General features: G+C 43.3%; 2 protein-coding genes across 5 annotated transcripts; both read left to right on the top strand.

Moving 5' to 3' along the window:
- Positions 1 to 17057: 17057 nt before the first annotated feature.
- LGI2 (leucine rich repeat LGI family member 2) lies at positions 17058 to 37602 on the top strand. The gene is made up of 8 exons (XM_068404190.1): positions 17058 to 17285; positions 17385 to 17456; positions 20335 to 20406; positions 23634 to 23705; positions 24235 to 24306; positions 25404 to 25573; positions 30744 to 30908; positions 33520 to 37602. The coding sequence occupies exons 1-8, from the start codon at positions 17098 to 17100 to the stop codon at positions 34335 to 34337; spliced, it is 1629 nt and encodes a 542-aa protein (XP_068260291.1). The 5' UTR covers positions 17058 to 17097; the 3' UTR covers positions 34338 to 37602.
- A 30942-nt stretch (positions 37603 to 68544) lies between these two features.
- CCDC149 (coiled-coil domain containing 149) lies at positions 68545 to 133709 on the top strand. Of its 4 annotated transcripts, none has more exons than XM_068404015.1 (13): positions 68545 to 68646; positions 82688 to 82849; positions 83389 to 83427; positions 95487 to 95594; positions 101063 to 101179; positions 102679 to 102851; positions 105334 to 105406; positions 106810 to 106894; positions 108194 to 108338; positions 115365 to 115441; positions 124998 to 125105; positions 129635 to 130225; positions 130841 to 133709. In XM_068404015.1, the coding sequence occupies exons 1-12, from the start codon at positions 68599 to 68601 to the stop codon at positions 130222 to 130224; spliced, it is 1725 nt and encodes a 574-aa protein (XP_068260116.1). In that variant the 5' UTR covers positions 68545 to 68598; the 3' UTR covers position 130225; positions 130841 to 133709. The 4 variants fall into 4 exon arrangements, with proteins under 4 accessions (XP_068260116.1, XP_068260115.1, XP_068260118.1 ...); XM_068404014.1 differs by having other exon boundaries at positions 129632 to 130225; XM_068404017.1 differs by lacking the exon at positions 101063 to 101179 and having other exon boundaries at positions 129632 to 130225.
- The last annotated feature ends 448 nt before the right edge of the window (positions 133710 to 134157 follow it).

Raw genomic sequence — 134157 nt, 5'->3', positions numbered from 1 at the left:
CTGCAGCTTCTAACGTGCGTGCATTGCTGTAGATAAGATCTTGCTGACCCTGTAAAAGACTTTACAATAAAAGAAATTATTTTGTTGCATCAGTATGATTTATGAGTATTGAAATGTAGACAAGGATCCTAGCAAGGGAAATAGAAATCTGATACGAGGAAAAGAGATGCTGTTTGGGTACACAAATTGGAAACACTGAGGTCCTTGTTATGGCTCCGGAGAAACTGGATCATGTTAACCATATGATCCAAGACATAATGGAGTGTTCGCATTAATTTTAAAGACCTCAGTAAATCAGTGTCTTGAAGGGTGAAACAGATGTCCTGAGCTTGAATATTCATCTTTGTCTCCAGTAGGTTTTATACTAACCTAGCTGTGTTATACAAGTTGGTGAAGACACAGTCTTTCACTTAGTATCAGCACCAGACACAGTATATGACATATGTAAATTCACTGAAGAAACTGAATCATCCGGGAAGAGGAACTTTTCTGATGCTTGACTATACATGCAAGGGAAAAGAAAAACAGAACTGAGCAGAAAGTCAGAGCTACCCTAAATCAGCGTGACCCTGAGAAAAAGCCCAGAGGGGGAGGTTTGGAAACACACTGTCTGGAAGAGACTTGGTAGAAGCACAGAAACTGTCTTTGTTTACTTAATCCCTCCAATGCCCGAAGGAATGGGGCTCAGAAATTTTTTAACAAACAGCATTGCATCAATTTCTCCTAAGCAGAGTAACTTGCAAGGCCTCCACATTTTTGGCCAGAAAGCCTTGGATTTGCTGTTTTGCAGCTGCTTTAGGATCAGGTTTTTAAACATTTTATAACTGCATCCTTTTTTCCCCAGTTTATTCCATTTTATCAGGCTTGTGTAGGGCTGGTACCTATCATCGCTCCTCTGCCAAGCAGGAACAGATTTGAAGCTTTGCGGGTTGCTGTCCTGTTGAGCAAGAAACCTGTGCTGCAGGAATAATTGATTTTAAATTTCTTTGCTTTACCTGCACAGGCTGGGTGTGTAGATACAGACAGAACACAGATTCAAGAAAATACCTTGTCGAACCACGTGCTACCAACAGCACTATGCAGCTCTGGTTGCACAGCCTCCAGTGGTGATCAAGCCTTCTTTTTGCTGTTTGTAAATCACTGGCATGTACTGACCACTACGTGGTTTGTCGCTTATTTAACCTTGGTAGAGATTGAAGAGGACGAAAAGTTGAAATAGAGATGTGCAAGAGATTACATAGTACCATTAAATTTAATGTCTTTTCTACTAATAGATAAGACAATTTCTGTCTAAAATAATTTTTACTCAGTTGTAGGCTATGGCAGCAAAAAAAGACATTTTTATGTCTTTCTGCTGTTTCCCAGTTCGGATGCTTTCTTTTAGTCACTGTTTTACTTCTTTACCTCGTATTAGATGGTTCAAACAGTTTTTCTGTTTTTTCCTATTTCTCAATGTTCCTAATAAAAATTCCAGCAATAAAAGAGCAATAAAAGGTAAATTCACACTTCAGCTGCGATCATATATTTCCCGTGCATTCCCAAATCCCCAACCCCAAAATCCACAAATAGAAAATCATTATTTGAGACAAGGGATTGTAGCAGAAGGTACAGCTGATGGTATCTCCCAACCTTTACTCACATCTTACCCAAATGGGAGTAATACTTGGAACTAGCTGAATAGGTGCTTATTTTCTAAGCTTCCTGCAAAAATTGTTATATATTCTATTACTTTACTGTGGAATGACTAAACAACTGTATTTTTGCTCCAGTCCGTAAGTGTTATTGCATAGGCTTGATGGTACTTGTAAGACTATATGATCCACACACACAAGGAGGGCTGAGTACACGTAACAAAATCAGAGTCTTAAAATGTCACCATTGAACTTAAGAATTAACCATGTACACTTTAAAAATAGCTCTCTATCCTTACCTATTCATTCAAAGACAAAGGGCAGGCTGCTCTGTCAGCTGGGTGACAGAGGCAGTGGCACGGGTGCTGTGCTCGGTGGCTCGGGGAGGGGATGGGTGGGCAAGTTGTGGAGTACAAATGTTTAGTCCTTTAAAAGGCTGTCAGAGTCCTCTCCTTGCTTCCCTCAAGCAAGGCTGAAGGATTTTGGCCAAATTGCCAGGATCGCCCTTAGTTGGAGCAGGTCCGGTGCCTGCAGTGGGGCAGGGTTCTTATCCCCAGGGGTGCAGGTGAGCACCGCACCCGAACGCAGCAAGGCTTTGCCATCCCAAACGGAGCCACGGCTGATGCGCGCACACGAAGGAAGACGTGGTCAGCTGCTTTTCTGATCAGCAAGCCTCTGTCTTGCACTGAACGGACTTCAGCTCATCAATCCAGAGGTCCCAAGGAGTTAAAGGCAGATATGATTCTTTCTCTCAGCAGACTGGGGATCTGCAGGCAGGGTTCAGCCACGACGCTAAAATCCCATTGAAGCAGAAATGTCGTGTTATTTACTTACTAAAACAATGCTCTTATTACAAAGATGTATTAGGAGTGAAAATATGACAGCGTCTATTTTAGGTTGTCATTGATCTTTAATTTGCTGTGACCTGAAGGTTTTCTATGTAGTCAGTGCTTTTTGGCCAAAATATATGACTGCAGGGAAATGAGTAAATGAGTGCCAGAGATGTTCTTTTTTTCCTATGAAAAGACTGAAATTGCTTTGTGTAAATGTGTGGAAAATGCTGATATTTTGTTTCTATAAATACTTCGCCTCCTGCGTGCTGTATTTCATTTGTGCTGTTTCCTAGGAGTACTTGGCTTCTTATCACTTTTACGCAGGGTGCTGAATACAAATGAGCCACAGTTTACCCAGCAACCAAGCTGGGGAGCATTGGTGGCTGTTGTGCATTTCCTGAGCGAGAGTAGCTACTGAATGAAGCAGATTATCCTGTAGCCTTGCAAAACACTGAGGGATATAAAACATGCATTTAGTGGATAAATACACAGAGGAAAATGCACAGACGCTCTCTGTTTCTATATATATGGATGTGCGTGTATATGAATATATCTGGGTGATATAAAAAAAAAACCTGAAATAATCCATCATTTTTAATGAGAATTTAAATATAGGGAAGGCAAAAATATTCAAAGTTGCATTTCTTATTCTTAGTAACACCACCTACAACCAGGCTTCTTGTTTATGGAGTCTATAAACGAGGCTCCGCTACCACAGACTCATGTGATCACAGGATAATTCAGGTTGGAAGAAACCTCAGGAGGACACTGGTCCAATCTCTGCTCAGAGCAGGGCCAACTCTGAGGTCAGACCAGGTTTCTCAGGGCTTGATACAGTTGTTCCTTGAAACCCCCAAAGATGGAGACTGCACAGCTTCTCAGGACAGCTGTCCCTCTGGCTAATTGCCCTCCTGGGGAAAACCTTTTCCATATATCCAGTCTGAATCTCTCTTGTTTCATCATTTGTTGTCTCTCACTCTCCTACCATGCATCTCTGTGAGTGAAGACCCTGGCCCTGCCTCCTCATTGACCTCCCCGTAGATGCTGGGGGGCTGCTGTTAGGTGCCTCCAAAGACATCTCTTCTCCAGGCTGGACAAGCCCAGTTTCCTCTGCCTGTCCTCACAGGAAAGTGCTCCAGACCCTGGACAGCCTGGGGGCCCTCAGCTGAACTCACCCCTGGTGATCATCCTCTTTCTTTTATTTGAGGGGGGCAAAACTGGACACAGGACTGCAGGTGTGGTCTCACTACTGCTGAGTAAAGGGGTTTAGTTACTCCCTTGGACCTCCTGGCCGTGCTCCTGTTAGTACAGCCCTGGTTGCTCTTGGCTGCTGCTGCTGCTAGTGCACACGGCTGGCTCAAGCCCAGCTCAGCCCCAGTTGTGTCATTGCAGGGGACTCTTGCTTCCCAAATACAGGATGTGGCATTTGTCCTTGTTGAATTTCAGGAGATGCCTGCTGGCCCTTTCCTCCAGTCTGCCCAGGTCCCTCTGGATGGCAGACCTGCCCTCCAGTCTACTGAGTGGTCCCTCCAGTTTGGTGTCATCTGTGAACCTGATGACAGTGCACTCATGGTGACATGGATAAAGATGTTAAACTGGACAGGGACCAAAGTCAGGCTGACTGGCTTGTGTTCCCCAGGTTGTACTTTTGGCCTTTTAAAGACAAGTGTAAGACTTGCCTTCCTCCAGTTTCTGGGAACCTCCCCTGATCTCCAAGACCTTTCAAAGGTGACACTGGCCTTACAAGGGCAGCAGCCAGCACCACGAGCATCCTTGGATGCAGCCTGTCAGGTCCCATGGACACCTGTGGTCTGAGTTCTCTCAAGGTCCCTGGTTTGATCCTCACCCACTGCTGGTCATCTCCTCCTCCAACCCTGCTTCTCAGCACTGAGGCCTGGTGTGATGGTGGCAGCTGTGAAGTGCCAGGGCTGATCTGGATATGGTTTGTTGGAGCAAAGGAGTAGGCAGATTGAGGTAACTCCTGGCGTGTTCCAGCAGTGGGGTGAACGGAGAGGGCAGGCTCCCTTTACTGGCGAGGGAACAGGCTAGGAGAGCCAAGAGGAAAAATTCAAATTTTGTCAAGAACATTTTGGGTGAAAAGCTTGGACAGCTTTTAAAAGTCTTTTTGAACAATGGCAGGAAGCTTTCCTGGGTTAGGTTAGGGCTGTGGATGTAGTCTATCTAGACTTCAGTAAGGCATTCGACACTGTCTCCCACAGCATCCTCCTAGACAAACTGGCTGCCCGGGGCTTGGATGGGTGGACTCTTCGATGGGTTAAAAACTGGCTGGATGGCCGAGCCCAGAGAGTGGTGGTGAATGGGGCAAAGTCCAACTGGCGGCCGGTCACTAGCGGTGTCCCCCAGGGCTCAGTTCTGGGGCTGGTGCTGTTCAATATCTTTATAGATGATCTAGACGTAGGGATTGAGTGCACCCTCAGTAAATTTGCAGATGACACCAAGCTGGGTGGCAGTGTCGATCTGCTGGAGGGTAGGAAGGCCCTACAGAGGGATTTGGACAGGTTAGATAGATGGGCCGAGACCAACGGCATGAGGTTCAACAAGAACAAGTGCCGGGTCTTACACTTCGGCCACAACAACCCCATGCAGCGCTACAGGCTGGGGGAAGAGTGGTTAGAAAGCGGCCCGGTGGAAAGAGACCTGGGGGTGCTGATCGACAGCCGGCTAAACACGAGCCAGCAGTGTGCCCAGGTGGCCAAGAAGGCCAATGGTATCCTGGCCTCTATTAGGAACAGTGTAGCCAGCCGGTCTAGGGAAGTGATCGTCCCTCTGTACTCGGCACTGGTGAGGCCGCACCTTGAATCCTGTGTCCAGTTCTGGGCCCCGCACTTCAAGAAAGATGTTGAGGTGTTGGAGCGAGTCCAGAGGAGGGCGACCAAGCTGCTGAAGGGTCTGGAGGGTCTGTCCTACAAGGAACGGCTGAGGGAGGTGGGGTTGTTTAGCCTGGAGAAGAGGAGGCTCAGAGGTGACCTTATTGCAGTCTACAACTACCTGAAGGGAGGTTGTAGTGAAGTGGGAGTCAGCCTCTTTTCCCGGGCAACTAGCGATAGGACAAGAGGGCACAGCCTCAAGCTTCGCCAGGGGAGGTTCAGGTTGGACATTAGGAAGAATTTCTTTTCAGAAAGGGTTATTAGACATTGGAACGGGCTGCCCAGGGAGGTGGTGGAGTCACCATCTCTGGATGTGTTTAAGAAAAGACTGGACATGGCACTTAGTGCCATGGTCTATTTGACATGGTGTTGTCAGGGCAATGGTTGGACTCGATGATCCCAGAGGTCTCTTCCAACCTGATTGATCCTGTGATTCTGTGATTCTGTAATGAGCCATGGGCAGAGCAGGGCTGGGAGAAGTGTACTTGGAGTTACACACCTGAAGTCATCACCCAAGTTTAAGCTTTTGCTCACTCAAAGCCTGAGCAGGGACATTGCGTTGCCTTCAGAAGGGAACAGCAGTGTAAGCGCTGAGCTCCTCAGCCCTTCCCATGTGTGTGCCACTTCGGTAATTGCTAAAATACATACCTGGATATGCCTGATCTTGTTACACAGGAATCTTTGTACTGTCTCAAATCAATATAAATGAGTCTTGCTCAGCTGTTTGAGAAACGTAATATAGATGGACTTGGCGATTTTATCCTTTGCTTAAATTAAACTTTAGTCTGTGATATAGTTTGCGAAATTAGACAAAATGATGTTATGATTATTGTTAGCTAGTGGTCTCCATATCCTGATTTCCACCTACTTCATACTTGCAGTTTTAAATCTGCCTTCTTTGCTACCTATCGTACATTGCAATAAGCTTTTCAGTGCACTGCATTAGGTTGTATGTTGTAATAAAATATAAACTAATTTTATAAATATAAAACATATTTTAACATAACGTAACATCATTAAATGCAGAACATACTTAGTGAAAATACTTCTTACACCCTGTAACACAGTGGTTACCACACATGATTTTCATGGGACTGGGATAAGAGAAAATGAAGGGAGGGACTCTCCCATGGAAATGAGTATAAACAGCATTGGAGGAGCCTCCTTCCATCCTGACACTCTTCACGTGGGCAAGACAAGTGGGAGGGTATTCAGTGATGAGCAATCCACCTTCAGGTGCTTTATGAAGAAAGAGCCGGTGAAGGGACAGAAACATCTACAAGTATTCTAGTGTATAAATTCCAGTGCGGTGGAAACAGAGCAGGACAGACTTACAAGGGAGAGGAAAGAGCAGGCAGGGCTTGACAAGGCCCCTGCCCCTTCAGTCAGTGCTGCCCCCTTCATGCTTCCAGTAGCATTTAGCATGCCCAGGCTGCACAATGGTCCGAAACCACAGAGAAATTAGGAGGAAGACGAGAAAAACCTAGCAAAGATGGCACCAAATGCTATGCTGCCAATATACCCAAGCTGCTCCATGTCTCTTCAGGTAATCTTGGACCTTTCTGCCTGTCCTACTTTGCTAAGAAAATGGGGTTTGTCTTTCCTGAAATTCAGAAAATATCACAGCACTTCCTAGCACAAATAAAGCTGTGTCGGGTTAAGTCTGACTACTTCGAATAAGCCTGGTGTTTACAACCTACGAGCTGCGCAATGTCTGTTGTGTGACGGACGTAATCCTTAGCTTCATCTCAAACGTGCAGAAGCCAATGTGGGGTCATTTTCAGGGAAACTGGGTCTGCAGAGAACTGGTCCTCGTCTAAAACCTGGTGACTGTTTTTTCCGTGAGGGTGCTGTACCCAGCAATCCTGGTTTGAATGGCAAGGTTTGAAGTAGTTCAGCGCACATGAAATCAGTAAGCGGAATTGGGGTGAAATGGTCAGGGAACTGCAGTTGATCAAACCGCATTAAAATTTATTAGCTGGTTGTACAATTTGTCAGTAAACAGGTATATACAAGCCAAATGTAGCCGCCTTCATCGTAATAGTCCCCTGACATGATTCCCACAAAGCCTGCTTTCTTTCTGCCACATCCTCCCTGTCTCTTTTTGTGGGTTATCTGAAATTATGTGTTATCTAAGGGTTTATTTTCAAGTGCCTATGCTTTTGAGGGACTGCAGGTTATCTGAGCTTTGGCCATACATGGAAAAAAATACAGTAATTCTGTTTCATTGATTTCAAAGGACGTAATCCACCCACAAGTGGACCACTTTTTCTGCAGCCAATGCTATAGATATTCTGTCCTTAAGAATATAAAGGATTAATTTTACTTTCATTTACAAGTCTAATTTAGAAATATTTTTTTACAAGTTTAAGGTAGAAAGAGAAAAATTAATAATTCCTTATTGATTTTTGGGGGGGGCTTATGTGGTCAAACAGCATACCAAATTTTACACAGCAAAATAGTGAAATGCAGTCATCCTGCAAATATGAAACCCTCTTTTTCTCATAGAATTGTCATCTTCTTTATGGGGTTTTTCTTTTGCCTGGTGTCCTAAAGAAATGAGACTTCTGTTACTGCACTGTTTACATTTGGGTCTGTTTGCCAGAACCCTTTGATAACTTTGAGCGCATTTAGTTTGAACAAGTTTGGAGAGAAGGACGGAGGACGCAGAGATCCTGAGTTCCCACTGACAGCTGGTGGGGAGAAGAGATGAGGGGTAGGCAAGGACCGCTTGATCGCTCCCCATTCTGCTCACCCCTAGCGGTACCCAGCACTCGGCGACAGCCGAGTTCGGCACAGCCCAAGCACTGCGCCAGCTGGAGGTACTTCCAATGCCTTGCCCACCTGGCAGGCACAGCGATGGGGCACGGGGCTGTTAGGAAGGAGGGCAACCATTGCACGAGGTAACTGAAACTGGGGTAGCGGGGAAGCACCGACCCCGGGTGGGTGAGGATGCTGCAGGGAGAGGAGGCGCAGGGGGATGTGGATATACAGCCTGAGGTCAGACTCCATTCCTTTTGCTCTTCAAGGAACAACTTGAAGCTCCGTTAGTGTCTTAGGCATTCACAAGTGAAGAAAGAGAAAGGCATGTGGTTCGTTATGTCTACTAAGTTTTCATTCCATACATGGTGTTAATATACTACTAATACCTTTTCTCAAGAAGATTTACTGCAGGGTAGGACCATAGGTGAAGCTACGTGTGCAAACCTCTGGGGCACCCCAACTTGTTCTGCCTGTTCCTCTTTCCATAGCGAGTCCTTTCTAGATCTGGGGATTTGGAGCTGCCATGAATCCCTGTTTAGGGGCCTTTTGGAAAACATGAAAGCAAGGACACTACATGTGACCAAGTCCTCTTTTTCTGGTGTAATGGGAATAACCACCTCCACCACACACTGCATGCAGCACACCTCTGGTGTAAGAGATCTGGGCTGGTGAGCAGGTGTCACTGCAGAGGACTTGCCAGCTCTCCCAAAGTAGGATTTGGCAAGCTGTACTTTTGTTTGATCTCTGAGCATATTTTTTTAAAAACAGTTTTCATAAAAGCCTATCTTGTAGTGCCGCATTTCAGCAAAGAAAACTGCTTCTACGCTTCTTTAAAGGAAAACTGCAGTAACATACCAGGTGTGTGATCTGGAATAGAAATCTTCAGAAGTCAAATGCAAAGGACATTTAATCCTGACCAAGCAGACTAAACATTTGGTACGAAAGCTGGAGAACATTCAAGATAATAATAATGTACTCTGCATGTTGCAGTACATCTCCTCTAGCAGTTGGAGTCCAAAAAGGTCACATCAACCATGAGTGAAGAAAGAAAGAAAAACACTCAGCAAGATGAATATTGCTCAGAGCATTAATTTTCCCATACCTTCTTCCACAGCGGGGTCACAAGCAATTAAGAGTCTTCATAGTGGGAACACTTCTACTGACATACTTTTCTCTCACCCACCATTTTTTTCAAATTTCTTACTTTGGGCAGGTGGTCGGTCGTGATCCAACAAAACTCATTTTTATTTGCAAATTAACCTAGAAATTAAATTTTCTCGGACAAAAGGTTGAAGTGTTCTTCTCTTTTATACTTCTAATTTTGTATGAGGTGAGCCCATCAGCAGCTTTCTGTCCACTACTGTCCACTTCTGTCAAGCTACTGGAAAAATACATTAATACATTACATTACATTGCACTTACTTTAATATTATACTCAATAAAGCAGAGGTTTTATGAAAAAAAGGCTTAAGAAGCAAAAATGAGACTGTGTGAGGAATACCTTCCTGATCTTGAAGAAACAGAGCTGACAGCTTTCACATCAGGGTATTTATTTTAATATTTATGTGCTCCTAAATGTTCATCTGATTCCATTTCTCTTTGCAATTCAAGATAAATATCTGAGATTTTGGAAAAGAGAAAGTGTCATTGTGTTAGCAGGAATGACAGTGTTAACGTAATACACCAAAGTGCCAAGGTGTCTGAGCCGTACTCACCTGGGAATCAGAATATTTTCCATTTAACGCCCACTTGGAGGATCATGTGCACTGTTGTACATGTCTGCAGCGGGGTCCATGCGCTGCCCAGGGGACCCGCCTGTTTCCCTGCCCACTCGGTTTTGGTGACTGTTGAAAGACATGGCATATCCTTTGCACCTCACGTATCTCTTCAGATTTTTATATCATGCCCATGGACATGCTGTCTGAGTGCTTCTTTGATTGTGTTAACCCTTTGAAATGCCATTTTATCTACGAGTATCTGAGAGCACAATCATTCATATGCAGTTGACTGCATTTATTCGTGGCATGACTTAAATGGATGAACCTGCAAGTCTGCTTAAAAAAAGCACCTGAGGCTATGAACTGGAATTTGAAAGAAAGCAACAGAATGCACATTTCAGTGTTATTTCTCATTCTTTAGAGCTCTATTTCAATGACTTTTTTCTTCTCAAAGAAGAGAGAAGATTTCATTTTTATGCGGGGCTACTGTATGGATACAGTAGACATCGCTTTTTGAATGTTCTTTTAAGGAAGCTTATATATGTGTCTGTGCCTGTGTATATGCATATTTATATTTCTAACCCTCCACACACCTGTTTTCCGTCATCTGAATGTTCTGAAACAATCATTCATTTTTATTTTCAGCCAGACAGGGCCGTCTGCTGTGTCCTGCTGGTGCTCTGGGCTCTCTCTGCAGCCTCCGACGAAGCCCTCTCTCCCTGTGCCGGCTCCCTCCTGTGCAGTACCCCGGCCCTGCTGCACCTGCCTCCCCTTCTACCTCACCCTCCTCTGGCTCACGAGGAAGGCTCCTTGATGTCTCTGAGACCCCCGGAAAGCACGGTCTGTGCCTGGCAGCCCCTTGCTGAGTGCAGCAGGGCTGCTGCAGGCGAAGCTGCACAAAACATCTCAGGAGGGGAGAGCGGGAGAAAATCTTCCTTCCTCTTCCCTGTGGAGGGGGAGATGATCACCAAATAAACTGTAGTTAAATCAGAAAACACGCTGTCTGCAAAACTGGTTGTGGGCAGTGATAGCAGGTAAATAGGCTTCTCTTCAGAAGTCTCATGGGATTTTGAGACGTCTGCGTGAAACAGCCCAGCACGAGTAAAACTCGCAGAACTGACCTGTAGAATTGGGACTCTAAAGTCTCTGGGGTGAAACAGGTGTGTATATTTTAGAGAAGGTGCTTTACATACTAATATGGCATTTGTAGACATTTAAAACCTTGTAGCAATACCAACCCCCTAGACTGCGTTTCCTGACAGTGTTGTCGAGTGCCACTTGGAAAGGGCGGGCGCACCAAAGGCTTCCCAAAGTGGCATCCCTGCATGGCCACAGCAGCCGGGCTTCGTGGAGAAATGTCTTGTCTGGTTCATGGGAATATCACCACTTTGCTGCCATTTTGGAAAATTATTGTTGTGCCTTTTTTATTTTATAGAATCAAAGAATATCTCAAGTTGGAAAGGGCCCATGAGGATCATCAAGTCCAACTCCCTGCTCCTCGTAGACATACCTAAAAATAAACCATATGACTAAGAGCGTCGTCCAGACACTCCTTGAACTCTGACAGGCTTGGTTCTGTAACCACTTCCCTGGGGAGCCTGTTCCAGTGACTGACCACCCTCTCAGTGAAGAACCTTTTCCTAATGTGCAGTCTGAACTTCCCTTGACACAGCTTCGTTCCATTTCCTCGTGTCCTGTCGTTGGTCACCAGAGAGAGATCAGCACCCCCTCCGCTGCCCTCCTTGAGGAAGTTGTAGACTTCCATGAGGTCACCCCTCAGCCTTCTCTTCTCCAAGCTGAACAAACCAAGTGACCTCAGCCGCTCCTCATAAGTCTTGCCCTCGAGACCCTTCACCGTCTTGGTTGCCCTTCTCTGGACACACTCTAATAGTTTGATGTTTTTTTGTATTGAGATGCCCAAAACTGCACAGAGTACTTGAGGTGGGGCCACACCAGTGCAGAGTGGGGCAATCACCCCCCTCGACCAGCTAGCTATGCTGCGCTTGATGCACCCCGGGACATGGTTGGCCGTTTTGGCTGCCAGGGCACACTGTTGGTTCATATTCAACTTGCCGTTAACCTAACCCCCCAGATCTCTTTCTGTGGGGCTGCTTTCCAGCCTCTTGTCCCCCAGTTTATACATGTAACCAGGATTACCCCATTCCAGGTGGAGAATCCAGCACTTGCTCTTGTTAAATTTCATATGGTTGGTGATCGCCCAGTGCTCTGTCTATCCAGATCTCTCTGTAAGGTCTCTCTGCCCTCGAGGGAGTCCACAGCTCCGCCTAGTTAAGTATCGTTGGCAAACTGACTTAATGTACATTCAATTCCTGCATCCAGACCATTTATAAAAACATTAAAGAGCACTGGCCCTATAACTGAGCCCTGGGGAACCCCACTGGTGACTGGCCACCAGCCTGATGTAACCTCATGTACTGTAACTCTTCGAGCCTGACCTGTCAGTCAATTGGTCACCCAATGTGTTATGGACTTGTCTAGCCACGTGATGGACAGTTTGTCCAGAAAGATACTATGAGAGACAGTATCAAAAGCTTTTGATTCCTGGTAGTGTTCTTGTATTTATTTTGGGGGGGTTTACAGTGACCTCAGGATAAAGCACCTGTGACCCAGCTGGAAGAGAACAACAGGAAAATCCAACAGGGCTCACAGTTGGCAACAATTTCTGTCTGCTTGCCAACGAAATAAGCATCCTGAGATTATTGTGGTTCTTGAATTAAGATGCAGATGTGGTGCGTAATAGCTCCTGCGAAGAGGTGTATTACGTGAATCATTAAAATAACTGAAAAGATAAAACCCAGCAAAGCAAACTGGGAATAATACTGACCTCAAATAATTTCTCTGTCTTATTTCTACCTAATCAGATGGAACAGAAATTAACCTGCTAACTCAGGTGTTGCTCATGTTTTCTGAATTTCTGCCTCCCAGAGGGATTATGCAAGGGTGGAGATGATGAGACCTGGGTCTGCTCAGCATGAAGAGTCGTCTCACTGCTGTCTTCAACTACCTAATGGGAGGCTGCGCTGGAGCCATGCAGTAAATCACAGAATCACAGAATCAACCAGGTTGGAAGAGACCTCTGGGATCATCAAGTCCAACCGTTGCCCTGACACCACCCTGTCAACTAGACCATGGCACTAAGTGTCATTTCCAGTCTTTTCTTAAACACATCCAGAGATGGTGACTCCACCACCTCCCTGGGCAGCCCGTTCCAATGTCTAATAACCCTTTCTGAAAAGAAATTCTTCCTAATGTCCAACCTGAACCTCCCCTGGCGAAGCTTGAGGCTGTGCCCTCTTGTCCTATCGCTAGTTGCCCGGGAGAAGAGGCCAACTCCCACTTCACTACAACCTCCCTTCCGGTAGGTGTAGACTGCAATAAGGTCACCTCGGAGCCTCCTCTTCTCCAGGCTAAACAACCCCAGCTCCCTCAGCCGTTCCTCATAGGTCAGACCCTCCAGACCCTTCAGCAGCTTGGTCGCCCTCCTCTGGACTCGCTCCAACACCTCAACATCTTTCTTGAAGTGCGGGGCCCAGAACTGGACACAGGATTCAAGGTGCGGCCTCACCAGTGCCGAGTACAGAGGGACGATCACTTCCCTAGACCGGCTGGCTACACTGTTCCTAATAGAGGCCAGGATGCCATTGGCCTTCTTGGCCACCTGGGCACACTGCTGGCTCATGTTTAGCCGGCTGTCGATCAGCACCCCCAGGTCTCTTTCCACCGGGCCGCTTTCTAACCACTCTTCCCCCAGCCTGTAGCGCTGCATGGGGTTGTTGTGGCCGAAGTGTAAGACCCGGCACTTGTTCTTGTTGAACCTCATGCCGTTGGTCTCGGCCCATCTATCTAACCTGTCCAAATCCCTCTGTAGGGCCTTCCTACCCTCCAGCAGATCGACACTCCCACACAGCTTGGTGTCATCTGCAAATTTACTGAAGGTGCACTCGATCCCTACGTCTAGATCATCTATAAAGATATTGAACAGCACCGGCCCCAGAACTGAGCCCTGGGGGACACCGCTAGTGACCGGCCGCCAGTTGGACTTTGCCCCTTTCACCACCACTCTCTGGGCTCGGCCATCCAGACAGTTTTTAACCCATTTAAGAGTCCACCCATCCAAGCCCTGGGCAGCCAGTTTGTCCAGGAGGATGCTGTGGGAGACAGTGTCGAATGTCTTACTGAAGTCTAGATAGACTACATCCACAGCCCTGCCCTCATCTACTAAGCGGGTCACTTGGTCATAGAAGGAGACCAGGCTGGTCGAGCAGGACCTGCCTTTCATGAATCCATGTTGGCTGGCCCCGATGCCCCCATTGTCCTGCATGTGCCATGTAATGGCACTCAGGATGATCTGTTCCATCACCTTGCCTGGCACCGAGGTCAGGCTGACAGGCCTATAGTTCCCTGGATCATCCTTCCGGCCCTTCTTGTAGATGGGCGTTACGTTTGCTGATTTCCAGTCAGCTGGAACTTCTCCAGTTAACCAGGACTGCTGGTAGATAATAGAGAGTGGTTTGGCAAGTTCATTTGCCAGTTCCTTCATTACTCTAGGGTGAATCCCCTCCGGGCCCATAGCCTTGTGGGTGTCCAACTGGCACAGCAGGTCACTAACCGTCTCCTCCTGGATTACGGGAGGTTCACACAGCCCCCTGTCCCTAACTTCAGGCTGTGGGGGCCGAGTCTCCTGAGGACAACCGGTCTTGACATTAAAGACCGAGGCAAAGAAGGCATTGAGCACCTCTGCCTTTTCCTCGTCCCCTGACACTACACTACCCTCCTCATTCAGCAAGTGGTGGAGGCTCTCCTTGACCCTCCTTTTGCTGTTGATGTATTTGTAAAAGCTTTTTTTGTTGTCTTTGACTGTAGCAGCCAAATCAAGCTCTAATTGAGCTTTGGCCCTTCTAATCTTCTCCCTACACGACCTGGCCACGTCCCTATAGACCTCCCAAGTTACCCGACCCTTCTTCCAGACCAAGTAGGCTCTCTTTTTTTCCTTAAGATCTAGTCTAAGTTCCCTGTTTAACCAGGCTGGTCTTTTTCCCCGACGGCTTTCCTTCCTACAGACTGGGACAGCCTGCTCCTGAATATTTAACAATTCCCTTTTGAAGCATGTCCAGCCTTCCTGGACTCCTTTGCCCTCCAGGACCGATTCCCAAGGGACTCGGTCCACCAGCCTCTTAAACAGGCTAAAGTCTGCCCGCCGGAAATCTAAGGCAGGAGTTCTGCTCTTGCCCCTCCTTACTTCCCCCACTATCGAAAACATTAACATTTCATGGTCGCTACTCCCAAGACGGCCACCGACCCTCACATCTCCCGCTAGTCCTTCTCTGTTCACAAACAACAGGTCAAGCAGGGCCCCTCCTCTAGTGGGCTCATTTACCACTTGCATGAGGAAGTTGTCTTCCACACATTCTAGGAACCTCCTAGATTGCTTCCTCTCTGCCATGTTGTATTTCCAGCAGACATCCGGCAAGTTGAAGTCGCCCACGAGTACAAGGGCCGGCGACCGGGCGGCTTCTGACAGCCGCTTGTAAAACGCCTCGTCCTCCTGCTCATCCTGGTTGGGTGGTCTATAACAGACTCCCACCGTAATGTCCGCCCTGCCGACCTTCCCCCTGATCTTCACCCATAAACATTCAACCTTGTCATCCTCACCATCTTCCTCAATTTCAACACAGTCCAAGCACTCCCTAACATACAGCGCTACCCCACCGCCTCTCCTGCTTTGCCTGTCCCTCTTAAAGAGCTTATAGCCATCCATAGCAGCACTCCAGTCATGAGAGTCATCCCACCATGTTTCTGTGATGGCAACCACATCATAACCTTCCTGCTGTACAGTGGCCTCTAGCTCTTCCTGTTTGTTGCCCAAATGAGAGGCAGCAGACACAAGTTGCAGCAGAGGAACTTGTCACCAAAATCTTGTAGCTGGCCCATGCCTGCTGAGGAGACAGGCTGGGACACAGCGCATAGAATCACAACACTAATTCTTTTATTCACGTGCATGTGGTACCCCAATCAAACTGGAGTGCTCCAGGTGTGGTTTTACACATGGTTCTTATACCTTTCAGGCATTTTAATACAACGTGACTGGATCAATTGCTGCTTAACACACACATGATGGGTTTGCAAAGCAACTGTAACTCCATGGTCTCATCATCCATCTGTTTCTTTCTTGATCTAGATGTCCCCGGGGGCCACCGCCGGGCTCTGCCTCCCGCCTGGGCAAAACACGAGCTGCTGCCCCAGCAGGAATTTTTTTAAGGCCAGTTTTTAATTTGTGGAAGGCATGTTGTTGGCAGCAGGAGGAAGCTGAGGCATGGAGGGGAAGGGAGGTTTTCTGTGTAGCAGGAAAACCAGCGGTCCCCCAGGAGAGTTTTGTTCAAGTACAAATTACTCTACCAAGTGTTAAATAACTTACAGGTGAGTCAGGTCTTGAAGGCCACGAAATGCATTTCTTGAAATTGTTTCAATTTTGTTTCCTTCAATGAATCTAGGTAAAACAAAAAAGTCTTTTGAAAGACTTTAATTAAACATTATTGTTAGCATCACCAGTTCTTTAAGCTATGGTCTCCAAATTCAGCAGGTTGCTGGGCAGCCCCTTCAGACTTAAAGGCAGGGAAGTCTCAGTGGAGCTGCTCACGTTCCCTTGTCCCCTTTCCTCGGGTGGACCGCAAGGAACGATGCGGGCACCGGGCAGCACAAGGGACGGCACGTGACACAAACATCCAGCAGAACAAAATGAACAAAGCAAAAAACATCGTTCCTCTGTTGGTTACTCCTCTTGGGATGTGTTGTGTGAGGCAAGAGACCTGCGTAGAACAGGCTTCCAAGATGGACTTTAGAAGCTGAAGTCCTACCTTCCTCTCACAAATCACCTGCGTTTTAAAACCACGGGGCAGCGCAGCGGTGCTGCACGCAGCGGGGCAGCACACCGAGGAGAGAGCCTAGGACGCAGCGCGCCGAATCACACTAATTCTGCTCGCGTGCATCAGTTCCATTCTAGTCTATAACTTATATAACTATCAATTCTATAATATATAATATAATATATCTAAACGTCCCTGGGGGCCACCGTCGGGCTTCGCCTCGTCGGGAGGCAGAGCCCGGCGGCTGCCCCCGCCTCGCACCGCCCCTGGCACCGCCCGCCCGCCGGGAGCCCCCCTCGCCCGCCCCCGCAGCATCGGGGCGGCGCCGCGCTGATGTCAGGGCGGGGGTAGGCGGTGTGGAGCGGCCGGCGGGCAGCGGCATGGCGGTGCCGCGGGGGCTGTGGGCTCTCTGCACCGCGACCACCGCCATCGCGCTGCTCCTGCCCGCGCCCGCCGCCCTGAGGAAGCCCCCGCGGTGCGGGCCGCCCTGCAGCTGCTGGCGGGAGTCGGCGCTGTGCGTGGGGGCGGCGGGAGCGCCCCGCAGCCTGCCCACCGGCCTGGGCTCCCTGTGAGTGCGGGGGGCCACGCCGCGCCGGGAGGAGGAGGAGGAAGGAGGGGGGATGATGTGGGGCAGTCGCGCTTGGTGGGTGACTTCTCTTTTTTGCAGGAGCCTGGTGAACGGGACCTTCTCCGAAGTGAAGGACAGGATGTTTTCCCACCTGCCCTCCCTGCAGCTGCTGTAAGTAATGGCACTAAAAAAGCCAGCGGCCGATTAGCACTTTTGCCCGCTCCTCCTGAGTACAGTCACGGGTGCCCTTGTGGGGAGGCAGGTAACGGGTGATCCCCAGCTTGTGCGGCCCCGCTGACAGAGCTGCGGTTTCATAACAGAGGGATGCATTTTTGCACTCACAAACCACTTCATAAAACATGTACTTAATTACCAAAGGAGGACAAAATGTTTTCTGATCCCCTAACTTCCTCTCTTAAAAATTTCAGCTTTAATGAGTTCAGGGCAGAGTTTTCCCCCTGGAGCCATGTGGTGGTTCCCACTCACGCTCGCTTTCTGCCCGTGAGTGTCGTGTTGGCTTTGGGATGTTGCGGGCGCGATGGGGGGCCAGCGGAGGCTGCCGGGACACTGGTGGTGTCTGCAGCATGGCTCTGTGCTACAGCATCCGACTTGGAGGGCGGCCCCTCGGATGCCTTCCGACCTGGTGGACCTTCAGGCGGGATGGTCCTCTGTCCCGGGGGACAGTGGTCCAGCTCCCGGCACTCTGCAGCCCTCCCTCCTTCCTGACCTCGTGCAAATCGCTTGGCTGTGCCCATGTTGCGGTCAGCTGTGTGCCTGCAGCTCTGGTAGTTTACCCAAACTTGCTTTTATTTAGCTGTCCTGGGAGGCAGTAGCAGGGAAGGCACAGAGATATGGGGAGCCTGGGTACTTGTGTCTCCCGTAGCCTGCAGAGAAGCCGTGCCGCTGCCTGTGCCCTGGCTAGCCCAGTGCACCCTGCCTGTAACGCCCAATACCAAGCGGACTCTCCATGCTCCCCCGCTGTAAGGACCGAGTTAACCCCAAAGCAAAGACATGCTGCAAAGAAAAATCCATCAAAAAGAAGTGAGGCACACCAGAAACCCAGGCTAAGTGCTTGCCACAGACGTAGGTGTTAAAACTGGTCTTAGCAAGAGACAGTCCCTAAAAGCGTTTGGTAATGTGGTGGCCAGCCTCCTCTCCTCAGGCACCCCCACCTCATTCTCAAAGGCCTGTCTTGCTGTTTGGGAGGAGCAGCACCCCATGGAAAACACTGGGGAGAAGTGGGCAAAGCAAGGGCTGGAGGCTTTCACCTTCTTTAGCCTAAGTTCCAAACTCACGTTTTTGTGGGATTTGGGGGCTGGCACAGAGCCCTGGGCAGAGGGCAGGGGGACTTTGCCCACAAGTGAGTGGGGGCAAACAGCAGACCTGTGCCGGCTGGGAAGGAAAGGCATGAATCCAAGGGTAGGTTGAAAGAAACCATGGGTGGAAAATTAGAGATGGAGGGGAATCTGGCTTGTTTTGGATAGTGGTACTGGGAAGAGGGAGGAAGAGCAGATGAAGGTTATCCCTTTTCCTTAGCTGTAGTAGATTTCCAGGAGGAGATGTTGGGGTGTGTGGGGTGGTGGGGCAGAGGTCAGTTGTTGAGAAAGTCAGAAGTTGCCCATGTCACTTTATATGGTAGAGCAGACATGGGAGCGAGAGGGGTTTGTCACCACCACCACCACCTTGGGCCCTGACAGATTTTGTTGGTTAGTATAATTTATGACTTTTCCCTTCAAACGTGAGAAAAAAGAATGATTAAATGACCAAAGAGATAGATACATGCATAACTGAGCACTTGGGTACATCAGGACTATGTCTTCTGTGGCAGTAGCCATGGTAAAATAGTAACGCAAGGATTTATTTTTGATGGCGGTCTGCATCTTTGTCAGAATTATTTGGGATAATTTAAGAAGCGTTTGTCCAGTATTAGCATAATAACTGAGGATCACAGGGAAAGTTTGCGTTTCATGTTCATTAGTCTTCTAAATTAATTTTAGTAAAATGCATAAAACCATACAAAAAGAGGATTAATAAGTTACTCTAATAAAGCGATTAGTGCAGACATATTCTCTGGTAGTGGAAACTTCTGAGATTTTCCAAAGATTATTTCTTTTGAGTAGCGTTTGATTTTTAGACCAAATGAGAAGTTTTGCTATTTTCTTAAAAGGAGATTGCTCTCTGTGCCCTTGAACATCAACATTGGAGATTGTCCGCTGTTGTGCTTTGATACAGCAAAGAAGGAACTTTGCTGGCAAAGCCTTTCCGTAGCATCCTTCTCCCTGACCACCCTGTCCTGGCTCAGGTGACAGCCGCTCCGGTGCAGCTCTAACATGTTTTGTCCCTGAAGTTCACGCGGGAGGGCGGGCAGTGCCTGGAGCAGGCAGCACCGCCACTCTTCCTCGCTGCCTGCGGACACAGGGATTTGCTTTGCAAGGATAGCAGGACTTTCTGTCTCAGGTGGTTTGGGCACGTCTGTGTTTCCAGCTGGCGAATCGGCCGTGTGAACCATGTGCTGTCCTCCCACGCCGCGGGCTGTAGCCCATTTGCAGGTCAGGCTTGGAGCATCCCCCTGGGAGCGCAGAGTGAGCAAGCGCTAACCCACTGCGACTGCATAAATGAGAGCTGGTGCTGGTGCTTGGGAGCTCAGGAGTGGTGCTGACACAGTCTCTTGAAAATTGTCGGTGTGGCTGGAGGGGTGGTGGGCAACTGGGGTCTGCACTCAGCAGACCTGCCCTCTAAAGATGGCATGTCCTGCTCAGGGGACCAGAGAGTAAAGGGCTGGGTTGCATTTAACCAAGGTGAATGGCACAGTGAGCATTTTTCCTGGGGAGCAGTGGACATTAACTAGCATCACATTATGCCTTTGATTTTTTTTTATTTTTTTTTTTTTTTATAGCCCATTCCTCAGTATTTTATGTGTGCTGCATTGGTGGGGCAATATGGGCTGGAGTCAGTAAGATTAGTTTGGTCATGGGCAATAAACACAATGGGCATAATCCAGTGTGACAAGTTTTAATGTGCTTTCCTAATGCCTGCTCTCCATTTTCAGCTTGCTGAACTCCAACTCCTTCACTGTTATACGAGATGATGCCTTTGCTGGTCTCTTCCATCTAGAATACCTGTAAGTTTGGTATTTTATGTCTTCCCCTGTCCTTCATAAATCAAGATGTTTTGATAAGTTGGCAAGACTCCTGCTGTGGAGTCTTAGTCTTTACTGTGATTCCCAGGAGCAGGGGAGATGAAGGATTTATATTCCACTCCTGTGCAAATGTTCTTTACGGTGGCTCACCATTTTTCAGAGGTTGCAGTGGATTTTTAAAATACGCCGTGAATGCAGTGTGGCTCTGTGCAATTACAGTGCCCCAAAAAGGCATTGCTCAGCAAGAGCTTGTCCTGCTTTCTGGAACAGTGCCATCACTAGCGAGGGGCTTTGAACCTCAGGAAAGAGGTGGGGAAGCCTCTCCTGGCCTGCCAGCAGCCTGAAGAGGAGGTGCAGAGTATCTGTGTACTGACCAGAACAACCCTGATTACCAGGCTGGTTCTCTTACTTTCTTCTCCAGCTTCGCCTTTTTTCTGATAGCCCATTTAATGCCTGTGGCATTTATCTTTAGATTATAAATAATTATAAATATATTAATATATAAATATATATTTCATATAATATAAATTATTGTAATTATTTACATTATCATTTAAATTTTTTTAACTTTCCTTTTCTTTACTTAGTTCACTTAGTTGATTTTTACATTACCTTCATTTCACAATCTTTTTTTTTTTAGGTCACCCTTTTTTTCTTTTAAAAAAAGTATTAGCCCTGGTACCAGGTTGTCCTCACTTCATACTCCAAAGGACTGCCATTTCTCTGTGTTACCGGACATGAGCTGGTATGTTTGAAACTCTGAATATGACCTGAAAAAAATTCCTCTTTCCACCCACCATCCCGTGTTGAAAGGTAGCTGTGGAAAATATTTCTGTCCTTTTTCTAAAGGACGACCAATGCTCATAAAACTGACTCTTGCTAAAGTCTTGCAGGCAAATAGGTATTAAGGTGGGGTATATTCAGGATTAATAGTCTGATACGTGCGGAGCAGCCAACAGTGGAATTTGCAGACCAAGAAATAGAGGATAACGGTAAATGGTATATGCTAAAATCCATGATTCAGCTACATCTGGATTTTTCAGAGACAGCGAGTTATCTAATCATTCTCTTTTCCATGTGCCTACAGGAAAAAAGGTAATTTGCAATATATTTATAAAAAGGAAGAAAAACATTTTAATGTTGTTTCATTAATGACTTGCTTTCAAGTGCCGATGGGCTTGTCCCAGCAGCATATGCAGTCATACCGGTTGTGTTGGTGACTGCAGTCAGACCCCTGTCTGAAAGGAAAAACTCCTGCCCCTCCTCAGCTGGTCAAAGGGGAAATCTTTGACCCTGGTTGCCAGCTGCAAGCCAGGGAACAGGATGAAGGCTGGTAAAGCCTTACAGTTTCAGTTTCCTTTAGCAGCTGCTGAGCAAGTGGTCTCAGTTAATGGTTGTGGTCTCCCTCCCTGCCAAGTCCACAGAGCTCTTCCTCTTCCCAGCAAATCACACCTCCATCTTTTGGGAACCGGGTGCAAGTGGCCTTTCTCTTTTTTTTTTTTTTTTCGGCCATGCAACCAGTAACACCATTACAGCCTCGATAACTCATGTCTCTCAGTTACCAGTGATCAGACCTTACAGAGAATAAGAAAACCTCACTGACAAACAAGAATGGCAAGTTTCTTCGTGTACAAAGCAAAGTCTCTGGATGAAGAGCAGCCGGGGAGCACCCACAGCAGATACCTATACATATCTCCAGCTGTGTCCTGCTGCTCTTGCAGCACTGATAATGGCATTCAATGAACCCTTAAACTAACTGGCTCCATGTACACAGTCTGGATAAGACAGGTCTGATAAAGATGGGAGCTTTGCTGGAGAACAGAGTGGTGTTCCCAGGGTAGCATCCCTTTGAGGGCAGGTTTGGTGACTTAGGAATCTGGCAAATTACTGAGTCCCAGCCCAACTTTGCATTGCCTTGCTGCAGTGCGTGAGGTGAAGCCGTATTTGTTTGCACGGATCGGTGAGCTGGCACTATGCAGGGATGCCAGGTGCCGGTGAGGGTGTTGGGAGGCAGTTTGACTCTCTGCTCTGCGGATTGAATTCGTGTCCCTAGGCAGCCTTGTAACAGCTGACCCTCTTCTGACAGCTTCCGTGTAGACACAACGCTTTCTCATCCGCACCCTTTGCGTGCAGTCAGGGTCCTGGTCACTTTGTGAAGGACTTTGGCTACGTCTAAACTGCAGAACCCAGAGCACTTGTCATCTCCTGCATCCCCATCTTGACTCCCTCAAGAAGAGACCTTGGCTCATAGCATTTTTCCTCTATTTCCCTGGAAGGCAAAGAAAGATGTGTAGGAGGAAGAGAGACACTTTTATCTCATAAAACCTTTTACAAAGTCAGCATGCAGTTTTCATCCAGGTACAGCTGTACCATGCAATATCTTGATGGCCACCTGGCTGCGATCACTTTGCAGGGCTGATAGTGTATTTAGAGATGCATCCTCAAGTGCTTGGGGGTCAGGATGCTCAAATATTAACTCTTTCTTTAAATGCTGATGTGCAGTCAGGAGGAGCAGCATGCTCCTGGAATTGATACGTGCCTGTTGTTATTCTCCCAGCGCATGGGGCCGTGACTGATGTGCAGCCAGGCACCCCGCAGAGGTGGTGTCCCGGCTGGAGTAGAGCTGAACTGCGGCCGCAAGGAGAAAAACAAGGCAGCAGTCTTGCCATGCATGCAGACTTAGGATGTCTGCAGTTCACATCACGGCTCTGTGGGTGCGAAGGTGGCCCTGTGTGTGCAGCCATGGGAGCTCCCCATCAGAGCATCCATCGGCAGCCTGGGCAGCCCTGGCACCGCTGCGCTGCCCCGTGGTTTTAAAACGCAGGTGATTTGTGAGAGGAAGGTAGGACTTCAGCTTCTAAAGTCCATCTTGGAAGCCTGTTCTACGCAGGTCTCTTGCCTCACACAACACATCCCAAGAGGAGTAACCAACAGAGGAACGATGTTTTTTGCTTTGTTCATTTTGTTCTGCTGGATGTTTGTGTCACGTGCCGTCCCTTATGCTGCCCGGTGCCCGCATCGTTCCTTGCGGTCCACCCGAGGAAAGGGGACAAGGGAATGTGAGCAGCTCCACTGAGACTTCCCTGCCTTTAAGTCTGAAGGGGCTGCCCAGCAACCTGCTGAATTTGGAGACCATAGCTTAAAGAACTGGTGATGCTAACAATAATGTTTAATTAAAGTCTTTCAAAAGACTTTTTTGTTTTACCTAGATTCATTGAAGGAAACAAAATTGAAACAATTTCAAGAAATGCATTTCGTGGCCTTCGAGACCTGACTCACCTGTAAGTTATTTAACACTTGGTAGAGTAATTTGTACTTGAACAAAACTCTCCTGGGGGACCGCTGGTTTTCCTGCTACACAGAAAACCTCCCTTCCCCTCCATGCCTCAGCTTCCTCCTGCTGCCAACAACATGCCTTCCACAAATTAAAAACTGGCCTTAAAAAAATTCCTGCTGGGGCAGCAGCTCGTGCTGGGGTGCGGCTGTTACCCGTGGATGCTGCACAGGTACCATTGTCAGCACAACGTACTCATGATCAACACTCCTGTTTCTTTTCAGCATGCTCAGTGATTGCTCTGTGTGTTACATTTGCACCTGGGGAATAAAAAAGCTTTATATATTTTACTTTTACGTGAGCTTCAAGCAATCACCGTTCTTGAATGAGAATAATTAATAAGTGCCTGTTCCTTGTAACTATAAACAATGCTAGACAGTACCAGATAATTAACAGCCTGTAAGTGAGCTCAGACTTAGTAAGAGTCAGCCAGACAAGAGACAGCAACGATACTAAGCTCTAACTTTCTTTTCTAGTTCTTTGGCCAATAACCGTCTCAAAGCTCTGCCAAGGGATGTCTTCAGTGATTTAGTTTCTTTAATTGAACTGTAAGTAATGAGAATCTTTCTATTCTCTGCCTGATTCTGTTACTCTGAGTTTCACGTTCTGGGTTTGTGTGGCGCTGTATGTGACAGTCTGCACAGAAAAGAAATGTGTGTTTTCTTGTTCTAGCTTTTCTCATTTTAAAATAATTTACTTGGTAGATTCCTCTAAAATAACTGCTCTTTCTCAAATCACTGTTGTGTCTCGTGATGCTGTACATAGCTTGCATTATTATACTTCTTTCTGATGTTTCATGTAAATTGTTTTTTAGGGAAAGGGAGACAATGAATTTTAAAACTACAATTTCTCTGAACGTTTTTTCCTGTTATTGTTGCGCATATTCCCTGAGATTATTTTAGTAAAAGCCGTTAATTTACAAAAGAAAAAGCTTTTTTCTTGTTGTTGTGCAGTTGTAGCACATTGCTGACTTACTGTCATTGTTTTCTTGTATAACTGAGCTGCTAGTCAGCTTCTCCTATTTTTGGCCTGACTCTCCCAAACAGCAAAGTGTAATTGTAAGCCACAGGAATTGCCAAGGGATCGAAGAACAGGTACAGCGTTGAAATTGCACATACATCAGTAGGGGGAGGTTAAATTGACTCCACATCAGCAGCGACTCTCAAAATAAAAGCCTTACATCTGTATTTGAATGTAACACAGAAATGGGACCAGCAAGGCCACTCTGTCACCCAGCAGTACAGGAGTAGTTTAGCGAAGGAATGAGATATATGTGTCAGCGGTAGATGGTGGGAAGAAGGCTTGCAGCAGACTACCAGACTGTCAGGATTTATTACCTTATAGTCCTAATCCTATGAAAACTTATGAGTGACTTTACACGTGAATCAGTGCTCTATTACTACAACTATATGTGAGCATATTTCCTAGATTGAAACAGTTTTTCCAAGGACAACACTCAGTGAAGGAGAGTCCACAGCAAGAGTCCAAATAAAGAAACTTAAGAAATTTCCCTGTTCTTAGTTCAAAACCAATTCAAGGCTACTCAGATATTTTTAAATTCAGCATGTCAAGGTGATAACAGTTCTGTAGTATTCATATTGCTATCAACCTTTTCAAATATGTTTATTTCTGTGTGTTTTTTTAGAGATTTAAGGGGAAATAAATTTGAGTGTGACTGCAAAGCCAAGTGGTTGTTTTTGTGGTTAAAGATGACAAATTCCACTGTTTCTGATGTCCTGTGTATTGGTCCAGCAGAATATCAGGATAAGAAGTTAAATGATGTGACAAGTTTTGATTATGAATGCACCACTACAGGTATTCAGAATGTATCTTTCTAAGCACACTGCAAATGGTTGAATATCAGAAGTTTAGACTATACCCTTTTGCTTCTGTGAGCATGACCTGGGGGGAGGAAAGGGTTACATACAAAGCACTTCTGAGTACTAGAACAAGCATAAAATGGGAAAATTACATTTCGAAGCCAAAGTAAGTACGGAGTTTTTATTTGAATTAAGTGATAATGGGAGAAGAGCTCTGACTATTCATATTTGAAAAGACTTGATTATGACTCACTTTGTGACTTAATTTTCATCACAGAATGCTTTCTATTATCTGGAATAAGGCCATATAGTTATGGCAGATGAGCTTCCCAAAATCTCTGTATTTCACAGAAAGCAATGAAAAAGTTCAAAAATGTGGCTATATCTGTTATCTTTATTCAATAGGCCACGATTTAATAGCATCAATTGTGGCAGCAATACTGCTGGCAGTTCTGCATGGAACTCCATTAAGTTGGAGAGAAATGTCCAATAATGTTCTGACTACTGTCTTGTTTAGGATCTTAATTTTTATTTTAGGTAATGTAAAGCATGCTGAAGGAAGTGAAGAGAAACTTGCATGTGGTTATGCTTATATTTTATGACCGAACAGCCGCAGTTACCTATCTTTAAATGTAGTCACATCATAAAGCTGAGAATATCATCTGAGAGTATTGTTTTTCATCTTCCATGTATACGATGTCAGCACTTTGCCTTTTTTCTGTACAGTAATATCGGAGGCGTTCAAGTTCTCATCTGTCATCAAGTCAGTCATTGTTATTAAAAGCCAGTGGAAAAGTTGATTACTAGTAATGTAAAATAAAGTTTCAGAACAAGGTATGAAAGGTAATCTAAGGGCAATATGTAAAGGAAAAGAGAATGAACTCAGAATTCAAAAGTATGTCAGAAGAGCAGCAGAGGTAAAGCGTGATAATCTGCTACATAAAAGGATGTCAAAAACAGGAGAGCAATGTAGCTTAGAACGGTACCAAAATTACGTTCCTGTGTCTGCAAATCCACGGAGATGCAAAAGTGCAAAGTAAAAGCAGGCTTCATTTCATCTCAATCTGATTTAAGCAATTGCACAGCACTAACAGTGTGCAAGAAGCCTTATCTGCCTAGTCCTCAGACCTATGCCCTCTTGCCCTCTGTCATCTCTCTGTATCTAGAAAGCTAACTATAAAGTTGCTACTAAGGCAAAATTCACCCTTAATGTTAGTCCCTTTGTCTGCCGTAAAGCAAAATTACACCAAGCATAAATCTAATTTCACATGCTGTAGAGTTTGCTGGGGAGCTAAGGCGTTATGTGGCGCAAGCATTGCCCAGCTGAATATTTGTTCAAATGCCATCAGAGAAGTGCTCTTGCAACATATAGCTGTAATGAACTCTTCATACAGTAAAGGACGTTTTCAAACCAGTCATTCTGTGGCTGTTGCGAGGGAAGGCTGTGTGCCTGACTGCCCTGGCCTGGGGGTAGTGAAGGTGGAAGGTGCAGAAGATGTGGAGGTCTGGTGTCCTTACAAAGTGTCCAAGAGGGACAGACTATATGCAGAAATGACCCATAAAAGACAAACCAGAGATATGTAGAGTAGAAATGCAAATCTTCAGGAATGTGTCACCCTTGAGACAGCATCACGTGCCCTGCACTGAACTGCGAGCTGCCTTGCTGGAGCTGTAACCCTCTGGTGGCCTTGGAGGTCTGGGGTGTCAGGCCACAGCTGCTTTTTCTTTCTCTGCCATTGCCTCCCCTAGATCCCAAGGGAGCATGAATATACCCATATTCATTCCTCGAGGACTCATTAGTCATAGGCTCAGGCTTGTACCATAGTCTGAAGTAAAGCAACATACACTGTAGGTGTATTCTCCTTTCCCACTCGGTGATGGGCAGTGCTCTGCAAACCTCCTTCATTCTTGTTAGTCTTTAGTATTGTATTTCCCTCCTTTGCCAGGTGTGATCAGACTTTCCACCATTTCTGGTCTCTGGTACTCCATGTTGAGCATGATTGGATGTAGGATGTGGTAACAAAGCAGTTTGCTTGGTAAAATGTGCATCTCGGTGGCTCTGTCAGTTCATTGCATTGGCTGAACTGCTACAATGGTAACAGGAGGAGAGATGGAAAGAGGTGCTGCCAAATGAAAACAAAATAGCCAAAGAACAAAATGGTCCTTTTGCTTCTTCACAGACAAAGCGATTCACAGTGTTGGTGATCTGCACTTTTAACTCTTTTTGTGATAGCATCTCTCTTTTCCATTTCTCACAGCTTGCATCATGGAAGCAGGTTAAGCCATTTCACTTCATTTCTTCTCTTTCTCCCGCAACAGTGTGCCAGGGGGCTGTGTTGTGGCTATAAGCACGGCAGGGGAATGTGTAACTTACTTTCAGGAGACTGGGAAATGGGCCTTGTGCTCTCACAGTCACTGGAAACAGGCTGTGTGCGTGCCTGGGACCTGCTTTGCCCAGACCTGCAGGCAGGGATCATCTCACCAAGCTTTAGAAGCTTGATTTCCCCTTTCTTTACCTCTAACTGGGACTGTCTCCTGGAGGTGGTCCTCTCTTTCCCCGCTGTCTGGAAGGAGGGTAGTTTGCAAATTAAGAGTTACCTGCTCCGTACTCGCTCCTGTGCTGGAGATCACCTGTGCTGCCATGGTGGGAGATGGGGAGGGATGGCTAACGCTCCCAGGTAGCACCCTCAGGTCCCAGGTAGCTTCACCTGGAGTAGAAGTCTCCGCCACTGGAAGGGAGGGATGTGAGGAGAAGGGGACCGAGTTGCAGGATGCAGTTTAGGAGCTGCTGCCCAAACAGATCATTGCTGCCCTTTCTCTTTAGTGTCCTCCAGTGTTCCCCGCGCGTTCCCCCTCTGCTCTGCCAGCATTGGCACTCCTCTGTGCTGGGATCAGCCAGCGCAGGGGCTGCTGGAAGGGAAATCAGCCCAACAACAGAAGTGTTGGTTCCCTCATCCATGATGGCTCATGCCAGTTTAACAGCTGGGGGAGAAGAGGTGGAGCGGGCGGCTGGGGAACGGGGGGACCAGCCCAGCCCTCAGCTGGCAGCAAGCAGTGTTAAAACCAGCACGTGTTTGGAGACAGGGAGAGTAAAACTGTGTGTGCATGGGGGGAGCGGGAGAGAGTGACAGCCCGTGCAGCCAGCGGCACAGGGAGGACGCGAGGGCCGCAGCCTCTTCCCTCTCCTGTGCAGGCTGATCCAGCTTGAAAGAGAAAAATTTTGAGACCCCCCCCGCTCCCAACCCTGTATTTGCTGTATGAGCTCTTTCTAGCATTAAAAAGCAAGGCATGTGGACCTGCCTGTGAAGCTAAATTGAGCCCCCAAGACCTAAAGTTTTGGTAAGCCTGATGTGGCAACATCTCCTCTCTGTAACTCTATTCCCCATTAGGGTCTGGTATTTCCAAGTGGTGCTAAAAACAACGTTTATTGCTTTTTACTGATGACGACTGATTTTGTTACCCATTTTTACTCATCCAGTGACACAAAGAGCCCAATGACAGGTACAAGTAAAAATAGCTGTGTTAACACTGAATCATTTCTGAATGAGCAGTGGGCTTCAACACACAGACTGTTTGTTTTAATTCACAGATTCCCTCAAAGTGTTTCACAACTGTTCAGATTTCAAGACCTGTCTTTTTCAGCATTAGTTTGCTTGTTTTTTTCTCAAGATTTAAAAAATATTTCAATTCTCTGTGACTGTATGTGCTATTGTTCCATCCTTAGCTACCTTTCAAGATTTATCACTTACTTTTACTTTCTGCATATTTCAGTGTCAGTTTTCTCCAGTCCTTTTATTTTCCCAGTGAGAATGAAGATAACTTTCTTGTTTTCCTACCAGCATTTATGAATCAAGCCCAAACTCTATTTATAATAGTCCCTCAAAGAATGAAGACTGTCATTTCTTCCACAGCTGTAGAATCAGCTCTGTTTGTTTAATGGTAGTCATCTATCTTTATTCTCCAGAAGTGTAATTCCTCAAGGGCAAGGCTTTCAAGCATGCAGAGACAAAGAGTTCTTAATTCAAAAACAATTATTTCATAATGTACCAAAAGAGGGACTTGAGTGAGGACTTAATTACTGTTTCACCAAAATCCCTGGATGCTCAGGCCCTTCCAACGCAGGAGTGCATGGTGAAGGCATATAGCAAATGGAGCTTGAAACAGAGTGGTGCATGGTTCTGCAGAGAAACGCCATTGTAGCAGAAAATGCATTTCCTTTTCTATATATCTATGTCCATACATCACTTCAGTGCAGGCCTTCTGCCACGTTCTAGACCCAAGTGCTGGCTTTTCTTTGTCAGCTCTGCTATACCAGTTTCTTTTTCTGATAATAATGACCTTGCCCAGCTGTCAGGCCAAAGATCAAATTCAGACCCAGATTGGCTCTGTGCTGACTGCTGACTCAGCCCAGGGTGAATTTTAGAATTAAATCTACAAAGGCACTTAGATTTTGAGAAAAAATCTTGAGTTTTGGAGTTACACTCCTAGTCTTTACAGGTTGCTTCAACTCCTCAGACATAGTGTCTAGAATAAGTTTTCCACTGGATGGTAATTTGCAGGTTGGTTGTATTTTATGCCTAAACTACTTTACAATGCCCCATAAAACGTTATGTTAACTGAGTTTTTGATTACACCATTTTGTCTATGGTCTAGCCGAAATGGGGTTAACCCCAGGCAAACTTCAGATATCATTTCACTTTCTGCCTGGTTTAGCATCACACAAATTGCTAGTGATTAAATTTGCATGACTTAAGAAGTTATTGAACTTCAGCTGGAAGTTGCTGTCTCTCAGCTTGAAAGTAATTCTAGTAAGGCCATTTCACTTGACGGGAAAGCAACTTCCAGCTGTGGGGAAAGAGACTTCTCTCTTGATATCCTGATTTCATTGATACCAGCCAGCCTCGCTGGAAAATCTGATTTCTGCCACTATTTACCTATTTGATCTCCTTGGTAACTGTATTTCCAGAGGACAGTTTATGATGCCTCAAGAAGGAAATGCTTTCCCCTGTTGCTGTATGCCTAACAGGAGCACTGACACTTCCACGCTAGTCTTATACAAAATCCAGAGTATTTCATTCATTTTTCAGTGTAAATCATTATAATCAGCAACCACTTTGTGTTTCTAGCAAGGATGTATCCTAACTGTTGTAAATGTCTGTTTTTAGATTTTGTTGTTCACCAGATTTTGCCCTACCAGTCAGTTTCAGTGGATACGTTCAACTCCAAGAATGATGTATTCGTAGCCATCGCACAGCCCAGCATGGAGAACTGCATGGTGCTGGAGTGGGATCACATTGAAATGAATTTCAGGAATTATGACAATATCACAGGTATATGAGCACTGGGATTCCAGTCGTTGGTGAACTGTTGGCGTTTCACAAGGATGAAATTTGTAGATGTCACCAGTTGATGGTTTTTGTCCTGAATCTCCGTTGAATTTGGCAGATCAAAGTGTGTAATGTTTGGACATGAGTGACTTCATGGAGTAGTGCATCTTGTTAATATGTGCACATTTAACCTCACTGTAGCACGCAAACTAGGCTTTTTTTGTCTGATCTTGTAAATTGTTCTGAAGGCACAAACGCTTGCTGTGAACGTCAGGCTGTGGCCCAGCTTAGCACTCACTGCCTGAATCACACTGCAAGTTAAAGTACAAGTCGAAGGAACCCTCACTCCTGCCAAAGTGCCTGCAAAATAGAATATAAAAATGCTCTACTGCGTGTAGAAGGAAATAGGTCTGAAGGATGCTTCTAAGGTGGGCTGGCCAGGAATCCGTGTTTCACAGCTGAAGATGACATACATAGAAATATTTAAACTGTGGTTGTTAACTAAAGAGATGTGCTGTAAAGCTTTCACGTTTACTTTCCATTTACAAACATGCTGAATTAGCATCCTGGCCTGATTACTCATCAAACAAAAAGCCCATGTGGATGCCAGGTGATTTTCTAATGCTAACAACCGTTCTGTCCCTAACTGACACTCATGGTGCTCAGTCACACCATGACAGCAGGGACACAGAGTCTTTAGAGCTGTTACACACTGCCCGATTTCCCAGCTACTTCAAGCTACTGGTTCTGAAGACTCAGGAGCTAAATTTATCCATGGAGCATCCTTCCCTCCTGTTCCTTGTTACGTGTGATAGATTGTTTTTTACCTTGCATTTTGGGAAACAAAGAGTATGCTGTGTCCTCATCTGGTGTTGAAGTCTACAAAGACAGCAAGCACTTACCTTCTCAGATCAGCAGCGTGTGTCACTAACAAAAGTTGACAAGATGCTACCCCTCTGTCAGGAAATTTTGGAAATGAAAAATTTTGCTTTTTAGGTTTCATTGTGTTTTGGTAGATTAGGGGGAAATACGGACCAGTGGATGTAAATTGAGAAGTTGATGGCCCAAAGAGAGCTAGCAGAACTCTGGAAATGCTCTGGAAATTAAGTTGAGAGTTTGGGTCATTTCCAAAGACAGCTGTCTTCCGGACGTATTTCACCTTCCTGTGAATGATTAGGAATCTGTGAATGATTAGGAGACGCTTCTGCTGGGGACTTGTGTCCTAGCTCCACACCCAGTGTATGTGCCCAGATTCGTTTCTTGAACCACCATCTTGTGTTACTGGAAGGCCTGAGCTTGAGCCTGGACTCTGAAATCTAAGTGAGCAAGAAACTCTTGCCAGGGGACACAGGCATATAAAGAGCCTCTTGTGGAGCCTAAAGAGTGTTTTGTAGAGCTCAGGAGGCAGCTGTGTGCTCCATGGGGAGTTTCATTACTAACTGTATGCTTGGCATTCGGAGATCTGAATTTAGCCCTTTACAACATGGGCTTATAGAGCTGAGCTAGTTGTCAAGATTGCCTTTACAGTCAACATGCAAAGAGTAAGCGTTGCTGTCCTCTGCAAAAGGAGATGTCTACAGGCCAGGTGAAATCTCTTCTAGAGTGCTTTTTGACTAAGTTAGACCAGAAAGAGCCTGGATGATCAGCTTGAGCATTCATCTCTACACTGCAGATACCTTATGGTACTTGAGATGAATTCCACCCCTCCTACACTGGAAGGGTGGTAGGTCATCACAGGCCAGCTATGAAACACTTATGGGTAAGGGACCAGCAGAGGTGCCAGGGCGAGTCTTCTGTAGTGACTGTGACCAAGCATGCATAGGGGAATCTATGCAGTTACAGATCTACTTAAACCGTGTGCTTCAGAGAGGAATTCCTCTATTCCTCCAACAAAACCTTTCATAAATAGTCCAGTTACTTTTTTAATGTGGTTCTTGTATAGTGACTTGACATTCTCAAAACCATAACCTGATCTGCTCTAATCTGGCAACTGCAATATTCCTAAATGTTTCTAGTTTAATGTAATCTCAAGAATACTTAACAGAAACAAGAGAGTTAGATTTATCTTTTTCATCCTGCTGTCAGGTCATATGTCCACAAGGTGCATCAATATTTCTATTTACAGTAGCAAAAAGCTGACTCTGGCCCACTTGGAGCAAGAAAAATAGACCATATTCTTCTAGTTAAGCTGGAAAGAGAGACATTCCAAGAATAAGAGAATTTCAGATTCCTGCTGAGTAATGAGATAAAAACTCTTGTTATTTTGGAATAATAAAATTTGGCTTAAATAATTGTTTTGGATATTAGGGGGCATGTGTTTGAACTAACAGAGAAAGAAGTATCCTGGATAAAAAGGAATTAGCATTTTAGGGTGCATCATACTTGCACACCTTGAGGGGTGTGACATTTCCAACATTTGATGTCATCTTTCCAGTTACTGGGGAGAAAAAAGCATGAAAAGAAGCTCTGATGGCGCATAGCAGAAGACAAAACTATGAGATGGTGCAGCTTGAAAAAATGGGAGGGGTGATTTGGTAATCTCTCTGTGGTTTAAAGGGTGCTTTGTACTGTGCTAATATATGTGCTTTATTTTTTTTTTCCCCTTGGGCAATAGGTCAGTCCATAGTGGGATGTAAAGCCATTCTTGTTGGTGACCAAGTCTTTGTGGTGGTGGCACAGCTTTTTGGTGGCTCACACATTTACAAGTATGACGAAAGCTGGACGAAGTTTGTCAAATTCCAGGATATCGAAGTATCTCGCATTTCCAAGCCAAATGACATAGAGCTTTTTGAGATAGACAGTGAAATGTTTTTTGTCATAGCAGATAGCTCTAAAGCAGGTTTGTCAACAGTGTACAAGTGGAATAACAAAGGATTTTACTCATACCAGTCCCTTCACGAGTGGTTCAGGGACACCGATGCCGAGTTCCTCGATATAGATGGGAAATCACATTTAATCCTCTCCAGCCGCTCACAGGTTCCCATTATACTCCAGTGGAACAAAGTTTCCAAAAAGTTTGTCCCACACAGTGAGATCCCCAACATGGAAGATGTTTTGGCTGTGAAGAGTTTCAGGATGCAAGATAACCTGTACATCACACTCACGAGATTCATTGGTGACTCCAGAGTTATGAAATGGAATAGCAAACAGTTTGTGGAGATACAGGCTCTTCCATCCCGAGGAGCCATGACACTGCAGCCTTTCTCCTTCAAGAACAATTACTACCTAGCCTTGGGAAGTGACTATACCTTCTCCCAGATTTACCAGTGGGATGGTGAAAAGAAGATCTTCAGGTTATTTAAAGAAATCTATGTGCAAGCACCACGGTCTTTCACAGCTGTGTCAACAGATCGAAGAGATTTTTTCTTTGCCTCTAGTTTTAAAGGAAACACTCAAATATTTGAACATATCATCATTGACTTGAGTTTATGAAAAGCTGCTGGAGTGAAATTCATGTAGAATGACATTTATACACAAACTAAACAAAGAGACCTTTCCAAAAGCAGGGTGCACCTATGGAGTATGATGACATTTTCTGAACTTTTCACACTTGCATATTAATCAGGGATTGCATTTACTTGGTTACTGCATGACATGTCCGTTTTATCCTTTTTCAAAGACACTTTGCAATCTGCAGTCATTCACAGGAGAGTGCAGTGCATTAGCATTAATGTTGACATCTAAGAGAATGATCTAAATTTTACCCAGAAAACTACCTTGAACTGAACATCTCATAAAGAAAGTGAAGAGTAAGCCATACAAAGCATAGAAATTACCTTGACTCTTAAACTAACTTATTAGTAATGATTTTAAGATTAGAGCCAGTTCCTCATGGTTGCTGATGAATTGTAAAAATGAACAGTAACGTTCCAGAATAACTTTATTTTGGTTTCTTGAGGTCTCTCTTTAAAACCTGTCTTTGTGGTTTATAGTAAGACTGAACCATTATTTTAATTCATTGTAGATTAAAGGGAAAGTCAAAATCTGTTGCCATTTTTCTTCCATTAATCACTATTGCAGCAACAAATTGTGCATAACAAATAGCCCACCCCACAGTAACTGTGTGGCAAGGAAAAGAAGGGTATGTCACTTCTAGACTGTGAGATCTTAACAAGTTAACATAGACAGATAATAACAGAGGTCTGCTTGGTGCCATGAACAAATTGACTACAAATTCTGTCCACCTTCTGTTTTAATAGGTATTCCAGAAAACCACCCCGTTTTGCCATAATTCACCATTCCTGATGATTCCGGTAGATTCTGGGGTGTTTTAACAAGTCAGTCTGTAGTGATCTCTCATACTAGAAGGCACAGCTTAAGTTTAGCCTGAAACACACACCTATATTCATGTTCTCTGTGCTGTAGCTCGTCTGTACACAATGAGACGATTTATTCTCCAGTGTTCTCCCTTCAGCACAGCTCACAAGCAATAAATTCAGGTTGTGGTCATCACAAGCTGTATGTGGGGAATCCTCCTTCTGGCTGAGGTCTAAATATGACTTTGGTATCACCGAGTCTTTTGAAACCAAGGCAGATGGAGCTGTTTCAGGCTAGAGCTAACCCTGGCTCCAAGAAGAAGGGCTTCCTCTTGGTAGCTCCAGGCTTTTGCCAGGTTGCCAAGCCATTGGAGATTAAAAAGGAGGATGTGAACAGACCATGCTGCATTAGTGTATTGAGTGGCTACAGACTAAGGCATTCAGTCATCCTAAATAGGGCAGTCCTGGCACGCAGAGCCTCTGTCAGGATAACAGCTAGGGACTGTTTTCCTGGAAAGGCTCTCCACTGTCCTTACCAATAAAGCTGTGTATCAGAGCCCTTGTTTGTTCACTTACACACTGTGTTTCTTTAAGTTTTCATACCACTTAGCATATTAGGTTGTTTTATCATGTCTTGCTGCTGCATGGCTGCCTTGGATAATAGGGAGGCTTTGTGTAAAGCAGGCAGAGCGAAGGAAACTGTCCTTTATTCCTTCATACTCAGGGCTATCTCACCATCTCTGTGCTGAGTGAGCTTCACGTTTTTGCCCTGGACACGTGAAACATGGTCTGTTGTCACAGACAGAGATGTTCTCACAGGCTTTCCAACATCCAAGATGTGAACAGTGCTGCAGAAGAGGATTATGCACAAGGACTCCCGTGAGGAGTCATAACCTAGCAGTGACGTGGAATATCACAGCCTTCCCCAACTTTTGTCTCACTGCTATGCAATAAAATTATTACTGTCAGAGACATAACTAATTTTATTCTGTTTTTAAATTATGTGTTATTTCTTTTCCTATAGAGGTGCTCATCCTGGTTCTATTTTTCATTACATTGGCAACTTAGCCCATCCAGACATCTGAAGTATTACACTCTGCCCTCCAAATCCCAAGGCGGTGTCAGTCCTGTTGGTTCAGTCAGACCAGTAGATGCAAACCAACCCTCTGCAGCAGGTTTTAGCAATACCTTTCCTAGGATTAAGCTAACAAATCTGACAAAATGAAGAGATGATTCATATGTCTGCCAGATAATGGAATTTCTTACCATGTTCCCAGTTTACTTTTTAAAGCGGGTATGGCTGGCAAGCGATGTTTCTTTAAACTGTGTTGTGGGAAGGCATTTTTTTATTGCTTTTCTGTCCGGTGTGCATGTTTAAATAGAGTCAGATATTCTGCCAAGGAGGGGCATTTCTCAGCACGCCAGCACTTTCTTTTAGGGCTCCCTGTAAGTACCGTTTACTCAGCAAGGGGCATCAGTCAAAGAGCAAAAAGCTCGTTTAGAGGAATTGGATCTTGGCATTTTTTACTTGAAGGGAAGGAAGAGGGTGGACGAAAAGAGCTTGTGTATCCAATACCAGGAGATTCTACTGTTTTGAGAGCCAAGGGGATTTTAAGACTTGGCTATCAAGTTGAATTAAATTTAAATGGCCTGTGCAGAGACAGGCTTAATAAAGAGGATAAAGTGATCCACAGGAGGCTAGCTCATTCACATGGGACCAGAAGAAGAAAGTGAGGGAAATGAATTCTGCGGGCAGGCTGCCGCTTCTGTTGAGCAGCCGTGTTGGTTGGCCAGAAAGCCCAGCTCAGCATCCCTCCCGGCTTCAGGAGGAGCCTGGAGTCGGAGGCTCGGGGAGGCTGGCTTGCCTCTGCTGCTGAGTTAGTGCACAGGAGGTCAAAGCAGCTAAGAGGGAGAGTGAAAAAGCAGCAGTTGATAAAGAAAGGGGTTATGGTACATTTCTCAGGATTAAACAGGCAATGTCTCAAAAAGACCCTTGTTCTGCTCTTCCTGCTCCCAAGGAAAAGCTGCAGGATACAGCCATAACAACTGAAATCACTAAGCATCGAAAATACTTTCTGCGTTTCAAAATGCAACAACAGTTTTGTCTCCATGACTTACATTCTGTAGTAGAAATTGTTTTGAGTAATAAATAAACTATGCATAGCCATAATTTACTGCAACTCTTACACCATCAGGACAGTGAGAAAGGATAACAGAACATGCCACCTCGTAATTTTTAATGTATTCTAAACTACATGCAACTATGTAAAGAACAGTAGTTTATATAAGCATAGATGTAATACAGAGTGCTAGCTACGGTGGGAGCATTTTAAGGCTGTATATACATTGAGCTTTTTTTAGTAAAGAGGAGCTGATGCAATCTGTGCTACTGACCCATGTATGGACTCTTTCAATGTAAGAATAAAACATAGTCAATGAGACTAATAGTGGTGTGTTGTGCGTGTTAAAATACCCACTGTGTGAAGATCCACGCTGCCAGAGAGATGGGCAAGGTGGGCAAACGGGTCCTTGTCCGTCTGTGATCGGGTTTGGCTTTTGAAAACGCGGAGGAAGCCGTGCTCAGCTTAGTTAAACTCGGTTTCCATGCGTGTGGAAGTTGGGACCTCCAAGGTTTTGCTGTTTCCTGGCTCTCCCCTTCACTCTTTCCTTACACCCCATCTAGTGTTAACAAGTATGTAATGCAGTTATTACTACGATTTTTGGTTCATATTAAACTCAGTTGTTTCCTTTCTTTCTTTCTTTCTTACCACAAAACCAAGAGATCTTCATTTTCAAAATAATTTTCAAAAAACACTTAAGATAGTTAAGTGGGTTGCTTACATGCAGAGCAGATAGGAACCAAGCCCTAAAATTAATCCCTAGACTTTCAGATCTTCGCTGTGGAGTCTCTTAAGATTTGTTAAATTTTACTGAATCATTAGCATTTACTCTGAAATTGCAGAAATAACTATAAATCTATCAACGGTGAATACATTTTATTTAAAGCAATCCTTGAGCATTATCCACTGATCCTGCTAGTCACTAACACAGGGAATAATTCTTTTTGTTTCCTCTTCTTTCTTCAAGAAACAGCGTAATTCTCTGTAACTAATAATAGGCTTGTGCAATCAAAGCCATGTCTGACATACCATAATGGATGCAATTGCTCTGGGATCATTGCTTTCCTTTTGGGTATTCCACCTTCTTATGAGTCAGCAGCCCTTGTGGTGTGGTTCACTGAAACTCCATCATAGCTCAAACATCAGCTTCAAATCAGCACCATTTCCCCACCTGCCCTCCCCTGGTTTCTTTGCCTTTGCTAGGTGAATATTTTTTTTCTCACCCTTTGCCACCTTCTTGAAACCTTCCTCGGAAAGTTTCTATTCCTCCTTGAAAGTCACAGCAAGACACCAAGAGAAAAGCATTCCCAAAGAGCAAAGGGGGGATGGTCACTCATCTGCACATTTCAAGGGGAAGACAGAGCACGGTCTTTTTGAAAGATCAAGCTGACGGCAAATGTGTACGGAACAGCTGTAAGAGTCCCATTTGCCCCCTCTAAGTCCCATTTCCCCCCCATCCTACAGACCTGAGCTGCTCTTACTGCTCTCTCTTGACAGCAATGCTCACAGCCAGGAATCATAGAGACTTTTTTTCACACCCTAACGCAGAAGAAATGGAGCAGAGCTGCTAAACACCATTTTATTTTTTCCCTAGTATCTGAGAACCAGCCCCTTAACCCCTCTTGCATTCTCCATACAGTCACAGCCTCCTTTTTGAGAAACTCCAGGCTAGATGATCTAATGGGCTTCAAAACTCACCTTCAAAATCTGACAAAACCAGCTGGTCACATAGTGTTAGAGCCTCCACAAAACAAAAGACCAATACCGTGAAAGCATTTCAAATGATAGCTACAGAAACTTAATCCATCCCCCTAGTCAGAGTTTGGTAGAAAACAAGGAAAGCAGGTGGCAGAAGTTTAATATAAGTAATGTTGAAGTAGAGATTAGAAAACTAGAGATGGTGAGGCTGTAGACAAACATTTAGTTACCTTGAGGGAAACAAATAACATTTTCTAAGCACAGAGATAAATCAACATGAGATCAGGGAATCGGGGAGAACAAAAAAAATGTTTCTAAATAAAGGGAAAGGATAGGAGTGACAGCATATAAAGTGTGAGTTTACTTAATTGCTGTATAGAGAAAGTATCTAAGTGCCTTTCCAAGGTCACTCAGAGAATGCAATCCACATCATTTTCCTTTCCAGAGTCACCCTAGTTTATGCTTAATTAAACTATGCAAGCTCTGCACACTCTAGAAAATGCCCTTTTTATTACATTGTAGGCAATTTGCATTTCTGAAGGGCATTTGGGAACCATGACATCACCAGAATGAAGGGCTTCTGGTAGCATTGCTCCCATTTTTATTCATTTGCAAATGTTGACTTTTCTTCCAAAGTTCATTTCTATTTCCTGCTTGGACATTAGCACTGGATTGTACAAGAATGCTCATTTTCCAACTTCAGTGGCTGTTTCAGTTCTTCTGACTCAGCAGCCCCTTGGGGCTGACTCAGCCTCCAGCTGCAGGTGTGCCCTGACAATCAATTCTCCATTTCAGTCCCGTGAATGAAAGGCCAGTGGGTCAAGAAAGTACTCACCACCCGCTGCTGGTGGGGTCAGGGTGGATGGACCCTGGGCTGGCGCACAGAAGGAGGGAGCAGCACTGCTCTCTGCATTTTGATTACTCGCTCTCTTCCATTTCTTTCTCTTCTGGTCTTGCCAGTACGGTAAATGGTTTTGCCAGAGCTTTACAGAAAGCAAAGTACCAATGAGGCCAGGACGGTGCAGATTTACTTGGGATGCTTCTGAGAGCAAGCTAGAAATAAAGGGCAAACAAGTAAAATCAGCAACTCTGGTTAATGGCATCTGCCTACTATTTGTTTGTAAACTCTGTAGCTCAGGGGTCTCCTTGGATCCCCAGCTTCTCTTGGTTCCCGCTGACAACATTTTTGGACTCTGCTTTGTACCATTAGCATCTGGGGAGAAAACTGCAGGCCTTTCAGTTTGGAGGAAGGCTCATTACAATTATGTGTGCCTCTGTCACCTCGGGATCTGATTACGGTGCTGGGGTTGCACCTTGAAATCGTTACAATTAAGACTTAATGAAGTGAGTAACTACAGAGTCCTGCAGTTACTTCCCACGAACTTATTGCATCTGCCTCTATCGTAGGAATAGATACCACCTGATTTTTATAATTTTTAAGAAGTGAAACCTCATATTCTGAGTTTGTCCTATAAAATCCCACACAACTGGGACTCTAAGAGCCTGGGGGATCTCCTGCCCTGTCACAACACAGGCTGGACGAGCTAGGAGCATGCTGCTGGCTGAAAATGGGTGCAGGTAGGAGAAAAAAAAACATTCACTGCTTTTTGGGTTGGAAAATGGTAAGGAAATCCTGGGTGACAACCATGTGGAGAGGGCTGCGCTCACGTCCATGGTGAATCGCAGTCCCACTCTGTGCAGCAGTGCAGGTACAGAGGTGCAGGCAGCCCATGTGCCTGAGCCAGCCCACTCCAGCACTGCGGGAGCTCCATGGCTCCCGCTTGGTTTATCCCAATGTGCATTATGGATGTACCTGACCTAATCCAAGAGAATAAAGTAAAATATGAAACTAATTGGCACTTTAATGCCTTCTTGCCACTCTTGGCTTGAAATGGAGCATGCACGTGTGCAGAGACACTTCCTGATCCTGTGTGGCCCCGCTAGTAACAAAGAGTGATTGGTTCCTTCACTTTTCTCAGGTATCAATCAAGACAGATTTGGGGGTAGAATGGAAGGTAATAGAGAGTTTATCTCCTTTCAATTTTCTTTCTTTCCCATTTGCCCCCAATTTATTTGCCTCTGTCTTCCCAATTGCTGGGAGATTATTATATCTGAATCATCAGACGTGAAGAACTGTATGCTGTTTTCCCTTAAACGACAGCTGAGATATTTATCTTTATTGCTGTAGGGAGACTCATATCAACATCTGCAGGTCAGATGAGGATAATTTGCATTTTGATATTTTTGATGGACTATCGATGAGGGCCAACTGGCACAAATCCTGGCCCTTTGGTGTGCCGGGCAGAGGAGGACAAAGAGGTTCTTCTTGTAGTTTGGCATCAGGCAGCTCTGGGTCCCTTTTTTCTTCCCCGTGGAAGGTGCGGAGGGAAATGCTAAACTACCTATCCATGAAAACTAAAAAACCTCTTTTAAAAAGACATTGACTTCAGTGTCCTGCTCTACCGTGCAATATTTTGGCAAATGTGACCAGGACTTTGAACATGGTACTGCTAGCCTCTATGATGTTGCTTGGTACAGGGGTTGTAGGAATTATTTCTAAAATGCCTGGAGCTTTAGGATAGGCAGAGATTTAGTAGCAAGGGGCAGGAGGGGGATGCAGATGGGAATAGGTTACTTGCGTGTGCTAACAGAAATGCTGCACGTTTGCTGCAATCATCAGTAGAGGCATGCTAGACTCCTTAGGAAACATGGCAGGAATGTTCACTTTTTCAGCTGTTATTCAATTCCTTATTGGTGTTGTCTTTAGTGTTTGCTTTCCTGAGACTCCTTCTCCAGGTTTTATTTAGTGAGTTGAATATTAATTGTGTTTTCTACCTTCTTTTCTATTCTGTCCATGTTAGTCAGGCCTGTGATAGGAAAGATCAGCAGAGACAAGGCATTCAGGTATCGGAAAGGCTGTCAGATAATTACCTAAGCCAAAGCAGAAAAAGTCACATAATCACAGAACGGTTGAGGTTGGAAGGGATCTCCAGAGGTCACCTGGTCCAACCCCCCTGCTCAAGCAGGGTCACCTAGAGCCAGTTGCTCAGGACCATGTCCAGACAGCTTTTGAGTATCTCCAATGATGGAGACTCCACAAGATCTCTGGGAAACCTGTGCCAGTACTCTATCACCCTCACAGTGAAAGTTTTTCCTTTTGTTCATTTTTTTCCTTATGTTCAAGTCCTCCCTATAGAAGGGGAGCAAAGAATATACTGCTTATAACCACTTGCATAGAAAATCCAGACATTCTAAGAATATTTAATTTTCTGTTCCTCTTATCCTCATCAAAATGTGTACAGATGAAATCACTTCCATGTCATTTGCGGCACCAAAGTGTTCCTAAGTATAGACTTAGTGACCTTGTAGTGAATGTCAGCAGTCAGTTAAGTCACCACTTAGCACTGACACTGAAGCTATTTAGGAAGTAATGAGTTGGCACAGCATACTAACTTCTGGAGTAACTGGGAGCTTGCTAATGTCTGATACATGCCCCACGCAGTGGTATAATTTAGGGAAGAGAGTGAGTCACTCCTACTGCTCCCAACTGCAGCCCAAGGCATTAAGCCTGTCTTCTCTAAAAACACCTGAGGCACATCCATGGATTTCTTCCCTGCTGTACTTCACCTTCAGTTGTCTACACTGACAACTGGCTCAGGATCTTCTCTTTTAACCCAAGAAGACCAACCATCTGTAGTTATCCATGAATACTGTGACATTGAGGTAAACACTGTAAAAATTACCTAGAGGCATAACAACAATGACAAAATGGTCTTCCACAAACCCTCTGATCGGAAGTAGGTTGTGAGTTGCTCCCAGGGTGTCCCCATGGGTGGGCTAAGGAGAATGCTTATAGAGCCCTCTCTTATTTGTAAGAGCTTGGGTGGTAAGAAAGCTCAACTCTCCCCTGTCCTGAAGGAAGACAGGATCAGCTGTCTCACTCCTGGGGCTCACCAGAACCTATACTTGGAAATAAGAATAGATAAGCAACCCGCTTCGTTCCTTGGAAATGATGTGTGGTTGTTGGGCACAGGCATCATCCGAGGGTGTGCAGGTCTTTGGGCAAAAGACAGAGTGTTACAAGCAGAAGCTTTGAATTTCTTTGAGCAACAGAAAATGTGGATGGGAGATCCGCAGGGAGCAGCTCCTCCCGCCTGGAGAAGGCATAGTGCGTGGCAACTGCTTCTGCAGCTTATTTTCTACAAATGAATTTCAGTCAGAAGCACCTGATTTACATGAATAATTTGGCAAGACAAACTGGGAGGAGGTTTGCTCCAATTCATACTCCCTTCCCTTATTTGGTAAAAACTGATCATTGTTGTCATGAAAGAACCAAGGCACAGCACAGTTACAAACACTTTTTTGTGGGTTTTGTGGGAGAGCAGAAAGGATGCCTGGATGCTCACACCAGCTTTCAGCATTCCCTTATTTTTGCAGCATGAGTAGGAACTTTTTGTACTTTGAGTAGGTACTTGAATGTGCCACCTTGGTGTGCTGGCTGGTGACCCTCCAGTTACAAGTGCTACCTCCAGTAGGTATCGCACCTGCATAATTCCGTATTTTTGTTTCACATTCTCAAATCAAGACCAGCCTTCCAACTGGTTCCTCTATGAAGATACAAATATACTCCCATGAGGAGTACACAGCTTCAGTCTGAAGCAGCTTCTGAGCAAGACAGACTACCTCTTTTACTGAATTTGTTCTCTAGTGTTAACAAATCAATGCTGAATTTGCTCAGTTCAAATATATTTTCAGAAAAACTCACCGTTGGATACATCCTATTACACAAGTGTATGAAAACCAAAGTAAAAGTGATTAGGAAAGATTTCTATCCTTTTTTTTTTTTTACTGTTTCTTCCCTCTGAAATCTTTCACATGCAGATGTTGATGGCTTGTCAAGCATACAAAAACAGCTCAGTTTCTGCAGATGCAAGGAAATAGAATATCTAAGGAAATGGCAGAGAGTAGAAGCAAATGAAAGATCTTTTTCAATAACGTGCAAAGTTACGGAAAACAAGGATATTCATGAACCTTCTAAAAATGCATGCAAAGCAATGAGATTGTATTTAACAAGAGAGCTTTCTTCTTTTGTCTCTTTGTATTTAACCCCAAATTATTTGCATTGCCTCCCATGGCAACAAATTCAATCCTTTGGAAATGAATTTGCCTTTTGCTAGTAGTATCTATTATAATAAAACATATGACATTTATTGTCAAGAGCTGTACTAGAGATACAGATGGAAATTCAAGAAAGGTAAAAAAGAGCTATTATACCATGTGTTCAGCACACCAAACGACTTAACCTCTAGTCTCTAGTCTTTCGCTCTTCAGGTCAGCAGACATTTGAAGTGTTGCCAAGATAACATACTCCTTTTGCATGGACTAGAGATTGCTCAGTAGTGACCTCTCTGCCCAGCTAAAGGCTGGACTGAAAAAAGACTGCGTGTCTCTAGGGATTTCTGCCTTGTCCTGCTTGGCTGCATACTGAGAAAGACTGTGCAGGTAGTGATTGCCAGCAGGTTGTTAGATGCCTTTCAAGAAATAGTATGCAAGAACGATTTCAGTTGGTGCAAGTTCTGTTTGGTTTACTTCTCAGCAGATGGCTAGCACATAAGAGAAACACCAAGAGCACCGTGCTCGATCCGTGTGATTGTGGCACCTCTGGGGGCCAGGAGGAATGGGAGGGCAGGGAGGTATGCCCATCCAACACGGGTGGATGGCTGAGGCAAAGTACTGTACCAACACAGCACTTTTGGGATGGTAGGTCCTCACATCTCTGCACTGCGTGTGGGTTTATTGCACCAGGCATTGTTGTACTGTGCACCACTGAAGGTGTGCCACTGTACTTCAGTGGCTGTAAATTTGGTGTCCTTCCCAGAAGCTTCAGAGGTAAAGAAAGGGTCCTCTTTTTTTGCTTCTGACTCTTTGTGATGAAAGGGAAAAGGTTGTTTCAAAGATCTTTCCCTGCACAGTCCACCTATCCTCAATTCGTCTGTTGACACTTGAGATTTATGGTAAGTGATGTGGGGTTATGAGCAGCTCAGGGAGTGGAAAGAGCCCTGTTCTGGAGAGGGAGGAGGTTTCCAGCCAGGAAGACCACATGTTCAACTGAGCCCTCTCAGCTCCTCTCCTTGATGCAATCTATGGCCAGAGATGGTATGAAGCAATGACATAGACCTGTGCCTCTGCAGTGAGAGATGGTGCTGGCTGAGGAGGGCAGCAGAGCGGAGTGGACTTCAGCGAGTGCTCATCTGTTTAACTTCCTAATAAACTGCATCATTACAAGCAGTGAGCCTTGAAATGGGAAACAGACCTGCAAATACCAAAGGACTACTGCTGCAAATTGCACGTAGGGAAGAGTGGACAGGGAGGCAGAGTGGCCAAAGAGCTATTATCTACCTGAGTGGGAAGGAAGCTAAACCTAAACTATCAAAGAGGTGGAAAGGATGTTTTGCTCTTTATTTGTACATGTTTTCTGCTGGGTTCTGAGCTTTGACTGCATTCACTTCCCTCAGGCATGACATCCCTCTTTGGACACAGCTTCAGAGAATACAGTCAGATGTTCTGACACCCACAGTGGGTGCATTCAGTCTTCTGGGGTTGCAGGATGCAGGTTTAGCCCATTCTGTTACTCGTTAGGTTGCTCTAATTACCCTGAACCATAACCATCTGATAGCATGGCACTGTAGTCTAATGCTCCCAAGACAGTAGTGGAATACACAATAGATTCAGTGGAAACCTCTGCAGAGGTAGGGCACCTAATATTTCCACCTAAGATTTGCATCTTACCCCATTGTGTGGTTGAGGATAATGGAAATTTGAGACAATGTTTTCAGGCAGTTTCTCTTCTCATACTGTTGTGCAGTCCTGAGAGGGCTTTTTGCTCTGAACCCTGCATAATCTATGCCCCTAGAACTGCAAGAAAAATGTGCTTAAGAAAGCCACAAAACTTAGTAAAGATTGGAGATTTTCCCACATGATTTTCCTGACTATCAGTCTAGTTTATGCTTCAAAGAGCAGCCATTTATCTCCTCCTGGCTGTTGAATCTCCTTTTCTCTCTTGTTCCCTCTTCCTGCTGCTCTTTCACCCTACAGCTGGTGTGGGCAGCTAAGCTGAAAGAAAGGAAAAATGGATGGAAGAGAAAAAGATGAAAGACCTCCACCAGGAATCTCTTGCTGATGGAAATTTGAGGTATCTACCTCTGTGGTAAGAGGGTAAGAAGGTTTTTCCAGAGGTCCTCCTGTCTTTGTCTTTATTGTCTGCCATGGGTATTACTTGCAGGTCAGAGAAGCAGAACTAAAGTCTTAGTCCAAAATCGTTCCTGGGACTAAATCCCTCAAACCAGCATGGGGTGGTAGCATTCAAATGGGGCTGGCTTTGCCCAGTCTCTGCCAGCCCTACATGTAGTCCCATTCCCAGCACTACTCTGATCTACATCAGCTTTTTCCAGCAAAGTAAAACCCACAGGCACTTTTTGCCCCCTCTCTGTTAATTTGATTAATAGGCTGGATTGAGCAGCATCATCTTCTCAGAGCAACCTCAGGTCACCAGGAGGGTGCAATGACTAGTTTCCAAACCATGCAGCATGGAGCACTAGGGCTTAAGAGACAGCTGACAGAATTGTCCTAAGTAGGGACATTAGTCACAAGGAGACCAGGGCTTTGACAGTGGCAGCTGATGATGTACAGCACCTGCATTTGGTTTGCTGTCAGTTTGGGCTACACTTCAGATGTTTAGGTGTCTTTTTGGTTTGGTTTTTTTTTTTTAGCATATCCAGAGAATTATGCACATTGCTCCAGTTGCTGTGTATGCACCAGACGACTGAAACGTGTTCTCTTTCAAATCCCCGGTGGCCTCCTAAAGCCCCAAAACAAGCAGCAAGGATTAATTCCTCCCCAGATAAGATTTTCCTAAATCCTAACAGATAATTTGTTTGAAGTTTAATTTTAGTCTGTTATTACACTCACGGGCCTTATCTTCATTCAGAGTCGTTAGCAAAATTAAACAAGCCTCTTCAAACTGGAAAGGGAAGCATAGCAAGAGCCTGAGCAAATGAGTGGAATGCAGCGCTAACGGCACTAATGGCAGGCTTATGCAGTGCTGGCAAGCCAGAGCCCTCAAGGAACCTCCAGTTTGTCTTGTTCTCCCATGTTTGACCCATGCAGTATGAGTACACCCTCCCCTCTGGGAGGGTAATCCCATGGTGTTCAAGCCACCTGTTCTGTGATCCATGTTAAGGTACCTACACCCCGCCCCTTCTTCTAGTTAACAGGATGCCTCACTCCATGGTTCCCCAACTCTTCTTGGTCTCCTGACACTGCAGCAACTCTGGTTGTGTTTCCTCAGACACCAGAAGAAGTTACAGCAGCAGTGCACAGTGGAACAAAGAAGAGAAGAAAAACAAGGCCACGCTGCATCTTGCATCTTGCGTAATCCTTTAAAACGTACACTGAACCAGTAGCACCACTGGTTGAAGTCTATGCCAATTGTTTTGCATGGTGAATCCATACCTCCACTGGTGGGCTGAACTTTTTCCCTCTAGCCGGCATGACATAGGAGCCTGGGGAGGAGGTCATCTCCCCATTGCACCACTCTGTAAATAGCATTTGGGCCCTCAGCCTCAAGGTGTAGAAGAGTGTCTGAACATGTTAGCATTGCAGTGTGATCCTGGTTGGGGTGACGTTTAAGGGAACATCTATCCAGCTGCCATTTTTGTGCTATGTGACCTCAGCCAACAATGTTTGGATCAAAGTTCAGCTGACCACGTTAGTATTTGATGTATAGTCTTGACTTTATAAAATGCAAGATTCTCTTCAGACAGCACTTCTAAAATCTTCCTCCCCAACTGCAGTTTGTATAAAAATCACAGATCTAGAAAAGAGAAAAAGGGAGTAAGATTGCCAGTGATTTAAACCAAATTGGGAAAAGAGCAATGCTGCTGCTCTCTGCCTTTAAATCAGTTTCTTTCTTCTTTACCTCTGCTAGGACCACATGGGCTCCCTCTAGTGAGTACAGGACAAATTCTTCTCCACTGAAGCTGTGAAGGTTACCTGGAGCTCATCAACTTTGGCATACGAAACTGTGGGTGATAAGGTAGTTAGGACATGGATTAGGCCTCCGGCCAGAATGGTGAAGACCTAGATTGCATTTTATGCTCTGCCCCATCCATATCTCCACAATCAAGTCACTTAGGGCTAGACTGATGGGGGAATGTCAGAGGCATGCCAATATGTCCCTTGGGCATCCAGCCAAACAGGCTGGCAGCTGCGCCCAACCCCTTGCACAACTTGTAGGTAGAGGCAGGCACCTTAGAAGAGATTAGAAATTGTGGTGGCCATCCACAAACCACTCAGTGGGGTTTTCCCCTCTCAGAATTTAAGCATTTGGCCCTGGCCTCCCTGCAATATGCAGATCCCTATTACCAGGAGGTAGGGTTTCACTGCCTGAGCCTCTCCTGGAGCTGGATCAGTGATGGACCCTATGGGCGAGTTTCTGTGAGATGAGCTAGATGAGTGCCGTCACCACGCCAGAGCATCTTGTGCTTGCTCATGCCCTGCAATGAATGCAGGATTATGCAGGGTAGCTTGCACCTCTGTGAAAGTGAGGAAGTGTAGGCATCTGAGGACCTGTCAAAGGGAAAATGACTCGCTGCAAAGCTGCACCATGCCTCAGCCCATGAGAAATGTGTGTGATTGCTCATTAGCTTTTTGGTTTGTTTTTTTTTTTTTATTTTATGTGGAGCAGAAGTCACCCATATCTTTAGTAGCTTCTCATCCAGTACTGTTTTTAAATTAAAGTGGTTGTGATCACTGTAGACATACCTACTGTGCTCTGAGACACAGTGGATCAAGTCTGGAGGCTTAAATAGAGGAAAGCCATCCCTGAGGTTTTCAGCCAGACTGAATCATAAGACGGATATGGAGTTGTTCAGTCCAAATGGAAAGGTGGTTCTGACCACATGCACAAGCATAACTGCAGGCGCCCAGTGAACTTTACCTGAAAAACTTATGGTGTCACCTATGGCATGGGGGATTGCAGCCACAGGCAGAACATAGGTGTCCCAGCCCAAGGTCCAAAGCAAGTACTAAGTGTGGATTTTGGCATTAGTCTTGCTCTATATCAATTCCCAACCTTAACCTTTGATAATAATATTTCCTAATCATCCAGATGTATTACAGAGATAGCCACCTAATTTATTATTTACCAATGGGTATAAAAAACATTACGATGAATAGAATTCTTAATTTTAAATCGAAGTTTATAAATCAGACTCTCTTTTTAACTCAGTTAAACAAAAATTAAGCAAACCAGTCTAGATTAAGGATGTACAGTAATCTCCCTTCCACGCAGTCTAGCTATGTGTTCACTAATATAAACACATTTGTAACTATTAACTAGCTACTTCAGTGTTTATAGGTCTGCCACATATGTTTTAACGACAAAGTAGAAGAGTGAATGAATATCACTAATTCCTCATATTTCTCATAAACATGAAAAATCTAGTGTACTTCACCATACCAGTGAAGACTTGTTAGACCTTGTAAAGGCAGCCTTGAGGCATGGGAAATCCCATATCTGAATACCAATGTGATGCATCAATAAAAAACGTTGAATTCAGCCATTACCTTCTGATAATGGAGAATTGACTGTATAATTTAATTTAGGAGAGCCTGCAAAAAGAAACTGTAACAGCCAGGAAATATCTTCATTCTCCCTGCCTTGTAATATGGGTAGGTCTGTGTAGAGTTAGGTGGAAAAAAGAACAATTTTTCTTCTAAGTTTGAGTATTGCACAGCAAAAGCACAAGAGGCAACAGACACAAGTTGCTGTAATGGACATTCTGGATAGATAGAAGAAAAGAAATTCATCTCAATGAGTGTGGTCAAACACTGCACCATGTTGCCCGGGGAGGCTGTAGGATCTCCGTCCTTGGAGATCAGAACGTGACTGCACAGAGCGTCAGTAACCTGACCTAACTTTGATGTTTGCCCTGCTTTGAGCAAGGTGTTGGACCAGATGACCTCCAGAGGTCCCTTTACTCTCAATTATTCTATGATTATATGATAGATACCAAAGTCCTTTTGATGCACTAATTGACAAGGTTTTTTATATTACCAAGAGGTGGCAACATGTTTTAATTCACACGCACATATACACACATATGCTGGAAGCAGGCAGGGTGAGTTCTAAAGGCAGGACAAACATTATACAGGCTTTAAAGATCTATATGTAATTTCACAACTTCAGAGAGCAGCCTCCTGCTCTGTGTCTCAAAGATGAATTCTGAGGTCTGTAAGTCTGCCTGTTCCCTTAGAGGTCGGACCAGATCTTTGCAAATTGGCTCACAGACTGAGTTGTATAAGTACAAGTGAAACTGGAAGTAACTTGTCCAAAACACCATTTTCAGGCTTTCTACTTGCATTAATCTGGAGCTTTTTTTTTTTCCTGGAAAGAATATACTACCTCTGAATAGACTAGGTAGTATTGTGTTCCTCTAAGAGGTCACTAAAATTAGGCCAGTTCTTAAGTTATTAACAGCAGGTCATGTTTTCAAGTTATTTCTTTCACGATATTGTTCACAAATTCATTTTGAGATTTTTTTTCTTATCCTTTACAAAATTACTCATTTTGATACCAAAACTATTTAAAAATTGTATATATTCAAGTTTCTGTGACAATATTACAGTAAATATACTGGTGCATGTATGTTCCTCCTTAGCATGCATAGTCATGCTAGCTTGTTTGCTGTAAACAGTAACAGCATGTTGTACCTTCACACTGGGAAAAGGAAAAAAGCATTTTCAACAGCAGCCTGAGCAGGATTGTAAACAACATAACAAGCTGCAGAAAGTGATGCTCTTTTGCTGAACAAAGACCTCTAAAGACAGATAAGCAAAGTAAGGTACCTGGGTACCAATATGGCTAGGGCAGATAGGGACTGAATCTGAATTCCTCTGCTATGGGACTATGCATCCCCTGTGAGATGCAAAGCATGCCTCTCACAGACTGAAAGCCATTCTGATTAAGATCAGACATTGTAACTTACTCTCATTACATAGGGAAATTAGATCTCCAAATCCAAGGTTCAAGTGACCAAGGCAAAACTTCCTTCTTTTCATCACCTTCCTTTCATATTGCCTCTAAACAGTTTGAAAGTGTGAGCTAGTGGAAACTCAGTGTTCAGAGACAAAGAGACTAAAAAAACCTCAATGAGCAGATGACAAGGCAACAGGTAAATTCAGGATATTCGGATTGCCAACAGTGTTGATATCAAGAATGATTTCTCAATTGTGATCTTTTGTATCACTGAAACTTGGATGTTTTTGTTTTACTTCTCTACCTGTCTAAATTTTGGTATTTTTTCAGTATTTGGTGATTTGCACATTTTCAGAATGGAATTATGGGAAGTATTCCCTCTCATAGTTCAACTTCACATGTTGTTTAGGGTCATAGCTAAGCAGAAGAAGTGCTGTTGGTTTTTGTGGGGAATGATGGTAGCCCTTATGGTGGTAACATTGAACTCTCAACTATGTTTTCCTGAAAGCACGCTTCAGTAAGTCTCTATGCCAACAGAGCTCTGGGATAATCAAACCTTCACTCGCTCTCCAAATAAACCATATTTGCAGACCTTTGAGCTTTATGTGGTGATGGACACAATCCAAAAGAAAAACTGCTCCAAACACCTCAGACGTTTTGGGAGACAAGTTCAAAACTCGCACCCTAATATGGGCTCACCTTTAACAACTTTATTTACGGAAGTAAAATTCTCTCTGATCAAGAGCATGGTCCTGAAACCTATAATGGGATATGATTTGTGTGTTTGATTTCATCTGGGGTTTTAAGACTGTTGGTTCTTATTTCTTCATGTGCTATTAATTTGTGTTCCCTGACAGAATAAGCACAAGATTCATTTACATGAATAACCCCTAAGTGTTGAAAAGCCCCAATACTGTAACAGAATACCTCATTTCTATTTATTTTTTGTGGCAGTGTTTTTTTCCCCACAGGTTACTAACTGCTTTTGTCCTAACATTACACCAGTGTAAAACTTGGGAGCTGATTTAAATCTTTCCTTTAACAAAAAAGAAAAATGGTAGCTGTAGTGGCAGGCATGAACCCAACAGGCAATGCAACGGCGGGGTTCGCTCCCACATCAGCTCTTGCTATCGCGATACACATGGTCCAGGTGACAGAAGCAGCTACACAGCCCTGTTGGCAACAAGATGGCTGTGGGGAAACATCTCTGGTGCCGCCTGCATGTGACAGCTCTTTGCCTCTTACGTAGATAAGCCATAGGGTAAATGTTATCCTGTGAGCTGCTCAAATTCCTGAAGTTTTTCCATCCTTTTACCATTGATCACTTTTTCCAGTATCATTTGCTAATATGCTTAGTTATTGTAAAATTCAGTAAAAGTATGGTATATGTGGAATGGATCCTTGAGCAGAGAATATATTACAGAACTGCTTATACTATTGTTGCTCACCTGAAGCCAAAAAACCATGAGTCAGACCCAAAAGTCACAAAATCTTGCCATTTTTACTTGCAGGTAGGATGGCATAACACCGCTGATTTTCTGTGTAGTTTGCACAGTGTGCAGCTCGCTCTTCTGTGCCAGGGCCCCTCTGCTTGGGCTGGGAGCTGAGCAGCTTGGGCTCAATTGCTCTCCCAAGAACCTGCCTCTCCTCAGCTTTCCTGTACTGCTTTCTCCTGTTCCTTGGGGAGGTGTTTAATGCCTGCACCCAGACATGCTCGCTGGTGGATGGCAGCCTAGTGCTTTGACTCTGTTGTGGGAACACACTTTCAGCCCAGCTTGGTGTTGCCTAAGTTGCTCCATGCCCTTTTTAAGTTGTTCAGGTGCTGGCTCTACCTTTGTAGAAAAGAATATCGTGGCAATCCACCATCGCTAGCCCTCTTCCTCTGTTTTGTGCCTGTCCTTCATCCTTTGGCAGTCTTTACTGCTGCCTCTCTGTGCTGCTTGGAGGGCAGGCATTCCCCACTGAGCCATTCTGCATTCTGCAGCTGCACACCGTCACCACGAACTGACCTGCTCCAGGCTCAGACACACCATGTACCTGGAGATACCTCTTGCCGCTGTGAACAGAAGGTAGCTCAGCTCCCAGAACTGGAATACAACACACCACCAGTATGTACATCCTGTTGTATGAAGGCAAGAACCATCCTCTGGCCTTTTCCCAACTAACAGCTTCCTTTGTTGTTGGTTTTTTTTTGTTTCTTTTTCTTTTTTTTTTTGGCTGTTGAGATGGAAACAGTATTGTCTTCATATGTTAAACTGTTCCCATTGTACTCTGAGCTGGATATTCAATGCACTTGGCTTAGCTCAAGCCTATAGCTTTTACATCCCTAGCTTTATATTCATCTTGTTTTGTCAGTTCTTGTGCTTTCCATCATTAGTTGGCATTTTTCAAAGTCCTGCCTCATATACCCAGCCCACTTTCGCAGGGAGTGGAGTGAACTCTCTGTGAGAGCTGCAGACTGACCCGCTGGACCCAGCTCTTGTGTATCGCTCGGAGTCCTCCTGGGAAAGGTGATGGTCCAAGAGCATGTGGACAGACCCATGTTTGTCACACCCAGCCTCTGCTTACACCCCGGTCCGAGAGTGCTGCTCAGTCTGCTGCTGGTAGTTACTCGTGTGGGCTGACTTTGTCCTTGGCTCACAGTACTGGAGGCTTGGGTAGGATGTGCTGCAGTGCCTCGCAAGTGCTTTTTTCATGATGCTCTGCAACGGCTTCTGATCAAACTGCAAATGCACCTTGTACCCAAAAGTAACTGCTGGAGTTACAGCACGCTGGCCTAATTTGAGAACGAGATGGGAGCCATGGACGGGCCAGTGACAGATCTGGGGATTCAGGAGAGGAAAGCCTCTCTGATCTGGACTTTCGTAATTGTGAACTAGTCCTTCAGTCAGGCCCTGGGGCGGAGAGCATGGAAAGCTGCCCAAAGACAGATGTACAAAATAAAGTCAGAGAGAAAAAGGGCCCATCTAGAGCCAAAGGGCAGAAAGAGATCAAAAATAAAACACAAAAAGGAAAATACAAAGAGGAGGAAAAAGAGCCAATGCAACAAAATTAGGGAAATTTAGAGTAGATTTATTGTAAAGAGGGGGAAAAAGGGAAGCTGAAAGCTAGAAAATTATCCAGTAGGTTAATAAAGAGCAGGTAGGTGCACATTCTCAGGTTCTAATTGTCCCTTCAGTTAAACTTTTATGCCTTTCTTTAGAGTTAAGAGAAGGAAGATGGACTTGTCAGCACACAACGAGCTACTATCACAGAATCACAGAATCACAGAATGTTAGGGATTGGAAGGGACCTCGAAAGATCATCTAGTCCAATCCCCCTGCCGGAGCAGGATTGCCTAGACCATATCACACAGGAACGCATCCAGGCGGGTTTTGAATGTCTCCAGAAAAGGAGACTCCACAACCTCTCTGGGCAGCCTGTTCCAGTGTTCAGTCACCCTCACCGTAAAGAAGTTTTTCCTCATATTTATGCGGAACCTCCTGTGTTCCAGCTTGCACCCATTGCCCCTTGTCCTGTCAAGGGATGTCACTGAGAAGAGCCTGGCTCCATCCTCATGACACTTGCCCTTTACATATTTATAAACATTAATGAGGTCACCCCTCAGTCTCCTCTTCTCTAAGCTAAAGAGACCCAGCTCCCTCAGCCTCTCCTCATAAGGGAGATGTTTCACTCCCTTAATCATCTTTGTGGCTCTGTGCTGGACTCTCTCTAGCAGTTCCCTGTCCTTCTTGAACTGAGGGGCCCAGAACTGGACACAATATTCCAGATGCGGCCTCACCAGGGCAGAGTAGAGGGGGAGGAGAACCTCTCTCGACCTGCTAACCACACCCCTTCTAATACACCCCAGGATGCCATTGGCCTTCTTGGCCACAAGGGCACACTGCTGGCTCATGGTCATCCTGCTGTCCACTAGGACCCCCAGGTCCCTTTCCCCTACGCTGCTCTCCAACAGGTCTGCCCCCAACTTGTACTCATACCTGGGGTTGTTCTTGCCCAGATGCAGGACTCTACACTCGCCCTTGTTATATTTCATTAAATTTCTCCCTGCCCAACTCTCCAGCCTGTCCAGGTCCCTCTGAATGGCTGCGCAGCCTTCTGGTGTGTCAGCCACTCCTCCCAGTTTGGTGTCATCAGCGAACTTGCTGACAGTGCACTCTATTCCCTCATCCAAGTCATTAATGAATATATTGAATAGAACTGGTCCCAGTACCGACCCTTGAGGGACTCCGCTAGACACAGGCCTCCAACTGGACTCTGTCCCATTGACCACCACTCTCTGGCTTCTTTCCTTCAGCCAGTTCACAATCCACCTCACTACCCGATCATCCAGACCACACTTCCTCAGTTTAGCTGCGAAGATGCTGTGGGAGACCGTGTCAAACGCTTTACTGAAATCAAGATAGACCACATCCACAGCTTTACCATCATCTATCCACCGGGTTATGTCCTCATAAAAGGCTATCAAGTTGGTTAAGCATGACTTCCCCTTGGTAAAGCCATGCTGAGTGCCCCTAATGATCCCCCTATCCTTGATGTGCCTAGAGACAGCACCAAGAACAAGTTGTTCCATCACCTTTCCAGGGATGGAGGTGAGGCTGACCGGTCTATAGTTACCCAGGTCCTCCTTCTTGCCCTTTTTGAAGACTGGAGTGACATTCGCTTTCCTCCAGTCCTCAGGCACCTCTCCCGTTGCCCACGACTTAGCAAAGATGATGGAGAGTGGCCTAGCAATGACTTCCACCAGCTCCCTCAGCACCCGCGGGTGCATCCCATCAGGGCCCATGGATTTATGGACGTCCAGATTGCTTAATTGGTCCCTGACCCAGCCCTCATCAACCAAGACAGATTCCTCCTCTATCCTGACTTCTTCTGGGGCCTCAGGGGTCCGGGGCTCCTCAGGACAGCCTCCACCAGCAGTATAGACAGAGGCAAAGAAGGCATTCAGTAACTCCGCCTTCTTTTTATCCTCTGTCTCCAGGGCCCCCACCTCATTCATCAGTGGGCCTACATTGCCTCTAGTGTTGGCTTTACCTGCAATGTATTTGAAGAAGCCCTTTCTGTTGTCCTTGACCTCTCTTGCAAGGTTTAATTCCAAGGAGGCCTTAGCTTTCCTAGTTGCCTCCCTACATCCTCTGACAACAGACTTATATTCCTCCCAAGTGGCCAGCCCCTCCTTCCATCATCTGTACACTCTCTTCTTCCACTTGAGTTTGCCCAGCAGTTCCCTGTTTAACCATGCAGGTCTCCTGGTACCCTTCCTTGACTTCCTGCCTGTTGGGATGCTTTGATCTTGAGCTCGGAAGAAGCAGTCCTTGAATGCTAACCAACTATCTTGAGCCCCCTTACCTTCTAGTACCCTGTCCCATGGGATTTCCCTTAGCAATTGCTTGAAAAGGCCAAAGTTGGCCCTCCTGAAGTCCAGGGTTGTGATTCTGCTAGCTATTCTGTTCCTGCCACATGAGATCCTGAACTCTACCATCTCATGGTCACTACAACCAAGGCTGCCCTCAACCTTCACCTCTTCAACCAGACCCTCCTTGTTAGTGAGGATAAGATCCAGTAGCGCTCCTCTCCTAGTTGGCTCATCCACCATTTGCATCAGAAAGTTATCATCAATGCACTGGAGGAACCTCCTGGACTGAGGGTGGCTGGCTGAGTAGGCCTTCCAACAAATATCAGGGTAGTTGAAATCCCCCATGACAACCAGGCCCTGTAATTGCGAGACTGCTCTCAGCTGCCTGTAGAAGGCCTCATCACCCTCCTCATCCTGATCCGGTGGCCTGTAATAGACACCCACAACAGTATCACCCCTGCCAGCCTGCCCCTTAATTCGCACCCACAAACTCTCAACTCGCTCCTGATCCGCCCCTGGGCAGAACTCAATACATTCTAGCTGCTCACTCACATAAAGAGCAACTCCACCACCTCTCCTTAGCGGCCTGTCTTTCCTGAAGAGGACATAGCCATCCATGACCACATTCCAGTCATGCGAGGTGTCTCACCAAGTCTCTGTAATTGCCACTAGATCATAGCCCCCCGACTGAACACGGATTTCCAACTCCTCCTGTTTACTATTTTAGGTCACAGTGACTATCTTAGATCTTGCAGCCCTAGGGATAATATTTTCTGTATTACTTGTGGGCTATCTCTACAGCACTCAGTTCTGATGTAGCCCAGCCATGCCACAGCATGCATAAACTTTTATAACTCCTATATGAAAAGGAAGGATTGAAACCTTGGCCTTTCTAACGTCAATGAAAAGCCTCTATTTCACTTCAGTGAATTCAGGATTTCATATCAAACATGGAGTTTGTTCAATACTGAGAGCTCTGCAAACTTCAGGTCATCACCAAAGCCAAATCTTGGGACTTCAGGTGTTTTTTCCCTAGAAACTAATGTAAGTTGGCAGGAGTTTCTCTCATTCCTCGTAAGTGGAGAGGCTGTCCCAGGGTTAGTATAAAATAAGCTGCAATTCTTCTTGCTTTGAAGAAGAATTGCTCTGTGCGGTGTAGCAGGGGCAGGTTTCACAAAGGTGATTAGAAAACAAGCATTTGCACACAGGACTTGCAATGAGGACATTATCTGCTCTAATCCGAGAATTCTCTCTTTTTTCCTTGCTTGGGGTGCACAGTGCTTTACAGGCAAATTCATGTGCTCTGAATCACTTACATTCAAATTAGATTGACAACATAATGAAAGCTCAATAATGTTATATTTGGAAGTTGTTGATAGAAATCATCCCCAGCTCGTATCTTGAGAGGATAGTAGGATGAGTGGTTATCTATGCCTCTGCTGCTCTGCTTCTTCTTTCACAGTCATTTTCTTTTCTCATCCTGCCCAGCACTCTTCAAAAATAGCCTCTTTGAGATATGAAATTTATCTTTATTCTTCTAAAAAAATATCCTCCTAACTTTCTGGATGGACTCTTATAACGCTCCGATTATATTTTAGAGTTGGTGTACTCAAATCCTCACTGATTTCCAGGATGGGTCTTAAATCACACATTATATACCCTTATCCCCCAAAACTCTGCTTTGGATTTACAGTTCCAGTTAAAGTTACATCTGTGAAGGAAGATGACATCTTGCTGCTCCCTATCCTTTGAAAATACCAAATCGATTTTAGGGCTTAACTTATTGTTATAGTTTATCCTGAACCTTCTGAATCAGTTCATTGAATTTTAGCTGTAGCTATATAAAATTCCATACAGTGAAATTGTTTGGCCATGCTGGGAATGGCTATGCCATGATCCATCAATGCCAGTAACTGTCAGCAATAAAGAAATCGTCATTTATTCTCCATTCATTTCAGTGAATTTCTAAAACTGCTATTGAACACTAAGAGTATATTTTACTAGGTTTTAATTTTTTTCTTCTTCTTTTAAGGAGCACTTCAATGATATTTACCTGAAATGCACTTCACTGTTGAGTTGCTTCAGTAGCTGTCAAAAAGAGACACTGGGAAGACCCAATGAAATACAGACTTGTAAGACTGACTGTAGTAGTAAGCAAGATAATGGAAACATTTATAAGGGAGAAGATTACAATTCAGTTAGAGATTTGATTTAGTAAAGGGAAAGCTGCATGGTTCTGTTAAAAGAAGATCATGTATGACAAATGTATTAGGGTCATTTCAATGCATTGCTGAATTGATAAAGATGAAATCGTTGACATAATTCATCCGGATTTCAGGAAAGTATTTGTCACAGACTGTACAGGAGATTGATTTACAAGGTCAGAAAGCTGAGCATAGGGGACAACTCTTGAAATGGAATACACATTGGTTTAGGCACACGAAACAGATGGTGTCAGTAAAATGAAACAATTCAGGGTGCAATGAGGTACGAATATGCCTGAACACAAATACTGAACACCACATGATTCAGGTCCCAAATCATTTGTTGCGCTAGGAATGTGGACATGGGCAGGTCTTCACTGCTTTGGAATGAAAAGATGTGCAAACCTCCCTGGGGTGATTGATTGAAAACAACCATGAAAATGCAAATCATCGTGGAGAAACCCATGCAGTAAATGCACTTCTAAAGTCCTCTATGGACAGCAGAAAAATGCCTAAAATTCACAGGTGATTAACCACTTCTACCTGCTTTTTAACACCATCTGTGCACCTTGTTAAATACCAAATTGAAACAGATACATTTTCCTGGTGTGTCAGAATCTGCCCAACCACTAAAGTTGAGAAAAATGACGTTGTGCTGTTAGTGAAACCCATGAACAGTGCAGAATTGGAGGGCTAGTGAGTGCAGAGTGCACTCTCCATCAGCAAAATGTCCAAGGAAGGGCCTTAACCAGGCTTTGACTTCTTTGTTCTTACTCTGTGGATTTTTTCTCTTCATTTTAGGAATAGACTGAGAAACAGTCTAGAACTGAGCACAACTATGACTGAGCACAGCAAGTTCATAGGAGGGTCCTAAAAACTAGAAATGTTCCACCAACATCTCATTCTTTGCGTACACAAATTGGCTGCCACCCTACTCAAACATGGAAACAATAAGGGGCCACATTACTCAGTATGCTCTATTAGACTATCATGTTATTGCTTCTTTTAAAGCAGAAAGGCCAGACATATGAAAGTTTGGATGGGAATTAGGCTCCTTGTAACATTTAAAGTTCCACCATGGGTCTCTCCACATCTTCTAGCCCTGAAGTTGCTTAAGCAGTGTGATCATCTTGGACCCCACCTCCAGTGGTGAAAGCACCAGTTAATTTTATTTATTCCAGCCTTTAAATGTACGTATTTCTGTAAAGCAAAGATGCTTCTAAGTAACAAGTATCTTGATATAAAAGATGTCCAGATGGAGAAAACCCTTCCTGGAGGAAATATTTCTGGCAAAAACTATTCAGCTGAGGTCTGAGTGTCTTTGGCTCCTTATCTCTGGATACAGCTAACCACACCAAATTGCTAGTACACATCCTCAAAACTACCCCTTGTGCTCTGTTGGCAGGTTTCAGGAAACTCACTTGCAAAAGAAGGCAGATGTAAAACATGGCTAAAGAAAGTACCATAGGTAGGTATGGCATATACAAATTAATTGAAATCCATTTTCATTCATTTCAGTACCCTTGGCTTAAAATTGTGATTCAGAAGCTGTTTCATAATTTTTATTTGGCCCTACAAGCTGCCTCTGGAGGACAAGGCAAGGGCCAGGGAGGGTACCTACTTCAGCCTGTGATTTCTGCCCACTGCTGAATACAAGTCAGAGACCTCAGCCCTTGTCTTATCTAGCTTTTGGAGTTCTGCTTGGTACTGACTGTTTGGTGCCTCCACGATTTGTCAGAGTGAATATATAAACATACCATCCACATATGACCTCTCACTAGGACCAGGAGATTACATTTTAAATTGATTCAGTGACCAACAAGCATGAAGAAAAAAAACCTTTCTTGGTGAAAGGAAAGAGTGTATTTTAAAAATAAACAGTTAGGAACAAAGAATAAAAAGAAAAAGGTATGAAATTCAAAGGTACTTTCACTGGAATAATAATTTAATAGGATCATAATCTCATCAGTTAAATGTATAAGTCAAGTGAAATTCTGGAATAACCTTACAACTTTTACATAGTATCTACATCTTGTCCAGAGTAGTTTAAGGGGAGATGTATACTTGAGAAGAGCTCCTAAGCACCCTGGTGGTACTAGGTGTAAGAACAAGTTATACAACACTGAACAATAAGAAGTCACACCAGAAGCGAAGCAGGTGGTGTCACCAACACAAGAAAGCGGCAGGGGCAAAGAAAAGAGACGGTCACTGTAAAACAGCATCTACTCCAATGGCTCCTGTGATAATTACAGGGTTCAATTTCTTTCCATCTGATTCAAACCTGGAGCATAGAAACAGATCTCTTAATTTCTTCTGTTAGACCTGTTGCACTTTTATAATTAAGAATTTATGTGAAGCGAGGGAGGTTATATCCTTCCAGCTATGGTCTTATCTGGGATGGAGAAACCCAAGCTTCAGCTCCTTGATCCAACTGCTTTTACTAACTGGAGAAGCTTCTAGGGAGATAAAAGAATGCTCACCAAACTTCACTTAGAAAAGACTGAAGTTGAAGTCCAAAAAGTCTATATAATTTGAACATAAAACAGGCAAACTTTAGCTCAGTGCCTCTGTATGGTGCCATTGCCCATTCTAAGGCATGCAGTTGGGGTTTGATGAGAAATTTCCTCCTGAACCCAGAAAAATTGCGTGCCAAAGCTGATATATTTTGTTTTTTCCAGACATTTTCAAATGGAAAATTATTTTGCTGTGATATTCTCAACAAGTTCTGTTTCAATTTAATTTTGGTGCTCTCTGTCAGTGGGCTTTCTGTCATATTCCCTCTAAATTGACTAGAAAGCACGGGATCAGGCTGGCTGTCGTTTATGTTCCCCACCTCGTTCTTTGCTTACAGTCTGACGAGTATTGAACACATTCGTAAAGTGATGGTCTTCATGCTGAAGAGTCTGGTGTGATCACAGCAATAAATGTCTCCGCAATGGTCAGACAGCTTTCAGGGATTTGATATACACCACCAGTTGAAAAATGAACTTACAAGTCTGAAAAGCCACTCACATGTCAGATCTGATGACAGTACTAGGTCACTCTTCAATTTCATAGTAGCAGAAAGTAGTCTGAATTCCTCACCTGGATTTCTTAGTAAAATGAACTATTTGATATGTTTTTCTAGTGCACTCAGAGGAACATAAAATGCAGTGCACGTTTCCTTAGTACCTATCAGTTGTGCCTGTCTGAGGCACTTGACAAAATATTTTCTCTGATCTTATACTGCATTTTTAGTTACATCAATAGCAAGAAATTTTAAGGGAAATAATAATAATGCAGAAGGAGGGCAGTGAGAGACTTTCCAGTCTCTCTTGAGAGACTGTCTTGACAGGAGGAGTTTGATGCCTCTGGGAAAACGGAATTCATTTACACTAACTCTACATTCAGTTGTAATGACAAGGCCTTAAAACAGTCTCTGAGATTTTGTACTTTTTTTCTTTACTGCTATCTTCTAGTACCTACTGAGTTGTCCTTATTCCTAGGGTGAGGGGAAGAAGAGCTGTGAATTCTGCTGGTGAACATAAAATAACTTATTCATAATCCCTACACAGTTACCTACTATCACTAGCAGAGACAACAGTGCCAAACTTTCCCAATACAGCCTAGATCAAAACAATTAATTTTACAGATGCTGTTGAAGAACTTAGAGCCTTTTTGTCTGAGTTGGATTTGAATTGCCCCCAGCATCTTCCAGAGCCTCATTCACAGCCTCGTGCTCCTGGGGGATTTCACTGAAGTCCATGCTTGGTGTCAGGCTAAGTATGTCCACGAAAGAGAGCGTTTGAACTGAACAGTTCTGTAAAATGGGTGTTTACTAGCAATATCTAAGGGCTGGTGACCTGCTCAAACACCTGTGCCCATCATCCTACCCATTTTTTCAGCATTTCAGCCATAGCAAGTTATGAAGCACCCAACCATCTGTTTTCCAATGAAACCTTCTGTATAGCCTGAGGCTGAAGATTTCTCTAGACAGAAGTATGCCTAAGAGTTAGATGCTGCAACGTCACAGGGCCTTGGAGAAACCAGCCTTTAAAATAAAATTGTTCAAAGTATATCAAGTTATACATAATACGTTACGCCTAGAAAATCTACACAACAGAACACTCTTGACTTTGGATTTTCAATAACTCAGAAAACCTCAGAGTTAGGCTAGTTCTCTTGCTTATATGTGTTTGTTCATTTTCAAAATCAGTCTGTTCTCAAACTTGCAGTCTCTCTTCTGCCCCACTGCCTTACAGCTTTCCCCTCAATTCTTTCCATGAGCATCCCACCCACAACCTGTACTCCTTCCTCTTGGCTGCTGCTTTGTGTCATTTTTCCCTTCCATCCTTCAGCCAGACCTCACCACCTAGCTCCTTCCCAGAGCTGGTTTGTGCAGATCACAGTCTGTTCCTGTCTCTTCCCCCCAAATTATCTTTTTTCCACTCTCTCTCTAGAGGAGAGAGCTATTCTACTCCGAACTCCAGTTCAAGTTGCATCAGCTAACAGTCATACAATAGCTTAAAAAAAAAGAAAATAAAGACTGTCTCCACTTTTCATGTTACATGCAGCACCTAATACTCAAAGGAATGCAATACAATGAAGGTCCAAAACTGTTGAAGAGGAAAAAAGAAACACCATCACTTTAAAGGTCTTTGTTTTTTGCCTAAGATGTGCCCTTCACGGATCTGACTGGGCACAAAAGGTTTCAACATAAACGAATAACTGCTAAACTGCTTCTATCTGCAGATCATATTGTCCTGCTGACAGATCATGCATGTGAAGTAGAAGAGCCAACACAGAATAGTGAAACCAGCAATGAAGCTCAGAAAATTGAGAAGGCGCAGCTGGAATATAAATGGACAAAAAGCATCCTCTAAAAAGGAATGGCAAAAGCAAAGGAAAGAAAACAAATAGGGGAACAGATAAATGCTAAAATTAATAGTACCCCCCATAAACATAGGATGCTTCCTCCAAAATGTGTGCGTGAGGGTTTGAGTGTGTATTCATCTATCATCAGATTAGCAAGAACATGAAATAGAATAATGCTGATATAAATTACCAAAAGTACTAAAATGGATGTTTTATCTATGATAGGTTATATCCTCATTCGGAGGTATTTAAACCCTGATTAAATGGAACCCTGAAACATCTGTGGAGGGTCAGATTGAATCATCCTTCAGGGGACAAGCACTACATGTTTTCATTACATTTCATTTATGTAGCCTGTCCAGATCTTAAGGATTTACACTGTTTTTTTAATCATATATTTCTTTAGAGTTGGACATGGATGTGATGATAATGTTAGTGCAGTAGACAAATGTTGACAAAAATAAGCAGCAAAATTTGAAGCAATCCATTCATTGGCTTATCTATGGATAAAAACATGGATTGTTTTCTTTCTTTATGTCTGACAAAGACACTGATTTCTGAAAGCTATGTTTTAAAACTGTTGATTAAATGTCCTACAAGTGAAAACTGTTGCTTAAATCTCCTACATATGTTTACCTGAGTAGTTGCATCAAAGAGCCACAGTAGCTCGGACCTGATTCTGAATGTGTGATTCGTCCAGGCAAAAAAAAAAAAAAAAAGGTTTTTTTGGAAAGTCTGGAGTCTTCCTAATGAAATGTAGAAAATGCTTAGAGAAGTGCAGGGTAATCTGGTGAAAAGACAGATGAACTCAAGATACCAAGGCAAAGATTGATCACAAAGCAGAACTGCAGAGAAAGGAGATGAAATACTAGAAGCAGATAAGTTTATCTAGTGAATGTATAAAGGGAGAAAGCAAAGAAGATAACAGATCTAGAGACAAAGACAACGGAATGGTAGCTGAAGACGAAAGTTGAGAGACGATTTTTCTCAGACTTTCAATGACAATACTGTATTTTTCTGATGTTGGCAAGGTGACGGTGCAAAAGCAGTTACTGCAGCAGGTAGGAGAAGAATCAAGACACCTTGTTAGTTTTGCAATTAAACCAGCAGATTGTTACTCTTGAAACCTGCAATTCTGCTTCCTGGTTATGTTTGAAACCAGTTTTCTTGGGCAAGGCAATTACTCCTCTCTTCAGTTTCCTATTTATAAACTAGGGCTGATAGTACTTACTTTCTATCATCTTGTTCTTGACTTGTTTGTCTGAGTTAAGGCAGGAGCCATATCTCAGTACATGTCTGCCTAAAGGCGAGCAGAGTCACCAGGTCCCAACGGGACCGTCACACAGGAGTGTCACAGTAACCACTGGTAAGTAAGGCAGAGAGGATCAGGAAAGCTGAAGAAGCTGCCAAAAGGCTTGATATCAGGCACTAAAAGTGATTACTTTAAAATACATATTTGAGTTCTTTTATTTCCTTTCTGATCCTATCAAACGTACTCAAGGCACATTTCAGCTTATTTTTTAATTATTCCCTTGAATCTTCCTTTTACTTCAAAAGAAAGTGATTATTCTCATCCAAGAGCTTGGGCTTTCTGAAAAACACCAGCTCTCGTCAGACTTTTGATAAAATCATAAGAGCTGGAAACATTGAGAGTTCCTTTTGTTTTAATAACCTCTCTTTCATGAATATTTACTTCTCATTTGAATAATTATCATCAATAAAAATGAAAACCTTATGTTTGTGGGGACAGCGAGCAGCTTTGGGATTAAAATGAGTGACATGCCTCAAAAATGAGGGCTGTTACAGGGTTATCTTTCTCACAAGCAGAGCTCTTTCTGCAAGAGCATTCTGAGTCTGGAGTACTAGAAGACCAAGAAAAACAGGGGAGATAGATAGATAAATTCTGCAAATGAGAAGCAGAACTGGGAAAAAGATTGTTTGGTTCATCTACACTAGCAGTTGTGCAGCTTTAACTATTAACAATACTATGGTGTCCTGGTTTGGCCTAAACCAGGCCGATTTTCCTTTCAGTGATTTTTACTTTCAGCTAAGTCTCCTCTAAGTAACTGCACTTTCTGAAACTAACTACATGTTTTTGCGGACAGTGTCTGCTTCCAGGACTGATAACGCTCAAAGTTTGTAGTTATCACTGAGGCACCGGTAGGGATGTTGTGCAGAAAGGCTCTTGCTGTACTTGTTCTTGAGAGAAACCAAGGTCACTGCTGAATTCCTCACTGCTTACGAGTGAAGAGCCGAAGGGGGGTCGCAGCTGCAGGGGGGAGCGGACAGGGCAGGTGACCCAAAATTGACCAACGAGGGTATTCCATCCCATACACGTCATTCTCAGTATAAAGCGGGGGGATCACGAGGGTCTCGCTCTCTTTCTGCTATGGCCGGTGTCCAAGGAGGACTCCGTCTGTTTTCCTGCTGCCCCCGATCCCGATCCGTGCGTTCCTGAATCCAGCTCTCGACCATCGCTAGGCCCAGCCTGGGCCTTCCCGGAGCCTGCCCTGCAGTGCCGGTGGTGACGTGGCTGACTTCAGGGGAGCTCAATCTTGGTTTTGTATATATATTTGTATATATTTGATTATTTCTATTATTATTATTATACTTTTTTTCATTATTATAGTTTATTAAAACTGTTTTAATTTTCCAACCCAGAAGTCTCTCTCCCTTTTCCCTTTCCCTTTCCCTTTGGGGGGAGGGGGGGGGATAACAGAGGGCATCTGCCGCAGGTTTAATAGCCAGCCCAGCTTTAAACCGTGACATATGGAAATGATGGAGTTTCTAATATCATTAGCAATTCTTTTGATCAGTGGGTTTAAATTATAGTTCTTGTTGATTTAATTTTCATTATTTGCTATTTGCCTGTGCAAACAAGATGCTGCTTTCAGCAATGGTTTGCTGAGAAGCCTGCAAGGACATGCAGGATTGTGATATATCACACACATGACAACATAAACCACAGAAAAATATGAACAAAGAGGAAAGACGAATACTATCTAGAACACTAAAGTTATACGATGCCTAGAGATGAGGAACAGCTAATTTCGGAGAAAATGGGCTATAATTTGGAGAAAATGTCTAACTTTGATTTATAATTTGCAGATAAAATGTATGAACTCTGTATTCATCAAACTAAAGTTCCATGCTAACGCTAGCTGCTCGCCTGGACTTTTTTTTTTGTATGGAGATAACCACAGGCGTTTATTAAATTTGATAGTCTTACATTCAAAGAGAGCTCCTGCTGGCTTTAGAGGTGGCCTGTGCTTCTTCCCATATAAGCCGTTAATTAAGCACCTGGAAGAGTGGCAAGACCGAGACATCACCTGTTCGAAGGGATGTGAAGTTGTCAAAGGAGGATCTCTCAGCCATTTTAAAGAACGGAAGGACACTGCCTAGATGCCAAACCACAAACAAATCTTAACAGTGGGGAAATTGTGGTAAGGAATGAGGCACGCATATTTTATTGTGTTGTCTTGCACTGTTTTGTTATTTAAAACAAAGAGTAATTGTGGGTTAAACCAGTTGAATACTCCACACAATTACACTGGGACTCTGCATAGAAAACTTAAGTCCTGGGAGCACTCGCTGTGTTAGGGGTACAATAACAAAGATTGCACGTGATGTGCCTCAAGGTAGACCTGGTCTGTGGGGATGTACCATGCAGTGGCTCTGGCCACAGGGCTATGGGTGGTATGGCTGCATCTGGGAGTGTGTGAGCACTGTGTGGGTACTGTGCTTGGGTTTCAGTGCTGGTGGAGAAGAGTCTGCACTAGCAGGGAGAAAAGAAGCCAGATCAAGTCCTGGGTCATTACATTATTTACTCCTCCGTGAACTGAGTTACAATAGAGATCTGCCCAAAGTAGGCTGTATTCCAGTATCGCGTTTTGAGAAAATGGTTTTCTACCTCTTTGTCCTCCTGCTGTGTCTTACTTTACACATAAAATGCGAGTGTCTACCTAATTCATGTGAGTTTTGTTACATACAAATAATATCTATGGTGGGTGGAAAATTGGACATGAGCTGGAAAAATTGGATGTGAGCCAGAAAGCCCACCGTACCCTGGGCTGCATTAAAAGAAGCATGGCCAGCAGGTTGAGGGAGGTGATTCTCCCCCTCTACTCCACTCTCATGAGACCTCACCAGGAGTACCGTGCTTAGCTCTGGGGCCCCTAACACAAGAAAGACATGGACCTGCTTGAGTGGGTCCAGAGGAGAGCCATGAAAATGATCAGGGGGATGGAACACCTCTCCTGTGAAGACAGGCTGAGAGAGTTGGGGTTGTTCAGAAGAGAAGGCTCCGGGGAGACCTTGTTGCAGCCTTTCAATGTATAAAGTGAGCTTACAAGAAAGACTGAGAGAGACTTTTTTACCAAGGCCCATGGTGACAGGACAAGGGGCAACAGTTTTAAACAGGCAGAGGGTAGATTTAGATAGGACCTAAGGAAGAACTTTTTTACTATGAGAATGGTGAGACACTGGAACAGGTTGCTCCCAGAAGTTGTGGATACCCCATTACTGAAAATGTTCAAGGCCAGGTTGGATGGGGCTCTGAGCAACCTGGTCTAGTGGAAGATATCCCTGCCCACAGCAGGCAGCTTGGACTAGATGATCTTTAAAGGTCCCTTCCAACCCAAACCATTCTGGGATTCTGTATTAAAGTCTCTACCGCAGTAGAGTATCCTGATGCCCGTCCCCTCATTGACCACTCTAAGGGCATGTCTAGCAGTTCAGTGCCCGGGAGGGCAGCTGAGCCCCACTGTTACTTCGGAGGAACTGTTACTCAGGAGAGGAGGACCCTTCTCTGGGCAATCCGTCCCAGCCACTTCTGCATAGCCCCAGGCGGGCGTCTGCCCTGTGACCCACGCTCTCTCCTGCGGACCGGCCCTCCTGCCCGGGCACCGCCGTCCTGTTCGACTCTGCCGGGGTATTTCGCCGTGTGGAGGCGGCCCGGGTGCCGGCGGCGCTCCGCGACCAGGGCCGCGCTAGGCCGCGGGCGGTGAGGCGCCACCACAGCCCCGACTCCAACAGGGCTGGGACCAGGACCGACTGGGCGGCCCCGGCCGGCCGGCAAGAGGCGGCCGCAGGCCCCGCCTCCCCCCGCAGGCTTCTAGGCGGAAGGCTGGTGCGGGCGGAGCCGCTCCCCGCCGCGGCCCGCCGGAGCCATGAGCTCCCATCGCAGCGAGAGCGACTGGCAGGGGCTGGTGAGCGAGGTGAGGCGGCGGGGCAGGGGCAGCCGCAGCCGCAGCCGCGGGCCCGCGTGCCCTGCCTGCCGCGGCGCGGCCTGGGCACCGGGCACCGGCCCTTATGCGGCCGCCGGCGGAGACGGGCGGGCGGGCCGGCTGGCCACGGCCGGCTGTTGCCCCGCTCCTCGGGGGAGTTGTGCGGGGCGAGGGGCACAGCCGGCAGGAGGGGACCCCGGCCAGGCCCGGGGCCGAGAGGGACCCTTACCCCGGCGGCGGGGGCATCAGCAGGTGAAGCCGACGGGGCGGGGGGCACTGAACTGTAGCCTGGCAAGGCTGAGCTGTACGGCCACGTCGCCGTGTGGCACAGCCCTGCCGCCAGCCGCCCTCACGCCGCCGGCCCCGGCCCCCTGCACGGCTGCTGAGCAGCGGGGACGAGTGTCTGCGAACCTCTCGCCTGTACTCACTGCCTTGCGGCTGCCACAAAACAGGGTTTTAGGCGCTGAGCCTGCTGCGGGTTTGAAATCGCCGGGGATTCACCTGTGGTTACGGCCCGTGTGGCTGAGGCCGCGGGCCTCGCACCGCAGCGGGCCCGGAGGGCGGCCCGGCAGCAGCGCAGCCCCGCTGCCGCAGCAGCCAGCGGCGGGGACGGCTCTGCTCCTCCGAGTACGTTCCTCTGGCGTGTGCTTTGTTTTCTTCCTTCGCTTAAATCACAGATGAAAGGGTTTTGAGACCTATGGTGTCATGTATAAAATGGGAGAAACATCTGTAATAGCGCAGTGGCCATGAGCTTCAACAGGTGGAGGATTTTCAGACTACTAAAGTAGAAAATTTTGTTATCTACTACGTCCACATTAAAAGATCCACAATGTTTACAAGTACATATTTTCATGTAGAACAAGTTGCCAAACTCAAAACAACTTGAGATCAATGTAATTTAAAGTAATACTATAAAAGTAAAGTCTGTTTAATAGGCAGAACCATGAAGTTTGAAGTAGGTTGGCATGCTGATTTTTACATTGCATTTTGCATTGCATTAATTTTGCATAACTATAAAAATAGTATTTTTATGTTTATAGCTAGCAAACAGAACTTCTGTGCAAATGGCATGGGCCTAGATCAGCCTGAGTCTACTGTCCTAGAGTACAATGCACACAGGTGGATTCCTCTGATTTCAGGAGGGCTTTGCCTCTGTTGCATTATGTGAGCATGGCTTAAGGCCCTGACCTGTCAACAAGATGCATGAGTTCAGGGTCCTGAGCCTGTCACTTCTCCCAGTGATTTCAGTGGGGGTTTATGTGGGCCCAGATCTGTGCTAGGGCAGGACGTCAAGAATTGGAGTCTATCTATGCACACAGTGCTTGCAAACACACAAAATAATCCAGAAGAAAGTGAAAAGTGTACTTTTAATAGTACCTTGATCGTGTAGTGTTGCATCTGACATCCACTTCCCAAATGGGGTTTTACTTGGGGGCAGGGGTGGTGTCACATGGCAGGGAAGGGTGAGAGAGACAGTTCATGAGGCGTGTTCAAAGGAAATGTCCCTATTCTTGACTTTAAAAAGTAATTTAGAATTACTTTGGAACTTTTTTACTTCTTATATGATTTAACCTAAAAACTCAATCCTGAAACCGAACACTTATTTCTGGTTTAGGGGCTTCTTGACTGTAGCGAAGTTTAATGACTCTGCTAAGCGACATTCTTGCAAATACTTAGGCATACATATAATTTCTTTTTTTTTCAGGAACAGTTAGAGGCCTAGTGATTTATATTCCATTTTTCCTTCCTTTCTCTTTGTTCCCACAGCAGGCTTACAGCCTGTTTTTCTGCATGAAGTCTGTAGCACATGCTGTCAGGCTATAGACTTGTCTCTTTTGCCTTCCTCTTTCTTTGATTGTTGTGATTAACTTCATGCAATTTACCCGTTAACTCCAACATCCTAATGGTCTGTGAGAAAGTGGCTCTAACTTCAGAAGTAACTTGTAGTAAGTTTTTCCAGTTTACTGAATCCCTCAGTGGCACAGAGCTGCTCCAGGCCTCTTAGTTTAAATGCTAGGTAATTTAAGGTTTGTTCCCTATGCATTTCGTAAACATTTTGAAGTGCTTTCAAAATATAAGATAACACAGGCAGGAAAAGACATAGTAGCTCTAAACAAACACTCTCACCTTGCTGATGCTGGACAGTTAAAGCATAGAATGGGATTCAAAATCTTGGTATAAAAGACCAGAAGGTGGTGGGTTCAGATCCATGGTCACGTTCTTTTTAATTTCCACAAGCTCAGTCCTCCAAATTTGAAAGCCAGGAGTAATTGAAATACTTGTCAAAGCAAATGTAATATATTCAAAAGTCTCATATTACAGGTGTTAAAGTGGTAGGATGTATTTTTGGTCCTTACATATACATACACAAACACTTGTACACACAGTTGTGTATTTTTGTAGTTTGGCTTTTCATTCTTCATTAGATAAAAAGAATGTTTGAGGGGTTTTGTTGGTGTGTTCCCGTCTTTTTCTATATTTACTCTTTTTTTTTCCTTTTGACTTTCGTTCCATTTCAGTGCCTTTTGCTCTGTACCGTTTCACATACCTTTCTCTGCTTTTATTATGTTCATCACTAAATTCTTTCTCGTTCTCCATGTATTTTTCCACTTATTCTACAGCCATGTGCATTTCAGGCCTAGCATGCACCTCGTACAATCTTTGAACAATCTTTGCACCACAGGTACCCTGGACATTCTTTAAACTAACTCTGAATAGGGTGATGTAGGAAGGAATACTGGGACAAAGCCAACTTAGCAAATACTGAAGGAGCAGAAAGAGTCATTATTTCCATTGATAATCTTGCAACCTGAATGCAAAAGAACAAGCTTCGGGAGTGAGAATACACATAATTTTTGCCCAGTCTTTAGCTGAGTTCAAGTATTGATGGTGGATGATTATATATAAAAGGTAAAGCACTCTTTTGGGTTACCACAGAATTTTTGCTTGGAGTCTGGGTTTTTGTCTAACATTTATCTCACTGAATGACCTGTCTTTAGGATGTTTAAAAGTCTGTGTAAAGCTATAGGGTGAAGACCTGGTCAATAACTGCTTGTTTCACACAAGTGAAACTGAGCCGTAGAAAGAACTTCCTTGCTGGCTGGACTGAGATGGTGGCCTAAGTCCTCCAGAAACAAATGATCTAGATAAATCTCAAAATACTGTCCCAAGAGTACAGCCCATTCCTTTGAACATGCCTTTGAATGTCCCTTTATTTTAAAAAAAAGAAAAATCCTTGGTGCCAACAAAATACCTCTCCCACCTGGTAGAGGATGAAAAGAGTGTTACTTTCCTCTAAAAGTTAACTAGTGACAGTTACTAGTTGCTTTGCTGAGTGCACTGCTAGAAAGCAATCACACAATAGTGGTTATACTGTACTCATCATTGAAGAGAATAGAATTATTGAAAATAATTTTGGTCACCAAAACCTTGGTTGCAGAGTTTTGTTTGTTTACTTTTAAGTGTTTTTAAATGTCCATGCTTACTTCTCAGCCTGACAGCCATATTTATGGATATGCTAAGCTGTTGACTTACACAAACTCACATGAGTCAACTCTTTAGTGTCTTGGTTTTCCTGTCTCTATAAGGGGGATGAAACATAAATAAATCCCATAAATATGAATGAAAAACAGGATGTGTGAACTTAATTTGAGGGTAGTTGGGGGCTTCTTTTTGAAAGATTGTAGAAGCTTCCAACTCTGTATGTTCTGCTGTGGAGAAGGGTGTGATTTCAGTTTTTGCCTGAATTCCATGTAGTCTGTCTTGGAGTCATTTGATCTAAGGACGATGACAGAATCAGTGACGGAGAAAGGAGTAGGTGGTAGCATGATCTTGAGGTGGTAGGATGAGTTGAACAGTACTGGAAGATCATGTGTGATAGGGAAAAAGCACTTTTACATAATCTGCGAGACCACCTCTGTCCTTGCTTCAGAGAGCTGACTTCCACAAGTTCGGTCTCCTTTCTGCTGAAGTCAGTGAGTGTGCTTCCATTCACTTCAGTGAGAATTGGCACTAGTCCTAATTTAATGCTGCTTGGAGAATGTGTACTTTTGGTGGTGTTTTCCACTGGAAGCAAGAAAGGTTTCCTAGGAAACCCACAAGACTAGAGTGGTTGTCCTCCGTCCTTTCTGCTAGCTTCTCCTTTGGGTTTGCCAACTTCTAGAATTAAATCCAATGTCAAAATGCTTCTCTTTTCCCTGTCACCTCCCACACATTAGAGCATTTACTGTATGCTATTTACAGCTACTCATATGTGACTGTGCCTCCTAAAATTAGTTTGAAGGAATTTAGCCTCCATTTAATTTGTCATTCTCAAGAGGCTATTTCTTGATTATTAACTGTGTATGGTCTTTGGCACCACAGAGAGAAGTGATGTGCTTATGCTCGTGAGCTCCCTTGCCTAGTAATTGCCAACTTAAAACTTGGAGAAAGAGTTTTGGGGAATTATTTATCAGACGCACAGCTGTTGAACAGTAGTTATAGTTGAAATAGATGTTTCAGACATGAATTCTGAATAAGAGTGAGAAACCTAACCTGCTTGTGATTGGCAGAGCATACCTTTCCCATTGGTTGCACATTTTTTTTTAGGTAGACAAGAGAGAAGAGGAAGGAAAATTGGTGAGATTTTCATGTTTATAATACCTAACTTTCTGTCACATTGCCTTTTCAAACAGAGCGTGAAATGTAATTCACCAAACCTATATGAGGGGACCCAACAGGCTTTGGAGCCACTAATTACAGAATTTTTCTAAACACAGGTACATGCCAGTGGCTGTAGGGAAGAACAAGGTGGAGCTGATGCTCTGAGGTCCCTATGTGAGTGGGTTTGCATTGTAATGGCTTTGTAATTTGGAAAAGGAAGTGGAAATGCTAAAAGAGCTGGCACTGTGACTTACTGCTCTCCAAAGTTCTTGGAAGCTATGGGAGAGGTGCTATGGAGACCTGCATGCTGGGCTTCCAGGCAACAAAACAAGTGTTTGCTTCTCATGTTTCCATGTTCCAGGTTGGACTAAGATATCCGCAGGGATGCTGAGGAACAAACACAGAGAAATTAATAGTGTAATCCAATGCACAGCATTCAAAACTTTTAAGGGCTGGGCCACATCGCAAAATAGTGTTATTTTGACTAATCAAATCAAATAATGGTAATTCCTAAATGACCAGTGAAGATGATGTGGTCTAATATTGTCATCAAGGCAAGACGTGGTGTTCTGGGGAGCTGCTTATATCACTTATATCATCAGTGGATGATACCAGCCTGCTTTGTGTTTCAGCAGTCAGGAGGTAGTGCAGCAAGTGCTGGGCAGCAGGAGAAGCAGAGTTGATATTGTGGGATAAAACCAAGGGTACTGCATTGTCTCAGGCTTTATCAGAGATGAGGACATGAGATGGCAGGCAAGTGGCCAGTAATTGTGTATTTCTCTGGGTTTCAGTGCTTGACTCTTTCAGATAAGTTGAACAGTTTAGTCTGAAGTCAAGGGGAGCAACACTACTGAAACACAGTCAACAAATACCCTGAATAGTGACGTTGTAATGTGTTTTGGGACTCTTCAGTTTGTCATTTCCACAACAAAATTGCCTCCAAGAGTACAGTGAGAATAAAGTTGATAAAACTTCAGGCAGTTCAATAGCAATTGTATCTCTTGTCCAAAAGATGGTGAGTAGCGGTTCATGGTTTCTCTGAGAGCATAGTAGATGATAGGTTTTCAGGCCCACATGCAATGTGGTGGCCCATCGGCATTTGGGAGGACACTGCGTCCTAGAGTGTTGAGAGAACACAGAATATGATCCACAGTGATTCCAAAGCACAGTTTGGGGATAGTATCTCTACTTTTACCCTCAGAAAATTAGATATGTTCCTTCTTGGCACTAAGTGCCGTTAAATACCTGAGTATAGGCCAGTAATTTGTACAAATTTAAAAGAAATGATTTTGTGATAGGAATTTGGTGTGTTTGTTGGTTTAAAAAAAGAAAGTCTAAAACCTTGACAACGTCCCAGCTTCATCACATTATTAGACCATGTCTACAGCGTCGTTAATGAGATCTATCCAGATTTGTCACTAAAAATAGCAATGGACAAATAGTAAGTGCTCGATGTAGCAGGTCACCTTGGAGCAGTTACACTCTCCTGTAATGTCAGTCTCTTTTTACTGAATTTCACTGAAGTAGTTATCTGGCTGTAAAGCAGTTCAGGCAGTAATGTAGGATGTCATATATATTCCTTTAATTATGATCTTCCTTGTAGCAATTATAATTTGCTTTATTGCAGATAACAGTGAATTGGTAGATAGAAGTCACTAGACAGATATGAAAAGTTGTACGTTGTAGCTTTTAGATTGAAAGTGTAGCAGCTAGTTCTTGGTTAACTTTGTTTTTAAAGCTCAGATTATTTTGGAACATCAGTTAAAAAGAAACAAGACAATAAGAATATTTTGTAGTAACTGTAGTGCATAACATAATTCACTTGTTCGTCTCGCTGATAGACAGTACGTGAGACGTAGGCTGTCCTTCAGTTGCAGAGGAAAAAATCTCTGTATGAATGCCAGAAGCATCTATTGAGTGCTTTTTCTCAGACTATATCAGAAAATTTTCCTTATTGCTTGCATTGCTCCAAAAAGACTGTTAAACTCCTGTGTTCCTTTTGACAGCAAACCAATTTTGCTGCACTTATTTGTGCATATATGGGAAATTGTTGGTGGGACTCAGTTGTTTCCCTGAGTAGAATCCATTTCTGGTGTACAGTTGTTAGGTCAGTTTATGGCCATTAAAAGTACCTTCTTTTTTTTTCTTTTTTTTTTAACATTCAGAAGCATGTCTATTGAATAACCTCTCTGAGGTCTGTCTTCGTATAATTTGTTTTTCCTTCAAAAATGGTAATGGGAATTGGAAGCATAGCTCTGTCAAATGATCAAATTCCACAGAAATGCTGTGGCTTTATTGTTTTTTGTACCATAAGCCCACGGAAATAAATTACTGTACGTTATTACTATTTTTATCCCGTTTATTTGAGAAAGTCAATATATGCAAAAGGCAAAAATAGCTTCAAAAAGTCTTCTACGTGGTTATTTTTATAGTAAAATCCAAACAGTACATTGATGAGAGATGCCAAGCCCCTTCCTTCCATATAGCACATCATCAGTATATAATTCATCAAGTTAAAATATAATTTAAACAAGGAGGAGATCATTATTTCTTTTCATTTAGACCCTGAATACAACTGTCCCTACAATCTGGTTGTGGTTTGTTAGCCTCAACCTAATAGGTGATGGAGAATTTCCTTGCCCCTGCCAGTGCTGCTGTGAAAGGTGAAGCCTTCTTTTATGCTTCTCGAGTGTGTCCTTTGTGGAGAGCTCTGACTCATGGCAGAACCAAGCTCTGTTTAGTGCTAAGTCTGCATTTCCTGCCTGGTAAGTATTATTTTTCATAGCCTTATCCACACGCTCCAGTTAGCTTCCGACTCTCTCACACACAGTTTCACATACCAGCACTCGTGGCAAGGCTGGGAGGCAGCTGCTGGTGGTGTGGGTGTCCTAAGGTGAGATGTTTAGCTCTGCTCCCCTCCCACTGTGTACATTGTATAGTCTGTTCTGCTCCACGTAGTTGTTGGCTGGATGGGCCAGCTTCATTCTTCCCGGTGGTTAAAGGAGCAGAACAGACTACTTGGTTCAGGGGTTTGGGCACTTTTTTTTTTTAAAGTGACTGTGAGGTTTGCTTTTACTTGTTTTTATTCGCATTTTATTTGTATCAGATTGGTAGTATCTAAAAACAATTTAGTGAAGGCATATTTTAGAATTGACTAAGATGAGATGAAACTGGGAAAAAAGAATCACAGAATCACAGAATGTTAGGGATTGGAAGGGACCTCGAAAGATCATCTAGTCCAATCCCCCTGCCGGAGCAGGATTGCCTAGACCATATCACACAGGAACGCGTCCAGGCGGGTTTTGAATGTCTCCAGAGAAGGAGACTCCACAACCTCTCTGGGCAGCCCGTTCCAGTGTTCGGTCACCCTCACCGTAAAGAAGTTTTTCCTCATATTTATGCGGAACCTCCTGTGTTCCAGCTTGCACCCATTGCCCCTTGTCCTGTCAAGGGATGTCACTGAGAAGAGCCTGGCTCCATCCTCATGACACTTGCCCTTTACATATTTATAAACATTAATGAGGTCACCCCTCAGTCTCCTCTTCTCTAAGCTAAAGAGACCCAGCTCCCTCAGCCTCTCCTCATAAGGGAGATGTTCCACTCCCTTAATCATCTTCGTGGCTCTGCGCTGGACTCTCTCTAGCAGTTCCCTGTCCTTCTTGAACTGAGGGGCCCAGAACTGGACACAATACTGCAGATGCGGCCTCACCAGGGCAGAGTAGAGGGGGAGGAGAACCTCTCTCGACCTGCTAACCACACCCCTTCTAATACACCCCAGGATGCCATTGGCCTTCTTGGCCACAAGGGCACATTGCTGGCTCATGGTCATCCTGCTGTCCACTAGGACCCCCAGGTCCCTTTCCCCTACGCTGGTCTCCAACAGGTCTGCCCCCAACTTGTACTCATACCTGGGGTTGTTCTTGCCCAGATGCAGGACTCTACACTCGCCCTTGTCATATTTCATTAAGTTTCTCCCCGCCCAACTCTCCAGCCTGTCTAGTTCTCTCTGAATGGCTGCGCAGCCTTCCGGTATGTCAGCCACTCCTCCCAGTTTTGTGTCATCAGCGAACTTGCTGACAGTGCACTCTATTCCCTCATCCAAGTCATTAATGAATATATTGAATAGAACTGGTCCCAGTACCGACCCTTGAGGGACTCTGCTAGATACAGGCCTCCAACTGGACTCTGTCCCATTGACCACCACTCTCTGGCTTCTTTCCTTCAGCCAGTTCACAATCCACCTCACTACCCGATCATCCAGACCACACTTCCTCAGTTTAGCTGCGAGGATGCTGTGGGAGACCGTGTCAAACACTTTACTGAAATCGAGATAGACCACATCCACAGCTTTACCATCATCTATCCACTGGGTTATGTCCTCATAAAAGGCTATCAAGTTGGTTGAGCAAGACTTCCCCTTGGTGAAGCCATGCTGAGTGCCCCTAATGATCCCCCTATCCTTGATGTGCCTAGAGACAGCACCAAGAACAAGTTGTTCCATTACCTTTCCAGGGATGGAGGTGAGGCTGACCGGTCTATAGTTACCCAGGTCCTCCTTCTTGCCCTTTTTGAAGACTGGAGTGACATTCGCTTTCCTCCAGTCCTCAGGCACCTCTCCCGTTGCCCACGACTTAGCAAAGATGATGGAGAGTGGCCTAGCAATGACTTCCACCAGCTCCCTCAGCACCCGCGGGTGCATCCCATCAGGGCCCATGGATTTATGGACATCCAGGTTGCTTAATTGGTCCCTGACCCAGCCCTCATCTACCAAGACAGATTCCTCCTCTATCCTGACTTCTTCTGGGGCCTCAGGGGTCCGGGGCTCCTCAGGACAGCCTCCACCAGCAGTATAGACAGAGGCAAAGAAGGCATTCAGTAACTCCACCTTCTTTTTATCCTCTGTCTCCAGGGCCCCCACCTCATTCATCAGCGGGCCTACATTGCCTCTAGTGTTGGCTTTACCTGCAATGTATTTGAAGAAGCCCTTGTTGTCCTTGACCTCTCTTGCAAGGTTTAATTCCAAGGAGGCCTTAGCTTTCCTAGTTGCCTCCCTACATCCTCTGACAACAGATTTATATTCCTCCCAAGTGGCCAGCCCCTCCTTCCATGATCTGTACACTCTTTTCTTCCACTTGAGTTTGCCCAGCAGTTCCCTGTTTAACCATGCAGGTCTCCTGGTACCCTTCCTTGACTTCCTACCTGCTGGGATGCTCTGATCTTGAGCTCGGAAGAAGCAGTCCTTGAATGCTAACCAACTATCTTGAGCCCCCTTACCTTCTAGTACCCTGTCCCATGGGATTTCCCCTAGCAATTGCTTGAAAAGGCCAAAGTTGGCCCTCCTGAAGTCCAGGGTTGTAATTCTGCTAGCTATTCTGTTCCTGCCACATGAGATCCTGAACTCTACCATCTCATGGTCACTACAACCAAGGCTGCCCTCAACCTTCACCTCTTCAACCAGACCCTCCTTGTTAGTGAGGATAAGATCCAGCAGCGCTCCTCTCCTAGTTGGCTCATCCACCATTTGCATCAGAAAGTTATCATCAATGCACTGGAGGAACCTCCTGGACTGAGGATGGCTGGCTGAGTAGGCCTCCCAGCAGATATCAGGGTAGTTGAAATCCCCCATGACAACCAGGCCCTGTAATTGCGAGACTGCTCTCAGCTGCCTGTAGAAGGCCTCATCACCCTCCTCATCCTGATCTGGTGGCCTGTAATAGACACCCACAACAGTATCACCCCTGCCAGCCTGCCCCTTAATTCGCACCCACAAACTCTCAGCTGGCTCCTGATCCGCCCCTGGGCAGAACTCAATACATTCTAGCTGCTCACTCACATAAAGAGCAACTCCACCACCTCTCCTTAGTGGCCTGTCTTTCCTGAACAAGACATAGCCATCCATGACCACATTGCAGTCATGCGAGGCGTCCCACCAAGTCTCTGTAATTGCCACTAGATCATAGCCCCCCGACCGAACACGGATTTCTAACTCCTCCTGTTTATTCCCCATGCTGCGTGCATTGGTGTACAGGCATTTCAGGGATCGAGCTGAGCACACCGATTTCACCCCAGGGGGATGGGAGGCCTCCTGGTCTGCCTCAACACTAGAGCGTTGCCCCAGTGGTGCAAGCCCAGCTACTACCCCATCCCCCTTCGAATCTAGTTTAAAGCTCTCCGAATGAGCCCTGCTAATTCCTGTCCCAGAACCCTTTTGCCCCTACGACATAAACCTTTCCCATGTATTACGGTCACGCCTGGTGTCTTATAAAACCAGCCATTATCAAAGAACCCAAAGCCCTGCCTGTAGCACCAATCTCGTAGCCAGGCATTAATAGAGAGAATCCTACTATTCCATCCCACGTCATCACCTGAAAATGGAAGGAGGGAGGAGAAAACAACTTGTGCCCCAGACTCTTTCACCAACCGTCCTAGGGCCTTCTAGTCTTTCTTCATCCCCCTCAGACTACGTGATGCAGCTTCTTCCCCACCTGTCTGGAAGATCAGCAGGGGGTAGTAGTCTGTGGCCTTCACCAGGTTGGGGAGTTTCCTGGTGATATCCCTGATTCGGGCTCCAGGCAGGCTGCAGACCTCCCTGTGATGGGGGTCAGCTCTGCATGTTGGGCCCTCAGTTCCCTTTAGGAAGGAGTCTTCACCCACTAAAACTCTTCTCTTCTTCCTTGTGGAGGAGGTAGCTATACGCCTGTCAGGTTTTTCTGACTGTGGTGGGACCTCTGATATAGGTTGCCTCTCCACCACATCCCCATTGGACTGGCTGTATTCCATTAGGGCTTCATATCTATTGCTCAGAGGCTCCTGTGGAGGCAAGGTAGGCAAGGAGGGCACTCGCCTTTTGCCACGGCCATAGACTTGCCTCCACTCACTCCTTTCCTCTAGGTTACTGTTTTCCACCTGAGAGGGGCAGAGTACAGGGGTCCCTCGATCCTGGGAGCTCTCTGGCAGGTGCTCCCATTTTTGTTGCAGGGAAGGCAGAGCCTGGCTCCACCAGTCTATCTCCATTTCAGCCTCCCGAATGCTCCTAAGCCTTTCTACTTCGGCTTGAAGCCTTTCAACCTGGCTTTGCAGCTGTGCCGCTCGGCCGAGCAGATCATCTACCTGCTCACAGCGCACACAGCCCCCTGACACCACAGAGACGCTGAAGGATTCCCTGCAGCCTGCAACCTGCACCATCGCCTCCTTCCGTGGGAGCTCTGTCTGGGTTCCCACATCCATTTTGGTCTTCTTCCGCCGGGTGGAGACCATTGTTCTTTCACTGAGCTGGGAAATACCTGTTGGTGACACCCCTGGTTCACAGCTCCTTGGTGCCTTCACAGCTTGGCTGGTTCACAGCTCCTTGGCACCTTCCTCTCCTTGTGCACTGGGAGGGAGTCAGCGCCCTCCCCAACGAGCTGCAAACTGCTGTGGCCTCCCCCGCCCTGGGACACACCCAGTCACTGCTGACTGCCCCTGTACCCTCTGAGCAGGGACTAGTCCCTGCCTCCAGGAGGCTCTTTATCACCCGATCACGGGGGGGTGGTGCTACGCCCCCTCCTCTCCTGATTCGTTGCCGGGAACTTCCGGGTCCAGGGGGAAGCAGCTCGGGGCTGCTGCTCGGGGGGCCCAAAGTATGAAAACCGCCCGGTACAGCCCGATCTCGCCTCGCCCCGCACTGACCTCAGTCGCTGCCGCCACTGCCGCTGTTGCCGACTGACTGAAGAGAGATTGTCAGAGGCAAATATTTCACTGTAAGGGAAGGAATTATTTTCAAGTTATTGATATTTCAATTATTATCAAGTTTGAAGCACTTTACCGTGTCACTGTAATCACTTGCTGACAATATTAAAGTTTAGCTTCTGATACCTTCCAGTGCTTTATCAGGCGACTTGACATTTGTGTAAGGTATCAGTAAGGACATAAGTACATAGGTACAGTTGCCTTTGTTGATGCCAAGGCATCATAATCCAGAAAATTTATGGCAGGATTTCAACTTAAGTATTGCCAGAAATAAAATTAATCCAAGGTGGAAGTGTCGTTTTTGAGAGTTCAAATCCTTCTTGGAATTGCTTTTCTCATTCCCTTCCCGCTTTTTTGCGACTAAGCATTCACAATTTTTGGGAAATGTTGGCTGTACTAATATACCAAACTCACTTTTCCCTTTCTCATTGACTTGAAATTGAGGTTAACGAAGTCAGCTCCAAGCAAGTAGTACATACAAGTAATGATTTTTTGTCCCAAAGAACAGCACTGACTTGAACAGTATGGAAGTGCTGATGCTCTTGCTTTGTGCAAGAGCCCATAATGACAAAGTATTCTTGTCAGAGTATATAATGAAACTATAAATTGTTTTGATGACTGCTGTGATATTTGGTCTCTTGCAGAGCACATTCAGAAAGTATTTAGTGCCACATCTTATGTGAGTAACATCAGAAATAGAAATATATGCGTTAGCATGAGCAGTGTCAAGTGATGGGTAAGAAGAATCCGCTGATTGAACATCACGTTAAGTGAAAAAAGTTGCCTGGAACTTCTGATAGGTAACATTCACCTGCAGCAGGAAAGGATGACATGCACGTTACTCTCTCTTCCTCTCCATGGGGAAAGGCAATGAAGCAGGTCAGATTAATGCAGAACAGCTAAGATTTACAAGTTCTGTTTTGCTTTGTGCATGAGCCCTAAGTATAAGAGGTGGTGGCTCGAGGGGAAGGCTCACCTCTGCCTTCTCTCCCTGTTCAGGTGTTTGCAATATTCCTGCATTATTTCCCATTCTTTTGACTCAGCAAGCACTGCATATAGTATCACAGCTGAAATAGTTTCTTTTACCTGTGCCAATAGGATATCACACTGTATTTGTTTTAAACTCAAGGAAAATTTTGGTTGCAACTCATGCTACCCCTTCTGGTCTGTAACACACTAGTCTTTCACTGTCCAGATGGAAGGCTGAGCCCAGAGGACATTGCTGGTAACGGGGAGGAGGAGGAGGGAAGGGGGAATGAGGTGGGAAAAGCTGATTGCTAATGGAGAGCTGGGCATTGTGGGCACAAGTCGAAAAGGGAGTCTGTAAAGGCTTCTTCCTTCTAGCAGCCTTCCCAGGGCTGTGGGTCAGATTGTGAGGTTCCTCACATATGAGGAAAAAGAGGAGTAACTTGAATTGCTGAATTTTTCTAATTCATGATGGTCAGGTGAGCCTGTGGCCTTACAAATGGATTTCAGGCTTCTAATACAAGAGATTTCTTTCCTGTGATTGTTATTAATAAGCTAAGATGACTTGTGGCAGACTTTGATCTCGTGCAGTGATTCTTCCTCCATCTTTTCAGAGAAAAACTTGAGCCTCTTGAATCCAGTGCTGGCTGGGGTAGAAACGGGTTGTTACAATTATGGTTTTTTTTCTCTTCTGCAGTATCTGGTGTGCAAAAGGAAGCTCGAAAGTAAAAAGGAGGCATTGCTAATCCTTTCCAAAGAGCTGGACACCTGTCAACAAGAAAGAGACCAGTACAAACTTATGGCCAACCAGTTGCGGGAACGACACCAGTCTCTGAAAAAGAAGTATCGGGAGCTGATTGTAGGTTGTTCTTTATGAATACTGTATAATTGGGGGACAAGAATCAACCTCAAAAAAAAAATGGAAAGAAGTCCATAATGAGCGCTGTAAAAATGTTTAGAAGCTTGTTTACAGTAGTCCTGCAGTTGTACACCCTGATTGTATTATTACTCATTTGTTACGCATTGATGAGATAGTGCCTGTTATATAAGACACAAAAAGACAGTGCGTGCTCTGAGGAAATCAGTTTCAGTCATAATTGCATTTAAAAACTGACTGCAGTATTATTATTCCACAGCAACTTAATGTACCATTATGAAAAATAATGCAACATAAATTTGTAATGACCTGCTGTTCTAGAAATGTAAACAAATCTTCAACCTTTGACAATTTTTTGATATTAAATTAATATTACTGATATTAATCAAGATGCAATATTTTAGAAACAATTTTGGTAATGTTTTAGTTAAAATATGTGTTTTAAAATTTGATCCACAAAGTTAATATAGTTGCTGGCTTCAGAAATAAGTTGCCAATAAAATATGTTTGTTTATTTGTAGGATGGGGATCCATCCCTTCCACCTGAAAAGAGGAAACAGGTAGGAATTATTTTTCAGTTGACATTTATCTGCTACAAAAGTACTTTGTAAAAGTGTGAAAATACTAAGAAATCTGGTAAAAAGCAAGCATTTCTGTGCATTGAAAAGCTCAGTCTTTAAACTGTGGCTTCTTGTGCTTTCATCTAAACATGTTTCACTCTAAAATATCTGCACTATCATTAATTAGAATATATAGCTATTGCTTTTACATTCACCTGGGATTGAAATTGGTCAGTGTACAGAGATCTGAGATTGTTCTCCATGTTGTTTATCCTTCTAATATTGAGTCCTAAAATGGGTTCATGACAGGACTTCTCATACTTAAAAGCAATTTGGGAATGCATTGTCTGCATCCCATAATTGTTAATTTATTGTTGTGAGTACTGTTTTCCATTAGGTTCTCTCCCAGGTCACTTGAGCTCTATGAGTTATAAATGGTAAGAACAATGGTAATTGCATTTTATGATTCCCCGGAAAACCTTTTTGCCTGCTTGCTTTTTTTTCCCCCCTGGAGATCCACATATTGTGTCCCTGTTGCGGAGTGTTGGTTGTCACATCTTAAAGTTATCTTAATTTTTAAAGAAAAATGGCACCCAAACCAAAATGTGTGAGTAGGGAGAGGAGGAGAACCCAAAAGAACAAAATTTGTTACTGTAATTGCTAGTCCTGAAAGTCTCAGACTTGGACTGTTTAAAACATGGTTATTGCATTCTCTTAATGGGTCAGAAGTTTTACTCATCATCTTTTCCCTAGGAGTCTGCATATAGTCCTTGCTATTTTCCTAAAATTTTAGGGGCTTAGGGTTTTGGTTGTTTTAAACTAAGCTTTCAGAGGCAGTAACTCCTTCAGGCACTTAAACAAGTAGCTGCCAAGAAGTCAGTGACTCAGTGTAGGATCATTTAACTTCCTCATTATTTAGAATAATTTATTTGAAATTCTGTTATTTCAACAGAGTTCTAATAAAAGTTTATGACCAGATAAGTTTGTGCATTCTGACTACTAAAATTGGAGCTGAAGAATGTACAATTAAAAGGAAAAAAACAAATGCAGTATGTGGGTCATTACAGAGATAAGCAGGAAGGGAGATTTGCCATTCCATGCATGTTGTTTTAATTCATCTTCGATCTTTCAAAACAAATAAATCTGATGCTTATTTCTAAAATTCTAGCAAAATTTAGTCTAAATTCAAAAGCTGCAATTATATTAAGTTTTGGCAAATCTTACCATGGTAAGTGCCTGGAAAGCCATTTAATAATCTAGCTAGGAGTCTTTTTTTTTCTGAGGAAGTTATGTATTCATGCTAGGTAACAGTGAAAGAAAGAAAATCTTGTTCTCAAATGGGGTCATTTATAGGTCTCCACCAAGGACAATATATACGTTAGGTTGTGCAGTAAAAGGCTGTTAGTGCACTTCTTGAGTTTTCATTTTCCTGAGAAGTGTGTCTGTCACATACAAGGTGCATAATCTGGGGTACTTACGGCAGTCTTTCTGAAGAAGAGTATAGTTTTGCTCTGAGAAATGCATCAAAGAATAATAAAATAAAGTTATTAATATTTTCCGTTATTACTGTGCGTATATTTCTTAGCATTTTCTCATCTAAGAAAGAGTCAAGTTCTCTGTGCTCTTTTGGACCTTTTCCATCCCCTTTTTGCACATAAGCCTAGTTGCCTGCTGGGAGAAGTTTGTGACCTCAGTCACTTCATAGAAACAGAGACCCTGATCCTGTAATGAATTTTGTGTCACAGAAAAGCACATGCTGTTCTCACGGTCAGAAATGAGATGAAAACATCATACGCTGAACAGTGTGCTATCTGTTACGTTTCTTTACTGCAGCTGAGAGATTATTGTTGAAATTGCAATCTAGACCCTTAAATGTAATAGGTGGGTTGGAATTGCTACTTTCTTCTCCATCTCATCATTTTTCACCTTTATTATCAGTTACACTTTGTGTCTTCTTAAAATATCTTGTTTTCCACACCATGCCTTCTCTCCCTCTTTTGCAACACAGAATTTTCATGTGTTGTATGGAAATACTATGTAACCAGGCAATTTCTATCAGCAAACAGTCAACTCAGAATGTGTTTCTGTAAAATTGGTGTTACTTAAGGGTACCGTAACGTGCAGGGCTCTGCAGTGTTTTCCCTTTCAAAGCTGTATGTGCAGTGGTACACATCTCTGACATAATCCAAAGATTGTTCCATGTGTATCACTGCCTGACAACCAACAAAAGCAGGAAATGAGTAACTGTGCTACTGAAATATCTTTTGCTGCAGTAGGTGTTTTAACATTAGTGTTGTTATCACGGCCTGTGAGCTTTCAGTGCTTTCCTGGCCCCTCTTCTCAAACACTCACAATTAAATGCTGCGGTTGAAGGTAGTTTTATAATGTCATGTGGTGTCAGGTATAAGGTAATTTTTGGATAAGTAATGGAGCAGTGAAATGTTTCAGGATAGGAATAGTGACCAGTTGATTTTGATGTTAAAATTCACCAGAGATGGTAAACAATACGCACTCCCTGTTTTGAAAGACATGTTAAAATGTTGCTCTGTCTACAGAGCCTCTGTTGTGCATCCTATATAAATAGAAACTCTGCCATTCTGCAGTGGTATACATTTATATGCATTTGCTGTGATACAGAATGTTTTTATGACATTGGCAAACAAATACTGGATATCTGTTGGACAGTGTTGCCATGCTGGGAAACTTAAAGAAAAAAACATCAATGGGATTTCTAGCTTGTTTTATACGGACTATTATTTTTCTCTACATTGCTGAAATTTTCAGTATAACTTCAGTTTGGGAGAAGCTTTGTCATTGAAGTAACAGATCAGTGAATCCTTTGACTTTCTATATGAAATGGAAGTTCTTTTAATACAAATGAGATCCTTTGAATAAACAAAGGTGAAGTGAAATGCATGGTTAGGAAAATGACTGTGCTGGGCCGCAGTCCTAAATATGCTTTGCTTAATTTGATCTCAGTGAGACCACTCAGTTGGAGATAATGGGTTTGCAGTGGGGCTGTGTGTCAAGAATAAAGCCGCAATGCATATGTTCACTGGTGAGGGCTTATATTTGTATTTTAAGTGCATGAGGAATCAAATTAAATGGAGCTAAACATCACAGGATCACAGAATGGTTGAGGTGGGCAGGAGGCAGCTCTTGAGATCAACTAGTCCAATCCCCCTGCTCAAGCAGGGCCACCTAGAGCTGCTTGCCCAGGACCATGTCCAGTGAGATTTTGAACATTTGCAAGGGTGGAGACTCTGAAGCCTCTCTGGGAAACCTATTTCAGTGTTTGACCACTCTCACAATAAAGAAGTGTTGGGGTTTTTTTTTGTGTTCAGATACCTACAGGTATTGGGGTGACAAAAGGCCCTCATGAAGATCATGGCCTGTGAACATGAAGCTTCTTCCAGTTGTGTGAAGAAGGCCTCATCTACTACTTCTTCCTGATCAGGAGATATATAGCAGATACCCAATACAAGAGCATCCATGTTGGTCTGCCTGCTAATCTTGACCCAAAAGCTCTCAACTGTCTCCTGACCTGTCCCAAGGCAGGACTCCATGCATTCCAGCTGCTCTCTCACATAAAGGGCAACACCCCCTCCTCACCTTCCCAACTGTCCGTCCTAAAGAGCCTGTGCCCCTCCATCGCAGGACTCCAGTCATGTGAGCTATCCCACCATTTCTGCATGATCCCAATGGGACTGTAGCCCTTCACAGACTTCAAACTCTTCTCCATGCTGCATGCCTTAGAGTAGACGCCTCTGAGGGGCATCCAAGTGTGCCGGTTCCGCAGTACAGGCTTGAGAGCTTTCCCTACAAGGCTGTTCCGCAGGCACTTCCTTCTTTACATGCCTACGTTCAAAGGGATTACACTTCAGCTCAGTCATTTTGTGAATTGCTATGATGTCCCTTCTCTTCCCACCATCCCAGGCTCTTGGCTTGCCTGCCCTATCGCAAACCTCCTTGTTCTCTCCTCCATCATTTCTAGTTTAAAGCTCTCCTTACAAGATTGGCCAGCCTATTGGCAAAGATACTTTTGCCTCATGTAGTCATGTGCATCCGGTGTCTTCCAAGCAGCTGTTGAGCCTTAGAGAGGATCCCATGATCATGAAACCCTCTTTGAGGCTCCTAATAACGAGCCTCATAACATAATGATATTATTAGTCCTAGTATATGTCATTATGTTTATTGTCCTATGTATGTCATTAGTCCTAGTATAGAGCAGAGCTTGGTAGTTACCCTTTTTGCTAGGCAAAAAGTCTCATCAGAGAACCTGTGTGCATCTTTCCTGAAGATCGTTGTCCGTAACTCTGTTATAGTTATCCGTAGGCGTCCCAAGGTGATTCATTCAAGCCAAGACTCTGACTGCTTCAGCAATTATTGACATCACAGCAGCATGCTACCCACTCACTGAGACATTGGTCAGACAGCTTGACTGCTGCTAATGAATAAGTTCATGAGCATGGCATTTTGGGGCAAGCAGAACATCAGAAGGACCAGAGGTTCCAGACAGGAGTGTGTCGTGACATACCACAAATGGGCGCATTTTGATCCCTTTCAGTTCCACATCCAACTTCTAGCTTAACGTACTCATCTGTCACAATTCACTTTTGAAACAAACTTCAGGGTTTGCATTATGACCATTTTTGACATCATCAGAAAAAAATGACTAGAGTGACTAATTCTTGTTAATTAATGAATTCCGGAAGTTTTGCTAGTCTTGTGCTAAGGTGCAAAAGCTGCATTCAGAGTCCTGTGAGATAAAATCTTCAGATAAAGTACACTACAGCATAAGCAATCATTTTGTCTTTATCTCACAAGGGTACTGTGAAGATGAATGTGACTTCCTCCTCTCTTCAGAGGGTCTGAAGATGAAAAACATGATGTATGTGCCAAACTGAGACCTGTGTGCTTTGCTCTGGTTTGTAGGTGCATGTGTTTGACTCCCATAGTGTGAGGTAGCAGATGGAAAACAGTGAGATTGTTTGCTCTTGCAAAGCATCAGAGAACAATATTCCCATGGATTTCAAAATGTGCCTGCTCTAAGAGCATAGCTGGTGGAGAGATTTTGGTTTCTGCACACTGAAATTTGCTGTTCCATTGATAGGAGCAGGTGACAGTATGCAAAAGCTAGAACTTCCTAGCCGCACTATGAATCGTGCTTTGGGAAGTGACACTGTTGTGTCTTCGACTTGTAGGTTCTGCAGTAAACATGAGGCTAGGAGAGATGAAATGCTGATTCTAATAGATGGACCATCCCTTTTTAAAATTTGGAGTGCTCTTCAGACCTGACACGTACAACATCCTCTGCTCTGGTTGCTGTGTCTTACCTTGATGGAATAGAGAGACACTTGTCCACACCCTATCTCGATAAATATTCTGTTAATTAGTCACAACACTCAAAATGTTTAAGCGATTTTGATTCTTTCTTTTTCTGCGTTATTTCAAAGTTTAAGTTGTCCTTAAAATCTCAAAGCAGCTAAAATATTACCGATAAAACAAGACAATGAAACAATCTTTTCTTCTGTCCCAGTATAATATATATATTTGCATAAGTACAAATTAATCATTTCTCTTTGAGTATGTTCATCTTCTGTCAACAAAAACTTGATGCCTATATGAAGTATGGGGGATGCTGAAGTACCTTACTGAACCTTCACAATGAAGGAATTTCTGCCAGGTAACTTCTCACGATACTGGTAGTTCATACTGACACTCGGTTGCTGCTTGTGGTGTATAATAATAAGTTGCTTTGCAAAAACTGGCCTCACAAAGGGGTCTGTGGTTGATGCTAACCTTATTTTGTTTGTCAGCCTTCAGCAAATGCTCTGGGTCTGGCTGGGTGGTGTTTGGGCCTGTACAACACTATGCTAAGCTAACACACAGAAGACTGGTTGAAAAGGAGGGAAAAAAGTATTCATTTTATATGTCTACTGCTAAAATGGCTTTTTGGTTCTATTAATCAGCTCCGTAAAAATTCCGATTGCTGAGTGTCTTGAAGGTACGTGAGTGCAAGCGAGTCTTTCTTGCTTTGCAGAGCCTTGTCAGGTTTTGACTGGTGTGCCTCTGCGGTGAGATTCCTGCCTGATTCTCAGAGCAGCAGATACTCAGAGGAGGAGAGGATTTTCTTCTTGTTTTATGTCAGGTGACTGCTTGGCAAGGCTTTGATTTTTGCTGTTGTTTTTCCATGGGGAAATATTAAGTGTATTTTGTTTAGTATGCCCAGGACCTGTAATTTCAGAAGTCTTCTCTACATGGTTTTTCAACTTAAAGAGAAAAATACAGTAATTTTTGCTTTTTATCATAAGGAAGCTAGTGCTAGGGGAGGTCATCACTTTTACCTTGGAGTGAACAGTGGTAGCTGGTAAGAAAAGCAGGTTTTTCTGTATTAATTCAGCCATTGCAATCATATGAATGCATTGGAGGAGAAACTGCAATTAAATTCATTATCAGTCACACGCATCAAGTGTGCTTAATGTTTCATAGAACTTTTTTTTCTGTCAGCCCTATAATTCAGTGTTCTTCTTTGTTTCAAGGTGTGGCTGAAAGAAACATAAAAGACTGTAAACTGCAGTATAGAAATGCTTGTTTGTGTTTAAAAATATTTCTAAACTGTAAAGGTATGTTGGATGTTTCCCCTCTTCCCCCCTTGCCAAGTTACTTTTTCAGGCAGTATCTAAAGGCAGAAAGTCGTTTTCTTTTAAATTCTTTTTTTTTAAGTGTCGGGTAAGATTTATGTGCAGGAGAATTGAGAGCTATATTAAAGACTCTGTTACTATCCATCATTTTTAAAGTGGTGTGAAGAAAAATAACACTGTGTGTGTGTGGCTAGATTTGCAAAATTGTTAAGGGAGCCAAATTCAAGCATAGTGCATAATGCCAGGGATGACTATTTGGAGTTACTTTTTTTGGTTTTTTTCCCCTTCTTCTTGGGTCATGGGTCAGTAGTGAGCAAAGATCTGTCGCTGTCTGACAGGTATTCACTGGCTTATGTTAATAAATATTTATAGGTATTTTTGTCAGTAGTTTCAGATGCTCATCTGGAGCTAAAAGTAAGGCTTTCTTCCACCTTCCATTACAAAAACGTTCTTGCAAATTTTGACAAAGTCTAAGTGGAAAAGGGTGAGGTCTGTGATCCCATCCCATTGAATCTTTCGCTCTCTGGTCTGTTCTGATTTATGGTGCTTTTTCCCCCCTATGTAATAAAGGTAGGCGCTTCCCACTTGGTGCTCTCACATCAGTCTTTTTCACCTCTCATCCTACCTTCTGGTGGGATCGTTGTCAATAGTCACGCTTGCTTTTGGTCAGAGGAAAGAGGAGTGTTGGGACAGTTTGTTATGTCTGGGGGGGACTGCACTCAGATTGTACGTGCACGCTTCTCCGTGACAGATGGACGTAAAACAAATAGCTTGTTGTGCTGCAGAGGCTCAAGATTCCCTACCAGAAACCGAACGTCACCAGGCGTAGACAGAGCTCCAGAAAGATTGTCTGATATTGGGCAGTCAGTTAGAGACTTGATTGAAGCATCATCTGTTATTTAGTATTACAAATAGTTGCATTGAGAGAGGGTAGGAGAAACAAACAGTTTCCACTGCTGCGGGTTGTTGTAAAGGCAAGACAAGATGAGGCAGCAGAAAGGTACAGACCTCTGTGTCTTTCCCTCCTGTTACTCACAGCTCAGAAATATCTCTTCATCAGTACTTTGGAGTCGGTTTTGAGTAGTGTGAGCAAAGGAAGTCAAGTCTCTGGCAGTTACAGGAGCCTTTCCAAGGCTTCACCTAGAATCAAAAGAAACTGTTGAAGAAACTGAGTCTAGAGAAGCTGAATTTGGCTAAGTTTCAGATAGTTGTTCTGTGTTGCACAGGTAAATGATAGGAGCTTTATTGTCTGCTGAAGTAACTTGTCTTGAATTTCTAAGTGAATTCTGTGTTTGTTCTATGAATATTGAAAAGAAGTTGCTAGGTGGAAAAATGAATCACTTTTCCACTTGCATAGATTTCTCCCCTTTCTTCAAAAAATACTTGCTTACAGGTTCATGAAGCCAGTCCTCCATTGTTAGTTTATCATCTTTCAACCATATGGTATGTTTTCTTACATATGCCAAAGAACTGGTACCAAGTCCAGGTGTTGTTCAACATATCCTCTTGGCTGACTCTCTTTAAGCCCAGTAGAGCACTTTTGAAAACCAAATATTTCTCCTTCTATCCACATTTAACTGAGAGCTTTAATGAGGTCTTGCCAAAACCTTTAAAACTGGGAAGAATTTAAATTATATGTTGTATGGAACCTCTAAGCCAGGGAAATGAATAATTGCTGGAGACTACTTCCGTGACATAGCTTGGTTGTTTTAGTTTAACAGAAGTATAATAGAAGCTTTGCATTAAGGAGGAGGTCTATACTTAGCTGATTGTAATGCTCTTAGCATGCTTAAACGAGACTGTTTTATTTTGGTGTCTAAAATTCTTTGTTTAAATTTCTTTGTTTAAATTTCTTCCAAAATCCCTGTCTCGAGTATAAAGGTTTTTGTCACGTTAAGTCATTTATATGACTGACAAATAAAATTCAGCATAGAATTGCAATCCCAGAGAAATGGTTTTAAAGGAAATAAATCTGAGCAGGAAGATTTACTATAGGCATGGTAGTGCCTTTCCTGCAGTTACCGGGAGCCGAATTTTGCCTACAGACTGTTAGAATCCTGGTGTTGGGGCTGTAAACACTGATTAGTGAGATTGAGTTCTTCCCAGGTGTTGAAATTACATGTGCTATTGCAGTGTTACGAGTTGTTCAAATTCGTCATAAAAAGGGACTTTATAAATAGAAGTGTTTCAGAGAGGTTTGTGCAAATCATGTTCCTTTTAACTAACTCAGCCTGGTGGTTGGATGGCCTTTATTGAAAGTCTGCTTTCTTCAAAAAAAAATTACATCTGAGCAGTAGCCATAGATGCTTCAGTTTAAATACAATTTCCTGCAAACATGGGTTCTTTGTTTCTTTCTTTTAAACAGCCATTAAGAAGTACCTCTCGAAACCATTGACTGAATGTGTTCTGAAGCTCCTTGATTCGTTCAGTGTATGAATGATTTACACATTTGTTTAACATGTAGTTAAAAAAAAAAATCATTCTACTGAAGCATACTTCAGTAGAGGTGAGGCAGATTGTGAACTGGCTGAAGGAAAGAAGCCAGAGAGTGGTGGTCAATGGGACAGAGTCCAGTTGGAGGGCTGTGTCTAGCGGAGTCCCTCAAGGGTCGGTACTGGGACCAGTTCTATTCAATATATTCATTAATGACTTGGATGAGGGAATAGAGTGCACTGTCAGCAAGTTCGCTGATGACACCAAACTGGGAGGAGTGGCTGACACACCAGAAGGCTGCGCAGCCATTCAGAGAGACCTAGACAGGCTGGAGAGTTGGGCGGGGAGAAACTTAATGAAATATAACAAGGGCAAGTGTAGAGTCCTGCATCTGGGCAAGAACAACCCCAGGTATGAGTACAAGTTGGGGGCAGAGCTGTTGGAGAGCAGCGTAGGGGAAAGGGACCTGGGGGTCCTAGTGGACAGCAGGATGACCATGAGCCAGCAGTGTGCCCTTGTGGCCAAGAAGGCCAATGGCATCCTGGGGTGTATTAGAAGGGGTGTGGTTAGCAGGTCGAGAGAGGTTCTCCTCCCCCTCTACTCTGCCCTGGTGAGGCCGCATCTGGAATATTGTGTCCAGTTCTGGGCCCCTCAGTTCAAGAAGGACAGGGAACTGCTAGAGAGAGTCCAGTGCAGAGCCACGAAGATGATTAAGGGAGTGGAACATCTCCCTTATGAGGAGAGGCTGAGGGAGCTGGGTCTCTTTAGCTTAGAGAAGAGGAGACTGAGGGGTGACCTCATTAATGTTTATAAATATGTAAAGGGCAAGTGTCATGAGGATGGAGCCAGGCTCTTCTCAGTGACATCCCTTGACAGGACAAGGGGCAATGGGTGCAAGCTGGAACACAGGAGGTTCCACGTAAATATGAGGAAAAACTTGTTTACGGTGAGGGTGACCGAACACTGGAACAGGCTGCCCAGAGAGGTTGTGGAGTCTCCTTCTCTGGAGACATTCAAAACCCGCCTGGACGCATTCCTGTGTGACATGATCTAGGTAATCCTGCTCCAGCAGGGGGATTGGACTAGATGATCTTTCAAGGTCCCTTCCAATCCCTAACATTCTGTGATTCTGTGATTCTGTGATTTTGTGATACTTGAGGAACTTGCATTGCTTGAATGCTTGCTGTCTGGAAAATAAAATTAGAGGCAGTGTAATTTTTGTAGAATCATAGAATGGTTTGGGTTGGAAGGGACCTTAAAGATCACCTAGTTCCAACCCCCCTGCCACAGGCAGGGACACCTTCCCACTAGACCAGGTTGCTCAAAGCCCCATCCAATCTGGCCTTAAACACTGCCAGGGAGGGGGCATCCACAACATCTCTGGGCAACCTGTTCCAGTGTCTCATTACCCTCACAGTATAGAATTTCTTCCTAATATCTAATCTAAATCTACCCTCTTTCAGTTTAAAACCATTCCCCCTCATCCTGTCACTACTTGCCCTTGTAAAAAGTCCCTTTCCCACTTTCCCGTGGCCCCCCTTCAGGTACTGGAAGGCTGCTATGAGGTCTCCCCAGAGCCTTCTCTTCTCCAGGCTGAAGAGCCCTAACTCTCTCAGCCTGTCTTCATAGGAGAGGTGCTCCAGTCCTCTGATCGTCTTCGTGGCCCTCCTCTGGACTCGTTCCAACAGCTCCATGTCCTTCTTATGTTTGCCCTACAACTGTCTGTTTATGTTTTTGCTATTACACTCTTTTCCCAAATTATTTATATGCAGTCTTCAGGTTTATCAGTAGTTTAAAAAATGCTTTAATCTCTTCCAAACTGTGGGAAACTTACCTTACTTTCTTCTGAACCTATGATCTCAGAGTAACAGAAGTACAGAAGCTGTAGCAGAGTATCAGGCTTGTTGTTCATCAAGTAGGATATATCAGTTTCTCGAGTTATTTTTCCTGTTTAAAAGTTTGAAGCTATTGCTATTTTAGACCAATTGGAGTTTGGGGCCAGCTGCTTCATACAGTAGTTTACAAAAGTTCTGAATGATTATGGTTTAATAGTCTAATCCTGCGAACGGTCCGATGCATGCATAGCTGTACTCGGGTTAATAGTTCTCATAAATATAAAACAGGATGTGTGGAAATAGTAGTTGTTAGTAAACAAGGGGAAAGATTGCAGGAAGGCTGTCAGGCACCTTGTTGGTGTGATAGTGTATGAGTTTTAAAGATAAAACTCACAAAAACATCCTATGAGACGTCAAGTGGTAGTGAGAATGACTGGGAAAGAGAGCAGGACTGAAAAAGAAAGAGAACCAAATAGAGAAATTGAGGAGCTGAAAAAGAAGCACAGCAAGTAGGGAAACTAAACCTAAAACACCAAGAAAGAATGAGGAACCATCAGTTGATGTGTTGGCCTCAAGCCCAGGGTGTACATGTAAGGGTGCAACACAAGTCAGGTCATGTTTGAAGTTTTGTGCTACTAGATATCCGTGGTACAGCTCTGTATAGGGGCAGGGACTCTGTCTGACATCCTCTTTGCTGGCTAGGAATCTGCTCTAGACAATATTAGGGAATATAATTATATCATAATTACTTCTCAGCTGTGCCTTTTGTCTAATTATATGCAAGTTTAAAACTGTTATTTTGGCAACTTCGTATAAATATTGTCAAAGTACTCTGCATTTTACTCTTCCCACCAGCCAAGATACCAGAACTAGAGTAGATGTTTTCACTTCGTCTTGTTTGGGGTTTGTGTGCTGTTCTGAGAGTGTATATGCACACATGCTGTATGTATTTCCTACTATTGAAGATAAAGGAACCCTGGTGACTTTTGTTGCTATCTCTCTAATGAAGCTTGGAGTCTGGGTACCCACAACAATAGAAGTAAAGATTCCTGGCAGATTAGGAGTAAGTCTAGAGTTTCTTTTTAATCACTGCTTACACTTCTCTCCATAGGCACTAACTTTTGACTGCTGTTTGCTCCTTTTCTAGGCAAATCTTGCTCAGCTACTGAGTGAGGCTCAAGATCGAAATAAACATCTTGGAGAAGAGATCAGAGAGCTTCAGCAGAGACTGGGAGAAGTACAAGGGGACAATAAGGTATTAGAAACTTTTGTTGTCAGTAAGTGGCATGGAATGTGTAAACTGGGCTGGAGTTTTGCGTTTACTTTTTAGGAAAACAAATAAAACAATGGGTTACAGAACTTCTAGAATACTTGGTTTACAATAAATGCTCAAAACAGGAGAAAAGCTTGTACAGTAAGTGCAGTTTATTATACATTTTTATATGCTGCTTTTGATCTCTTGTCCTTAACTGTGTATTTTTCACCTAGCCTTGCTTTAATGATCTCAGACTTTCTTTCTTTTTTTTTTTTTTTTTTAATATATTTTGATAGTGGTATTTCCTCTTACAAATAAGTATGGATAAGCATATCTTCTTCATCGTGTGATAATTTAAATTTTTTTTGCAATGAAAATGCACAATTTTAGCAGATGATAAAACCAAGGGAGGCATAATTTTTCCCTTCACAAATATGGAGCATTTGATCACAAATATATATAGTGAGCTTTGCATTAAGCCCTCATCCTGCTACCCTTACATAACCAATTTATTTTATTGCTAAATTTAGCAAGTTATATGGAACATTGCTCAAAAACTGCCATTTGGTATTAATCAAACTCCTGTTGTCTCTGTTAATTGAAATATTTAAACTCAAGCCAAATGTGTGTAACATTCACAGCTGGAGCTGTGTGCAGAAGTACATTCAGAGATCAAACTAGTGAGGATGAATTTGAGAGTCGAGGTGGTTAACAAAGTAAAAAATGAAACAAATAATCATAACTTCCCTCCCTCAAGTACAGTTTTAAAGTTGCAGGATTTAAAAATGTAAATAAAAATGATGTGGTTTTTAATTATTCAGGTGGGTTTTTTATTTCCATTTAAGTTAATTTTATTTTATTTATTTTATTTTAAACATAACTGTATTGTGATAATGCAGGTTTTTTCATTGTTTATCACAAAGGACTTCCTTGAAGGTGTGCAGGGAGTTGGGAGAGGGTCAAGTGACACCTGAATTTGTAGTATGCACAGCATTCAGTGTAACTTGCTAAAGTTGTCAAAGACCAGCTTCCCCAGTGTTTCTTTTCATTTGCATGTTATTGTCTGAACTATATTACAGCATGGAAGGCAGTGCCTTGCAGTTCTCCAGTACCAATATTATGCCATACAGCCTTTCCCAAGCCAGTCCTGAACAGGTAACAAGGCTTTGTTAGTACAAACATAACACAACATGTAGTACAGCTACAACATATTTAAATATCAAGGTTATGTACCTATTCTAATTCCTTATAACAATATGAACTTAGTAACACAGAGCCTACTTCTTTGTGCTTGAACTGTCTTTGTTTAGATTTGCCTTTGCATTAACTTGATACTAGCTGGTCATCTGTATTCTCAGCATGGATTTAAATTCATGATCCTCATAACAAGTGGAAAAATGCAAAAAGAGTTATTCTGCCCGTCGTGCGCCTCTCAAAAAGGTGCAAAATAGTGCATCACTAAATAAAGAGGGGGAGGAAAGAACTGCATCAGACAGGGATTAATTTAAACTAGGATTTTAATTTTTGGAACACGTTCTTCACTTTCCTAGTAAATGAGGAATAGAGCTTATTTTAGAGTCAGGTGGCTGTTTTTTGAAGTGCCTAAAAAAGCATTGCCATCTCTCTGAGGGATTTAACACTCTCCTCCTGTGTCAGATTTTTCTCCCTTCTAGCTCTGGTGATAAAATTCTAGGCTTCTTCCCGAAGCCATTCTGTTCTGCTCATCAGTTCTCCTGTACTGGCAGCTGGGTTACTTCAGGCACTGGAGTCCAGATAATGCGTGGTATATACAAAAACAAAGAGCTATAATAATTTGCTTGTTCTTACATTTTTCCCCTGCATTCTTCTTTCTGCTTTTCCCAAAGTGAGGGAGGGCATCCTGCCCAGCTGGTCTACGTCAACCTTACTTCTGGCAAGAGATGAACAAACAGCTGCTTTTGCAGCAAGTGAAGCTGCTTATGGATGAACAATTCTGCCTGTGTCTGAGCAGGGGTGACTCATGCAGGCTTTGTCACTGAGTGGCAAGAGCTTGGTAGGACTAAAAAAAACCTCTTTAAATATCGCACATTAACTCTATTGATAAAGAAATGTTTTGATGGCTTGACTTATTTTTCACCGCTTTAATGTTTGCTACTACTAGGATACAGTCACTTGGATTAGCAAGAGGACCTTAAACTGGTGATATTTTACTTGTTGGTGAAATAATGTTAAATACATCATCAGCTAGGCAATAACAAATTCCTTGTGTTTGGTTTAACTGGACTAATTTTTTCCTTTAATTTCAACTAGAATTCTGTTGGCACAAATAATAAAACCTCTTCAGGCAATCTCTGGAAGGATTTGTTGCTGCAGTTTCAGAAATACAGTGATAGTTAGACTGCAGCGCTCCAGAAACAGATATCTAAGACTATTTATTTTTATGATGGATCACAATCTCTTATCAGCTCTGACACATGAAAACTATTCTGTGTTCATGATAGTTACTTGTAAATCTTTTTCCTTCCTAACATTCTGTCGGCAATGCTTGGAGAACAATTACTGAAACTTAGAGGAGGATAGTTAGGAAATATGATTCTCTCTTGTAAAAGGGAAAGCATAAGAGAAACTGGAGGCTTCTGGAAGTCTAGGTGACTCAGTTGCCTTCACTTGAATTCCTGCCTACACAAAGAAATGGTTTCGTAAGCTGTTGAGGGCAGTGCTAAGTGAGGGGAAGATGCATGGAAAACAATGGCTGCAGTATTACTGACAGCTCGTTATTATAAGGCAGACAACAGTGCAAAATGTTAAATGTGGTGAATATGTTTTGGCAGAACTGGGACTTAAGGTAGCAAATTTGCATAGTTCTGGTCCACTTTTTAATATTTTGTAGGCAACATGGTGAAGCCTGTCAGTGACTGTGGCTAAACATGATGGATTCTGCCTTCCGTGAAGAATTTGCTGGTTGTGCTTGTTTCCCTTTTCCTTCTGCATGTTTTATCAATAATCAGGAATGTACAACTTTGGTGCAGGCAGTCTGTGGACTCCTAGCCTGCCCAGCAGCTGTCTCAGTGAAGCCTGTTTGGGGCATTATGGGTCTGCTACAGAAATGCTACTTTATGAATAATTATTTTAGCTGACCCTGATTAAGAAAAAGCTGTGATATTAAATTAAAACAGGCTAGTGGCTTGAAACACTGCACTGTATTGGTTAACAGTATATTGGTTCTTGACAAACAGGAGCTTTCTCTGGTAAGGTGCTGTTAATTTAAATCCACTCTGCTGTGGATGCTGTTTACAGAATCCTGAGGGGTAACGTTAACCTATTCTGTGGCTGCAAAATGAAGTTGAGCAGTCCTTTCCTCAGTGGTTTCTGAACGACAGAAATAAAAATACAACAGCCAGAGGGCAGGTGTATAAAGTTTATAACCAAGCACTAATATATGAAATAAACCCTTAACCCTCTGGCATAACACTTAGTGTCTCTTTGGGTCACAGCATTTTCAGGGAAGAATTTTATAGCAGGTGGTGCTGCCTCATGAGACATTCGCAATGCAGAATTAAAAGGACTTGGCCTGTTCTGCCCTGTCAACTCTCTGATTGGCCAACTGTCTGGAAGAAGCACTCTGTCGTTTTATGGATTGGTATTTTACTTTATTTTATGTATGTTTATACTGCTGCTTTTACTGGCTGAATTTGGATTTCTGAAGCATTCTTTTCATAAGACTTCATGCTTTTTTTTTTTCACCTCAAAATTAATGGTAAATAAAGAGTGCTCTTTTTATTGGCAGACTGTTTGACCTTGCAAGTAATAATTGCTTGCAGTTATAATTACATCTTATGCCTCACCCCCCTTCTGGGCTGGAGGAGGGTTGGTCATAGTGCATGAGTCACAGCTCTGATCCAGTTCCCAGCCTGGTGCTGAGCATTACGCAGAAGTTCTGCTCTGCTGCAGGCACTGAAGACGTTGGTAAATTGTGATTTCCCCTCCTCGTTCTCAGTTTTTCTGAACAAAATTGAGTCCTCAAAATGTTATTACCTTTGTTTCTTACTGCCTTTCTCACTAGCGAGAGATTCCAGAAATTAAATTAATCTAACTGAATTAAGTCGCGTTACCATGCCTTTTGTTCATCAGCCTTTTAGCATTTAAAAAAAACCCAGTCCCATAGCTATGAAGCCATTCCAGGATTTGCTAGTTGCCTTTTTGACTTAATTGTTTGGATAAATAAATTAATAGGAATAATATCTCCTAGGATCCATTCAGCCTTACTAACTGTGCAGTGGTTTGTACTTTCCCTGTAGGGATGGGGAAATGTAGTTTGCCAAACCCAGTTACTTTTGGGGTCACAGCTTCCCCTGAACAAGTGAACTGCTTATCAGAACGAGTTGTACTAGCTTCAGTGACTTGCACTGAACGGGAGCTGAAATAAGTGGGGAGTATGATTTTGGTAGTCTGTCTTGCATCAGCAGGATTTTAATTGGCACATTGCAGCTATGGTGACTGGCATCCCATAAATACCAAAGACAGATTTTTAATGTACAATCTTCTACTTCAGAAGATTGATTTTTTTTTTCTAACTCTGCAATATAATGATGTACATTAATTCCTTGGTGCAGTCAAAGATACGGGGAAAGTCAGGCTGGTCATTGTGGTGGGTTTCTCTAGTCTCTGTGGAGCTCCTACAAATGAGGCCGTGGGGAGGCAACACTTTTGCCTAGTTGTGCTCAGTATAAACAACGGTAAATGCTGAATGCCTTATAAACTGTTATTTTAATACTCCATGATTCTTGAAAGGTAGTTGCTTTTTGGTTCTGATATATTGAATATGACTGTGTATTAATTCAAGTCAGACTGTTTTCAGCAGTCACAAAGCTCATGAGTTCGTTAGCTGTTTGAGCATTTTGGCCAAGTCTTTCTGTTGAGCTGTTGTTTTTTTTTTTTTTAACATGAGTTAAATTTTATGAGTATATGAAAAAAATAATGCACAAGCAAATTTATTAGCAGCTGTTAATGCAAATTCTGCACTGATGTAGCACAGTGGGATTTTAAGTGGTATCTGGATAAGCCACTTCGTGCCTTTTTATTCTTAACTAGAAAGAGTTCTCTGCTGCAGAGAATTTTAAGTTTTACATATGAAAATGGCTTTCTGAGAATTCTCTAGTTTTAGTCTGACTGGAATTAGCTCCTGTCACTCCTAAAAAACATTGACCATGTGTCTGTGTTTACTTGGTCTTTCATCATTTGTATACACTGGTGACTGTTGTTGCAGGGTCTAATTCAGCTCCTGTTGATGCTTTGAGTGCTCGACTGGAATTTTTCACTGAGAACAGGTTTGAGCCCTCAGCTCATAAAATTCCCTCTGGTTTAAATAATACCAGTGGTTTGGCCTAGAAGAGATGAAACTATGACAGCTTTACTCTTTCTAATGCAGATGAACTGTGATGCTACAGCCTGTGTTCTCTTGCTTACCGAGCCTGTTTCTGTAATCACAGCTCCTTCGAATGACAATAGCAAAGCAAAGACTTGGAGATGATGAAGTTGGGGCTCGCCACTTTGCAGCACATGAACGGGAGGACCTTGTTCAACAACTGGAGAAGGCTCGAGAACAAGTAATAACTAAATGGGCATACACTGTAATGTTTGACAGAGCTAGTGCAGTAGCAAGTAAATGACTGCTTCGGTTGTGTTTGGAGGGCTGGTAGCTGATTAACATTGCAAATAGTGGTGAAGGCGTTGGGTTTTTTACCGAAATAGTTCTTATTGAGCACCAACTTAAACATGCATATGTGGTTAGAGTGAGTTTCTTACTCTCAGGAATTCCTTCTCTAGATTATTGATTCTCCTCTTTTTATAATGTGCAGCAACAACTTGTGACAACTGAATATTGTCAATGAATGTCAATGAAGGAGACTCCTTAGTGAAAGCCGTTACAAGTATTCAACACAATATGTGGTGGCTGCTGTATCTCCTAAAGATATTCTCTGAATCAAATTTTCTGCAGAAGTGTTGTTAGTCTCCTCTTCCTCCTGCCTCTTAGCTATTTCTTCCCCTCTTTTGAAAAATCCTTGCATCAGACCTCTTTTCCCTACCTCAAGTCTGTATTAATACTACGTACCATGCAGCATCCAATTAATCAGATTCTTTCCCTAATACGAATACATAGCTTTCTGGGCAATTTGGGGGTTTGTGTTCTCTGTTGTTCCCACACTCATTCCTACTGATGTCAGTTCCACCCTGAATGAGCCATTCTGTGATCTAGTAGGAGGTGCATATTTCTTGTTTTGCAGTCTTCACTCAAGTGCAGCACTACTTTAGCTTACCAGAAGGACTGTTGACTGCACTTGGTCTTCTTCCAGTGTGATTCTCTCTGGTATCTCTGTTCCCAAGCTCATGCTGTCTCTGTTCATCACCTGGCCTCTTTTCACATGGTCTTCTGTTGTCCTTCCTGGCTTATCAGTGTTTTTTGCAGTGCCAGTGGAGACTTCTCAACTCATTGCAGACTTTTCTCACACTCTCTGTTTCCTTTCCTTGGAAGTTTGAAGCTCTTTGTCCTTGAGTATCTTTCATACTGAACTCCTTCACCCTTTTGCTTAATAGCAAAGCTCACCCTGTCAAATCCCTGCTGGTTTATTTTGTACTTTTCTCAGTTCTTCTTCCTATTCTGTGGAACTTCATTGCTGAAAGTCCTGTAATTACTATAAATTCCCCCTTACAAACTTTTTCTTCATCCTCCAAATTTGCCGAATTCTTATTCAGTTGAGTTAATTCCTGGAGTCCTAGAGATTATATGCTAAACCCATCTTAATATGTTTGTAGCAGAATTATAGTACGGATTAAGGTTTCTTTTGCTGTTACGTTTTGAGTTCTTTTCTAGAAAATTTGTAAAACAAGTCTAGCTGCTAAAGTTACTTAACTTCAAATTAATGAAATAATAACAAAGTAGAGGAAAAGTACTGGGGGTTATGAGCTTTGGAAAGACTTTTGACTGTCCAAAATCAATCCTGTTCAGACATACAGTGCTTGTTACTGTTTTCAGTTTGGGCACTGTGCACTGTGTAATCTTTTGTTTCAACTTCAAAATAGTCATACAGCTCTCCCTTCTTCTCAGATTGAGACTCTGAGATATGATCTTCAGGCTGCACTGGATGAGTTACAGGATGTGAAAGAGGAACGCTCTTTTTACCAAGATAAGTCTGACAGACTAAACCAAGAACTTAATCATATCTTAGGAGGACGTGAAAACCGTATCATCGACGTAGATGCTCTATGTATGGAGAACAGGTGAGTGCATTGCAAACCTTACTGTTTCCTAGAACAAGCAGCGTATTGCTTTAACAGGAGCATCGTGGTGGTGAAAGGGGCAAAGTCCAACTGGCAGCCGGTCACTAGCGGTGTTCCCCAGGGCTCAGTTCTGGGGCCGATGCTGTTCAATATCTTTATAGATGATCTAGACGTAGGGATTGAGTGCACCCTCAGCAAATTTGCAGATGACACCAAGCTGGGTGGGAGTGTCGATCTGCTGGAGGGCAGGAAGGCCCTACAGAGGGATCTGGACAGGTTAGACAGATGGGCCGAGACCAATGGCATGAGGTTCAACAAGAACAAGTGCTGGGTCTTACACTTCGGCCACAACAACCCCATGCAGCGCTACAGGCTGGGGGAAGAGTGGTTAGAAAGCGGCCCGGTGGAAAGAGACCTGGGGGTGCTGATCGACAGCCGGCTAAACACGAGCCAGCAGTGTGCCCAGGTGGCCAAGAAGGCCAATGGCATCCTGGCCTCTATTAGGAATAGTGTAGCCAGCCAGTCTAGGGAAGTGATCGTCCCTCTGTACTTGGCACTGGTGAGGCCGCATCTTGAGTACTGTGTCCAGTTCTGGGCCCCGCACTTCAAGAAAGATGTTGAGGTGTTGGAGCGAGTCCAGAGGAGGGCGACCAAGCTGGTGAAAGGTCTGGAGGGTCTGACCTACGAGGAATGGCTGAGGGAGCTGGGGTTGTTTAGCCTGGAGAAGAGGAGGCTCAGGGGTGACCTTATTGCAGTCTACAACTACCTGAAGGGAGGTTGTAGTGAAGTGGGAGTTGGCCTCTTCTCCTGGGCAACTAGTGATAGGACAAGAGGACATAGCCTCAAGCTTTACCAGGGGAGGTTCAGGTTGGACATTAGGAAGAATTTCTTTTCAGAAAGGGTTATTAGACATTGGAACGGGCTGCCCAGGGAAGTGGTGGAGTCACCATCTCTGGATGTGTTTAAGAAAAGACTGGACATGGCACTTAGTGCCATGGTCTAGTTGACAGGGTGTGTCAGGGCAACGATTGGACTCGATGATCCCTGAGGTCTCTTCCAACCTGGTTGATTCTGTGATTCTGTGATTCTGTGATCCTGTGATCAGGAAGTCAATCACCACAAAACGTTAAAGAAAATATATCCAAGAATAAAAGTTAAGAGATTTTGGTAATTTGTTTTGTTTGTACTGTAGTTAACCATCAAATAATATTGAAAAAGTTAGGCTGTAGGAAATTACCAATGTTTTATTTGACTACAGGGATGTCAGTGATATTCCCAAACAGAGCTAAACAAGGAAAAGAAGTGCAGACCTTTTTATTCCCATCACTGTATGGCACCAAAAGCAAGAATATTAAAAACCAGTGAGCTCTAATGGGCTAATCTGGGATTGGAAACAGGAACTTTGAGTACCCTGAGTTAACAGTTTCGGGCATAATTCTCACCACAGGGAGATGTTGTCAACATGGAGTGGTTTGCCAACAAAAGTTGCTGGTGAAATCACCCATGCAGATATTCTTGCCACTTCCTTGGGAAATGAATGTGTTTTATGGTCTCTGCTAAGGACAACAGAGAGGAGTCACTGACAGAGCCGTAGCAGGTACCTCCCTTAATGTCAACAATTACCTTAAAGTGAAATAGATCTGGTAAGACACTTTCCATTTACAGACACTTATGCTTCAGGTAGGAGAGTGTAATACCAAAGGCATTACTTCCTCCCAGCAACTCCAAGTTTTTTTCTGTTTCATGTGGCCTACAGAGTTCTGTACCAATTTAAGCCCCCTGCTCCCCTGACAGTAATATGATTTTTTTTTCTCTAAAATAGCTAAAATGTCACAAACCCTAATACAGCTGCAGTTGCACTACATGAAAGAGGATATTTTATAAACCCTTTATACAGGAAAAGGATATTTTCCTATGTGGAAATAGCCGTCTAATCCAAGTGCATAAACTCTATTAGGAAGAACTGTACTGTTTCAGTTAACTGTATAGGATTTTTCAACTATACTGTTATATTTTCTACTTTGCAATTGCTAATGAGAAGTGCCATGTAAGTGATGGATATTGCAATGCAAAAGTTCTGCATAGTTGTCTTGTGTTGACGTATATACAAATCTTCATGTGTCCATCTCACAAACCTTCAAATATAGAGGGCACGAGTAAATGCTTCCTGATAATTTCCCCTAGACACAAATATATCCTTTTAGCCTCCCTCCCCAAAAACCTGAGGACTGATATAAAATGTTTGTGCAGCATGCTTGACAAATCTAACGGAAGGGCAGCCTCCTTTTCTGGTGCAATTTGTTCCCCTACTTAAAGTTTTATGGGTCAAGAACAGTAAGATTTTGTTATTTTATCCCTTACAAACTGCAGAGGGAAAAGAACTCTCAGTAGTTCAAAGAGAGGACATGCCAAATAGTAAAGAGGAGTGCTTGAGGCAGTACTTGAAGGTAACATGAAGTAAAGGATTACATTTCTTTTTTAGGTATCTTCAAGAGAGATTAAAACAACTTCAAGAGGAAGTCAACCTTCTTAAGACTAGTATTACTAAATATAAGGTAAGATCCTCTTAGTGTATCATCTAAACTGTGCTTCGTTGTTCAGGGACGTTATTGTTCATTCTCATGTTCACATGCATTTAAAGAATAAAATTGTGTCTTCAAAGAAAAAAACACCATTAACATTCTGACAGTATTAGTGTGTATACATATTACATGCTCAGTCTTCCTTGTAGGCTTCTTAGCAGATGTCGTACAAAGGGATACCCATTAAGAGTATTTTGAAAAATGAATTAAATAACTTATGTTTAACTTCTGTGGGGGAACACTTCTGCTGGGGAAGGTGATCAGCCTTCCACCCTGCTGGTAGGTGAAAAGTAGCAGGTCAGGCAGTGTGCGGTGAATGACTGCAACTGTGTTGCCGTCACAAGCAGGTCTTGTCTCCCTGTTCCCTAACAGCTGCACTATTTCTTCATGTGTCTTAATGACTGCTAAGTCTTCATCGTTCTTCTGTTCCTGTGTTAAGATATATGCTGTTTTGCATGAAACCTTCAGGACTGAATCCTCAGGTCAAAATATTCTTGCTCTTCCCTGAAGTCAAGCACTCTTATTTTCTTCTGCAAGTGATTTTGGGGTGTGGGAGGGGAGAGCTGCTTGTCAGGGCGTGAGAAGGGTTGTTTTAGGAATCACAGAATCAACCAGGTTGGAAGAGACCTCTGGCATCATCGAGTCCCAACTGTTGCCCTGAAACTGTCAGTAGGACTTCTTAACCATTTAGGGCACTGTGAATCAGTCTCAGTGCTAATTACTTTTTGTGCATGACCAAAGCTCCTCAAAGTACCAAGTTCATTTCAGTGTGTGTTCACATTTACGACTTGGGTCTCTTGGAGCGTGACTTAGTGTATTGCTGAGAACTGAGCATCTTGGTGGTCTGGTGGATTTCACAGCACTGTAATTGTTTTGGAAGAGCTGGACTCGTGTAGAAGGATCATTCTGCTGCTAATTCATGAAAGTCAGTATTCACTAATAAAAAGGGCTTCTAGAAACTCTTCATAGAGGAGTTTGAGGTTTCCCTTTGAAGCCTATCCAAAGAAATGCTGGGGAAAGTCTGATTTTGTTCCTAACTGGTACTCTCTATGGGATACTGCAGTATCTTCACTGGCACTCAGCAGATTATTAAAAAATAAGCAAGTCTTAAAAATGCATTGGGGGGAGTGGGTCGGAGAGACTAGAAGAAAGTGATTGCAATGAGACAGAATGAGTCTTTGTAACATTGCAAAGACTGTTTTGGCTGGAGAGTAATACTCCGGGAGAGTCACACTCCCATAGATTACTGTGGGTGTAAGCTCCAGGCCCTGCAGCGTTGTTCTGAGACCAAAATCCAAAGTTTCAGATTCTTTACTCGTAATGCAAGGATTTGTTGGCTACTGTTTTTCTAAATAAGATATTTGTTGTTTCCTTAGAATGCACTAGAAAGACGAAAAAATTCAAAGACTCATAGTAGATCCAGTAGCAGTGCTCTGACTGGAGTCCTGTCTGCAAAGCAAGGTAATACATAAATGCAGCATGGTGTTGCATATCTCATTGAATTCCTTCCATCTTACCTCTTAATTCCAGTAACCCTTTCCTCACCCGCCAAATCAAAATCTTTCTTCTCTTTGCTGTTTGTTATTATGTGCTAATTTTTGTCCTTTTCTCAGTTGACTTGACAATACAAAATTTGCCTCTTGAGTACTGCTTCTCCTTTTGTTACTCTTTTGCCATTCATTCTCTCCCACGTCAGTTTTATCAAATTTATTTTTTTTAATCTCTAAACCTCTCTGCAACTTTGACCCTGACAAATCACTTCTTTATTCATCTCTCTGCTCTGCTAACAATTGCAATCACAATTCATATTTCAATGAAAAATAGACTGGGTAGTAGAGGAGGGGCTCTAAGTCACGTTTTCTGCTCCTGTTCTTGGAATATTTTACATTCAGATATTTTGCAATAAACCCTTTTGTCCCATGTTCCTTCATGGGATTGCAAAATGGAGTAATGTCTTTTTCCCTCTTCAAAGAAAATACCAAGATTAGGAAAGAAAGGAGGATAGAAAATTCTTTGAGCCAAACAGCATATCTGGCACCCTGCTGTTTAGGTGTTGGTGTATTCATACACACACATGAGATCAGTAGTATTTGTCATGGTAGGCTGAAAGTTGCTTTTCTGTTTTTCACTTCTCTTCTGTCCTCTTCTCCATGTACTTGCATACATATATATATGTGTGTATATATATATATATATATATATATATATATATATGTAGAGAGGCAGAGCCAGATTCTAGTTAGAGAAGTTAATGATACTAGTGACCTTCCTGATGCGGTTGAGAGGTACAGGCTCTATGCTGCAGAGGAAGAGTTCATGGGGGACGGTATTTTCACATCAGTCTTAAATAACCTGAAGGATATAATAATTCTAAAAAGTAATGTAAAAGCTTCCTTGTGGGCTTATGTTTTAATGTAAGTGGGAGAGAAATGACTGATTTTTACCAATCTGCAGGCCTGTGGAAGGTTTGTTTCCTTCTGAACAAAAATAATTTTCCAAAAGCAGAAGTAAATTAACAGAAGATGTGTCTGCCTATACTTGCTCTGGCAATTGCTGTGGGATAACGATCATCTTAGAAAGCCACCATCTTTATGCCAGCTAGAGATTATATTTCTGGTCTTTTGGCTTTGTTTTTTAATTGAAGGAAAAAAATATGTATGTATTTAAGTAATGAGAATGGTTCTTTATTGCTAAGTAAATGTTTGTGTCACATCTCTGTGCATGAGAAGCCAAAACTGATTTGCGTTTTTAACATTATAGTCCAAGAGTTGTTGTCGGAGGATCATGGATGTAGCCTACCAGCCACACCACAGTCCATTTCAGATCTCAAATCACTGGCCACTGCGTTGCTGGAAACTATCCATGAAAAAAACATGGTAATACAACACCAAAGGCAAACCAACAAGTAGGTAGCATGAATTCTGAGTAAAATAAAACTTACCAAGCTGTGGAAGTTTTGGGAGAGTTTCAGGGAAATGGGAAGGAAGGTCCATTTTCACAGAAAATTAATTGTCATTGTTAAATGGTGGGTTCTTTAGTTTTTTAGATCAGGTATGTGTTTAGAGAAAAATCACATTTTCAAACTCTGGGGTTGACAGAGACCTGTTTGCGTCTGCTAGGCAAGGGTTGGTTTGCTCCTCAGGTTTAAGACAAACCATAATACCACAGGGGCAGTCTGTAGGGAGGGCTAAAGAAAAGCTGCTGGGGAGAAGGACACTCTTGAACTGGAGAATATATGTGATAATTGGCTGTTAATGCAGGAATTTGCTAATGAACACTGTGGGAATAGTAAATGTTGCACCTAGGAAAGGATCTGAAAAGATTTAGTGTAACACTTGTCACAGGCTAGCAGTCTATGTGTCATACAAATGATAGCTGTTGCTCCTATAGTTACATTGTCAGAAGTTGTAGGAGATAAACACAGTTGGATTGCTACTATATGATTTTTTAAAAAAATCTGAACTGAACTTTCAAGGAGAATTTGTTTACTCTTAGCTGTTCTACTCATCAGTAGAATTCTGTGTCTCGCACAGCTCCTATCATGGCAGAATATAATCATTTTTGATACATTTTCTGACATTCTGATATTATTGTCCTTATACAGTGAATGGAAATCAGAACTAGGAGATGTTCCTTGATTCTGTACTTAGTTTTTTTTTTCCTTTTTTTTTTTTAACACTGAGTCACTACTGGTAATCAGAGGTTATTCAGGCTTCTCAAAAGCAGATCAGGACCAGATGCCAGAAACAGGCAGACATCTTTCATGAAAGGAAGGAGTAGTACTGAAGTGAACTGTATTGCACTAGAATAGAAGATTCATTTTGAAAATTGATAACTCTGATACTAGGCAGACTCCATTGCATAATTCTTAGTGATGTGGCAACAGAAGTGGAAGAGGAGTTTATAGCCACTCTTAATACTCTTGAGAAAGCAAATGCCTAATCAGCTAAAGAGAGACTAAAGCGGTGAAAATGTAGCCCAGATCTAACTGGTGGCAGCTCAGTCAATTGGTGTCTGTGTGTCATGTAACACAAGAGGAGCTCCTGTGCTGAGCAGTGCTAATGAAGAGCTAATACCTACTTACTCCCTTCTTGTTGCTAATGTAACATCAGAAGGCAAAGATCCAGAGAATAACTAACTTTTGTTATTCCAGGTATAACCAATCTTTGCCTTTTAAATCCTGGTACTGCATCATTACCTGATATTCTAGTTTGTGTACACCTGCCTATAACCATAGCAAACTGCTTTCCTAATTTTGTATCTCTCTTTGATCATATGCAGTCTCTTGCATCTCTCAAATGTATCATTGTGATGATGGCTTTACTTTCTGGTACCACGGTCTCTGCTTTCAACTGTTGAGTATAGGTTTTCTTGAGATAAGCCTTCACAAGGAGTTACAATTCTTTTATCTGTATGCCCAACCGGTCATATATAGCCATGGGAGTAGAGATTGGATGTGTGCACAAACTAATATTGTATGCCCACATAGACAGTCCACATCTCTCCCAGGTCAGGAGCGTGCTCAGAGCTGTAGTGTTGTGTTCAGTTCAGGGTGCTTCAGAGGAAAAAAAAGAAAGACAAATCCTGGACAAGTTGAGTGAAGAGCCTCAGCAACACTCCCATCTGGTATCCTCATCCTTTTGTCACCTTTGGCTTTAGCTGGATTAAAGAAGCTTTTAAGGAGCTAGGAGGAATGGGAACTACTTCAAGTAGAAACACCTAAGACACAAAAGGGTTGAAGTGAAAAAGGGAAATGCAGGTAGGACATCAGCAAAAAACATCCTTTATTTGAGGTGCATTAGCTGGTCGTTAGGGGCACTTATTTCCCATGTAAAAAGTTACAAGTAAAGACTGCTGACTTCTGAAAATGGGGAAGAAACTGCCCACTTGTTGGACAAGGTTAGAGGTGAGAGTGAGGTCAGTGCAGAAGTAAAACAGACAGGTCCATAAACTAGTACTAGTAGGAGATGCATTCTTTTGTTGAAGACATTTCTCCATTCAAAGTAGGAAGTTGAGAAGGATGTGGGGCTAGAGAGAATTGTAATGACAAAAGGTTTTACATAAATCAGAAGGTTGAAGTCTTCTCCTTCACCACTCTGTCCTGTTTGCCTGGCTTTCCCTGTGCAAAGAGCATGTTTGGAGGACACCATTACTCTTTCAGATTTTTGTGTGAAGAAGGTGAGATTCTGTTGGGTAAAGAACGTGAGATTTTGGGGTGTTTCATTCAGGGAAGAAGTTCTGCTTTTGATAGTTGATAGATGATTGACCTCTTAGTGATTCTGTTATCAGAAATTAGACTTTTCAGACCGTATGAACTTATTTTCCTCCAAACAGTTAACCTACTCTAAAGTCAAAACCTCTTGTGTTGTTTGCAGATTGAGATATGGCTCCATAAACTTACAATAGCAGAATGGTAGATTTGCTTTCTGAGTAACTGAAGCAAAAACAAGACAGTGGGTTTTTTACGTAGATTAGAATTTGGATGTGATGTTGAAGTTGGCTTTCTGCTGTTATGCTGTTGTTAAAAACATCCGTTGCCACTTGCTCTTGGAACAGGCACACTGTTATTAGTGACACTTTTCTGAATATGTGGCATGATAAAAGAAGCTGTGGGAGTATGTGCCTAGGAATGAGTAGGCTAAATCCAGCCTTTAATTTTTTTAGCCCCACTTTTAAGAAAAAAAAGTAGTTGTTTGGGAAGAAAACAGGTCATTTTCCCCAGGTGATTGGTAGCTATTACGGCTAAGTTTGAGTAACGTCCTATGTTTTTCCTCGCAAGCACATTAGCTTAATTTGAAAAGGCAGTTGTAAATTAATTCTGTATGCAGTAATGTGTGGCTAATTAAATAGTTACATAAATGCAAAAATAAACAGTCCTAACCCTGCCTAGCAGGTGGATAAAAATCTTTTTTTCTTCTACCAGCAATTAACTGTTCGTTCCTGAAATTGCCAGCACCCGTGCAAGCCAGATCAGTGTAGAAGCTGCTCTGCTGCTTCGACGTGTTGCTCTAATTTTAACTTTCTAACTTGGGCAAGCTCAGTCATGACTAAAAGTACAGAAAGGATTGTGTCAGTCTGTAACTAGGTAAATGTTTCCATTTGATGTATAGAATTAGATATGTGACCGTGACAGATCCTATCTACAGACATTTGGGTGATTGTATCTGTATGAGTGTATATGCCTTCTGTAGCAAGATCTAAATTGAAAGTGAGGTGAAAGGAGCTCAGGTGCTGAAATCAGCACAGCTCCCTTCAGATTATGGCCATGTATGTTGGGAAGCATGGGAGAGCTAGAAGGGAGCTTCTAAATTCAGGTGGGAGCATTGCTGCTGTTAAGTGAACACCACGTTTCTGTAAAGTCTTATCCTGGAGGGAGGTTTAGACTAACTCCCTTGTTACATTAGACACATGACCAGAGGACAACAGAAACAGCTATTGGCACCTTTGTCCATGATATGATCCTTCTCTTTTAGTCGAAGGATCTGGTCCACTATGGCTAGAGATAAAAAAATAGATTAGGGAATTTGATGCTATGAACCCATGCAGCCCCTTTAAGAATACCTGCTGTTCCAGGCCACCACAGCTCAGTCTTCCCACAGCTTATACGGAGGTGGCAAATTACCTGGAGGTCACAGGGGAAAGGAATGGGATAAACCACTCTGTGTTCAGGATTGCTTACACATTTATTTTTCAAAAAATATATTTCTATAAGAACTCACAGCTTTACGTAGGGTTCATTTCTCCCATACCTGCCTTCAGATAGTGTGGTTTGGAGCAAACTAAAATCATATTCATCACTGAACGTATTTTGTTCTTCCTGAATGAAAGGAGCAGGGTTATGTATTGTCCCCTCTTTTTGCCAACCATTGTTCAGAGCTGCAGAATGATCCTTCTACATGAGAACCTGCAACAAAGGTTAAAAAATAGCTCAGTGCCTCTTCTGAGGATCCAGTAGGATTTATCAGGATATATTTGCTCCAAAACCTTTAGAAATAGTGTGGTACAGCTGATAAGGGAATTACGAAATTTAAGAGAAGCAAGAGAAGAGTGACTTTGCTATTGTTGTCTGAGTAACAAGCGCAGTAGCAATAACGGATCTTGATGCAGAGGGTTGAGTTTCCTTCTGTGATATGGCTAGCTGACAGGGAGGGCAGTATCCTTCCCCCCTTCTCTGCCCTGGAACCCCTGGTGAACTGCTTACAAAAATAATAAGGATTTTTTCTTTTCCTGGCAGAAGTGCTAAACTTGTGACCCGTTTGTGGTGACAATCATTAGCCACATCAACGTTGTTTTGTCAGCTCCCTGGCTGAGCTAACATGACGTGGAAGAAGCCTTGCATCATCTCTCTCTCTTCCCTGCCCCTCTAAGCCAGGGGAACTCCACATCCTTCAGCTGACCCTTGGTGAGGCCGTAGACAGGGAGATGTGAGCGGGCTCCCTGTGTGCAAGGTAGAGTTTCTTCAAAGTTGCTCTGTGCCTTTCTCCGTCACCTGTTGTTTTGTACTGCAGAGCACAGTTGCTGGATGTGAGGCCGTGCACTGGGATATGAAAATAGAGTTATTAACGCTGAGTCTCTCATTCCAGATGGAAGCATTCTGAAAGTGAAATCTAGACTTGAACAATTTTGATTGTAATTGGAGAAGACAGTAAGAGATCCATCATAACCTTGGTAAACTATTTGATTACTGAGTTTCAATAGGGAAATAAACATAAATGCTCCCAAATGTCTTCTCTCCTCTGCTTGTAAACATGATGGACTGTTTGCTTGTTAGTTGATATACACCCTTGTACCTCTCAGTGCTTTCTTTGATATTTATTATAAGCTTTTTCTTTCTCTTTTACATTCTCTCTCTCATCTTGATATTTTTGTTACCTTTAAAATACTTACAGGCTTTTATTGTGTCACTGCAGAGCCCTCACAGTAGAGATTTCAAAAATACTTAGTCCTTGTTAATCAATTTTTCTAGGCCCTTTGATATTTGCTTGTTCTGCTATTCCTCACGTCCTTCCCAGATTCTGCCATCTTGTCACTAATGACATTCCCAGTATGCTCAAATGTCTGCAGCATAAAACCCTCGCTGGAGAGCACGCAGTGCAGTATTACACAGCTCTGGTGAGCATGGGAAGATACTATTGCTTTGCTGTGTTGCGATATGCTGCTTCTCAGCATTCAGTTCAAATTTAACTGACTTATCCTGTTGCTGTAATTTGATGAGTAAAACTTGCTGTCCATTATCTCTGCTGTCACATTTAGAATTGCTGCCTTGTCTAGGTTTCTCACTCTATTGAGTATTGTTTGGGATTTATTTAAAGACTTCTGACTCTAGGAGACTTGCTGTGCCTGTGAGAGAAACACTTTCAAAAAATCATTGGAAAAAACAGCTTTCTTTACAAGATAGAAATCTCTCATTTGATCTGGGGAGAGAATTGAGACTAAAAGTTAAATCCTGCAGGAGAGCTAACTGCAAGTAGTATTTGTGTAGGAATCAGATACAAAGGAAGAGACGACCCAAGAAACACAGTGAAAACTAAGAGTGGGTAATAAAGGCACTAAAGAGCTTGAAGCATTTTAGTAAAGTAGAAAACAGAGTTCAGCACTAAAAGAAAAGATGTAGTGGAAAAGATATTCCTCAACATTTTAAGCAATCTTAGTGATAGAGAAACCTCTGTGAATAAAGGACTAGGCCAAAATTGTGTCTTAGAACTTCAAAATCAATCTAGATGTTGTCTTGAGCTTTCCATATTTTGTCTGCGTCGCTTTTACCTTCTAGTTTTAGCTGTAGAGAAAGTAAAAGTAACTGGGAAGAGATATTTGCAGGCAAGGAAATAGAAATATTGTGAGTTGCTATTCTTCGTCTTTGCAGAAGGGCAAAGGTTGAATGTCCAGCACATCCTAGACCTTTTTTTTTTTTTTTTAAACCATGGGATAGATTAGACAACTGTATTGCATTTTCTTTTAACACTGGGGGAGGTTGTCCATTGCTATTAGTGAAAAGAGATGACTGTATACAGGTTTACTGCGTGTCACGGTTTAAAGCTGGGCTGGCTATTAAACCTGCAGCAGAAGCTCTCTGTTAACCCTCCCCCCCCACCCGAAGGGAAAGGGAAAGGGAAAAGGGAGAGAGACTTAGGGGTTGGAAAGTTAAAACAGTTTTAATAAACCTATAATAATGAAAAAGAGTATAATAATAATATTGGAATAATCAAATATATACAAATATATATACAAAACCAAGATTGAGCTCCCCCGATGTCGGCAACGTCACCACCGGCACTGCAGGGCAGGCTCCGGGAAGGCCCAGGCTGGGCCTAGCGACGGTCGAGAGCTGGATCCAGGGATGCACAGATCGGGATCGGGGGCAGCAGGAAAACAGACGGAGTCCTCCTTGGACACCGGCCATAGCAGAAAAGAGCAAGACCCTCGTGATCCCCCCCCTTTATACCGAGAATGACATGTATGGGATGGAATACCCTCGTTGGTCAATTTTGGGTCACCTGCGCTGTCTGCTCCCCCCTGCAGCTGCGACCCCCCTTCGGCTCTTCACTCATAAGCAGTGAGGAATTCAGCAGTGACCTTGGTTTCTCTAAGACTAAGTACAGCAAGAGCCTTACTGCACAACATCCCTACCGGTGCCTCAGAGATAACTACAAACTTCGAGCGTTATCAGTCCTGGAAGCAGACACTGTCTGCAAAACATGTAGTTAGTTTCAGAAAGTGCAGTTACTTAGAGGAGACTTAGCTGAAAGTAAAAATCACTGAAAGGAAAATCGGCCTGGTTTGGGCCAAACCAGGACACTGCGCTAGTTAAGTAACAAGTTAAAAATTCAACTGTAGTCATGTAAGCAATTGGGCTTTGGTTACCTTAGCATAACAAGGAATCTCATCTCAGCTGACTGTCCCTGTCTTTTGTTTTTGTTTTCTTTTTCCGAAGAATTCTAGGTAATCGAGTGGCAGAACTAGAAAAGAAATTAAGAACTTTGGAAATTGCTGGCTTGTGGAGTCTTCCAGGTTAGTAAAAATTCAAGAGAACAGCTTCAATTATTTAGTTTTCGAGGGTATGTATGCATTTAAGAAAAGCTTGTCTATAATTTTTTTAATGACAGTTATTTTGCAAATGTGCTGTTCAGCACATTTACAAAATTAGAAACCTCTAATAAATGTTAAGTTGAAACCAAAAATCACTAGAATCTTTAAACTCCAAGTCAAATAGGTATACTGAAAAAAAAAAGTTTTAAATATTAGAAATGATCAAATTGTCTCCATAGTCTGCAGGCAAAAAAAAATGGAACTATTTTATTTAAACAGTTGTATAAAATGATACACAGGATATTGGCCATTATGTTTTTATTTATTAGTTTTGTACTTCTTGTAATTTCCATGGATTTTATCACTGTATTTCTAATGTTTTTCTGTAGAATCATAAGCTCTGAGAAATTGGAAATGTAAATTACCTTAAATTTTCTAGTCCATCTCTCCAGAACAGGCTTATTCCCTGTAGCATCTTAAGTATTGTATTTGGTTTTGAATTACTCAAGTAATGGGAGATTAATCTGCTTCCTAATAGACCTCACTGTTAGGAAAATGTGTGATATTTAATTTACATTTACTTTTTGCTTCTTTTCCTCCCATTACACCTAATTGTGTCTTCTTTAACCACTGTAAATTATGCTACTCCATTGTTGGTGTTTGCATCATTAGGCTTTGTTGTTTACAGCTTCCTATTAGTGCTACTGGGGGTGGGAGATAGTGGGGTTTAGGCTTCTAGTTTTTTGGCTCTGTGTTTTTTCCACTTAAACTTTCCATCTAGAAGAAAATATGACAAAGCTGAAGAGACCTTCTGACAAACCTGTGCTGTTCAACCGTTTGGCTGATGTGGTGTATTGCCACTTCAGCTTGCCCGTTGTAGGCATTCTCAGTCACCTTTCTGGAACTGGCTCTCTCATTGACTCTTTCCAGAACTGAAGGTACCAAATTTGTTTCCATGGATTACTCTTCAGTTAATATCACCTAACGTACACAGTATAATTAGTGCATTTTTCCCTCCCCACATTCTCCAAAAGATGCAGGTGAAATATTTGTCTAAGACCCTGCTAATGCAGTTTTGTACGTTAGTACAAATGTGTATCATAAACTCACCAGTTTAAGGTACTGTAGGTTTTTTCCCAAAAATAGTGTTCCATGAAATTCGTACACTAATAAATGCAGCATTTCTAATCTTCACAAAATGTATTAAAAAAAATGGAACAGTGGGAACTTCTTGCACTGTTGTTGGTCTGTGTAGGGAAGACATCAAATTAACATTTATACAATAACAATTGTCTCTTTCCTCCTTTTCTTTTGCTGCCTGAAGGCCTGAGCTACAATGTCTCAGTGGGATTTGGGAGTAGGTTCTGCTTGACATATATTTTTAGTAACTGATTTTGGCAGTACGTTAAATATTGTCACTGCATGTAAATAAACGGAAGTGTTATTTGAACATTTTTGTATCCAACAGATTAAGACGTTCAGTCAAGTGAGTTAGATGACCACAAGAGAAATGGAGACTATTCTACAAGACAATTCCTTTAAATTGAGGAAAATAGTAAGAAAGGATTATCTTAAATAGTTCTAAAGGAATTTTACACTGGATTGCGAGTTCTGTTGAGCCCCAAGGTTTGTTGGTTTGCTGCTTGCCTTTTAAATCAAGAGTGCACCTTGGTTTCCAAGTGCACTCTAGTCTCAAGGTGTTCAGAAAGAGCCTTGCAACACCTGATGGGTCACCAGTTTTCTTTTCGAAGCATGGAAAGCTTCCACTCCATGAAACAGCAGTGTGTAACAAATAGCGTGGGAGCTACCACAGTGGACTCTGCAGCTGAATGTTGGCTTGAGTGAGGAGCAGAATATGGAGAGTATCTTGTCCAGTCAGCCTTAAATCCAGAGAGGAAAAATTATTATTTGGTTGTGAGTTGAACTTTTTGTCATTGGAAAAAATACGCAGATGAAAGCTGATGTTCAGTCTAGCACTGAAAGAAGCGCACACTATAAATTGCAGGTTTTTAATCTGAAGTTAATGTTCCTACTTAGTCATCATTGTCCATATAACATTTATAACATCCTCTGTCACCATGATACTAATATCTTCCAAATTATATTAATAAACTTTATCCTATTGAAGAAAGAGCTTGTAATATTTTGTTGGGTGGCATATTTGTCATCTGCCTTTTGACCAATGCATGAATGAACTATGGGGAAGCTTAAATGAAGAGGAAGTGCTTATTTAATTTTTGAAATGGTTGAACTGGTAGCATAGTTCATTTTCTGTAGAAGTTCTGCCTACCACAAACTTTAGCTTCCCCTGTTCGAAAAATGGGCTTTAATTAAACAAGTCTCTTGCGACGTTTATTGCTGAAAAGAAAGCAAGCTTGGGCATAGCTGTGTGGTGCGGTCAACACGCTGGAGGGAAGCAATGCCATCCAGAGGGACCTTGACAGGCTTGAGAGCTGGGCCTGCGCAAACTGCATGAGGTTCAACAAGGCCAAGTGCAAGGTCCTGCACATGGGTTGGGACAATCCCAAGCACAAATACAGGCTGGGTGGAGAATGGATTGAGAGCAGCCCTGAGGAGAAGGACTTGGGGGTGATGGTTGATGAGAAGCTCAACATGAGCCAGCAATGTGCGCTTGCAGCCCAGAAGGCCAACCGTGTGCTGCGCTGCATCAAAAGCAGAGTGGCCAGCAGGTCAAGGGAGGTGATTCTGCACCTCTGCTCCACTCTCATGAGACCCCACCAGGAGTATTCCGTCCAGCTCTGGGGCCCCCAACATGGAGCTGTTGAAGCAAGTCCAGAGGAGGGCCATGAAGATGATGAGAGGGCTGGAGCACCTCTCCTATGAAGACAGGCTGAGAGAGTTGGGGCTCTTCAGCCTGGAGAAGAGAAGGTTCTGGGGACATCTCATAGCAGCCTTCCAGTACCTGAAGGGGGCCCACAAGAAAAGCTGGAGAGGGACTTTTTACAAGGGCAAGTAGTGACAGGATGAGGGGGAACAGTTTTAAACTGAAAGAGGGTAGATTTAGATTAGATATTAGGAAGAAATTCTTTACTGTGAGGGTAATGAGACACTGGAACAGGTTGCCCAGAGAAGTTATGGGTGGCCCCTCCCTGGCAGTGTTTAAGGCCAGATTGGATGGGGCTTTGAGCAACCTGGTCTAGTGGGAAGGTGTCCCTGCCTGTGGCAGGGGGGTTGGAACTAGGTGATCTTTAAGGTCCCTTCCAACTCAAACCATTCTATGAGTCTATGATAAATTTGGCTCTTGATTTTCTTTTTATGAGCCGACTTGCCTTGAGAAGGAAGCAGAGAATGTCGTGTTCACAAAAGCATTTAATTCTTTGTCTTGGGTACATTGTGGCTCAAATATGCATGCATAATATGTTAAGTGTATTCAGTAATAGTACATAGTAACCCCCACCTTATTCCTCTCACAATTTGATGTCACTAGACATTCAGATAAGTTATTACGTATATTTTAAAATCTGTCCTTTCCTGAAAATTCCAGATTTCCACTGAAAAAAAGCCTAAGAAAAGAGCTGACCATGACTCAGCCTGTTTCTGTCTGGGATGATAAAATTAAGTTTCAGCGCTGCCTCTTGCTCTGCAGTAATCAGCGTGGAGCAGAGGCAAGGTAGAATTAATGGGCTCGGCAGCTGCTGTGGATGTAGCCAGTCACAGCGGTGTAGGGTGCAGCAGAGGTTATAAGGGGATACCCAGCCCTGGAGAAGAAAATGTATTTATTACTCTTGAAAACTTATTTGTCTGCTTATTTTGAGATCTATATACTTTTCACTGAAGTCCTTGAAAAATTCACTCCATAGAAGAACACAAAGCTATAGAAGTTATGAAGTTGAGCTTACACAGCAGCTAATTGCAATTCCCTGTGTGTAATCCATGATTCACAGAATATAGTGCAGCAATACCCCCATGTCCCTCCTTCATGAGTGGATGTGAGTCACTGTTAATAAATAAATATGCATCAGACTCTTTGGGACACATCTGTTGCTTAGATGTGTGGATACTGAGCTTAGCTCTGTTTTCTGTAACCAAGTTGCTTTTCAGAGAAAAATGTGAAAGTGAATGTGTTTACTGTGTAAATGGTGGCTGGAAGTCAGGAAGTTTCTTTTTTGAAGCTTGTCTTGCTATCTTCAGGGACTTTAGCTCAGGCTTTGCTTTTTTCATTTAAAAAACCCCCACCAAAACAAAAAAACTCTACTTTCTACTGTTAAAGCACCCACCACAAATTCTTTATTCATCATCTTTTTGAATTTTACTTCCTTTGCTGGATTCTTTTGTATCTTGTTGGATACGTGGCTATTTTTGACTGTGTATGCATATCTATTGGATGTTTTCATACCACTAGTTCCCTGTATGATTTAGTTCTTCTTCCAGCACAAAATTCCTTCCCTTACAGGGAAGTGCATTCTTCTAGGGGTTTTTGCATTTTGAAATAGCCATCAGATTTGTTTTGCCCTTTTTTTTTTATTTTAATTAATTTTGCCTTACACTGAGGGAGTTCTCTACTTTGCTGTTAGTTAATATTTTTTTTTTTATTACTCATTATGTTGAAGACAGAATTCTGATTCATACTTGACAGGGGGATCAAAACGTCACAAGATCAATGTTTCAGAAGCATTACTTGCATTCATAGTGCTGCAGTATATACCCCGACACATTAAGGATATAAAAACATCATTAATACCTTCAGGATCAAGGCATTTACAGCCAGTACTTTGAAAAGTAGTCAGGGATTGGGATAGTCCAGTTAGGCTCCATGGAAACAGCTTGATTTTCATTATTTCTTAGTAGGTACCAGAACTTTCTCAGAGCTGGATTTATTCCGGGTATCTCCTGACCTGGTGCTCTTTTGAAAGTCTTTGTCTTGGATGGGTGATTAGATTTAGGATGTTGCCTTAAAGTGAAACGTACAAACAGATTTAGAGGGGAGAAGTGGTTGTTACATAAATGTCCGTTCTTATGGAGATAAATAGAGCAGTAGCGTGCTGCCTCCCCAGCCATTACTTATTAGTTGGCAGTTGTTCGGGAGGCCACACAAACACCACGCTTAGCTGATCTTGCACATTTCCTGCCATTTCCCCTCTAGGTTTAAGGTAGCATCAGTCACTAAAAACATGAGCATCCTGAATACTGGAGGACTTCCTAAAGGATCTGCAGGTGTTGCTTTCTGTATTGCTAAAATAGGTAAAGATGAGGCATCTACAGCAGAGTCCTCAGCTGAAGAGTTTCTTGCACTATTTCACAGAATCACAGAATCACAGAATGTTAGGGATTGGAAGGGACCTCGAAAGATCATCTAGTCCAATCCCCCTGCCGGAGCAGGATTCCCTAGACCATATCACACAGGAACGCGTCCAGGCGGGTTTTGAATGTCTCCAGAGAAGGAGACTCCACAACCTCTCTGGGCAGCCTGTTCCAGTGTTCGGTTACCCTCACCGTAAAGAAGTTTTTCCTCATATTTATGTGGAACCTCCTGTGTTCCAGCTTGCACCCATTGCCCCTTGTCCTGTCAAGGGATGTCACTGAGAAGAGCCTGGCTGCATCCTCATGACACTTGCCCTTTACATATTTATAAACATTAATGAGGTCACCCCTCAGTCTCCTCTTCTCTAAGCTAAAGAGACCCAGCTCCCTCAGCCTCTCCTCATAAGGGAGATGTTCCACTCCCTTAATCATCTTTGTGGCTCTGCGCTGGACTCTCTCTAGCAGTTCCCTGTCCTCCTTGAACTGAGGGGCCCAGAACTGGACACAATATTCCAGATGCGGCCTCACCAGGGCAGAGTAGAGGGGGAGGAGAACCTCTCTTGACCTGCTAACCACACCCCTTCTAATACACCCCAGGATGCCCTTGGCCTTCTTGGCCACAAGGGCACATTGCTGGCTCATGGTCATCCTGCTGTCCACTAGGACCCCCAGGTCCCTTTCCCCGACGCTGCTCTCCAACAGGTCTGTCCCCAACTTGTACTCATACATGGCGTTGTTCTTGCCCAGATGCAGGACTCTACACTTGCCCTTGTTATATTTCATTAAATTTCTCCCTGCCCAACTCTCCAGCCTGTGCAGGTCTCTCTGAATGGCTGCGCAGCCTTCTGGTGTGTCAGCCACTCCTCCCAGTTTGGTGTCATCAGCGAACTTGCTGACAGTGCACTCTATTCCCTCATCCAAGTCATTAATGAATGTATTGAATAGAACTGGTCCCAGTACCGACCCTTGAGGGACTCCGCTAGACACAGGCCTCCAACTGGACTCTGTCCCATTGACCACCACTCTCTGGCTTCTTTCCTTCAGCCAGTTCACAATCCACCTCACTACCCGATCATCCAGACCACACTTCCTCAGTTTAGCTGCGAGGATGCTGTGGGAGACCGTGTCAGACGCTTTACTGAAATCAAGATAGACCACATCCACAGCTTTACCATCATCTATCCACTGGGTTACATCCTCATAAAAGGCTATCAAGTTGGTTAAGCATGACTTCCCCTTGGTGAAGCCATGTTGAGTGCCCCTAATGATCCCCCTATCCTTGATGTGCCTAGAGACAGCACCAAGAACAAGTTGTTCCATCACCTTTCCAGGGATGGAGGTGAGGCTGACCGGTCTATAGTTACCCGGGTCCTCCTTCTTGCCCTTTTTGAAGACTGGAGTGACATTCGCTTTCCTCCAGTCCTCAGGCACCTCTCCCATTGCCCACGACTTAGCAAAGATGATGGAGAGTGGCCTAGCAATGACTTCCACCAGCTCCCTCAGCACCCGCGGGTGCATCCCATCAGGGCCCATGGATTTATGGACGTCCAGATTGCTTAATTGGTCCCTGACCCAGCCCTCATCAACCAAGACAGATTCCTCCTCTATCCTGACTTCTTCTGGGGCCTCAGGGGTCCAGGGCTCCTCAGGACAGCCTCCGGCAGTATAGACAGAGGCAAAGAAGGCATTCAGTAACTCCGCCTTCTTTTTATCCTCTGTCTCCAGGGCCCCCACCTCATTCATCAGTGGGCCTACATTGCCTCTAGTGTTGGCTTTACCTGCAATGTATTTGAAGAAGCCCTTTCTGTTGTCCTTGACCTCTCTTGCAAGGTTTAATTCCAAGGAGGCCTTAGCTTTCCTAGTTGCCTCCCTACATCCTCTGACAACAGACTTATATTCCTCGCAAGTGGCCAGCCCCTCCTTCCATGATCTGTACACCCTCTTCTTCCACTTGAGTTTGCCCAGCAGTTCCCTGTTTAACCATGCAGGTCTCCTGGTACCCTTCCTTGACTTCCTACCTGCTGGGATGCTCTGATCTTGAGCTCGGAAGAAGCAGTCCTTGAATGCTAACCAACTATCTTGAGCCCCCTTACCTTCTAGTACCCTGTCCCATGGGATTTCCCCTAGCAATTGCTTGAAAAGGCCAAAGTTGGCCCTCCTGAAGTCCAGGGTTGTGATTCTGCTAGCTATTCCGTTCCTGCCACATGAGATCCTGAACTCTACCATCTCATGGTCACTACAACCAAGGCTGCCCTCAACCTTCACCGCTTCAACCAGACCCTCCTTGTTAGTGAGGATAAGATCCAGCAGCGCTCCTCTCCTAGTTGGCTCATCCACCATTTGCATCAGAAAGTTATCATCAATGCACTGGAGGAACCTCCTGGACTGAGGATGGCTGGCTGAGTAGGCCTCCCAGCAAATATCAGGGTAGTTGAAATCCCCCATGACAACCAGGCCCTGTAATTGCGAGACTGCTCTCAGCTGCCTGTAGAAGGCCTCATCACCCTCCTCATCCTGATCCGGTGGCCTGTAATAGACACCCACAACAGTATCACCCCTGCCAGCCTGCCTCTTAATTCGCACCCACAAACTCTCAACTCGCTCCTGATCAACCCCTGGACAGAACTCAATACATTCTAGCTGCTCACTCACATAAAGAGCAACTCCACCACCTCTCCTTAGTGGCCTGTCTTTCCTGAATAGGACATAGCCATCCATGACCACATTGCGGTCATGCGAGGCGTCCCACCAAGTCTCTGTAATTGCCACTAGATCATAGCCCCCCGACCGAACACAGATTTCCAGCTCCTCCTGTCTATTGCCCATGCTGCGTACATTGGTGTACAGGCATTTCAGGGAGCGAGCTGAGCACACCAATTTCACCCTAGGGGGATGGGAGGCCTCCTGGTCTACCTCAACACTAGAGCGTTGTCCCAGTGGTGCAAGCCCAGCTACTACCCCATCCCCCTTCGAATCTAGTTTAAAGCTCTCCGAATGAGCCCTGCTAATTCCTGTCCCAGAACCCTTTTGCCCCTACGACATAAACCTTTCCCATGTATTACGGTCACGCCTGGTGTCTTATAAAACCAGCCATTATCAAAGAACCCAAAGCCCTGCCTGTAGCACCAGTCTCGTAGCCAGGCATTAATAGAGAGAATCCTACTATTCCATCCCACGTCATCACCTGAAAATGGAAGGAGGGAGGAGAAAACAACTTGTGCCCCAGACTCTTTCACCAACCGTCCTAGGGCCTTGTAGTCTTTCTTCATCCCCCTCAGACTACGGGATGCAGCTTCTTCCCCACCTGTCTGGAAGATCAGCAGGGGGTAGTAGTCTGTGGCCTTCACCAGGTTGGGGAGTTTCCTGGTGATATCCCTGATTCGGGCTCCAGGCAGGCTGCAGACCTCCCTGTGATGGAGGTCAGCTCTGCATATTGGGCCCTCAGTTCCCTTTAGGAAGGAATCTCCAACCACTAAAACTCTTCTCTTCTTCCTTGTGGAGGAGGTAGCTATACGCCTGTCAGGTTTTTCTGACTGTGGTGGGACCTCTGATATAGGTTGCCTCTCCACCACATCCCCATTGGACCGGCTGTATTCCACCGGCTGTATTTCCACCATTTCTCTGCAAAAGAGCTGGAAAATTGCCCTTTTCCATTTGGCTTAAAATGAAAATGCTCAGAAATGGTTTTTTTTGAATTTTCAGATTAAAATCCCTCCTGTTCCCCAGCAATGTATACTTGTTTGCTTCCTCAGTTCTTAGTTATGCTAAGCTTTTACTATTTTTTTTTAAGGGAGCAATGTAGGATAATATGTGTGTTGATTCTGTAGTGTAAAACTACGTATGTGATACGAGCAGGTTCACCACTGAGGCAGAGTAATAGAGAGTAAGGAGTCAGTGCTGAACACTTGCTGGTAATAGCATGCAAATGATCCATTACTCTTTGTAAAACTTTTGGTATGATCTGGTTATTAATATTCTGAACTGAATGCTAATTGCTAATACAATTTGCTGCATACACCACCTGGTCTTATTTCAAAATGTGTCCTTTACTCAGTACTGCAGGTAAAAACATACGCCTTTTCTGTATTTGACTTGCATATTCCAGTTGCAGTACAGAGTAATTTTTTCCATGCTGTAGAAGGATCATTTGAGATGCTTTTCCTGTTCTGTACTTTTCAATAACATTGCAAAAAAAAAGTAGGATATGTTTGAAGATCATTAGTGAACAATGGATGTCGTTGGTGAATTAATAGTTCTAATACTTTGATTATTTCAGGTGGAAAGGATACCATAACATTCAGTGACCCAACCTTGCCTGTTATACAGCGGTCCAGGTCACCATTGTTAGCGTTTACTGATAAGCCACAGAAAACTGAAGTAGAAGGTGAGCACCCGGAACATAAGAAGCATGATGAGAGCTGAACACTCATTTCTTTCCAAATAAAAAGTGATAAATTTTCATGCTGGGACAGCAGAAGGCAAAGTTTCAGTGGTCACAGAGATTGAATAAATCATCCACAAGTAAAATGGATAGATGGCCCCAGTACAAACAGCAACGAAATGACTGAAAAATGACTGTTGAATAGATTGCACAGGGCTAGGAATCAGGTCTTACACCTCAAAGAATTTTCCTGACAGATAACTTGATACTATGAGAAGTTGTTCGTGCCATCTATGTTACAGTTAGATGCCTCCTGCTCTTTTTCCCTCTGTTGAAATGCACAGTAGGAAAGCACTGGCTTAGCATTTTCCTGCATTATAGCTGATACCTAGATGAAAGGCTTCCTGATTGCGCCCGGTAAATTGAAATACCTGACTCGTTTTCCCAGAGAAATTGACTGCTTTTTTTATAGTCTTGCGTGTGTTTTGTTAAAAATCCTTCCCCAACAGCAAGTTTTAACATCTCTCCAAAGTCAAGCTTAACTTTATTTGACAGTAGCAGAAGATAGTGTTTTGCTGATAACCTTGATTTTTTTTTTTTTCCTTAGTTTTTCATAATGGATGGGAGATGGATTATTATGCTTGCCTATCAGCATTTGGATAAGCTCTTTAATGGGCGTAACATTTTGGTATGCCCAGATCTTACTCAGCTAACCATGAAGCATCATAAACAATTTATTGGTTAGTCCTCAAACTAAATAGATTGTGGCTTAATTTTGACTTTATTATCCATATCATCATCTGATAAAATTTGACAGCCAGACTGATCTTTTTTTATAATCTTGATCAGCTGATATTTTTGCTAAAAATAAGAAGTGAAGCTATAGTGAATAGTTCTCCCATGAGTAACAATAACTCATAAATATTTATGTTTTGCCTGCTCGATCATTGATTTTTAATTAAATCTGCAGTTACTGAAAGTATTTACTTGGTGGTATTATGCTCTTTTCTCTACATATTTGTCCTAGGTGATGTTGGTATTACAGTGTTGGTTAAAGCTGCCTGTCAAATCTCATCAGACCCTGTTTCTGTTGCTTTGTAACACTGCCAAACTTTAGCTCTGGGCTGAAGCTTTCCATGCTGTGTTTTCTACTTCAGCTGATTTTTTTAATGTCAGACAAATCACTTTTTTGTGTTGAATTCTGATGACCACGTGTTTTTTGGTTTATTTTTTTCTTTGTCTTTTTTTTTTTTTTTCAAACATGCAATCATTTAGTATAATTGAAAGGAATTTGAGATCTGGGGAAAAGGTTTCCACCCTGAGAAAACAGGCTGGAGTTTCCACCCCATTCTAAACCCCATTCACTTTCAAATACCATCTGCTAAAAACAAGAAAAAAACAAACCAGTGATTCTGTTGAGCTTGCTTTGTGCCACCAATGCTGGTAAAACTCTGCATGCTCTCCTTCATGATAATGTAAACCTAGAGGGGAAAAAAACCTGTAACAGAGAGAGGAAAGGAAGGCTGAGATCAGGATTCTCAAGTGATGGGAAGACTAGAGTAGATGGGGAATGATGGAGTCGAAGGAAGTCTGAGTGAGGGGGGACCTGCATCTGGATGAGCAGAGGCTGAAGTACAGGAGCGAGGAATCAAAATGTTGACAGTGAAAGCAAGGCGTGATAAAGATTGAAAGGTGGATGAGAAATGGGCAGAGTGAGTGTAGGGACTGGATAAACAAAGGGCAGGAGCAAAGAGCTAGGCAGGGGAAGAGAAGAGTGGAATAAAACAGCCTTGGAGAAGAGAAAGCAGACAAGGATTAGGGCTGTGGCAGTCATGGGAAGAATCTGCTCCCAGTAGATCGTCACTCTCTTTCCCCCTTCCCATCCTATAACCGTAAGAGAGACAAGATCAATCACAGAAATCCTGTTATTAAACTGGAGCAGGTTAAGAAATGACTGTTCTGCCTGCACAAACAGCTTGTTTTTTCCCTTTGCATGTGGCTCAGTATACTTGATAACCTGCAGTGAGAACTCAGACAAAACTCACCTCTGTGACAGTTAAATAAACTGGACCAACTTTTCAGTGACATAGATGAGCACATACATACTACCAGCTGTGCTGGGGATGCCATAGATTCTAGCAGTAGGTGGAGCAACAATAACTTCTTCTTTTGCTCCAGATCTTTTTTTCTGCTGGATGTTTGGGGCTGCCATCTTCCCTTCCAAGCCTGGAAAGGAAGCAGAATGTTTTCAGCTGTAGGGCATGTCCCTGTGCTTGGAGTCACGCAGCTCCTCTGCAGTCAGCAGCTGTATGGGAGTGATACACTGAGTCACCTTTGTGGTCCTCTGCATAGGGAGTGACTGTGTGCTGTTGAGTTTTAGGAGTTTGGTGCATATTGCAATTTTTCATCTATACAGTGTACCTCCAAAATCTGGGGGAGCTTGGCAGCTGGGAAGAACATAGGAGTATATTCATCTGCCTTCGTTTAACAAGCAAGTATGCCCTAGTTTTAAAAGTATTCTAGGCATAAAAACAAAACCGCTTTTATTTTCCTATTAGTTGAATGATCAGTTGAGTGAAAACAGTAGATAAGCAGAATAGCAATGAAATTCTTACGTATCTTTAAATACTAGGCCTGATGTCACGTTGGTCAGCTATGGTCCTTTAAATAGTACCATTGATATTTGGTGCCTGTTTGACCCAGGAAACTTCTTTAGCTTTTGCACTAACATACATTCTTTATCAGAACCTTCTATAATACATCAAATGTTGCTCTAGCTAGATCTACAGATAATCAGAGGGCTTTTCCAGGCTTTTTTTATCTTATCTGTCTGCTTACCCTGATCTCATCAAGGCCTGTTTTAGTTTGTACTTGTTATCATTGTTTCAGTGAAGCTGGATGCTGGAAGTCAGTAGGATATACTGTGCAGTTCTGTGTGAAACTGCATAATGGCATAGTACAATCATATGAATTAAAGACTGTCTTGTGCCACCAAATCTCCCTTTATCCAGTGTACAGGATGGATAGTGTTGTGGGATGGACTGCACTTGAGCATCACAGCTGCTAATGAACAGCTATTCAGGTTTTTTTCCTCTTCGTTGTTGAGTGCGTTGTTCCTGCTGTATTGCCTGTGAGCTATTTCAAGCATTCCCTGAAGACAAAAGTACTGTTTTGCTATGAACTTTTCTCTGGTGTTCTAGTGCTTTGAAACAATTTATCTTTAGAAAATTGCAGCAAGGCGATGGGATAGTGTTATCCCACTGTAGAGGGAGGAAACTGAGGCACGCAAAGAATAGGGTAGAGACCCTGCTAATTTCGAGTGCCAATTTGAGGTACATAAGTTGTGGCTCTTTTTGGAGCACTCTATGTGTGTTCAGATACACAACGTGAGCAGAGCAGTACTGCAAATCAAGCTCCTAGGTTTCCAGCTGAGTGCTCAGCTAATGAGGATTAGATCCAGTGGGTGATCACCTCTTGAAAGTTAATTTTTCCCTGCCTTTTCCACAGACTTCAATTCCAGCTCTTCAGAATAGCATTCCTAGCTTCCTTAATGGGAGTAAGAGTGTCTGTTCCCTTCATGCTGACCCTCGTCTCACTCACTCAGCAGCTCCCAAAAGATAAATGAGGCGGGTCTGATAGAGGCAGTAGGCTCCTGTACGGTGTAGCTCTGATCCCTCCTGCAGCCAGGCTGTCCCGTGCAGTGCATAAGGCAGGGTTCCTGTGGGAGGAATGGGGTAAATGCCCATATACTACCAGGTAATGCATATGCACGACAGGAGTCATTTTAAGCTGTCAGTGCAGCCGTACATCTGGCATTTCCTAATTTTTCTTACTTGACTTCGCGAGCTTATTTTCAATGAGGCTTTTTGTCCTTAACTGGGATGAGGACAAATTCCCTCTCTTTCACAAAGCTGTTTGCGTACACATTGCCATTTTCTGTATTCTGACATTTTGTTCAGTGTTTGCCTTTTGGTATAATGGTATATTTAAAATTCTTCCACTGCTGCTTTGTTTTATGCTGTTACCCAAATTAGAATAATCTTTTACGTTAGGAGAAATGTTGCAGGACCAATAACGGAACTTCGTTATTGGATGAAAGCCTGTGAAAAGCTCCAAATAAATGGAGCTTGTGTTAACCCCTGGAAGTGGTAGTGACGTGGGGATTAATGTTAAGCTGTGCCAAAAATTTCTGTAGCTGAGTGCCTTGCTTCGAGTTGATATTCCTTTGAAAAAGTTTTCCTGACCCTGCTGTTCCACGGCATGGTATCAACTATGACTCTTTTAGAGTTGTTGGTGTTAGGGAAAGAGAGGCTCCAAAACAGGGCCAGATCCAGCAAGAATCTTAGTGTTGATTGCTTATCATCTAAGAAATGGGCCTGGGATGGGATAGGCCATCACTCTTGGAAATCCCTTACTGAGGTAAACATCTCTGTTGTCTGGCACTGGTGGTGATGGTCTTCAGGTCAGATATATCATAAATACCTGCTACTGACTAGAGCATCTCTCTGTTTGTTCCGTTTCTCTTACAGCAGAACAGAAGGGAGAACGTGATGAAACTTGTGCTGTTGCAAGCGAGTCCCTGGCTCAAGAGGGAACAAACTTAAATAACAGAAACCAAAATAAACATTTTTATCCTTCATTACCCCAGTTACCTTCCGAGGAAGAAGAAATAAACGAGCTTGGAAGTCAGATAATTAAACTGACAGAGCAGGCAGTTGCAGAACTGGAAGGGAAAAGAGCAGGCGCTTCCGCAGGGGAGGAGAACACGGTGGTTGGAGCAGAGCTTAATGGTTCCTCCGAGGGAGAGTTCCCACTTTCCAGCCCCGACCCATCTGACCCCACAGATCCCTCAAACTCAGAGAACGAACAAACAGCTGAAACTGAGGCCCTGAAAGACAATGACGAAACCTCAGAGAGTGACTGTGAAATTACAAATGAAAGAGGGGATCGAAATAGCAGCACCGGGGATGTGGTGCATACTGAGGACCCTGGAAGGCATGGAGGGCTCAGTGTTACAACCGCACACACGAATAACAGCTTTGAGGAGCTCTCTGAATCTGAAAACAAGAAACCATCTGATTCTGCTGAAAACTGTGAATATTTGGATAACAGTTTGGCTTGAGGTATGAAATCCAGGCCCTTGAGCATCTCACTGTAATCCTTATGCGGTGTCTGTGCTGCTGCGAATCTGATTGGTGAAACAGTGTGCTGTAGGGTTAATTTTTACATCGATCTGCTAATATTTGTCTAATAAAGATGTTTTTCTGTTAGCTTTGGCTACAGCATACCAAAAATGTCAATTACCTAAGGGAAAGTATTAGTGATGAGATTAAATCATGTTCGTTTTTTGTAATGATTTGAAGTTTCTACATAGATTGATGTAATTTACATTAGTGTAGCAAAGAGACCAGTGATAATGATTCATCATGTTATCACTAGACTTCTGTAACATGTATGGTCCTAGTCCTGGACTATATTTTTATGGTTAGAAGTGTCTTCTAGGGGTGAAAAATTTGGAGTGATAAATTGAGAAGCATCTTAAGGCTGCAAGCTTTTGCTTGTTTCTCAGACTGTGTTCTGTTTCTCTTTACATATAGTGACTGTAAGTACATCCCTAGAATAAAATCACTGTTGCCTTATAGGAAGTTTCTGAAAACCATCCCTGCATGTATATAGTTCTCCTATTACAAACCTTTATAGCTTCTCAACTGTACGATATTTTTCCTTCCCTCTCCCAGCTCATCTCATGAAAATGCAGGGAGTTATTTCACCAGATACTGAGAACCAAATTTAATGAAGCTCTGAAGGAAACATCATCAGAGAAGCCAGAAGTATTTCTGTGAGAAGTGGCAATGCTGTTCCAAAGCAAGGAGAACAGCAAGAGGAGAACCAGTGATGCTCTGCCCGCCTGCTTAGCTCTCTCAGTTACTGGAATTGCATTCCTCGACCTACAGGAGCTAGAACAGCCCTCAGGCTGAGTAATGGGTGGTAGATTGCAGCCTAATCCATCTGTGCCCTCCTTTCTAAAGGAATCTCTGTCTTTTTTATTTTTTGATGTTTTGGAATTAAGGGTAGCTCTTCCTTTTCTCCTTATTTCACCAGTCTGTGGTGTAGTAGGTTTATTTGCATTGTTGCTTCTTTCTTAAACTTCTTCCCTTGTTGATGTTTATTCATAGGAAAACATTCCTATGGGGAAAAAGGAGGCTGCTGTGTCATTCCCTAGCTCGCTCCTGATGCTGGAGCTGTGCCACTCTGCTCCTAGGAAGGCAGCAACAAGGGAATACTTAATGTTGAAGTTAGCAGCTGTTGGAGAAGGGGAGGCATGTCCTTCCTCTCCTGTTTGTAGCATAAGGAATAGTCTCTGCAGCTGTGGACCTTCTGTGGGCCAGCAGCCGTCAAGGCAATTTTTCTGCTGGCTTGGGACCTAATTGTCTGTAAATGTTCATTTCTCACTCCTAGAACTTGAAACCAATCAGAGAGAATTAAACCAAATTTAATAAAATACTACTAATAAAAAGGAAAATCCCTCTCAGATTGAGTCCCTTCTTTGACAAATAACTGCCAGCTGCAACTTTTTACAGCCCACTTGTCAGCTACTGAATAAACAGAGTTTATATTAGCGATACTGACAAACTCTTCTGTATATGGAAGATGAGCTAGCAGGTGCTGCCATAATGAAGGTGTCAGAGTCCATGAACAGTTTGTATTCAGCAGAAGAAAGGCTGTATGTGAATGATTACAAATAAATACAAGGAATGATAGTAGGAAGGTGAAAAATGTGGCTTGTCTCTGTTCTCATGTGTTTTCCCTAGCAGGTGCATTCATGTAACCCTTTAAGTGTCTGTCTGCAGGCAATAAAGCCTACTCAGAGTGCTCCTTAAATGTGTTTCCTTCCTCTTTAAAGGTAATTTGACATTGCAGCATTTCACTGATATTAAGCAGCAGCCCTTAGGAACAAAAACCATCTGTATATTTAAGCGTATTAGGGACATGAAGCAGTAAAAAGTTTTCTTTCATTACCCTGATCACCATTTAAGTTCCTCATCACTTGAAAAACCAAGAAGAGTTTTTAAGTATTGGAAAGATTGTTATGCTGTTCCCATTAATTGTAACTGACTGCATTATTGACTCATTTATACGACAGTACTGACAAGTCGGAGGAGAAATAGCTGCAGAAACTGATATCTCTGGGAGAATGTGGCAGGATTTTTTCCTTTAATGCTTGAATGTCACATGAAGTAGCATTTTATTGAAGATACATTCTTTTCCATCTTTCACAGACTAATCCTGCGCAGAGCTAAATATCAATGCAGTCAGAACTGAGGCAAGCAAATAAGAAGGTCAGGATTTCACGTAGCTGAGCTGTGAAATGTTGAGGGTGTTATATTGGTTCCCAGCCCTGTGTCTTTCCTGACCCCCACTTGTGTGAGTTAGCGTATTGCTCCTGGTCCCTTAACAGCTAGTTAATGTTATTAATTAATGAAGAGCTTGGTGCAAAATTTGAGCAGGAAGAAGCAGTGCTGGACCAACAGCTTTTTAGTGCCTCATTTGTTGATTCTTTTTAGTATGTTTTTTTTCTGTGATGTAGAACTCAACAATTAGGACATCTTGGTAATGATCCTCACACCATTCTCCCTCTTAGATGCCATTTTTACATCATTGCAATCATTAAATTCCAGTGAGATATTTAGATCTCTGGAAACCTCATTTTTAGTGCTATATCACTGCTGCAATACTGTCCTTCTCCTTTCTGTCCTAGTGAGTGTGTATTCTAGCTACGTTTTTAGCTTTCTCCCAGGAACACAAGACTTCAAAGCCAGGAGACTTGTAAAAGTAAAACATCTTTGCTGCACTATGTGATAACTAATTGAATATTCTTGTCAGTATCTTCCTTGAATATTGCTTTAATTGATATTGTTGTGCTATTAGAATGATGATTTTTTTTTCCCCAGTAAATTAATTAGTGTTTTGTTGTGGAATCAACACTACTTTAAGTTTTTCAGGGGGGGTTGGGTTGGTTTTGTTTCGGGGTTGGTTTTTTTTTTTTTAGACTTCTGTTCCCTTCAGAAATGTGGAAATTGCATCCAGACATAAAAGCCTTTTTGGGGTTGGGCTCTGGGGAAGCAAACTGGGAAGGGAATCTTGTGGCACGGGTATGGAGAAGATGTATTTCACAACCTGATTTTAAGGAGGTTGTCTCACCTAAAAGTGAATTCATGCATTATCTGTGAGAAGGATTTCATTTGAAAGGACGATGTTGTGGTTATTTGAAAAACAGTGTTCACTGAATTTGTAAAGTAAGTGTGAGAAAATGACAGATTAAGAAGCTTCTTTTAGAATTCTGCTTCTTTTCTAAGTGAGACTATTTTTAAGCATATGGGAATTTGTATAATAAAGACAGTGGAATTTCTTTAATCCATATGAGCTCAGGAATGTATTTCAAAATCTTAACTGAGATTAAGTTGAAATCGTCTGCTACATTTCTAAAAGATAGGATTTTGTTTACCAGCTTCTGTTTTGTAGTTTTATTTTCTAAATTATACAGTTTAATTTATTTGCAAACCTTTCTTTTGTTGCTGCCTGGATTAACTGCACAACGTGGTTCAACTACATTAATACATTTTATCATCTTTAATAAAAACATTTCCTGATACGCTTGTTCTACCTGCTTGTTTCCTTTTCTCAGTATCGGATGAATGATAATCATGAGGTAGTGGTTTAGTATTTTCAGTGAGTTGTGTTAAATTAAAAAAGTAAAGCTTTATTGAGTGAGAGTTTTAAGTTTGAAAATTATCTGACTTAAATCTTTTCACTGTCACTTTTCCCAGTCTAAATTGACTGATTTACTTCCTACAGTTTTGTATGAAGAAACACACTCAGTGTTTTTTGGCTTTGAAAATAATATTTATCTCTGATCTGCTAACTTTATCAATCATCATTGTCTAAGCAGCATTAAAACTTTTGTATACAAGCTAGTTACTAACAGGCACAAACCAGAGGCTTTAGGGAATTTTTGTTGGGGAGTGATGGTAAACGAATATTTCTTTTACGTCTG

Source organism: Nyctibius grandis, chromosome 6, assembly GCF_013368605.1.
Source record: "Nyctibius grandis isolate bNycGra1 chromosome 6, bNycGra1.pri, whole genome shotgun sequence".
Classification (NCBI taxonomy): Eukaryota; Metazoa; Chordata; class Aves; order Nyctibiiformes; family Nyctibiidae; genus Nyctibius; species Nyctibius grandis.
Note: the sequence above shows the minus strand (reverse complement) of the source record. Positions and strands in the feature narration are given on the sequence as shown.

Bases quoted from the DNA above. Each gene is read 5' to 3' on its own strand.
- LGI2 (XM_068404190.1), top strand. From the start codon at position 17,098: ATGGCGGTGCCGCGGGGGCTGTGGGCTCTCTGCACCGCGACCACCGCC. The intron at 23,706-24,234 runs GTAAGTTATTTA...TTTCTTTTCTAG, and splicing joins CTTCGAGACCTGACTCACCT to TTCTTTGGCCAATAACCGTC. The intron at 25,574-30,743 runs GTATTCAGAATG...GTCTGTTTTTAG, and splicing joins TTATGAATGCACCACTACAG to ATTTTGTTGTTCACCAGATT.
- CCDC149 (XM_068404014.1), top strand. From the start codon at position 68,599: ATGAGCTCCCATCGCAGCGAGAGCGACTGGCAGGGGCTGGTGAGCGAG. The intron at 83,428-95,486 runs GTAGGAATTATT...CTCCTTTTCTAG, and splicing joins CACCTGAAAAGAGGAAACAG to GCAAATCTTGCTCAGCTACT. The intron at 105,407-106,809 runs GTAAGATCCTCT...TTGTTTCCTTAG, and splicing joins CTAGTATTACTAAATATAAG to AATGCACTAGAAAGACGAAA.